This window comes from Syzygium oleosum, unplaced genomic scaffold (assembly GCF_021117445.2).
Source record: "Syzygium oleosum isolate NSW1041296 unplaced genomic scaffold, Sole_v2.1 Sole_v2.02, whole genome shotgun sequence".
NCBI classification, from domain to species: Eukaryota; Viridiplantae; Streptophyta; class Magnoliopsida; order Myrtales; family Myrtaceae; genus Syzygium; species Syzygium oleosum.
Genome location: NW_026607486.1, coordinates 13,955,013 through 14,095,745, shown reverse-complemented (window position 1 = coordinate 14,095,745; position 140,733 = coordinate 13,955,013). Strand labels below are relative to the sequence as shown.

The window sequence follows — 140,733 nt, the reverse complement described above, 5'->3', positions numbered from 1 at the left end:
TTTGAATCGGACCATCTCTGACCCGACCCGACCCGATCCAACCCACTCATTTAACAGGTCTACCATCGATATTGCGTCCGCATGGAAAGATAAAAATAGCCAGGGTTACTCCAATTCGCCCAATTTCGATATACAAATAAATCAATGAATCTCTAATTCTAAGAGATATTAGGTATCCACAAGCCGTTTGATATTCAAAGGCCTGCACAAAGATGACTTGTCGAAGCACATCACGACCCAGAGATTGCTGTTTGCGCATATAGTTCAACTTTGAGGGGTGCTCTTTGAGATCGACTTCCTTTGGAATTGCTTTGGGCAATTTTTTTTCCAAGAAAAATTATCCAAAAAGTCCTAAATTTATTCAATACTAAACCTTTTTTAATTTTGCCAATTGAGACCTAAATCTTCTTACATTTTTATCAATTAAGTCCATCCGGTCAATTTTGGCCGAAGTTCGCCGACGTGGACGCCGGCCGTCCTACATGGCACAGTCGGCACCGACGTTCCTAATCGCCAAGGCATGCGAAGAGATGACAAAGACAATCTTAAAGATAATTCGCGTTTCAATACTTTGCACATTGTTTTCTTTGAACCCCGACCTGAGGTCTCAACGAGCAATTATTCGTCGGGAACTCGCAACATCCTAGCAGCGAGTTCGATCAAAAGCCTCGGGAACGGAGAACTTGTTAGCTGATCTGACCAGTTTGCTGTGATCACTATGCGAAACTAGCATCCCTTCAATGGAGTTTCTGATGGAGAATGATGATTTAGTTTCTCATTGAGGCTTGTCATGAGGTGGGGGGGGGGGGGCGTCTTTTACAATTGGCAAAAAGATTTGTGCCATCCATGCAATTTTCAAAATTAGTTTTCCTCCTCTCTACTTATAGATATTTACAGATTCACTCCCAACATTTTTATTTCGGTAAATCAAAAAACATAACAAAGAGATATAATTCATGCCGGCTTCGTTTTTTTTTTACACGAATTATACATCTTATTGGCATACTGATATGGGTTAATACCACGAAAAACCTCAAACTGGTGCACTTGTGATAAATTTATCCCAAACTAATTTTACCCAAACCGGTACACCTATGATAAATTTACCCTCATTTAGTTTCCGTTAATTTTATCGTCAAATTGCCGAGTTGGATTACACTTGGCAGTTAACGGGTGTGCCAATTTGGGGTTCTGCCCTCCGTTTGTAACATGTGTATCAATTTATAATTTTTCGTGGTATAAATTTGTCACAAAGTTTTGGGTTTTCAATGATCAAAAAATTAGTTCGATGTGAATTTGTCACGGGTGTACCGGTTTGGGGTTTTTGGTGGTCATAAAATTAGTTTGGAGTAAAAATTTATCATACGTGTACCAGCTTGGGGTATTTCGTGATATTAACCCGTTAATATTTATTGCGAATTTATTTTGTATGAATAATAATATATTTTTATTTATTTATAGCTGATTTTTTTTTTCATTATTTTGATGGTGATGGCCGACCACTTCTTTCTTCTTTCTTCAGATTGGTCTCTCCTCGAACGTATAAAACCGTAGCATCCCGTAGCATCCAAAGTCTCGGGCTCTCTCTCTCTCTCTCTCTCTGTAACAGCAAACTAACTTCCCCAGTCACCGCCGCTGCTCGCTCGCGCGCACATGGCCGCCGCCGCCGCCGCCGCCTTCTCCGGCGCCTCCCCTCCCGCGGCGATCGGCGGCATTCCGCCGGAGGCGTCGTCGGTCCGCCGCTCCGCCGCTCCTCTCCCGCACTGACGACCCCTGCCCCCCCCGCCCGCGCGCGCGATCTCGACATGCTTGCCCCCGACTGCTGCTCCTCCTCCTCCTCCTCGTCCGCCTCCGTCTCCGCCGCCGCCGCCGCCCTCGCCCCCCGCCGCCGCCGCAACGTCCTCTTCTGCCTCCTCCTCTCCTTCGCCTCGCTCTACTGCTTGATCCTGTACGGCGTCAGCGTCGAGAGCTCCCTCGAAGCTACCGGCGGCTCCTCTCAGGTGAGTTTGGCTCCCTGCCGTTCCTCGGCGAGTGGCGGTCGGTGTTCGGTTTGGTCTCTGGAGTGAAGTTGCTTGTTAATTTACTGATTTTTTTCTGGCGGATTGGTGATCGCCGGCTTTGGATTCTGGCGCTCTGCCTCGAGGTCTCCCTTTTCTGAGTCGAGCTGGTTGCAGCTTTGACATTTCAGTTTGCGATTGTGAAATGAAATGGTATGAATGTCACAGTGAACTGATCGCGATGTGCTTGAACAGCTTTCCCTATCGATGACACTTTGCTTTATAAAAAGAAATTGACTCAACTGATCGCGGTGGTGAATAGCTACATTCTGCTTTTAAGAATTCAACTGGAATCGTCTGTGCATAACGTGGAAGATATCTTAGCAGCTCTTCTGTCTTGTTGCGTTAGTATAGAATTAAATGGCCTTAGATGCCACGAAGCTCAGGTGTACGTGATTTAGCAATATATGTACTGAATGTAGAAAGCTGATGAAGTAACATCGGGATGCAATTTAGTTGATAATCTTGCTTGAACAGAAGTTTAACTAGAAATATTCAAGTAAGCTGCTATCTAGCTCCACACCAGCTGGACGGGATGCAATTTAGTTATTAATCTTGCTTGAAGTTGTCGATCCTTTAGCTTCTCTTCTATAGCAAAATGATGCAGTTTAGTGTTCATTTGGCAGCTAAATTTTTGAAGTGTTGCGTGCATACTCTTTGGAGTTCCTCAATAGTCTCCTGTACCTTCTGTTTTCCCCAGACATTAGTAGACACATTTTCAGCATATCTAATTATTATGCTGTCGAGAGGCATGTAAAGTTCTCACATGTTCCTCGTTATGCTAAAGGTGTTGATAAGCTTGATGTGAGAAATGCCTATATGGAAGCATCTCTTATGACAAAAGTCGAACAAGCATTGTTTCACATGAGCTTTCACCAAAAGATTAGCGCACTTTTCTTCATCTTTTTATGTCCTATGACTTTGTTACATGCGCACTGATGGATTTAAATGTGCTTTATTCCTCGGCAAAACTATTGTATTTAGTATTCCGAGAAATACAGGCTCGACAAAGTTTTGAAGGATGCTGCAATGAAAGACAGAACTGTTATCTTGACAACTCTAAATGAAGCATGGGCTGCTCCCAACTCCACCCTCGATCTCTTCCTCGAAAGCTTTAGAATAGGAGACGGAACTCACGGGCTCTTAAAACATCTGGTGATTATAGCCTTGGACAAGCAGGCCTTTCTACGGTGTGTTGCTGTGCATACTTACTGTGTTGCTCTAACAACTGAGGGAGTTGATTTTTCGGCAGAAGCATACTTCATGACCCCTGATTATTTGAAGATGATGTGGAGAAGGATTGATTTCTTGCGTTCTGTTCTTGAGATGGGGTACAATTTCATCTTCACGGTATGTGAATATCATCTCTTTTCTGATATACATTTTACCTTAAGATATTTGATTCTTGATTGGGCAAATATAACTTACTGATCACAATCACAATGCATCAAGAAAAATGGTACTTGTATTTGAGTTGTCAAAATGCAATTTTACTTGTGTTGTGATAGGTTATAGCATATATTCGGACATGAGAACTAGTTCACTTTTTGTTTGTATTATGCCTGATCCACATCTAGACAAGACACTCTACTGATATACAGTCTCCAACTTAAGATGCCATGCTCAACACAGCTCCTATCTAAGACGGTTGCAGATGTGCTAGGCAGTAAATGAACTACTATGGTACTGATATAAGGAGGCACGAATTCCTTCTGCCTCTTACCTTTGAACAAGTACCTGTCACAATATACTGCTGTTGGTGAAGGTTATTTATAGGAAAAGTCTGTGAGGTACAAAAGTTAGACTTAAAAGAATGTTTATTTGAAAATGTACAGAAACCAACAGTCTCAGATATGGGAAACTTTGACAGCCTGTCTCCTCACATGTTCTAAGTGTGCGGCATAGGGGTTTGAATTAGTCAAAAGCTAAGAGCACTCATGAAGTCTTCGTTTTTTACGAAGTCAGTAGTGGTTCTGATTCTTAGGCTACTTTGATGCTATTGTCGAAGGATGAAAGCTAGTTTCTGCTGGAAAGCGTACATATATAACAGAAAACTGGACAATCCTGATTTTAGTTGTCAAAGTTAGTACCGCAGTTCTCTTGTTAATGCAAACAGTTACTTTGCATCTCAAAATAAAGGATCATAGTAATTATAGCAACAATAGACTATGACAGATGATGAATTAAAAGACAATGCCCCTTCCGACTTATTAGTTTGTGATCCATTAAATTCTTTTGGGAGAAGTGAGTAGAAAAAAAGACCTTACAAGGCATGGAGAGAAGGGGTGGTTCCAGCCCATATGCAAACTAGCTCCGGAAATAAAAGAGAACTCATTGTATATAGGAGGAACGATTTCTATCATGGTATATCAATCTATGAGCCACTGATATAAACTTTGAACAGTTCGTCTTTCATTAATTAACTCTAAAACTATACACTGCATTGTATATGTGGTGCCAAAACTGGAAATGAAGGAAGCACACTGAATCCAGCGACTAGGAATTCCTGCAAGGGATAAAAGCAGGTATACATCTATCTAAGTCTAGTTCTGGTTGTGTAAAGTACCCCACACATTCAGTCTGTCATTTCTTCAGATTTCTAGTTCGACCTTTCTGATTTTGGACACGATTGTAGTTAATTCAAAACAAGAGATCAGTAATTAATAACTTCACGATCATAATGCCAGCAATTGCTGCAGTGTCCTTTCTAGAAGGCCAAAAGGAAAGAAAATTAGTAGAGTGGTGTCAAGAAATAGAAGGCCCTGTGAGAATGAAGAAAGCCGCCCCTGTGCTTAGAGGGCAAAAGGCTCTCAACTCTTTCTTCTTGGTTTTGTAGTAGCTAATCAGTTGGCACACGCTATGTTCTGGGGTTTTTGGATCTTTTTCCAGGTAATTAATTATGCCTATGGGTTGCACCCCTTTAGTCTCTAACTTGGTATATAAGTTTGAATGGTAACACTGGAAATACATTAGAATCTTGGGTGACTTGCTTCCCAATGCTGAGTGATCAGCTTCATCAACTATATTTTAGCTGCAAATGGAGCAATGATTGGGGATCAAAAATCATTTTTAACATCATTTGTTTTTCACAAAATTTTGTACTCCTAGTGAGCGCATCAAATGGACGTAAATATGTTGATGGGCTTGATACTTCTTCCTTAGAAGGGCAGATGGCTAGCCGTCCCTTACACTAGGTTTTTGGAAAATATGTCTGACAACACCAGATCAGATCACACTATTTGCCTATAGCTGTCGTTATCTGCTTCCTCAAGACAAAATTCAGTACATTATATTTTTGCTTATGAAGCACATTCAAGTCTCAAGAGGAGGAAATTTCTATAGCGTGTGGGAAGATGCCAGTAGCCCATTGCTAAAGATTCCCACTCATTTCTCTCTTTCCACCCACCTAAATAAAAGAGAGAGAAAAAAAAGTGATGTGACTTTGTTCCCTCTCAACAACCTTTCCTAGCATTGATACCGTTTCGGTTGTTCTATATCCAGGATGCTGATATATTGTGGTTTAGGAACCCATTTTCGAGATTCTTTGAGGATGCAGATTTCCAGATTGCATGCGATCATTTCCTAGGCGACCCTTACGATATTCAGAACAGACCCAATGGAGGATTTAACTTTGTGAAGTCCAATAACCGGACAATTCAGTTCTACAAGTTCTGGTACTCATCACAGGCAATGTACCCAGGGTACCACGACCAAGATGTCCTTAACTTCATCAAATTCGATCCTTTCATCACAGATATCGGATTGAAAATGAGATTCCTGGATACTATGTACTTTGGTGGGCTTTGTGAACCCAGCAAGGATCTAAATCAAGTGTGCACAATGCATGCAAATTGTTGTTTTGGACTGGACTCCAAGCTTAATGATCTTAGAATGATGCTTCAGGATTGGAAAGATTTTATGTCCCTAACACCAATGTTAAAGAGGTCACTCAATTTGTCCTGGAGTGTTCCGGACAAATGCAGGTAATTTGGGTCTTTTGAATGGCTATCAGTTTTTCTTAGTGGGTTAATTCCCTCAATCATGTTTTGCATAATTTCCTAATTATTATTTTGACCTATTTTTTTCATTTCTTGTCAGTCTCGAAGCACTCATTCAGTATGGTTCGCCAGCAAACAATGTTCGACGGTATGGTTCGCCGGCGAACCATGTCCGATGACGAATGCTACTCTAGAATGGAGTTGTAAATACGCTCAATCTTTTTGAAGCGAAGGTATGCATGTTCCCATGTAGAGACGGTAGAAATTCCTTGTGCACATTTGCACCTTTATACATAGTCCGACAGTTGATTCACTGACATAGTTTCTGGGATAGATTACTTTTAGTTGAATGTACTTTAGTAGAGGCATACAGATACGATTCATCTCTCGAGGCTCGTGTTTCTGTTTTTTTCCTTTTCAATGTGATAAAAAAGAAGGAAAGTACATGACTATCTCGAACTCACATTTGAAGGTCAGCAGCTCATGTAAAACTGATCCTTCAACCTTCAATAATGACGGCTGTGTCATTCAAAACATGTTAATGCATCCTCAACGTCGAAAGGGAGGACTTTCTTAGTACTATCTTGTGTTCTGCACGCACCACATGCAAGATTTTTTTCAAATCCGCTAAGAAGCTCGGAGTGACGCTGCGGCATATGAAGATCAGTCTCGAACCATCATTGATGATGTAGTATATATATCATCGGTGACCTTTCTATCAGAAAGGGTGTAATTGGCCAAGTGGCCAGGCAAAAAAGCAAGAGTTAGCTCTTTTGCCCAATATGTTCAGTAGTTTACTTTCTTGTCCTTCTGGTCATCGGTCCCCAACTTCTGTTATCTCCAATATGCCAACTTGACCAATTGTTTCGCACGTAAGTTCGATCCACACATAGAAACCTCTCTCTCTCTCTCTCTCTCTCTCTCTCTCTCTCTCTCTCTCTCTCTCTCTCTCTCTCTCTCTCTCTCTCTCATGTGCGCGTGCGCCCGCGCACACCATGTTATTCTGTAAGCCGAAAAACTCCCCATGAGTTGACAAGGTCAATGACTAAAGTACTGTTTTTAGAATGCTTTATATTGCTGATTGACCGGAAGTTGGGAGCCTTAGAGATTAACTATGAACTAGAAATTTCTCTCTCAAACCAGTGAACTTTACAGGTACTCTGCTGTCTGCATTGTTCCATTTTCACATGGCCACTGAAGATCGACAAACAAGTATTAAGTGGTTTCTGTGAACAAAACTAGCATCGACGGGAAAGAGTACGGTGGAACTTTAAATTCAGCTGTGATATCTGAGTGTACAGAGGCCGGTCATCACTTTTGTACAGTGGCTGGTCATCACTTGCCCTTTATACATCTATCAACAAACAGATGCGGTCTCGATCCATGCTCCACACAATATTGATACGGAGGAAATGTCGCGGAAGAGCTGAACTTGTGTCATCAACCCCGACTCGTGACATTGATCCTTGTCCAAAAGAGCAAGCCGAATCTCTTGGTCCGCTTCAGCTGGAGTACCTTCCCTCAATTAATGCTCGCTTCCTGCTTCCCACGCCTCTATAAAACATCATTATCGGAATCTAATTGCGTATGGCTTAGCAGAACACCTTGGTCCCAGATCTCGAGGTACCTGTGTCCATAAATAGTTGCGCAGGAGAAGAAATAGGTTATCAGCCCCACCATCTCAGCACAAACAGCAAATTCATAGAAAAACAAGTTAAGATCAGAGATAACAAATATGATTTGTACAATCAAAGCCGATTGACAGCAAAGTCGCTCTGACAGACACGAAAGCTGATTCTGTAAGTGATAACATGCATTATTTGGATGTACCCCAGCAGAGTACCCCAGCACAGTTCTCAGGTACATACGGACCCTGGAATACTATACAGCCCAGTATAACAGCTGACAGGCTCATTTAATTGACAAAAGAGTAATTGTGTAATGCATTATGCTGCGGACACTACAAAACTACATGAACATCATAAAAATAATGACAAATACAATATAGAATTTTCAGTGATTCGATAATTCAACAGGGGGACATCGTATATGATTACGTGAATCCCGGGGGAACAGAACTAATATCTTGATTTTCAATATTCCAATTGTCGTGATACTAGCAAGAAAAATTGCTTCACCAAACCCAGCATGAAATGTTTCAAGTTTGGGTTGGGTTGCCTCCGTTTTTTTCTGAACTGGAAAGAACTTCGCGCGCACCCGTTCTTTTACTAAGGTTTTCAGGAGGGTTAGTTTTTGCTGGGTTCACTAAGGATATGGACCAACCAAAGGAAAGTAAAAATTTCTGAGTACATTAGGCATACGAAAAACTAAAATAGACATGTCAATTTAGATACTGCAGAATCTATTCCGATGAAATTTACACATTTCAATGCATTTTATGCATTTTCCCCCAAAAAAAGCTAGCGAATGATGAACATATCGGCTTTAGCATTTATGAGAAAATACGATCCCACTCAAAACACCAAATACCTGTCTCCATTAACTTCAATGCAAAGGAAACGGCCGTGTCGCCATCCATCTTCAAACTGGCCGAACCAAACATCACCAGATTTTGTGTAGAAGCGCCCTTCACCATTGGCCTTCCCCTTCCAAAAGTTTGCAAACCATCGGTCGCCAGTGTGAAAATAAAACCACCCCTGCATGAGCATTGAAATGGTACCATTACGTTGCCTAATAAGTACCTTAAATGGTCTAATTCATATTCATATCTGGTGAATGAATTTTTAACGATTACTGATCTTATGATTGAAGCAAAACATATGGAACTCGATTTACCTAGAAGCTGAAAAAAGAAAAAACTGAATATCGCAGAATTGATGAGACAAAAGAAATAATTCTTACAGACATTAGCAGACAAGACACTTGCATTTCTCACAAAAGGTTCAAAATGAGCACATTGCTTGCATCTAGGCAGTATAAAGAAAAGCTCATCTTTCAATCTCAACATCTCTAGAACATAACTAGCTGTAGAAAATTGTGGAACCATTGTTAAGTTATGTAAAAACATAAGTTGTTAGATGAAAGCATGATTTGCGGTTAAATGCTCGAACACTCTCCTTTACACGTAAGCTATACCTTTGACCTACTACTAAAACATAGAAATGAATTATACACGGGGAGACATATAAGGACAAAGATATTCGAACACAAGATCAGTTGTTCTAATACCATGTAGAAGTTGTGAGACCACTACCAACTTATCCAATAGCTTAAGTAGTTAGATGGAATGGATCCAAAAAAGTAGTTAGATGGAGGAGTGGCTTAATATTTAATCGCTGTTACACAAGTCAAAACAGATTCATCCTTGAACAGGAATATAACCCTAGAAATTTTAAATTAGCAAAATGATTTAGAACAGAAATTTGCCAAACCTTTCCATGCATTACATCATCCCTCCAGGATCCCTGGAACACATCCCCATTGCTGAAGCAATACGTACCAGAACCCGACTTCTTACCATAGCGCCACATACCATCATATATGCTTCCATCGCTGACAACCAGACGGCCCTATACATATTAATCCATGCGCCACAGTCATATGCTTTCTTCATTTATGACAAAAAGCACAGCAAAGCCTTCTTGGGGGCAGTACCTTTCCTTCTGGAAGACCGCCCTGGCATCGTCCTCGATAGATACCTCCTCTATATTTCATCTCCACATTAGGATTCCATGTTTTTGGAGAAGATCGTTCAGCTTCCTGCAGCAGAACTAGAACCTTGAATGGAAACCACCACAATCTTTGTAACTATGTACTGATTCTTGTCAAAAAATACAGATGATGCGATTATGTTGAATTGTGACCTCTTATTTCAGATAAGAGTATATTACTATGGAAGGAGATATTAGCAAACTTAAGCTTAAAGAAAATATTCCAGTTACACGATACAAATTGCCAGGAGATCAATCGTACTGAAATGTGATCACGATAAGGGAAAACTGGAATTGCTGGAAGTTTCTCAAGCAAGGGCAACAAGGCTAAAAAATTAGAGGACACAATCTGTCTTTTTCCCTAGGATCCATCACACACCCTAAAGACCTGAATTATTAATTTATAAGAGAAATAAATAGTGGAGAAAAAGAAATTCATAAGTATAAACATTAACATCATTAATAAACATAACTAACACTTCAACAACAGCAAACAAATAAAAGAAAAAATAAGATAACATGATGCCACAAAACTTGAAAGTGTTCTGATATTCATTGCTGTTCATCTTCATCTTCAGTATCAAATCCAGGCAAGCCAATTTCAGTTTAATTAGATTATTGCCGTATTAAAAATCTAGCAAACAATCCCTTACCAAAAAAAAAAAATCTAGCAAACAACAATATGTGAAGCAAGCGGTGTTTAATCAGATATCCTCAAGAAAAGAAGATATACGAAATATCTTTGACATAGTCACTTCTCTTGATCACTCTTAAAGATCAAGAAAATAGAAATGTTGTTCTGCCTGTATGCAAAAGATGCTTCTTGTGCCAACTTTAAAGCCAAACCAAAAAACAAAACGCTTCTCGAAACAATTTCTAGTGCAGAATTTAAAGAAAAAAGATTACCAACATCGACGCTGCACGAGCAGAAAGATTTCCTTGTTTCTGGTGAACATCTGGACGTTTTCCCTGTATCAACGTTGACGCAGCATCATAGAAATCCTTCACTGCTCCAAACCCTACATCGGCCAACCCACTCCAAGAAGACGCACTTGAATCATCAAGTGATTGGGCTTCCACAACATTCTCACTTTCCTGAATTGCATTTTGCACTGAATTTGCAATATTCTGACTGTCTTTCAGCTCATTTGAAGGCTTTACACCAACTGGAAGCTGAAAGACGCTCATGGTATTAAGCATTGAACTAGAAGAGTCATGTGCCCTTTCTCTTGCCCACTCCCGTGCCACCTCATATCCAGGTGTGAAGTTCCAAGAGTTAAGTGGCTCTCTTTGAAAGGATGGACTTCCTAAACAGGGAATTTTAACCAATTTAGTTAAGAAAATTCATATATAGAGTCTAACAAGCAAGTCGAGGAAGACAACAGGCACCACATTCAGATTTTACATGCTGAAATTATTTCCTAATTACCAGTGCATAAAGTAATGTAAGGATATCATACAAGAGTACTTCTATGTTATACCTTCAGGAAGTCGATCATCCAAAATCCGCAACTCTGCATTGCTCTCTGAGAATTGAACCTCGCCTTGCTCATATCTTCTGCATTGTCCATTAAAAGCACTGTAAAATGCAAGAATTTATAGCTAGACAGCTAAAGCTGTTGCAATGAGAAAGCTCTCAAACCTGGATGAATAGATTTCATTGCTTTCTCCTTTGGCTGATGATTCAGGCTCTCCAGAATCAAACGCAGATCCTTGTCCTCTACTGTTTACAGCTACACCACTTTGCACTTCATCTAAGTCTAGCACACTTGTCACTTGAGAAGGATCTGCAGCTTCAAAATAACTTTTCCCCTGACTTCCGTTTAACTGTGGCTGTTGCTTTCCGAAAAGATTCAAGACAAAAGGGAAACTTTGAGCTAGTCTGGACAATATGCTGCTCTTCCGAGGGTTCCCATCTCCATGACTGATTAGATGGTACAGAAGTCAAAACTCAAAATAAGAGACATAATTTCGGCAACAAGTCCTTAAATGGTGATACCAAAGTTTCTGTTGTAGAGATGCTAACAGTAGAAAGAAGGTAAAACAGCTAGCTCGTTTTGATCCAAGGACGGAAAAAACTCTACTTGACTCATAACAAGTTAAACTGCAGAAAAGATGAATTAAAAAAAAAAACTTGGTCCCAGCAAGAAACTTATTCCAGTTCGAAATGATCAGAAGTGACGACTACCGAGTCAAAACGTCGAACAATGTCAAAATGATTATTTCACAGATTCTACACGCATCAACAGAGCAAAGAATGTCCATTGAATTCTAAAGCCTCTTTAAAGCTGGAGTAGTGTCATTTACCAAGATCTTTATTTGCCTTAAACTATTCCAATGAAGGCAAGTTGACAGTCCTTTTTCAATAAGATGGAACCCAGTTCAAAATTGATAAGATACTAATGCATATGCAACATATTGAGCTTTTGCTATTCCATTAGGACTCTTACCCTACAGTAACAACCGTTGTTACCAGCACATTCGCCTCCAAAGTAGGCTCCTGAACCACGGAAACAATAACTTCCTTTTGGTATTTTGTAACTTGACGAAAAGTTTCCAGAAAGGCTTTTAGATTGAGTTGGTTGCCACCTGAACTGGTTAGGATGCATATGACTATCCCATTAAAGTCCTGTAACCAAATAAGAGGGAAAAAAAGGGGTAGCAAACAATTAGCAGATAAATTAAAGCAGCATGTAAGAAAAGAAGGCAGTTAAATTCATCACAAAATTGTAATTCATTATTGTTATTTTTCCATTGAGGGAATGGGAGGGCTTGGGACACTAACATAGCAATTGTTACTTGGTCACAAAATTAGTATTCTATTCAAGGTGGCATCCAATTTAAGAACTGCCCGCTGCATTTGAAACGCTAAGTTCTGAAGTAAAAGAACATCAGCATTACCTCAACCCCATGACTAAGAAATGGGCAGTCATATATCGCTTGCAAAATTGAGGTTTTGATGTTGTAACCACTACCAAATCCAATCTTTCCTTCTTTGCATCTTTCCAGGGCCTAACACAGTTGCAAAGCCAAATTAATGAAAGGAAAAAATATTAAATAAAAAAAAGGTTTGTCATGTAGAGCAAATAATGAGTTCTTATATAGATAGCAGTGAGACAACACTGAGAAAGCAAAAAAGGAATCGTCAGAATCCGATATAAACATGAGCATGTATTGGAACTCACTTCCATGACCTCAGTGATCTTCAGTTCTTTCGTACTGTTCTGCATCAAGTCCAAATGTTTTTTGTGGACATCCTGAAGATACCAGGTGATAGAAAATGAAAGACAAAATCACCAATTCCAGGAGAGAGACAATGAACCAGAAAGGGAAACTTACAGATGTAAGAATAGAGATAGCATTTATAGCCAAGAGAACTGCATTATTTGCCGTTCTCACAGCCTCATCAAGCGTAACCAAATCTTTTTGAAGCAGCAGGTCAGTGTCAATATCTGCAAGGCTACATTCCATAAGTGGGAACCCTTTTGAGCTGAAGCAGTGACTATTAGTAATGATATGAGGAAATGTAGAATAAGAAAGTTTCAATTGATGAGATCTGCAGGTTATGAAATTGAAGTTAAATGGATTTAAATGAATTTACCACAAGACATCAATTTAAATTTCTTACCGAAGCTCTAAACAATAGATGGTTTGGTTTCTCCCATTGTATACCTCTTATATTTAGATCGAGCAAAATGAGTTAAAGTAGCTTAGTACATCTATAAACAGAAGTTAATGACAAATGGATATTCGAAATAATATAATTGCTCCTTTGACTGAACGCTCTCTTAACTCCTCTGCTATATTATATTACCAAAACCCATTTTTAAGACTGAGGAACAATAGTATGATTTGTTCTAGCAACCTCCTCAATTATCCTAAACCATTTTACCTCAGGACAATTCCAGCTGAAATTCACAAGCAATTATCTATTAGACAACAGGCAGTCAAAGTAACTCCAGACTACTAAATCTTATTTTATCACAAAGTCTAAGTATGTTATCCTTGAAAGAACAGAAAAGATTACTCACTTATGCAAAAAGTTGTATGCCCTTTAAGTTTGTCAACCAAGTCTTTGACCTGCAGAATAATTTTGTAGACAAAAGTATTAAAAACACCAACCATGAATGCATAAAAGAAAAAAAGAAAATCTGTCATTTGCAAGATTAGCAATGAAGCCCTATTTGGAGGATCCAACAAATCTATACCCATCAATGTTCATCTCCATAACATTGTTTAATCTTTTCCAATTCAAATTTTTGGTATTCTGAGCATGAAATGTACAAAAGCAGATGTTACCTCATCTTGCCGCCTTCTTCCTTCAAAGCTGAAAGGTTTCAGAAAAACAGCAACTGCAAATCCATTTGCAGATTTGACTCGTCTCAGAATATCCAAGGCTATAGTATGATCCAAGCCATATCCTGCGCCAGCAACCTAACAAGAGAAGGGAGAAAAGAGGGAACATCACCAGCAGTTCAAAAATTTAAGGACAAGCATTAACACAATCGGTATATGTTATTGTCTGGCTAAGAGAAGGATGTAAGGTAACCTTAAAATATTGTAAGCACATTTCAAAGGCATGTCCCGTTAAAATGATGGCATACCCTCTGTGCACTTTGAAATGAGAACCACTCTATATTCGTGCATTCAACTCCAATGGTTTTTCTAGATGCAATTTGTAAGCCTTTCATCAATTTCAGAGCACATATATAGCAAAAGATCTCAGTGGTTGGATGAAGGGTTTGCAGAGTAAGAATTGGTCATGGACCAAGTCTTAGAGAAAAAGGGTCTAATCTAACACAAAGGATGTCTCCAAGTGAATTCTTTTGCAAAATAAAATTGAGACAAACGACGCAATAAAATGTGTAGCTGTAATTATGGAAAAAATTAACCCACTTCATGCTATCTGCTTCATGTTACCATAATTTGTGCAAGCTTAATAGGAAGACTTTATTTGTATTCATAGAAAAAAAACCATTATAACCTTCAAAGTGCATAGAGGGTGTGCCATCATATTGATTATATAGAAAGCATAGCAGAATGATAACAGAATCCTCACAAAGAAAGAGTTCTAACTTATAGTTGAGGAATGTACAAACAAGAATTATAGCCTTCGGAGAAGACTGCATGATATGCGGAGCTTCCACAAGACTGGGAGAAGCATCTACAACAAAAAAAATCAGGGATTTAATGATATAATCAGCAGAAAGTAAATGTTTATGCAAATACTTCCCCCTATGTGCCACAAAGATGGTTCAATGTAAACTGCCACACTGAAATTGAGAGAGTAATCATCCCAAAGTATCATTATCAGACTCAAAATTTTCCCATAGCATTGCTGTGAAGCTAAAGCTAATTCACTTGTTTTTTGCACTCTACACTTCAAGCTATTGCAATTTACAACCTACATCTAAAACCATAATCCAGCAAAACCTAAATTTTGAGGGAACCAGATAAAAGTTCATCATCTAGATTAATTCCAAAGTTATCGATCAGGGATCTGTTACTTCTATAGAAGCATGAGCAGTTCATTTGGAAGCTGGTTCCCTTATTTTTCATGGGGCTAGAAACTAAAATGAGAAATTAGCTTTTGATGTCTTTATAATGCTGTCTCTGATTTCCTCATTTAGAAGCTGAATCCCTTATTTTTCACGTGTATAGAGATCACAGAGAAAGGCTTTTTATCATAACCGTGTCTTTGCTTTACTTAAAAAATTGCATAAACAGAAGCAGAGAGATTCTCCCAGAAAAACGTAGAAGACTTCCAAAAATTGAAAACTCAAGTCACTCTTCCTTCGACGTGAAATTTTCCAAACACTCATTGATCCATAAACAGGCGTAAAGATGAAAAACCAATGTAGAAGACCAGTAAGGAGCCCTCTTACTCTTAAGTGGATGAATCAACAGCAAAATCAAAAGTTCTAATTTGGCTACTCCTCTTTTTCTTTTTCTTTTTTGACATACAATTCTAATTTGGCTACTCAATCTTTGAAATTTTGAGCACTTCATCCCCTCGGGCTAAGAAAAAAAGAACCAACTTCAGACATAAAGGACACAGTAACCTAATTGACTGTAAATTAGCACATTTAAGCGTCTTTTGCATTCCAGGCATCTAAAAAAGTTGGTATTCAAGCATCTAAGGATGTTTAAGACGGTATTAGCAAAAATGGTACTCCATATATTTCACGCCAAATCCTTGAAATTTCATGTCCCCATCTCTCAAACTCTTCTAGATGACTGGTACTATATATTCGCAGATGAAAAAGATGGGATAAGAATTGACCTTCGTCGTTCATAATAAAAGTATAAAGAAGATAGATATGTACTATGTTACATAAGTTGCATCCATTTTGCCTCAACTGCTGAGTGTCAAATGAAGAAAACTTTTTCAGTTGCGGTATTGACAGTGATCCATTCATAAATCGCACATCAGACATCTCTGACTGAGCTCAAATTTATGAGCTCCTTAGAATGAGAATATCGACCAGCCTACAACTTTAACTGTGATTATAAAAAAGAGTTTGCATGACTCCACTTATAAGTTTTAAGCAATGAAATATCCAATCAGCCTTTCTGTTTTATCACTAAACAGACCTTGTTGGATTAGAAACCAATCTAAGAAACAAATAATAGGAACAGATACAATAGAATCAGTGCAGAGAACCAGAAATTAAACCTTTTTCAAGCGTCCGCTGCTGTAGTAGCACCTTTGTTGGATCATTCCTTATAATATTCCTGCAAAATAGTAGTTTTCTAGATGATGTACATGAATATCACATGAAAAATTGGGAATGTTCTAGAATAGCTAATCGGCACTTTGCAATAAAGAACATCACCAATAAATGCATTCAATCACTAGAAAATTTCTCTGATCTGGAAGTCGCCACTTTCTTTGTTAAATAAAATCAAAGTTCCCCTCCTAAGTTACTACAATGGTAGTTTCCCTAACGAAGATCCGGGCATTTACCAAAGATCTATCAAGTCCAGCAAAACATGCGTGGCAACATACGATTGCTAAATGCAGTAGGAAAAAAATTGGAAAACCGTCCTGATTATCGACTAAGCTGAACATGCAACCTTCTACAAGTCAATCATTATAGTTCTTCATAATGTGCCCTTTGACACGTGCCAATGATTATTGACGACGCTAAACGTGCGATCTTCTGCGACTCGATCGTGTGATTTCCATCATCTTGGGAGTCCAAACTACTGGGTAAGCAACTCCGACGGACTACCACCTCAATGGATCCAAGTCCAACAATGTCAAACAGCGATATAATCGCATAGAAAGCACCGAACAGACCAGCACTTTTTAAAAAAGAGTCTTTGACAAATAACTTAACCACAAGTTCATATCTTCTGAGGTTTTTCGTTTCGCAGATGTCAATTCAATGTGAGACTCTTATCCTCATCGCAATACCTTCATGTCAGGAAACCTACGAGCTACCGCTTACTGATCCTAAGCTACGTTACAAAGAACGAACATATGTAGATGAAGCTTTTAGACATACAACATCCATTCTTTCAACTGCTACCCTCGTACCAAGCCAACCCAACACCATTCCGAACAGAGCATTGAAGTGTCACCAGAATTCAAAGAAGAGAAACGGGTATTACCAGAAACGCACGGATTCGAACCCAAAAGGCGAATCCAAGCAGAAATCAAGAACAGCGTCCTTTCGACTGCCAACGCCAATCACCTCCACGAACTGGGCATCCCCGCCGCCGCCGCCCACCCTCTCGTCGTCCCCAATTTGCTCCCCGTTCAATCTAACCCGAACCGAGAACGGCGCGGCGCCGGCGCCGGAAACCTCGCACCTCTCCCCCGAACCTCCGCGCTCACGGCGAGACGACGGAGGGAAGGACAGACAATGGGATCGGAGACGACGGAGCGAGGGGGGAGGCGAAGCGGCGGCGGCGGCTGTTCGGCGGGCCGTTGCCGGGCTGAGGTGGAGGCAAAGCGGGCGGGACATGGCCGGACAATGCGGCTTTTTCCGTCGGGTTTCTTCAGGCGAAAAATCCGGTCTTTGGTGCGAATGTGACGCCGGAGGCGAAGGAGTGGTTCATCTTTTTTTGGGCTCGGAACTGAACTCTGTGAAGCTCTCCCAGCGCAGGCTTTGGTTGATATCTTCAATGGTTCGGAGATTCAATTTTTTGAAAACCCATGTTGAGTACTATGCATGATGTTTTGAAGGATCTAAGGGCACATTTGGCAAATTGCCAAATAATGAAAATTTCCGTTTTTTTGTTCTCAAAATCAGTTTAGGAATAGAAATTCGTTTGTTAAATTTTTTGTTCCTGGGCACAAATTTGCAAAAAGTTGTTCATAAAATCAGTTTTGGAACAGAATCAAAAAGCCAAAAAAAAGTAGCTTCTTGATTCTTGGAACAATTTTTCCATTTCTGATTGTTTTTGATTTTTTTTTTACTTTTTGTTCTTCTTTTTCCTGGCCTGTCGTCGGCCGGTTGCCGGCCACAGGCCAGGGCCAGCGAGGGTGTCGTGGCCCTCGCCAGTGGCCGGTGAGAATCCCCCTCACCGCCTGGGCAAGGCCGGCTCGCAGTCGCGACGGTGAGGCCTCGCCCAGCCATGGTAAGGCCGACCTCGCCCGTCGCAACCCAAGCGAGGGAGATGGGTCGCGACGACGAGGTCGGCCTCGTCTTGGCTGGGCGAGGCTCGACCTCGCCATGGCGACCGGCGAGGGCCACAACGCCCTCGCCGGCCCTAGCCTATGGCTAGTCGTCGGTGCCAGCGACCGGCCATGGCCAAGGAAATGAAGGGAAAGAAAGAAGAAAAAATATTAAAAAAATTCAAAATATTATTAATAAAAAGAAATTTTGAGCAGTTACCAAATGCTTAGAAATTATTCCCGAGCACGGAATAAAAAAGAATCATTTATGAGCAGAATCGGTTCTCGGGCATAAAATCATTGCCATGCGCATCCTAAGTGTTTGCATAAATCAGAAGTCGAATTCTAGGATTTGCGAAACTAAGATGGTAGAAGTCGGCACTAAGAATTGAGTAGATATGGAAATTGACAGGAAAGTAGAGAGAAACGGGAACGAGTGAAAATGAAATCAATTCATTCTAAGACTCACTCACGTGGGACCGGCGGCCCTCGTCGAGGCCTTGACTAGGGCCGCCAACCTCCTCACACTCTGTTAATGGTTGTAGTGATTCTCTCTCACGAGCGCGCCCGTGCACTTTCTTCCACATGTAAAAGATACTCTTAATCAATTTCTCCCTCAAAAATTGGCTGTGGTGACCGTCAATGATCATGGCCAAAATTCAAAAGAGCTGGCGACCCTTTGCCTGGTCCGACATGGGCCATCAATCGTGGACACGGCCGCTCACCCTTGTTTTCTTGTCGTGATTTCATTTGATGTCGATATGTTCCAAATTAGTCGCCACATTAGTAAAATATGTCCGACTTTTTCCATCTTAGTCATGCCATCCTTCATTCTCAAACTAATAAGTACTTATGACGTACAGGTGGTGGACCTAATCGAACAGTGTAAACAACATAAACGACTCGGATCGTAGGAAAAAAGAAGATTAGAAGATCAAATCGCACAAGCAGCGAAATTTCGAAGACCAAACTCGTCCATAGCCCTAAGAAACACAACTCTTTCGGGGCCGGGAGGAAAGGGGAAATCAGGCCGAGATCACTTGCCAATGCTATTGCTTTTCATTTCCTCCCACTCTTCTTGGACAGAAGGGGAAGGCTTGAGGGGAACTCGTTTCTATTCATTTCCCCAAATTACTTCTCATTTTCATGGGCAAATTTTGGTGAATTGGAGATGCCCACAAAGCTGCCCCACGCCTTGTGGGAGCAATTCCGTGCGTCTGATTCCCTCCCTTTCAAGCCATTTGAGATTTCTTTACCTCGTTGATATCACCTTTTATATTCACCTGAAAACTCTACCTAGCTCAAGAAAATTTTATTGGATTATATACCATGTTGGACTTCTAATCCTTCCAAATTAATAGCAAAAGGCGAAACATAAAAATATAAAGGGATAATGACATAAGCAGTCCCTAAACTTTGGCACAATATGCAATTTAGTTCATGAACTTTTAATTTGTTCGATATAGCCTCTAAACTTTAACATAATATTCAATGTGGTCCATAAACTTTTAATTTGTTCAATGTGGTCTATGGACTTTTGGTATATGTTCAATATAGCCTCTGGACTTTATGAAAGCGTTTAATGTAGTCCCTAAACTTGAATTAATGAAATGACTATATTAAACATTTTCATATATTTTAAGGACTAAGTTGAAACATGTACCAAAAGTTTATGGACGACATTGAACAAATCAAAAATTCAGAGACAACATTGCACATTGAATCAAAGTTCATGGACTATATTGAACAAATTAAAAGTTCAGAGATCACATTGCACATTGGGTCAAAGTTCAGAAATTGTTTGTGTCATTTTCCCAAATATAAAGGCACAAATTTTATCGTGGGATAATCGGCACAAACTCTCGATTCTCTAACAGAATGGCACAAATTTATGTCCAGGAAATAGTCTTTTTGGGCCGGACTTTCAAACGTAAAAAAGAAAGGGCACATATTCATGCTCTAGGACGATTTTGGCTTCCGTTACTTCAATGGCCGATGAGCGTCTACGATCATCAACATGTCGATTCACATTGCACATCGTGCCCATGTGTCCATGGACGAAGTACCTAGAGCAAATAAATGAACGATAGTTCTATGGACCGAATGATCTAATAGATGCATTAGTAAGATAATCTAGCCCACTCGTTATTGCTTTCGATAAGCACTATCCCAGATTGTAAAGAAAAATGATATGGTTTTGTTCACTTCTAGCACTGTTTATGTACGATAAAACAAAATAGGACAAAATTGTCCCATTGGCATACAAACATGCCTTATTCTTGAGACATTTGAAACGTTTATGTGCTATAATAATCTCATGAGCATAAGTTTTATGTTTTTTCTAAGACAATATCCAATCGATCCTAAATATATAGTACATATGTCAATTCATTTTAAACTTTTCAATTTTACTAAATTAGTCCTAAATCTTTGCACGAAATTACAATGTAGCTATTCCGATCAATTTTTGCGGGACATCATTGATGTTGTAATTTAGTCATCGCTAACCGTACTAAATGGCACACAGCCATGCCAGCGATTTTCGTGGAAAAGACTATATTAGAATTTTTGCACAAAGGTTTGGGACAAAATTAACAAAATTGTAAAGTTTAAAACTGAATTGGCATATGTACAAAAGGTTTATGATGGATAGGACAATTCCCCTTTGAAAGTAGGTGCTACAATTTCCCTAAGGATAAAAATTGTGTGTGTGTGTGTTTTTTTTTTATTTATATGTTTAGCCTAATAACAAAAAAGTGTTAAATAATAAGGCATGCCTAGATTGACTTTTATTTTGTTACATTCTATATAATTTAAATTTTGTGGCTCACTTACTTTGACTTTTTTAAAATCCGAAATTCCTGAATTTCACAACACTCAAGTGTTGGCACGTAGGGTCACCAATAATTTTTTCATTATTTTCGGAAATTTGAATAAAAATTTTAAAATTTTTCAAGGAAAAACAGAAAAAGTTTTGGCTAAATGCAAACAAACATGTCCATAGTCCTTTTACCCAAAAAAAAAACATGTCCATAGTCCTAAAAAAAGGCTATTATGATCTCTCGTATAAAGAAGCTATAATATAAAACAATTATGTCTATGGTTTATAAGGCAATGTAGGGAGGACACAGTTGGTGGGACGAGAACAAGTAAGATCCGTTCGCGCATGCCCAAAGAGCATGTCGACATAATCGACCCATTCCTGCCTTAGAAACTACGGATTGCTGATGTTATTTGCCCCATTTAGCATTGGCTAATGTGGTACTTGTTGGGAGTCTAGGATGAGTTACAATGTCATCTCTACTCACATTATACGTACAAACAATAGAAATTCTTCCTTGATACCCTTATGATCAGAGCATCAAGACAATGCATGTAAATATCTACAACTCTTGCAGATTGAAGCTGGAACTCTGGACCACTACATTGGATGGGAGGAAGGTGCCACAACGGTAGGACACTACAACTTGCAAAATGATGATTAGAGGATGATTAGACGTGAGGATTGTTCTAATTGGGTCATAATCTTATTTATGTCGCTTCTTTCTGGGTATTTTGCTTCGAAATTCGGTTAACGAAGATTATTATAGGCGTCGTACCACAGATTAACCTAACATAAACGACACATTATAATTCTTACCAGCATGGGATGTTTTAAGTAGTAGAAATATCCTTTCACAAACATAGCTGTTTGTCTCGATTCATGCACATAGCTTAAATTTGCAAATCACAGTGAATAATGATGAAAATATTTTCCGTTCATTTATTTTTATGAGCAACACAAGCGATCGTTTTTAAGTAATAATTTTCAAATCAATCATTTTCCGCGAAACAAACAAAGTTTAGGTCAGTTCAGCTTTCTTCATTTTTCGCATGGGATTAAAGCACACTCGAGTCACTCACTCCCTCGTCTTACATCTATTGACTCTTTTTTTTTTCCTTTTGTTTCGCTCTGTAAAGTATTAGCACTCCATGTTGACCCGCAAACCAATCCGGTAACGCGTCCCCGGCCCCTCCCACCCTAGCCACCACGCTGCATAGCACGGTTTTATGTACATTCAGTAACCTCTTACCAACACTAGCGTTGCCACTCTAGGATATGGTAAATTTGACAGATGCCAAGAATACTTATAGAGAATTAGATTCAAAAGGTTACCTTAATCAGTTCCAATATGACAACCAAGAAAAAGAGGGCATAAATTAATGATACTGTAATTTAATGAGAGTGCACCAGATTATGATTGCTGTATCATAAGCCTTTTATTCGACTGGAAAAGAGGGTAGAAATCATATCCTAGTATATATGATAATCTCCAACTAATTCATTTACTTATTATTGGAGTAGCATGTGATACAAATCCTAGATTGGCTTTAGGACGCTAAATCCTTCAAATATGCTTCGAAAATAGTTACTATATCCACAGCATTAATTGCGCCTAGATCTAATCAAATTTGGCATGTTTTTTTTTTTTGGTAGGAAAATTTGGCATGTTGAAGTTGGATAAGCTTGGAGTCCATTGACTCTTTTGAACTGTGCAGACCCAATTAATTGCTCTCGACAAAAAGAAGTAACCTAATCCCTCCTGAAATGGCCATTTCATTATGAAAAATCTGTCATAACATGGTATGTAGACCTGCCCCTAATTCTAGTTACCAAGAACTCAATACCTTCCTAAATGGAATTATGAGGCTAATTTCGGGTAAACAATGTTCGCATTTCTGATGAATAAAGTCGCGCTCCGTGCCGATTTGGGCGCAAAAACATAATTGTTCCGTCGGGAGAGAGAGAGAGAGACGAGCGGGCCCTGAAACTCTCGATTGAAGGAGAGAGAGTTTCAAGACGAAAGTTGAGGATCGATCTACAGATTAAAAGAGTTAAAAATATAGCTGTTCAGTCAGGAGAGAGAGAGAGAGAGACAAGCGAGTTCCGGAGATTTTCAAGACGGAAGTCATGGATCGATCTACAGATTAAAAGAGCTAGCCTGAAGGTTAGGATTCTTAATTACTCAAATCTTTGCTGCTCTATTGATCAAAATCTAGCCATCATTCATCTTTCCTTTTCTTTCTGTACTAATGTCATGTACCGTTCTGTGATTTTACTTTACATAAATGATTGATCCTATGAAGTTAAACCGCCAATGATGATATACATGAAAAAATTTCGTTGCACACTCCAAATATGACGTAATCGATGCAAAGGTTATTTCTCTTCTTGTGATTTTCTTTTACAGCGTCGTCGCCTACGATATGAGTGGAGTTATGATCAGTGTATAGGTTGAGTTCCTGTCGCGTGCTCTTCTTTGTATGCCGTCACCTAAATCGGGTACTCATTTTTCAGGGTATTTTCTCTTGGAACGTTAATTAGGGTTTCTAGATATATGCACACAACGTTAGTATCGCTAAATGAGCTCGTGCATCATATTAGGGCACAACCCATGTTCTGTTCTTTGAATTTTTTGTTAGATACGGGCTTGAAAAGATTAGAAATCAGAATTTTCGACCCCGATACTATAGGACTGTTCTAAAGTTTAGGATATTAGATGGATGTGTAGACAATTTATATCTGCTAATACCAAACTCAAAGTTTTTTTGAAGCATTTGCGGGAAAATTGTCCAATCAATCCTAAATTTATCATGCGGATGCCAATTCAGTCATAAACTTTTTAATTTCGTCAATTTTGCCCTGCCGATATAGTACTTCAAGTCAATTTTCACTGAAAATTACTGGATGTCATACTTGGCACACCACCACATTTGTTCATACGAACTTACAGATACATTAAAGCACTCTCAGGACAATTTTCTGACCACATACTTTGTAATCACAGCAGTTTAGTCGACATACCTTTTCTTCAATAATCTCTGTAAGCTCCTGTAGGAAATCTCATGAAAGAACATCCCATTTACTGAACAGAAAGCTCTAGTTTTGCGTATGAATCTTGCCCAGAAATGCAATAATTGGTTTTAGGGGGTTGCGTGCTGTTGAGGATTGGATCAAGAGGTAAAAGCAAAAGGAGAGAATCCTAGGAGTCACAAGGTGGATAAATTTGTACTGGCATCCTCGGTCCGCATGTCGTCCATGCACAAACACAAGATCCTAGGCCTTCTTAAATTCACAACAAAAAAACATTTGACCCGTGAAAAAATGGTGTACCGTTACTGTTAAGCTGTCGCTATTTAGATAAAGTGAAGGACAACTGTGCTTGATTTTGAACGGAAAGGCTAGCTTTTATATCGACACTTAGGAACCAATCTCCCGTTGTACTTCATCGCAGTGCGACGCTTTAGGTGAAAATTAGGGTAAAAGTGAACCTTGATTGCAATGAGGTGCGACGGGGATTGGTACCTTGAAAGACCATAGTTGAGGTTTGAAAAAAGAAAGAGCTAACTAATAATCAACGCGTTGAAAAGTGAAAGGCTTTTAAGAAACGTTATTTAGATAGTCTCATTTCGTGGGCCAAAATTGCGTGAACAAATATACAGAAAGAAGGAACATTTGTATGTGAATTAGGCGCACGTAGCGAGTTTGATTTCACACTCCAATAGATAAAAATAGTTTTATATTTAGGGCACTCACTCGAGCTTTGATTCGCATCTCACCTTATCTCTTGGGTCGATGAACTATTCCATGGGTCCGAGTTTTAACTACTTAAGATGGGTTTATTCATCACAAGAAAAAGAATGTGATGAGCCAGGTTGAGGATTATGTTGGCACGAACTTCTTTTTTGTGGATTTATACGTACCCTTGCATGAATCTCGACATGTGATTGACTTAATGTATGAGATTCCTTTTTTTTCTAATGAAGATGTAGTCTATTTGATAAAGTTATCCTGAAAAAATTCTCCTGGAAATTAGCCGTCAAATTAGGGTTGAAGTTCATGGACCGTGATTTGTATCGTACTTTATACAATTGAATTGAACTGAATGATTTACTGAACTGGTGGCAATTTTGAAGCCCATCTGCATTACATAGCTTTGTCCCTTCTTTTGTTTTGTGCTATCCACTTTTATATCATTAGGAGCAATCCATCCATCTTGACTAGACAGTAAACAACGAGGGGCGCGAAGCTCCATTATTGCATGCGAATGACGAAACTGGATAGCTGAGACCAAAGGGTTTTTCACCTTTTTTGCCCTAGTGCCTTTTTACATGTCAGTAGGCAAAGCTCTCCAAATTGTTGCATAGAAGTTCAGTACTTCTTCACCCTGTATTTCACTGTATTATTTACACGGTAAACGGAATTAATCACGACTGATAATTCATTCGTACAGTCAGATTTCGTGACGATAATAATCTACGTATGTACTGCTAATATGAAATTCTAATCATTCCTGCTCGTGTTGACTAATCTGGGTCTCGAATTTGGTGGACCAGGTACGAAGTCCAAGCCTATGTGGACCAAGCTATGGTCAAGAGCTTTTCTTCTCTGAAACCCTAGTCCGCGTCTCTCTCGTCATAACCAATCTCCAAAGGTAAGTCGCTGCGCCCTCTTTTGCACATGGAATGAGAAGAACTGTTTCGAAATGGCGATCAATAGAATAATCAGACGGTGATGAAAATTAATCAATGGATATGCAGGTTGAGCTAACAACTCCACTAATGCTGCGCATTCGTCCAATCACAACAGTCCAAAAAGCAACTAGGGTTTCTACGTCCTCAATATTCTCTCCCTCCCTTTTAAATTAAGTCAAAATTCTCTAAACCCCTCCCTTTTTTTTGATTTCTAGTATGAAATTTCTGTGGTGAGGTCCACCGGAGGGGGGGGGGGGGGCGCGAATGGTGATGGGGAAGTTTGTCCTTAAGTGATAGAGAGAGAATGAGAGGAAGATACCAATATTGTCACGATTAAAAATGAAATTAAAAATGAATCGATATCGCGAGATTAGATCGATCATAACATAAGACACGGGATTAGACCCTAATTTTTGCCCTTAAATAGATAGACGTACTTGCACGCGCTTTCTAGATCATATTGTTGTTTTTTTTTTGTTCCATTGCGCTATTTAGAAAATCAGTTTATGAAATTATGCTCCGTTCTTTTCTTTTTTCTTTCAATGAGAGCGAAGGAGGGTGATGAGGACCATATAGGTCGGTGGACCCAATCCACGGCCGGAAGAGGACACACAGCATGGTGGTGCAAAGACCATCAGCCTCCCTCCCTCTCATCGCTGTCTCTCTCATAATAAATGTTCAGCCTCAGCAATTTTTCCTTTAAATTTTGAGTGAATTCTTGAGACCAAAAATGGCAAACACATCGTAACGGAAAATTCAAAGAAAAACTTTGATTTACATATTTTAAAACGGGAGGAGAGGCGAGTGCAGAATCATGTGCTTGCTTAAATTTTGCAAAATCACAGTGAATAATGATGGGGAAAATAATGGCTGCGAAAACAACTGAGGAGCTTTGCTTTAACGTACTCAATCAAAAGCAAGTGAAATAAAAAGGGAAGAAACTGTGTGCAAGTGTAAGGTAACTTAGCTAGCTGCTGATGTCTCTCGTATGGCCTGTTTTGATTCCCTTTTTTCCCTTTCTCTTCAACTTTCCTCTCTCTCTCTCGTTGTCTGTCCCCCCCTCCCTCTCTCTCTCTAGGACAAGATTTTTCCTCTTTAATCAGGTTTGAGAAACCCACACTTCTAATATGCCGAAGCTGCAACCACCGTTTCAGGTTTTCCCTAGATAAGATTTCAGGCAAGCTCAATTTTCCTGCTGGGTTAGTCATTCTTGAAGATAAGGGTAGAGAGTGCAAGTTGTTGAAGAAGAAGAAGAAGAAGAAGAAGAAGACGAAGTGATGGCGGCCTCTTCATCGTCGGTGGCGCCATTTTATCGATTTCAAGAGGGAGGAGATCAATTGATTCAGATGGAGCAGCACCGCCATGCCCCATCAGCTCCATTGGCTTCATCAGCAGCAGCATCTGCACCTCCGGCTCCAGCTCCAGCTCCCCAGAAAAAGAAGCGAAACCAACCTGGAAATCCATGCAAGTATCATCAACCCAGTTTCGATTTCATTCATACATATCTCTAGAAACACAGAAATGGGCAACTATTCTTTGGAGGATAAGATTATTTTTTTTCAGTGAATTTTTGGAGTCATTTGATGCTCTTGATGCATCTCCTGCAAATAGGTTACAAGAAAGAAACCCTAGTTTTTCCAAACTTCCCCTCAAAATTTCATTAATTGCGCCATGTCTGTATCCCAGTTTTTCTCCTTGTTTGACTCCTTCCTTTTGCCATAGAATTTTGCCACTGATTTGATGGATTTTTGGCATTTTTCACTTATGTAAAGTATAAAAATTGTGCTTCCACAACGGCGTTACGTGACAGATCCGGACGCGGAGGTGATAGCGCTGTCGCCCAAGAGCTTGATGGCGACGAACAGGTTCGTGTGTGAGGTGTGCAAGAAAGGGTTCCAGAGAGAGCAGAACCTGCAGCTGCACCGGAGGGGCCACAACCTGCCATGGAAGCTCAAGCAGAAGGGCACCAACAAGGAGGCGGTGCGGCGGAAGGTCTACCTATGCCCCGAGCCCACCTGCGTGCACCATGACCCGTCCCGCGCCCTCGGCGACCTCACAGGGATAAAAAAGCACTACTCCCGCAAGCACGGCGAGAAGAAGTGGAAGTGTGACAAGTGCTCGAAGCGGTACGCAGTGCAGTCGGACTGGAAGGCGCACTCCAAGACCTGTGGCACTCGGGAGTACAGGTGTGATTGCGGCACTCTTTTTTCAAGGTATAACCATTATCTTCTCATTGACTTTTTTTTTCTTTGAATGAACGTATCTTGCATTTGAATGTGCGAAAATCGTTAGTTGCTGAATTATTTCTTCAATTTGGCTCGTGAGGATGCAAATAACGTGGTGGGTTATGGTTTAGTTTTGCGTGCGTGAGAGAGAGAGAGAGAGAGAGACCTGGTGCTTGGCATCTGCAGATTAGGATTAGATTCTTGAAATTGACAGAAGAAGCTTTTGAATCATCTTGGTTTTTCCCCTTTTTTCTACACCGTCTCTGGGTTTCACCTTTTTAGTGAATCTCTCTCTCTCTCTCTCTCTCTCTCTCTCTCTCTCTCTCTCTCTCTCGTGTACATTTTATAATGGCTTTTTGAAATTTCATCAAGAAGCCAAGAAATTTAGACAGGAAAAACAATCATTTCCAGCATGAGGGTCCTTTTTACCTCGAGAAGAACGCCATCTGCCCACAAGTGTCTTCTTTTTTTCTTATTTGCCCTCATTCACGTGTTGCTATGCACACACATGAAGAAGCTTGGGGTGGTGTTGCCATTTTTGTTATGTTATCGTTTGGCTACATGTTATCAGGACTGTTCTCCTCCAGGTACCATTTCTGACAATCAACCCCTCTCTCTCTCTCTCTCTCTCTCCCTCTCTCTCCCTTTAGATGTCTTCATGATTGCAATGGCAAAAGCTGGGTTTTGAACAGCACCTAACAATATTTGCAGCACAATCTACTCCCAGGAACACACAACACCAATTCAAAGACCACTTCCCTTGTATTTATGATGAAATATTGTATCACTTTCATGGGATTTTGCATTTATGAAAACCTAAGTCTGAGAGAAATAGATAGGCTCCTGTCATGGATAGACATAGATTGCATCAGTTTTTTTCATGGATTTGAAAATATTCCCTCCTCTCATTTATTGAACTGCCGGCTCTTAGAATGGTAGTTTGACGAAGATAACTTATTCTTCTTCTCCTTCTTTTTCATATATTTAATGCACTAGAGGAAAATTACTCTCCCGGCCAAGACCATGTCCATGATTATATTCTCTACGGTTCATTCCTTTGAGGGTTTGTGTGTGTTTGTGTATGTGTGTCCGGAGGTCCATTATGATTAATTTTAGAGTTAGACATGCCTAAAATCTTTCCCTTGACCCTACTTACAGTGCTCTACCTAAGTCATCCGTCATAAAAATGAAGCTTCAAGTATGACTTTACTGAGAACAAATGTTTGAAACACACTTGATTAAGATGGGATAATTGGAAATATTCGTATGATTTCTGCCTACCGAAAATTAAAAAAGTTAAACTCTCCTGATGAAACGTGCATGAACCCTAACTAATTGCTTCATATCCAGCTAATTAAATTAAACCTTTAGTTTTCCTCACCCTCTTTGGCTAAAATTGCTAAACGGCATAGCGGATGAAACTTTTGCAGGCGCGACAGCTTCATCACTCACCGTGCCTTTTGTGACGCGCTTGCTCAAGAGAATGCTAGACACCCTCCCGCCTTGAACAGCATCGGCAACCACTCCATCTATGGAAGCACCAACATGGGGTTGGGATTGTCGCAAGCGAATCGCCAAATACCCTCAATGATGCAAGGCCAGGGAATAAACCATTCCAACAATAACGACGTCTCGCCGCTTGGCCGTGCTCGGAGTGGACAATTATTTGATCACCTCCTTGCGCCCTCCATGGGAACTGCTTCTTCGACGTTTAATCAACCGCTTCCCTCAATGGGCTCACCATCCCCTAATAATTTCTTGTTCCAAGATCAGTCAAATCAAAGCTACAATTCTCAGGAGCAAGCATCACCTCACCAAGGGTTGCTCCAGAACAAGCCCTTCCATGGACTGATGATGCAGCAATTGATCCCTGATCATGTCAAGAGCAACAACAATGATCCATCACCATCATCATCATTGGCAAATATTTTCAATCTTGGAATGCTTTCAAGTAGCAGCTCGAACAGCAACAACAACAGCAGCACCAGCAGCTTACTCAATTCCGGGCTTTTGGTCCCAGATCATCACCGGTTCAAGAACGAGATCGGAAGCGAAGGATCGAACCTCTTGCAGAGAAGCATAACCAGTGATCATCATCAGATCAGCTCATCAGGAGTGCCTTCTCTCTATAGCACTTCACTTCTGCAAAACAGCAACCACCATGATTTCTCACCGCCTCACATGTCTGCAACTGCTCTCCTCCAAAAGGCTGCTCAAATGGGCTCGGCAACCTCAAGAACGGATACCAACAACAATGCCTCTTTCCTAAAAACCTTCGCGAACTACTCTTCCTCAAGCGGCATCAAATCCGACCGGTCGCCACTTGCCCCGGTTAGCTTCGCGGGCATATTCGGTGGCGACAACAACCTCCAGGAGCTAGTGAACTGCGCCTTCGGAGGTGGGCAAGATCATCATCATCAAGAATCAGCCGGGGACGCTTACGACGGGATCTACGACAACACGAACAAGACCGGGTCGGAGCAGTCGACGACGACCCACATGGGTCAACATGGGATGACGAGGGACTTTCTTGGGGTCGGAGAGATAGTGAGACGCGTGAGTAATAACGGCAACGGCAACGGCAACAATGGAGGGTTTATGGATGTGCAGAGAGACGACGAGCAACGACGACAGAATCAAGAAAAGTATGGCCTGATGATCAGCGACGACAAAGTGATCAGCTCCTCCTTGGATTCAGCGCCCACAAGCCAAACCTTCGGAGATTTCCGTTGAAAAATCCGATGAGCTTTCTTTGGGAAGAAAAGACCGAGTACAGGTACGTGAAATTCAGCGACTTTTCTTAATCTGAGAAAGGTAAAAAACAATGTCTTTCAGCGGACGTGATCTGGCATGCATAGTTAGATTCGATGAAACCGCAAGAATTTGCGGTAAAATTTCATGTTTTATCTGGTGTGTGACTCACGTACTTTGTCGAATATGCGATTGGACTGACTTCACTCGTTTCTCTGGGCGTTATCTTTTCATGCATGGGACGAGAGAGTCACGAGAGCGAGGCTGCACTCGCTTTTTTCTGTTCCTTAGGTTGTCTTTTTTCGTGGTTGTAGTCTTGATTTTTGCCCTTCTTTAATTGTGTCTGACTCTCCTGACTTGACAGATTCTGACAAATTCACAAGGCACCACACACTCACATCACATTGGTATTGATCTTTCTTCTCCGACCCACGTTTATCTTTCTATATTTTTTCAAAAAAAAATTTCGTATTTTGGATGGTGGGGGGTAAATTATTATTGTTTTCTTTGCTCCTGAAACTCTTCATCGTGCCTATCATCTTGTCATTGACATTTTACCCTCGAGCATCATCATGAATCGCTAACGGACAACTATTGTTCATGTGAGATCTCATTGTTCATGCTACGTACTTGCCATATGATCTCACGTGATTCGTGTAAGAAACCAGGCTCGTGCTGTCCTGCTGCTTTCACTTGCTTCCCCCACATAGTTGATACATAGTCGGCATCTCGTTGATGCTCCTGTCGAGTAATATGCGTTCGCCGGGGGCATCTTCAGATGATGTGCCGTGGCAAATGAACGAAAAGGGCACCCCAATTGACCGGTCCGCGCAAGCTGAACGGTTTAGATTCTAGAGATGTCCATTCATGTCGTACAGGGCATAACATTTCTAAACGTTCATTGAAAATTTTGCTTGCCCTATCTTTACAATTCTAAATTGTGTGGAAGCATTGATTCAAGAAGTTTGACGTGTGAACTGTGCAGGAACGCAAAGACTCAGTTAGGACAATTGCTGAACAGGAACGACGCCGCATTGGGCAGATCGAACTCGAAGACGTTGAACTTTTTATCTCTTTCATGTTCCCCTTTTCTTCTCAAACTTGTCGGTTGTTTTGTGTAACTTGTTAGTCCCGGTAAGAGGTTGTCTTTTTTCTCCCCCATACATTTTAGACTTTCAACAGAGGAAAAGATCCTTGAAGAACGTTTTGGAGGTATTTCGAAACACCTAACTTGAGTTTTAATATCATACTAAGGAAAATTTAAGGGGACTCTTTTTCTGTAAAGTGTTGTGGTAATCTGTTATATCCTATGATAACTTCTCATTTCAGCCCGGCCAAGATGGCTATTTATCGTTCAGATCCCACAGATTTCGTGTAAAATTACATGGGTTACCAAGTACCCAGGTCTCTACGCTTCTGCCGCTGAATTATCGAAAGAAAAAAAGGGATGATAAAACGCGTTTATCTTCATGCTATATAACCGCTCGTGTGTAGATGCTTTTAGGTCGCGTTTGGTCGGCAAGACAAGTACTAAGATTGGGATAGGATAAGGAGTGGGGGGACGGATTTGTCGTATCTCTTGTTTTGTGTGGTAGGTGATTGGATATAACTTAAACTAGGATTAAATAAACAACAAAAAGGCTTACACTTTTTCACACCAAATATAGTGGGTAAACCCCAACCACTTTGAATGGATGATATTACCTTAAAAAAAACCATTAAGATAAGTAAGAAACTCCTCTTATTAACGAAAAAATGGATTACCTTCAATTTTATTAAAATACAATACTATCCTTGCCCCTCTCAAAAGAGTGTTTATAACCCTAGTGTCGCTTCTTCCAACCCTCTCAAACATTTTTTTTCATGTTTGTCTCCTTATGAACTTATTATTCTCCATTGCCCAAGAGTTCGACTACTTCTTGCAATCTGAGCAAGCATCAAACATACAAAGGAGTAAAAGAAAGGTTAGGTTTATTTGCACATTGTTCACTTTCTTTCGTCTAGATTTTCCTCATGATCATGAGTTTTTCAACTTTGATTTCCGATACCAAATTTACGAGAATTTGTTCAAAGATTGAATATCGGAGTTGATGTATATATTACACACAATTCCTATTACACTGTTATTAGTCTAGATATTTGATTCTAACAAGTACATGTATAAATAGGAAAAGCATAAAAACAGCTTCTTAAGATCAAACAATTTAATGTTTTGCATTATTAATGGCTAATAATTCCTTGTAATCAAGGTAAATATAACGTTTTGTGCAATAATGTTTTAGGGAGATTTTCCTTTTGAATAATCGTGTAGTGAAGACATGAAAAATAAATAAAAATTGGACTATTAGATTCACCAAACAAAATGAAAGTTAAGTAGTTAAAATATACAAACTATAACGTAATGACATATATTAAAGTTTTAATTAAACCAAATGTTTTCATTAAAATAATAGATGATTTTCTTTGGTTGTACTTGTGCTTAGGTTATTTTTAGTGTGCATATACATTTGCTCATCAACACAATAACTAGCCGGCTATTTTCCAGATAAACTATTTTTCAGAAAAAATAGTCACCAATATCGTCCCAAACGGGGAAAAAACAAAAAAAAATGGCAAGAAATGAGCTTAAATTAAAAGTGGGCCGCAGATATACCCTTAGTCTTCGTTGCGCGGGTAAAAATGCGATTGACAATTTTTAACTTCCAACGGCAGGTTAAAATGGAATATTTGGGATGGAAAATACACGAGCCTAATTGGAGCAACAACGACAAATGTCACGAGAGTGACAAGTCGGGGGGGGCATCTAAGGTGCGAATGTACGAGACTTGTCTTATAAGACAATGGGGACAGGAAGGAGCGGATTGGCAAGAAGGACAAAAGAGACGACAAAGAATGAGGAAAGAGGTACTGAAAAAGTTCGTGAATGGAAAGGAGGAGGAAGGCATTGGCATCTACCTTGGACTCGAAAAGCTAAAGCGATGGTGAAAATGAGGTAGATGATCTTGATTCTATTCACACTTTTGAAGGGCTTCAGAAAAGGTTTTCATGACCTCTGTGGTAGATTCGAAAAGGTTGGTAAGAAAGAATTCCTCAGCAGTCGGCACGCTCTCGAACGATCTCGAGGAATGGAGTACGCAACGATTTAGACCCGAACCCCTATCAATCGGCTGACCATTTCCTGTATCCTTGCTCTTTTACTCATATCCGTATCATGCGTTTGATAAATTGCTTAACTCATGTTTAGTGCATAAGTTTTTGGTGTTGTATATTTTAAACAAATGCGTCGGCAAACACTTTAGATGTAATACACTTGTGAGTAAATGAGTTAGCATAATACACTTTAGATATAATACAAAGTGAAATTACTCATATTGTTTACAAACATGTTGAAACGTGTTAACGCATGTTGTTGTGCATAAACAATGTTAATGAGGCTCAATTAATTTTCATATATTTACATACATGAATACATTGCGTGATTTTAACAATCTTTTATTTCTGTCTTTATAATGAAGTTTGTACATGTAAACTATTAAATAAAATCAAAGTTAAGGAAAACAAAATCATACAAGATAGACAAAAAAAGTCAATAATACACTTTAGATGTAATGCAAAGTGAAATTATTCATATTATCTAGAACCATGTTGAAACGTGTTAACACATGTTGTCATACATAAACGTGTTTATCATTATAAACGTGATAAAGTATTGTGACGTGTGGACAACAATCAGATAATTATGTTAACCATGTTGTGGTTTGACATGCTCTATGAGGCATGTGGAGGTGAGTTCAACATGTTTATTAAACATGTTTTGTTCTGGTAAGCTATATTTGTGTTATATACCCTTGTTTCAATATAACACGAGACGACATGAATTGTCAGCCTAGCAAAAATGAAACTCACAATCCGATTCACAAACATGCACTTATGCGCACCATCGCTCATGGACAAAAACTCGGAGAAAGTTCTCTTTTATGTTTTTTGAAATAATGATTAAAAGCCGTCTAAAAGACGATTATATCTAAAGGAACAAATAATCACTCTACAAACTAGAGGCGACATGAGAAAGCCCGAAAATAGTCGTATTGCAGAGAAGAAGTTCGGAAAAATTAACAAAGCCTCATATAAAAAGGAAAATTGACATAAAAGTGCACCTCAAACACGCCTAAATGATGGATTATAAGGCTAAAAAGACGTGCAAATCAGTTCCCCAATTTGGCAATAGTATAGCGCTCAAAATAGGCTCTTTTTGTATTATGGGCCATGAAACTCTTTCTGGATCGAAAGTTATGATCTTTTTATCGCTCTCTGTGCAAATTCTTTGTCCCCGGCCCACATGTTGGATATCTACTTGTCTAAATGTGATCGGAATCTTCCTAAGATGTATGAGAAATAAGACCTATTGCATCTTTTCTCGTCTTTATCTTCAGAAAAAGGTATAAAAATATGAAAAATAGAATGTCAAGATAGATCATTATCTGTCACATACTTTTATTTTTTCTTTTGTACTTAACTTTTCTCAAATTATGTTGTTTGGTTCTGTTAAAGTAATTATATTTATCAGAATATTTTTAGTCAATTTTTCATTATTTAATCTAATTATTAATATTTGCTTTCGGCTAGTTATTTATCTTATAATTAACGTAATTTTCTCTTATTTTATCCTCTCTTTTTTAAAAAAAAATTTCGTATTTTTATAAGTTTAATGTAAAAAAAAAAAGATAAAGGCGACGAAACCAGAAGTGCGCAGCAAATTGAACCTCAATGGCGATGAAATTTCCATCGCTAAAAGAAAATTGGTTCTCATTCCCGTTGTCCCTCTCTCAAGGCTGGCTCTCCTCTCCCTCGGCCTTGCCATCTCTCGACTTTGGCTGCCACCCACGACCGAGGCCGCCACGGCAGTCATCGCCTGATGCACAGTCGCGCATGTGTCTGCTTGCAAATTTCTATTCATTTGTTTGTTGAACTTGAACTGAAACTGAACGACCATATCAAGTTTTTCGTCCATTAGCTTGCTGCTTGACGTTGCAAAAGTTTGCATATGCTGGTCGATGCGAGGTTATTGCTCCTCAGATGTTGTGCTTCTGTTTCGTATTCAACTCGTCGGATGGCTCGAAGTCATGATTCTCGGATGATGTTCATTCGTAATCGAGGGTTTAGAGCGAGGATTATCACAGCTGAGATTTGACGCCGACGGATCATTCCTATGATATTAGGATTACCCGTTGCGATCTCAAGAGCATCGTAAAAAGATTATCCCAACTCATATAATATTAGCTATCGAGTAGACTAAATTTGGACTGATGATCAAAGTGGAATTAGTCATTTTAGCAACTTCTTAAACCTTAAGTTGCTGCATTTGCCTTGGCATCGTGTTCATACGATCGTACCAAACGATCCCGGTGGTTTGCTTCTGCTCCCTATAATGCCTTTGGTTTCTCGAACGCCCAGAGATCATAGTATCCGCCAATAATAATATTGACTCATTGAACCGTTTCTCCCGTCATACTAAATGATCCTCAGTAGGCCAATTTAATATTGGTTTTAATTAGACCTGTCAAATAGGTGGATCGGATTGAAAATGGCCCGACCCAAAGAGAACTCATTTAACCCGTTTTGACCTATTTCCATTCAAAGCAAAGTGACATATCCGACCCGACTCATACCAACACATACCCAACCCGATCAATATTACTAAACCATTTCCATATTTAACTCAATATAGGAAAACTCATATCCAAACTGAGGTGAAAGTGCAGAGTGAGTAAGCGCAAGATCATCTAAGGACGAGAGAGTATTAAGAGAGAATCATAGAGATAAATCGAGTCTAGTAAGTTGTAAACCCACTTATGACCCATTTACGACTCATTTATGACCCATTTAACACCCATATTATGTTTAGACTCATATATGACATATATACTAAATATAAGTAACTCTTGTAACAACTCGGCCTATTATATATGAGTTAAGAATTTTGACAGGTTTAGTTTGAACTCATATTTTTCTAGCCTATTTACAGTCCAATTGACATAAGGAGGAGAGAGAACATATCATGCCTATGTGCACAGACATCTGCATGCACACTTGCTAACACAAACGTGTTTTATTCATATGCTTGGGTTGTGTTCACTCCGAAGTCATCAAATTGAACTGTCCACTGAGACAGATGACTCCTCAGCCTACAACAGCAAAGGGTAGATGTGGAAGGAAACCATGTTGATAAATTGTAGAAAAGTAATTTCGCTCAAAATAAAATATTTCTCTTTTTTGGTTCCCGGATTCCGTGCGTGTCTCTTCCTCTTCAAATCTACACCTTTTGTATTCCAGGATCGCTAGCCTTTCTTAATAACCGTTCTTGCTCATTAAAATCAAATTCCGGCCCCATATCTGATGGTGATAATTGTTCCAATACGATCGACTTGGACCTTCGACGCTATAAATTTTCCATTCCGATCAACCTTAGCCTGCTACAGTTAACGGAAACTGATCCCGCCTAAAGAGTTTGATATTTAACTCCATTCCGCTCTTTTATCCTCTAGGTCGACTCGGTTTCAATAAAGCCGATGTCAATACTTCTCAACTCTACTGATATCGACTCGACCGTCAGTCGATTGATGTAACTGTTCTTGCCTCAAGAGTTTGACTTAGCACGCATTAGTGCAAGGGCCAATTCAATGGATTGGCTTAGTGAATGACATACATCATTGTGTGCTTGGATTATGCGCATGACACGTTTAATTCCGCACATCATAAATGCAAACAAATTATCTTCCATGATATGTGTCTCAATTGATCTATATAAGTTTCAGTGTAATATATCGTATTTCCATTTTTTTTTTTGTTTTTCATTTTGCAGATGGAATTTTCATTTTGTAAGACATGTTTTTAAGTTGAGTGAAGTGAACACATGATCGAATTACCATCCACTAAACCAACTTTATTATTTATTGGACTATTGGAGCATGCAAAAAGCAGAATTGGGAGGGGACCCACAAAAGAAAGAAGCAAAATCAGTACAAAGATCTAGGGCTAGGCACTTCACAAAAACATTTCGAGCTTGGAGACCTTTCATTTCAAGTATATAGAGAATGTGTGCATTAGCTCTCACCTTACAAAGATACTATTGAAGATGCAAAACACACATTTGACACATTATTGCAAATTGGGGGGATTGAACAATGTTCGAGAAATTCCAAGCAATTTAAGTTCTTTTTTCTTTCTTGTGAAGAAATTCCGGGAACCTGATCTTGAAATGGTCAAAATGCAATGATTTTCTCTTGGCCAAACCTAAATGCATGAGACAACCACCAGAGCAATTCCTTTAAAAGTTGCTGGAGTTGGAATGCATTCTATGACTCTGCCATTATGCACTCAATCGCTTCCTTGCAAATTGCTGTCATTGTCGCTTCAGGTCCATAAACCTACATCATGAGCAAGAAGAAAGATCAGCAGGAATAGAGAGCCGATGATCCGTCGCGACATGTTTGCATATCAAATTCGGGTTTTATATTCGAGCTGACTCGTGTCATTGACACGTTGGCTGGTTGCAAAAAATTATATTTTTGTTCAACATGTTAAAAAACTTGTGCAATTCAAATTCGTATCGAGTTGCGTCATTTCAAGTTTACCAATATCTACTTTCATAACCATGTTAAACCTTATCATAGTATCGGAAAATGTCACCCCTTGGCATGTTGCTTAGGTATTTGTTTTTTTTTTCCCAAGCAAAAATACGCAAGTCGAGCCAGTGCACAATATAAAAAGAAGGAATTTGCTCAGCGTGATCATAACATACATCGGCAGCAAAGCATAACAGAAGAAAAGGGACAAAGACGATCCATGACATACCTCAAGCGGAAGTCCAAGTTCTTCACCAAGTACACGCATCTTTGCTAGACCAGTCTGGTAGTTTGGGCCGCCTCTTCTCACATAAATATGCATTCTTGCTGCTTTCAGCTTAGATTCCTATCATGTGATGGAAGAAAGAGAGTGATCATACATATATGAATATTATCCATGAAAATGCACGTCATAGTATTAATTTAGTTAGGCTATACCTTCTCCCTAAGGGCTCTAATTATGCCATTGAACGTGGCAGCAACGTCAGTGAAATTAGCGATGCCACCTCCAATCAAAAGGGCTCTCTTACGACCATCGGGGTTTGCAGCAGCGCACTGCCAATGAAATCAGGTGATTGCAGCAGCATAAGATTTCCAAAAGTGATAACAAGTATTATGTGAGATTGCAGAAACAAAGTAACATAAACGCGCAAACGGTCAGAGGATCTTACGTCTATAACCACCCTAGCATACTGCAAAACCTCTTCCTCATTTGGAGCTCCACTGTACTCTGCATAGTTGCCAAGTTCTGATGCATAGCCCAAGTCACCAACCTGGAAAGAACATATGTTAAAGTGTAGCACGAAAAGAAGGAAATTTTTTTTTTTTTCCGCAATGCAAAAAGAGGCCAATTTATTGAGATAAGCAGGAAGGTTACCATGACAATCACGGAATTGCAAAACAAGCAGATTTACATCCAAAATAGAGTAAGCAACGAGCCAAACAAGATGAGGTCGTGATAGTAAGAGTGATTTAGTCAACAGATGAGATAAATGAAAACTCACAGTATCTGCATAGATTACACTGGCTCCACCTCCAGCTACCATGGTCCAAATACGTCCTTTTGGATTCAAAACAGTAAACTTCAGGGATGCGCTTGTCTGCAATATCAAAAACGCACTTGAATTGTCAAGTTTTCTATGGGAGCAAGAAGTGCCAATAGCAGATTCAAGTGCTGGAGTCAAGTACCGTGACGATTTAAACAGAATATCCATCAGTATCAGATGAGGTTTAGATCAATCGTGCAGCGTAAAGCATTAATGTCTGCCCCAGGGGGAATAAAAAGTGAAGGTCAAGCATTGATTAATCGCCATATAATCTCATAAATCATTACTAAAAGCAAGCCGCAATTAGAGCTCCCAAATCCCAACTTCATCAAGAAATCCAATACCAAGCACTAAACCCGGTGGCCAAGGCCAATATCAGACTTCGAGTAACTGAATTCACTTTGCTGTAATATTCACGCAATAGCTTGAACTAAAAGACATGGTTAAGTCTCCATAGCTACCTTTTCATCCAATGAATGAACGAAGTTTTCCGTCGGACTTAACACTCTGCCAAACGGCAATGGAAACTCAATATGACCCCATCTGCACAGTTGGAGTGCCAAGCTTAATATGCAGGAAAGAAGCAGTCGAGAGGGAAGCTTTAGAAGAGTCTTATGCAGAATGATACTTATTGAAGTTCTTGAAAGCGGCAGTGTCATCCAGCTCCCCCCTCATGTCCAAAGGATAGGGCTCCCCATCAACCAAAGTGAATGGGTTCATCTCCAGGAAACTGAAGTCCAAATCTGAAAAAAAGAAAGGGCATTCAAATATTTAAAAACAGTATAAAAACAAAGGAGAACAAGATTTGCAAGTCTCGTGGTCCAGTACTAGGTTGAGATAATTTTTATAATTTGAAAGATAAGCCTTCTCATAATGTAAAGTCGTAAAGAGCCAATACTATTATTCCATCTCATAACATTTCCATACCCTGAAATACTGAGAAGACTCCCTTTATGAAATCCCCAATTTTCCCACGAACCTGCAAAAAGGATTTTCTAAGCTTGGTTTTCACAGCAAACAGAAATCATACATAGGGGATAATTCCAGAGAGAGGGTTTTTTTTTTTTTCAAAGATGCTACGAAACACGGTTTCTCTCCTACCAATTATACTAATTAGTTCCTTAGAAATCTTGATTAAAGTTAATGAGTATTCAGTCTAATCCTTCTAAGCAGAGTATTGTCACATATCTTGTCTTTTGAATGTTACCCATCTGCAAAGTACAAAACTTTGAAAATCTTGAATTGTTAAATGAAAATTGTGAAACATGACAACCTCCAGAGGCAGTGTAGCAATAAGTGGAGCACAAGTTTCGCTTGTCAAAGGCTTCTCGGTAGGCAAAAAAATAGTCTTGACCTGCACAGAAAGAGGTCATGTCCAATTAGCTCCACATGGAATCAAACACAAGGATATCAGAAACCATCTGTCTTGTCACCATATTACGTCATGGCATCATCGAATACCTTATCCCAATTCTCTTCTATTTCAATGCCTCCACACTCTGAAAAACTTATAGTGCATCCCAGCCTCTCCGATACCATAGAAAGATAGTACTCCTGATCATGGGGAACAAAGGGCTCGACTATAAATGTGGTCACGGGTGCTCTGCAACCGCCCATTTCGACCTAGAACAAAATCGGGAAAGCATTTTCAAACAACAAGAACATTGCGAAAGCGCAGTGAATATAACAAAATTTGGGTTTGTTTGATCACCTCCACACCGATACGTTCTTTCACGAACTGAGCAACTTGAGCCATATCCAAATTCAGGGCCACAAGCCCGCTCTTGCCACGCTTCCCGAACAACATATCGGGCTTCACGACCAGCTTCGTAGAGGACAGCCACGTTTCCTTGTTCACCAGTTCGGCAAAATCCGTCGATTCCGTCACCTTGAAAACACACGTGAACATAAAACCACGACACCGTCACTCCAGTCAACCGTCAACACCCATTTCCACGACTTAATTTCCCACCACCAATCACCACATCGCCCACACGAAAGACGGTTCCTTTCGAAAATGGGTTCCACGAGCAACCGATAGAGGATCGAAACACCAGAACGCCGCACCGCGACGCATCCGCGGCCCCAAAAAGAAAACTTTCAAGAAACGGAGATCGAGAAACAGAGAGGGAGCCGAGATCGGAGGGGGGGGAGAACGAACCTGAGCGGATCGGATGGAGAGGTCGATGCCGGCGAGGCGCATCAGGTGCTGCTTGAGGAGGCTCTTGGAGTCGTACTCCCTGATCTTCTTCCTCGCCATCTCGACCGGGAGGGACACCGCACAGGACCGCTTCGTGGGTGTTGCGAACTACCCAGTACCCTGGTTGCTGCAGCGAAGAAGAAGTAGAAGAAGAAGAGGGTCGGATGGATCGATGGAGTTTGGTGGGAGGGGGTTGAGGATCGGAGTGGCTGGATGGATGGATGGATGGATGGGAGTAGAGGTTGGTTGGTGGGATTTTTGGTGGGCGGGTGCTGCTGCTGCTGCGAGTTGGTTGAGCTGGATTTATGCCGTGAGTGTCAGCGGACGGGCGGGGAGACGGAAGCGAACCGCATTGGTTTTTTGCGAACCCCCAACGAGGCTAACGATGATGCTTGTCGTTGGTGTCGAAGGGGTTGCTCTTTACATAAATATTTTTATTGATCCATCTTTTTTCTTTTTCTATAACTAGTTAACGAACATAGTAAAAAAATTTAATTGGATTATATTTTTTGTTAATATTATCGTTTTCCGTTTTTTTTTTTGTGGTTTGATTTGCTTGTTTTTCTCCATTTCCTTTGTTTATTTTTAGAAAAATAAAGAATGAAAGAATGGAACTGAGAACCGAACGAGATAGGTCGGTTCCCATTTTGTGGAACCGGGTCCGGCCCATTTGGTCCTGGAATCGGACTGGACCAGTCCGTTACCCGGGTGGGTCCAGAAATCGGTGATGATATTTGTTTTTCCTATGAGTTGCAGTATAACCTAAATTCTCGTTCTTTTTTAAATATTTGGTGAAAATATACTAAATGTGCGATAAAATATGATCATGTATCATTAATTTATTAATTAAAAAATATCGATTTGGTCCGGCTGATTTGATCCACGTCAGGAATTGAGAACCGAACTAACAATTAAAATTTTAGAAATCGAGAATCGGGTTCTGTGCTCACCCCTAGAAAATACGACGGATATCCGGATGTAAAAAGTACGGTAAAAAGATGTATCAAAAGGGCAGGGGCATATTCGTCATCACCCATTGAGTGCCAATTCCCTTCTGGTTCTTCTTCCGCATGCAATTCTTTGGAACCCTAATTTCTCCAATCGGTTGCGTCAGAGCGGAGCGTCGCCCGATCGCACGACGATCCGATCGATCGATCGATCGAAACCCCTCGCTTCCGATCCGAGCTCCGGCGATTCGCGACTCCGATTCCCTTCGTCGCCCGCGGCCGCCGATCGCCGCCGCCGCCGGCGTCGCGGCAGGATGGAAGGGGAGCAGATCCCGAACATGAAGAGGTGGATCGTCCTCTACCCGGTGTACATCAACTCGAAGAAGACGATCGCCGAGGGCCGGCGGATCTGCGCGGCGAAAGCGTGCGAGAACCCCACTTGCATCGAGATCGGGGACTGCTGCGGCCATCTCAAGCTCCCTTATGCCGTCGAGGTTAACGATCGCCCGCTTCCTTTTTGCTTCGTTTCTTGTTGGCGCGTTTTGAGAGACGTCGAGATGGATTTTTTTGGTGCAGCTTGATAAGGCGTATCCGCGAGATTTCATGCAGAGAGGGAGAGTGAGGGTTCTGCTCAAGAGGGAGGACGGGACTCTGCACAATCCGGCCATATCTTCCAGTAAGTTTGATTAGCTTTGCGTCGATTTCCGAAGGTTTTGAGGTGCTTACTGGGTGAATTGGACCTAGGAATAAGCTTGTCTGAAATGTGGGGCTGAAACTCTGTTTTTTTCTATTTTTCATTTTGTTGTTGTTGCAAAGATCAGAATGGTGAAGACATCGAAGAAAAGTTCTGTAGTACCTAGAATTGGGAAATGTAAATGTCGCGTGAAAGCAACACTTCGCCCGAATGACATCTTGTGATAGCCCTAGGGCATGCTCATTTGGATCTTTATTTCTAATTTGTTGAGATATAGCCGGCATCATATGATCAAGTGATTCAACTTCATGTTTTGATCCCATAGCTCACTTCCCTATATGATGGGAATCGCGGAGCGATGGTCGAGCATCAACCACGTGACGGTTGTCATTCCTGTGTTGTTCCTACGTGGTTACTGTCCTCTTGAAGTATTAGGCTTCAAGAACTGTAACCATGAGTTTTTCTTGCGGAGCTAGAACTCCATCTAGAAATGATTTGATGAGGGTGAACTAGGTGTAAGAGATCTTCAAACTTTTAATCAAGCCTTGTTGGGAAAATGGTTTTGTACATTTGTCGTTCAAGACAACAAATTGTTGCAAGACGTTCATCGCTGTTCAGTGGTGTACATTAGATGCTTGAGTTACAGATTGTTATAGTTTATAGAGGCTTATAAGTGATGTTGGGATGAATTCTGTTTTGTGGTTGGTAATGCACTGGAACCCGAATCAAATTCTGGCTGGGTATTAGATAATTTTTGTGGATAGCAGGCCCTTCACATGGGTTTTCAGAATCTTTATTCTAATTATCACCGCATAAGGTGCATCATTTAAAAGTTGCTAGGCCATTTTTCCTTGAAAGAACACTTGCTTTCTATAGAAGCAAGTTTGGAAGGTTAAAGCTCCATTTAGAGTTACTTTCTTGACATGGTCAGCGTTCTCGAATTTTTATAAATGAAAATAGTCCTGATCTCATTTTTTTGAATTGTCAGTGCATATGCAAGGAGAGTTCTGACTATGAATTTTCTGACTTGTCCACTGTGAAGTAGCCTTAGTAGTCTACTGTTCTTTCCTGATGAGAGCGGAAGTCTGTCTTAGGCGACCCGAACTCTTTCAATGAGCTACTTAGTAATTGGAAGTGGCACAGTAGATTCAAAATAGAAATAAATTCTTGGACTAGCTTTTGTTTTAGACTACTTGGCTCCTTTTGTGTATTTCTGCTTTTGTTTCTACCTTATCTTCTGTATGATTCCTGCATGCTGGGATAATTTATCCCTTTTTATCTGATAGATTTCATTATTCTTTGGAAAGGATTTCCTGACTGAAAAACTGCATGTTCTTTTATCTGGGTTAAATTAGTTATGTACCTTAGGCTCGTAATTTTATAAACCCTTTCGTCTTGTACACTACCACTAACATCCGGTCATATTTGGAGGCTACTCTAAAAGACTTCACTCGATCTGATGGTTGGCTGCAGGGAAAAAAGGACATAATTGTTAAATAAATTGGGTTTTGTTCATGTTGTGTATGTTTGGGTGCTCTCTCTGAGATGGAATTTGCATTACTTTAGTCTTAGTGTAAATGAGGCCTTCTGATAGATCTTTCAGGGACTTATCCATCTAATCTGATATTTAACCCATGGGTTTTTCAGACTGTTCTTGAAACAATTGATGAGGCGATATATCTTATTTAGAGAAATCATTGTCCTCTGCATAGAAGAGATCGCAACAAGCCGAATCTGCACACCGTCACAGAGCTCTGCGTCACTAGTGCCTGCGAGTTTCTCTTGCTGTTGACATGGATATAATAGAGTGGAAGTAGTTTATCTTAGCCACAGCCAAATGCATCTCTTGTTGAGGAGTCGTTGAGTATCATGCATAGTGATTCTTTTTTTGAGGGAGTTGTAATTTCCAAAAAGAGAAGATCCTGTTGTGTTGCTGGTTTTAGTCTAGGAAACTCTTATCTATGGTTATTGTGCTGGCCTAGTAATTTTGAACAATGTGTTGCAGGAAAACAGCTCATGCTTCATGTTGCAGAGTTGGTTCCAAGACATCCTGGCCGGACTAAGAAGCAAGAGCCCGTGTCCACCACGATTTCTGGAGCTTCGAAATCTGGCAAGGGCGGAAAAAAGAAGAGAGGTTAAATGTTGTTGCGAATGCATAGTCACAGTATTAGTTCAAACATTAGTGAATTTGTCAGAGGCTTCTTCTTTAATTCAAACATCGGCATGCTCGGTCCATGAAGATTTTGATAGATTGTGCTTGCGTCCGAGATTTATGCATATGGAGGCAATATGCGGACCTGTTTCATTCATCCCATTCCCGCAGAATTTCTTTGGCGAATGAACAGCATAAGAAGTCTCGTTCCATCTCATTCCATTCCCACGATACCTCGAAAGAGATTATGACTTTTGATTCTATTTCATTTGATTACTTCATTCCTTGCCTTTCCGTCGTACTAAACATACATTAATAATGCTGCATTTGGTCATCTGGACTATTTTGTGGGATAGGATAAAGTCGGATGGGCTATGTATCAAATAGAATAACATAGTGTTTGGTAAGTGTTAGGATATAACATGGATGTAGACATGGTACTAATTTGCCAAAATTATTCTCTTTTCACCTCCACCTCTGCCCTATTGTCATCAATCCACCATCGTCATTGCCTTCCGCCACCACCTATCAAGCTGCTCTCCTCACCTCACTGCGACATCACCCGTCATCACTGCATCGCCTATTGTCGTCCAATCGACGACCTGTGGCTCCCAATCGGCTGCCATCTCTGTCTTGATCCTCGAAACTAAGAACCTTGCGGCCTTGCGTCGCCTCAGATCTGGGGTTAACGTGATTGTCGACAGGGTCGAGTCTTCGCAGATGAACAAAAGAACGAGAAATGAGGCGGGCGATGCACGATCAGTGAAATGGGTGGGGAGAGAGAAGAGAAAGATTTGCAGATTTGCCTAAATGGGAGGAATTTCAAAACACCTCTGTTTGCTCCATTTTCTTCTTCTTTCTTCCTTTACTCCTGAGGAGATCTTCAAGTTCAAGAAAATTTCTGCAGCAAAATGCAGAGGAAGTTTGATAACTCGAATCTTTACCATTCCAAACGATTGTAGCTGTGGGATGGCTGAAAATTTCTGCGACATGCGAAGGTGTTCATGTCGAGGAAGGTATCAATTTGGCGAAGGTGGAGATGTCGATTGGGAAGCTTTGATTTGGGAACACGATTCGTGATAACAATCGGCGGTGGTCAAAGGTGCAGTAAGATGGTCATTTTTTCTTTTTAATTCTTATCATATCCGACTATATCCCACAACTTAGGTGGGTTTTTTTTTTTATCTAGCTTATATCCTAATCATATCTATACGTAGCCGGACTTCGCATTACCCCGAGGACTGAATAGGATATAAATGATCATATCCGGAATTATATCCAATTCACCAATTGTGGTCTAAAAAATTCCTACGGAATAGAAGAAGAAGACTAAAAATCTAAACCAAGAGATCAATATTTCAAGACAGTTATAAAATTGGTAAAATAAACAAAGAAGACGTCAAATCCAGTTCGTTAGTCATTCTATGTCATTTTCAAAGACGCCAAATGTCTTTGATGAATCTACTTAGATCATATCAGAAAACAGTTTGCTTTTTTTAAGGTTGTATTTCCGAAGTCCCCCGTGTAAGGAGGATGCGAGTTTGCACGTCCCTGCCATGCACGAGATCGCTCACCAGAAGAAAAGCCGCCACCCTCGTGCCACGTTCCCTTCATGCAAGCCCCTCCCATGTACTATGAATCTCACTCACTCTCGCTCTCCCTAACTTCCAAGAAACTCGAAAGATTCAGAGAAACTGCGAAAGAGAAGAGAAGAAGAAGAAGGAAGAAGGAGAAGAAGAAATCAGAGCGGAAATGCCAGGCCTGACGCTCGGCGACACCGTCCCAGACCTCGCCGTCGAGACCACCCACGGCAAGATGAAGCTCCACGACTTCGTCGGCGACTCCTGGACCATCCTCTTCTCTCATCCCGGTACCGCGTCACTCCTCCTACACCTGAACTCCGCGTGTTCGACGATGCCGAAAGAGGAAGTCTTCTTCGCCCATAATATTGCTTGTGCATGTGCTTGCCGCAGGGGATTTCACGCCGGTGTGCACGACGGAGCTCAGGAAGATGGCGGCATATGCGCCGGAGTTCGAGCGGAGGGGGGTGAAGCTCCTGGGCTTGTCCTGCGATGACGTCGAGTCGCACAAGGCGTGGATCGAGGACACAGAGGCCTTCACTGTCAGCTACTCTGCTCTCTCTCTCCACCAATTAGACCCTTTTTATTACTTGGCATACATGTATTTGCATGTCTTGTACTAACTTGCTTGTTTGGATTTGGATGTCGGGTCTCATCTGATTTGGGTGATTGTATTGTTCAAAAAAGAAACGAGAGAACTTAGGGGAATGCGTGGTATTATAATTTAGTAGAGTGACCAAGGGAAGTTTCTTTAATCTTAGGCACAATTTAGGGTAGATTGAGGTGGTTTAATCGCAGGCCACAGGGCTGACCTTTCTCTTTCACATTTGAGATTGGGGGCCTTTGGCTTTAATGCAATTTCCATTATTCCAATTTCGAGCCGACATTCTCCAGGGTGATGGCTGATCAATTCGATTCGATGTCATGTTATTTGGTGGGGTGTAGCCCGGGGCCAAGGTGACGTACCCGATAATCGCCGACCTGAATAGAGAGATCATCAAGAGCTCAACATGGTCGAGCCGGAGGAGAAAGACGCCTCAGGGAAGCAAGTCCCTTCTAGAGCTCTGCACATCGTCGGTCCTGATAAGAAGGTATACATGCCCTTCTACCTTTTCTTTCTCGCGCATGAAACAAATTGCATAAACCAATGTCATCTCATGCATGTCAGTGATATGTGTATTACTTGGAGTAGCATAAACCTTTTTTTCCCAATCAAACAAGACAATATGCAGTAGAACTCTGGATTATTCATTTTTCCATAGTATAACGTATACTTGTATAGATCAAGCTGAGTTTTCTTTACCCGGCGAGCACCGGGAGGAACATGGACGAGGTGGTGAGGGTGCTGGACTCGCTGCAGAGGCCATCAAATTACAAGATCGCCACCCCGTGCAACTGGAAGCCGGGGGAGGCGGTAGTCATCTCGCCGTCTGTCTCCAATGAGCAGGCCAAGGAGATGTTCCCGCAGGGCTTCAAGACGGCCGATCTCCCGTCCAAGAAGGATTACCTCCGCTTCACTCATGTCAATTAGCGCCATGTACTCTGGTGTGTTCTCGACGCCGTTTGTTGCTAAGGCTGGAGCATAATGAATCACTGTTGGGTGTGATTAGCTACATGTTAATAAAATGTATATTAGTTACTCTAGTGTCTGTGCACCCTTTTGTATGGGGAGAGTTCGTAAATGAACAATTACTCCAGTGTCTGTGCAGCCTTTTGTATGAGAGATATGACTAGGACTGTGCAGTCATGCAGTAAAGGCCTATTAGCAAGACATGGATTTCTTTTGGATGTTACCCCCAACAAACTACACTGCCAACTCTAAAAATGGAAAGGACAACAAGCTAGCCATACCATCACCATCACCAAAGCATTTCTACAATAACATTAATCATTAGAAAAAACATCTACTCGACTTACTGAATTGGGTGTAAATGGTTTCATGTTGATAAGCTTCGGATGGTGGTATTAAGTTCGCCCTCCCAACGACCTTCATCATCCTCATCGGAGAGGAGTAGTTTATCTAGTTTTGGTGTTCTTGCGGTGCCCTTGCAGAATATGTTCATCTTGGGGCACTCTGTCACAGTTGTACGCGCTAGTGATGGGAACATGAAGGCGCAATCGGCGGGGGAGAAGCTCTCAAGGCTTGGTAAACCACGAAGTATCAGCTCTTCCAGTTTGCGGAAAAAGATCTCTTCCCCCCCAGTCCTATCATCATCTTCATCGGTTACCACGTCTTTCATTGCACCACAATCTCTTAGGGTTAGCCGGGTAAGGTGCACCAGGCTTGTGACAGCTGAGCAAGTCCCCATATGAACCAAACCACTGCAATCCCATACTTCTAATTCCCTCAAGCTCTGGAATGAAGCCGGACATGGAAATACGATTGATAAACCGGGGCACCCCCGAATGAACAGAGATTCAATGTGTTTAAGAATTTCAGCCATCAAGGAGCCATCTCTCCAGACTCGCTTGAGGTTACACAGGTCGGTCAACCAGAGTTGCTTCAAATTTCCAAGTGCCCCAGGTCCCAACGCCTCTTCTGGAAATATTTCCTCGAAGCAACTACAGGTTACTCGAAGTTCTTCTAAGTTGGGGAATCTTTGGAGAAAGAAGTCAGAGGGAAAAGCTACATTTTCATCATGGTAGCATCCCAAAGCCAGCTCTCTAAGATTTCCCAATATGTCATGCTGCATCATCACAACATCCTCCCTTGTCAACGTCCATCGCTCCAACTGTGGAATGACCTGTGGGAATTTGTTTAATTAGGCCGCCAAATGTCCATATCATAGCTATTGCCGCAGTACGTTGCACTTTCTTCTACTATAATATGTTGCACTTTGTTTTCTAAGCTGCAGTTCTCGTATCTTTTTTGCGATAGATCATAAGTAGTGCATGAATTCACCTTTCTATAACTTTGGGAAGAATGCATTCACATTGAATTAATTATTGGCAAAAACAAGAAAATGAGTAAATAATTAAGAGAAATTATTAATTCTTACAATAGCAAATGAAGCGTCAAACAAGATAGGAAACAATACATAACCCTATACACGGACAATTCTAGCGTTCCATGGAGTTAAAAACAGAACCTAGTTCCGTGTTGGTATGTCACCGATATACTAGCCAAATTAAGATTAGTAATTTCAAATAAATGCTAGTAACTTCAAAGACGTTGGTAAGTCACAGAAATTAGTTTTGGTATATTAATAAAATAGTTGGTGATCTTGAAAGTATAAAGACATACTGTTACTTTTCAAAATCTCCAAGATAAAAAGTTTGTCAGTGATTAAAATCAGTTGGTATATTAATTTGACTAATGTTGGTATATCAATCAAATTATGGTTGGTAATTTTAAATTAAAGTTGGTAATTTTGAAAGGTGTCAGTTAGTCGAAAGATTGAATATCGGTTGATTAATAAAGTAGTTCGTCATTTTGAAAGTATAAAGAAAATTTTGTACGTTTAAAAACCTAACAAGATAAAAAGTGGGTTAGTGATTAATGTTGTTAATCTAATGTATGTTGGTAATTTCGTATAAAAATTAGTAACTTCAAAGGCCTTGATAACGCCTTTGAAAACCACAATAACAGCTGGCGGTGGATTATTAAAATTGTTGATAATCTTGGAAGTATAAAGAAAAATTAGTACTTTTCAACACCCAACAAAAAAAAAGTTGGTAAATGGCTAAAATCAGTTTGTATCTTAATTGACGAATGTTGCTATGCCAATCAAATTAAGGTTGGCAATTTCAAATAAAAGTTACTAATTTTAAAGACGTTGGTAAGCTAAAAAATAAATATTTGTGGATGTTGGTAATTTTGGAAGTATAAAAAAAAGGTTTGTGCTTCTCAAAACCTAACAAAATAAAATGTTGGTAAGTGACGAAAGTTAGTCCGTATGTTAGAATGATAAATATTAGTACGTTGGTCAAATTAAGATTGATAATTTTAAATAAAAGTAGGTACTTCAAAAGCATTGGTAATCACAATATTAAATGCAGGTAGATTATCGAAAGTTGGTAAGCCACTAAAACTAGTTAATATCCTTATGTGATGAATGTTGATACAACAACCAAATTAAGATTGGTTATTTCAAATAAAAGTTAGTAGTTTTCAAGGAGTTGGTAAGTCACAATTAAAATATTTGGTAATTTTTGAAGAATATATAAATTATTGTACTTGTCAACACCTGTAGAAAGTTACTGACACGTGATTAGATAAGCAAATCACCAGCGGAATTTGACAATTACCAACCACATCCGTGATGTACCAGCAGGAACCTCTGTTTCGTTTTTAAAGCTACGGAATGCCAGCAATTTGCCAAATCAACATAATACTAGATTTTTTGTAAATTTTGGTGGACAAGGAAGGTCAACTTAAATTAAATAGCTAACTTCCAGCTATTGGACATGCCACTAACATAATTGACTAGATAAGACACGGGCAGATCATTAGAAGCGTGACTGTCTGAGCAAGTTAATCATATAATTTTTTTTTGTCAAAGCATTAACTAGGACCACTAGAACATATCCAAAGAATATGAGCTGTAAAAATTAACTTCAATTAATCTTTAGGTATATAAGCAATTCACAAGTGTGGTCAGGTGAGTATTAATAAGTAAGAAATGTTTGACAATTTCGATTACCAAATGAAAATAACAAGCATAGAGAGATATGCACATAAAGCAATGAAGACCAAACATAAAGAGCTAGAATTAAGGATTGTACCTTTTGTAAAGAAAAGAGTGCGGGTTGGTTATGGTTGATAGCAATACCCTGGCAGCTCTGGATCTCAGAGGTGAATGAGAATGACCTCATTTTGCTGCAGTGTCTTACTCGCAATTCCTTCAAGAGTGGCCATGCTGAAGTATGACTATTTATGTAGAAGCTCCTTAGTTCCGACAAGTCAAAAAATGTCACGGCTGTCAATCGTGGAAAGTAGGGATCACCTACATTTGTCTCTACTCCTCTATCTTCCTCCACTAAAATTTCTTCCACCCCACAATCCCATACTACAAGTTCTTCCAAATGTGTCATGCTCTTTGCCACTGAGCTTGGAAATAAAATTTTGAGACTCTCACACTTGAAAGCCTCCAAGCATCTTAAGTGTCCAAAGCTAAGAGCTCCTTGAGGAAGTCCACTCCAAACATGCTTCATTTTTGGTAGCTGTCTCAAAACTAATTCTCTCAATTGAAAATTGCCTGTAAAATGGGCTTTGCCGAAATTGAACTCTTGGATGCAAAATATCGCTTCTAAGGAATCACAATTGGTCACAATTAACTTCTCTAGGTTTTGGAATCTTTCAAGGATGGTAGCAGATGAAAATATGGATGAAAATTTCTCACAATACTCCACCACTAGCGTCTTGAGTTTGCTAAAGGCATTTGAAGCAAGCTCATCAAGCCATATCTTCTCCATGTTATCCATGTGCGAGATCTTCATCAACTCCAAACTAGGAAATTCAACCTGCTATTTTCATTTTAATTCATTAGAGCTGATTCTGTCCCGGTCAAAAAAGAGAACTTTAATTTCAAGAACAAGAAAAATTACGGGATTAACATTATTGATAGGGTCAAGCATAAACATAGCCTCGTAGTTAGACAAGCATATTCTTATTGTGCATCATATATTTCCCATAAACCTCCAATTTAGCCTATCTTAGATCTTGCTCATTACAACACACACGTACCCAATAGCCAATATACTCTCCCATTACTTTGAACCTTTAAAAAAATTTAGCTTGTTCATAATAAGGTATTGATGATAAAAATGGTTTTTGATCTTGCACTTCAAAAAATTTAGTGCTTGAGGAAGCCCTATCACCACGTTAACAGCCACACGCAGGACTGAAAATATGATAACAAATACAGATTTTCCATCTACAAAATAGAGACGGACTTAACAAGTCCTAAAATGTATAGAGCGTGCAAATATTACGATTTTCATGCATGTAGAAAGAACTTTAGGATTTAAGGGTCAAACCGACACAAGCAAAGGACTCATTGTGTCATTATCTGTCGATTTACATTGAATAAGATTTAAATTTGAGCCGATCTCTTTAGCATCATCTAGACTCTAGACTAGTTAAAAGATGTTAATCAGAGCTTAGCCTCTCGGTAGTACTTGTAATTTAATTACATTATTAATAAAATGGTACATTAGTCTAAAATTTGAAAATAAAAGAAATTATATCAAGTTTTGGAAGCTTATGAAAAAGTTTTGATATACCTGTCAATATGTTTATATTATAGTAGTAACTTCGAGAGTTTGTTATCAAATAAAAGTCAAAATATTGTAAAAGAAAATGATAAGCTAGCATAAGTCACCCCACAGACCCTTGCATTGTCTGGCTCAAACCATCAGGGACAAAAATGTAGATATGCCATTGAAGAAGAATGAGTGCAAACCTTTTCGACCAGCAAAAGCGATGGTTGCTTCGGAGCGCCGCTCTCTAATTTTCTACAATTAGCATCACCTAGAATCACCTCCACAGCTTTACAATCTTCAACAGTAAACTCTTTCAAGGAGGGCCACTCTGAAATATACTTCCCTTGGCAGAAACTTTTGAGTTTTGGCATGTTGTGAAGATAAAGGGTGACAAGTTGAGGAATTACAATTATGTCGGTTGCTTCGTTAGGTTTCTCTTCTTCTCTGGCAACAACGTACTCCATCTCTTCACACCCACCTAGACTGAGATAGTGAAGTTGTCTCAGACTTTTTGCCATAGACATTGTAAAAAGGTTTCTCAGACGTGGGCAATTCTCAACCGTCAAGGACTCCATACAGTGAAGCAGCCTCTTCCACACGGATGAAGGAATAACATTCAAGAGATTGTGACACCGCTTCACCTCAAGGACCTTTAGGCAGCAAATGGACCCACTGGACATCTCATTCTCCCACAATTCTCTTGATTGAATCCCTATTAGACGCAGCTCTTCTAATTTGGGAAATGTGACCTACAGAAGCATCACCTCGCTAAAGTCGCAATGAATGGCATAGAAGCAAAGTTGCTTTCTAGAGCATCACAAAGAAGAAAACAAATCACATGAGTAGCGATACCATTGAGGAAAGGGAAAGAGTAAAACCTTCTCATCAAATAAAGAATATGGACCTTCATCAAAACTGGTAGCTCCCTCATTCATCATCTCCACACTTGGCGCCGGCGGCCTATGTATGAATGCCTTGAGTTGAGTGCACTCCAGAATTGAGATATTTCTTAGGGAGGGAAAGTCATATGAACATCTTCCCAAGCTGAATCTAATCAAGCTCTTAAGGGACCAAAGCTTCAATGAACGTAAATGCGAGAACTTCACTGCCTGCAAATTTCGCTCTTCGCCTTCTTCCACGGCAACTACTTCTTGCATGTTATTGCAACCAGAAACATCTAGCATCTTAAGTTTATTAAGAGTCCTGGCTGCATTATTTGTCAAGAGATATGTCAAACTGTGGCAACAACACAAGCTAACATTAGTCAGATTAGGAAAAGGCCACGTTGCTTTGGTGCTGCTTGTCCCAACCGCAATCAGCCTTGGCAGGTGCCACAACTTCAATCTTTTTAAGTCCAAGAGAAGCAGACATTTTTGGCTTTTGTTAGTATTGAAAGGAACATGTTCGATTAATGCTTCCAAAGAGGTACACTTGACCGCCTCAATCATTTTCAGGCTCTGGAACCTCTCTATTAGAGTTGATGGAAAAATATGAGAAAGATTTTCACAATCTCTGACCGTGATGGATGCTAGTCTACAGAATGATTCTTCAGGGAGTTCATTGTGCCATATCCTCCTCAACCCGTGCAACGACAAGAGCGTCAACTCCTCCAATCTCGGAAAAAGAATCTGTATGAAAGGACACTGTGTTAGTTTCTCGACCATGAAAAGTCTTGATTCGGACGATTTAATAAGCTCTAATATGTTAATGTATTCTTAAGAATGAAGTTTGATTACCCAAGATTATACCATTGTTAGAGAAAACACAGATGCATGGAGTAGCAAGAGGCTTTATAGGACATGCTGACGTATAGAGTTTTCAACTGCTTCATCAGCAATAAGACTACAATTATCGAGAATAATTTCTAATATAAACACAGAATAGAAAATTCCATAGACATTTACGCACATTTTGACCGAAGAAATCAGGCGAGGACGAGCCAGGGTCAATACAACCAAACATTTGTTGTAAATCCGTATCACCTGCCATTGGCCGTTGCTTTTCTTCAATTGAAGAGAATGTCATCATTTTGGGGCATCCAGATATCGTTAGTCTTGTTAAGGATGGACAGTGAATATGGTACTTTCCATACGAGAATGTCTTGAGATTTGGTAATTCCTCAAGAGACAAGGAGGTTAACAAAGGGAATCCTATAATGTTGGTGATTGCAGCTTTCTCTGATTCTTCTTCTTGCACATCCATAATTTCCTCCATCAATTTACAATTGGCTATTTGTATTTCTTTTATTTGCTCAAGTGCTTCAACCATGGAAAAAGAAAAAAGAAACCTCAGGTTCCCACAGTTTTGCACCTTCAGTGCCCTTAAGTTTCGGAAACACAATGCTCTTCTTGGATTCTTGTTCAATATGCGTCCCAAGCTTGGTAAGTCACTAATAGTTAATTTGGCCAATCGTGACAGAATCTCGACGTCCCCATTGGCTGTCAGTCCTTCAAGGTTGAATATTTCTTGTATTGACTGGCATCTTTTAACGGTTATGGCTTCCAAATTCTGTAGCTCAGTTAGCAAATTTGATGGGATAATGCTCAAGAGGTACATGCAATCCTCTACTTTCAGAAATTTTAGACTGCTCACATCTGAGGAAACTTGAGAATTCCATATCTTTTTCAATTTAGGAAGTTCAGATAGTGTTAAGGACTCCAACCTTGGCAATGAAACCTTGCAAAGCCAGGAGAGTAATGTTACGAAGGCATATGCATTAATGCTTTTTGTAGTTGCGCGGGGTGAATACCCCACATAATTCATAATCATTATTGTTACAAGAAAATATGAACACGCATTACTTCGCATGAAAAAAATTAATTACGCACTAGCATATCATTAATGTACCAAGTATAACAAAAACAAGTTGGCCTTTCGAATATTATATTTCGTTTTTCATTTCGTAGTCACATAATAGCTCCATCACTTAACATATAAGAGTATAAATTTATATAGACAAGTGTATTGGAAGTTTTAAAACGTGCATTTAAGTCCTAAAAATTGTCATGAAAGTGCAATTAAGTCCTAAAACTTTCAAAAAATGTAATAAAGTCCTAAAACTTGTTAAATTGGTCGAATCAAGTTCTTCCGTTTTGACAAAGAAAAAGTCCTTTCATTAATTGCACTTTTTGAAAGTTTTAGGACTCAATTGCACTTTTGTGACAAGTTTTAGAACTTCCAGTGCACTTTTCTCTAAATTTATATAATAAAACCTTATGTAGAACCACATTTCCACAAAGGTCTATTCACATCCCGCAATTTTTTACCATTATCGGGGTAAAAAACAGCAACTCAATCGTCTCAATTCATTCTAAACATTCATGTACTTAAGACAAAATTGCAAAATTTGATTTATATGATTAATTGATGTGGATGTTATTTGACACATAGTCACTACAGTTAAATTCATTTATTGACAATTCTTATACTCCTTATTTTTCTTTTATCAAGCGGATGAAACAGAATTCTACATATGTCCCTTAATAATTAAATAAAGTTTATCCAAATTATAAAGGTCGTATATACTTCCTTCAAGTTATGAACCTATCCATAAAGGTATGTGTATATATTCAAAATTTTACCATTGCTAATTGATAAACTTTTAAATTTGTATAGATTTTCCCAAACTGGTACATCCGTGTTACATTTACTCCAAATTAATTTTTGTGTCACAAAATATTCCAAACAAGTATAGCCATACCACATTTACTCCAAACTAATTTTCGTGTTACAGAAATTCTCAAACCGGTACACTTGTGTCACATTTACCCCAAAATATGGTAAATTTGAGATTTTTTAGGTAAATTTGGCATGTGTGTACTGGTTTAGAACTTTTTATGACACGAAATTTAGTTTTGGGTAAATGAGATACCGGTGTAGCAAGTTGGAATTTTTTGTGGCACGAAAATTAGTTTAGAGTAAATGTAGCACAAGTATACCGGTTTGAAATTTTTTGTGGTATTAGCCCCTTTTTAAATAATCTAAATGTTTATCATTGCCTAATGGTAATATCAACCAAGTCAATTTTTTTTTAGGCCGCGCAATGTGTGGGACTTCAACTAATGCCTTTGAATGGTGAGGAGGAAATTGGAAAAAAGTCTATGAAAGTCGGAAACTTTTATGTTATTTTCTGTCTTTCTTCGGAGTTCATTATCAAGAGTATCACTAATTGAGGAATGAGCTAATCCATATTTAAACCAATTAAATATCTATGATGGTAATGTCCATGTTTGTATTTCATGGATCAGAAAACTAGTCGAAGAAGATTTCCTTCATCTAGGATGGTCCGGAACGAGATCAACAGGAGAAAGCATGAAATTTACCTGTTGCCCGAAGAATGCAACCGGATGGTCCATGGTTTTACAGAAGCTTGTCATCTCTGACAAGTTCCGTAATGTCAGCCTATGCAAATTGCATGACTTCACTTTGGGATCATCTTCAACTGCATTTCTAATTTCATCTGCCTCATCATATGCGACAAATTGCTGCATCGAGTGACATTTGCTCAGTTCAATCTCTTCGAGCTGTAAGAATACTCTCATCATAGACAAACGAAACAAATGTTTGATTTCACCACAATTATCCAATTTCACAATCTTTAATTGGCTAAAGGATTCTGGGGCAAGACAATCGCAACAAATCTTCTCCAAGTTGTTTAAATTCTCGAGAAACAACGATTCCAATTTTGAAAATGCGGTGCATTGGACAATCTCTGCAGAGGGAACAACATACTGAAGGGAGGGGCTGTTTTGTACGTGAAGATGCTTCAAATCCTTAAAACCTTCGATGCACAAATTGGGAATGCTATTGTCGCCATCCTGCAATCCATACAAGTGGAGATCCTGTGTTCTCCGCAAACATCTTTGCACCCAGTATTCAGAAAGAAGATTGTCTGGCTCCAGCTTGAGCTTTAAAGTTCTGGATTCTTTGTGTTCACCCGACCAATCCCAAACATTCCCAATTTGGATTATGTGCTTGTTTAGTTTCACAAATGGCAGATCACCTGAGAGATAGGTGGAATGAGGAATGGCAATATGCAAAGTGCTCAACTTGTTCATGTTCTTCAACTCAGCCAGGCTAGCATTTCTTCGTGGTGCTTCATCCTCCACCTCCCACTGATCAAAACTGTCTGCCATATATAGTTCTTCTAAATTAACCAACCTTCCAAGTACGCCAGGTTCAATAACTTTGAGCCTGGCGCACCTTGTCAAGTCCAAAAATCTTAATTCTGTAAGTTCACCTATTTCTTTGGGTAGCCGAGCGATTGTAGATTCGATGAAACTTAGGAACTGCAATCCTTTTAGCTTTCCAAGAACAGTCACATCCTCCAGATAGCAGAAATCCAAACATAGCGACTTGAGGTTTTCAAGGAATCGAATCGACGAAGGTAGAGAGGTGAAAGATAAGCCAGTAAAGTCCAAGACTTGGAGCTTCTCCATAGATTCAAGAAACAAGTCGGGAATTTTGAGGGACGGGTTATTTTCGAGTAGCAAAAGCATCCTCAAGTTTGGGCAGTCCAATCTTTCCGGAAGCTCATCAATGCCAACATAAGGGAAGGATATCGCGGTGCATTTTTTGAGCTCATCCTTTGACCAAACTTTAAACCCATCCTTCTTCCCGACCAAGGCGTTCCATTGCGTGGAAGCAATAGAGATGGCCTCGTCAGCGAATATGTCATGCATTCTGAACCATTCCATGTCATCACTATCTAGTAACAAAGAAGAGTCTTGCAGGCTATGTAGGTCTGTAATCAACGCATCTCTAGCGATTTCGATGGTCTTGCTGAAACTTTTATATAAACCCAAACCCATGCAGTAGATAAGGGAGGCATTCATGGAAATTCTCCCAGAGTGTATTGCACAAACCATGAACAATGATTGGATCCTCTCATCTTTTAAGTCATTGTAATATAGTTCCACCATTGATTTTACATCCGATCCTTTGGCCAAAGCATTCCTCCATGCTGCCAAATCTGCGTTCCTCAACCTTTTTGCCAACGAAACAATCTGAAGTGGCAAGCCTTTACAATTCTCGACCACTCCATCCACCAAGGGTTTAAACTCAGGATCATTAACATTTTCTCCCACTATCCTTTCAAAAAGTCTTCCTGCTTCTTCAGGTTTTAACTGATCGAGTTGGATTTGTTCGTCCGAGCCCATGTCAATGCGCAAAACATTTTTGTATCTAGACGTCAGTAATAGCTTGCAGCCTTTTACTTTATTGTCAACTCCACAAGGGATTCCAACTTCCTTCAACTCTAACTTCTCCCACAAATTATCTAAAATGATGAGAATATTTTTCTTGGAATCACTCTCTAACCTCTTACACAAACGATCTGCTCTCCCACGAGCAGTTTCCTCATTCATTATTTTTAGACCCAATGCATAAGCAATTTCTCCTTGGATTCTTTTCAGATCTGAATTGCGTGATACATTTGCCGTGGCAACCACGTCGAACAACTTCTCTTCCTTAACTCGCCATTCGATGTCCTCCAAAAGCTTGGACTTGCCAACCCCGCCTATTCCATGCACCCCAATCACGCAAACCTTGTCATTAGCTAAAGCCTTCATTACAGCCTCTATGATTGAAGCCCTCGACTCCAGGACGTCATTCTTGTCAACAGATCTTGCAGCGGACATGGTAGCAGTGACAATTCCTATAGGAGTACTCTCATGGTAGACCTCTTGGAAGTTACTATTTTGGCTTTTCTCATGGAGTCCCTGAATGACTTGTGTCATCTTCTTCACCTTCCTACCAATTGGATGGTGCACCATGGGGTTCGGAATCCACCCTCGGAAGCAAGCATCTTTTGCATTTTCGCCAGATTTTAACTGTATTTCTGCTTCCTTAATCTTCTCCTCCACCTTCTCCAGCCAATCCTTGACATCAGTGTGTATAGGTTTTATATCACGCTCGGCTTCAGTGACGGATTGCTGCACCCTTTTCCTTGCATTCTTCAGCTCATTGAGTCTGTCTTTGAGATCTTCGACATAGCTCTTGTAGCACAGCACGTACCCAAATTGACGTCCAATGGGCGCAATCAGGTACTCACCGAGTGACGACACTAGCTTCGACGCAACAGAGGTAAGAAAAGCCCCGGCCATGTCTTCCTTCTTCTCTAGAATTTTCTTTTCCCCACCTCTTCGTTTCCTCTTGTTGTGTCTCCTTGTTTTTTGTTAAACATATGGGTGCCAAGGAAACTGAACAGAGAACGGAAATAATCACTCGATGTACGAAAAGAAAGGAAAGAGCAAAGTGATAAAAGAACGAGAACAAGGAAACAAAGCCAGAGAGAGAGAGAGAGAGAGAGAGAGAGAGAGAGAGAGAGTGCCTTGAGTGAGGAATATCAACAAGAGCAATTTAGAATAATCTTAAGGCCTTTCACAATCCTGAGACAATCAGAATGAAGGAAAAATGGGAATCAATGAAGGAAAGAAAAGACATCAGCACAATGCATGCAAAATAGAGCGTACAGTTAATGGGAAAAAAACTCGGTTGCTCCTTGACTGGGTGGCACCGAGTAACACGCTACTCCTAAGTTGATGACTTCCTTTCAAATGACTCTCCATATCATCGACGGCACAAATCTTCGCCGATGCCGTACCTCGCGCCATGGGCAGGGCCATTTTGTCCGAACTAAATTTTTTTAATTTCTCAACTTATATTCCCTGAAATCTCTAAACTATAGCATTAATACCCAAATATTCCCAATTTTTTCCCTTTATTTTCAATATGCCACTCTTGTGAAGTGAAGTCACATCTTCTGTGTTGCTCCATTAGCAAAAGCCTGTTTGTTTTAGGGTTAATACCATGAAAAACTCCAAACTGGTACACTTATGATAAATTTATCAAAAATTAATTTTTTGACCACAAAAAACCCCAAACTAGTATACCCGTGATAAATTTATCATTCGTTAAATTTTATTGTCAAATTACTTTGTTCAATGACACACGAATGTACCAGTTTTGAGGTTTACCCTCCGTTTGTCACATATGTACATGTTTGTGATTTTTTGTGATATTAATCCAATTTAACGGAAACTAACAAAAGGTTTATTTGTCACAAATGTACCAGTTTGGGATTTTTAGTGGTCAAAAGTTAATTTGGGATAAATTTGTCACAGGTGTACTAATTTGGAGTTTTTGACAGTTAAAAAATTAATTTGAGATAAATTTATTACAAGTGTACCTGTTTGAAATTTTTTTCGTGGTATTAACCCTTTGTTTTACTTGCTCAGGGCAAAAGCCGAACGTGCAAAATGACGGCACAGGAGGACGTGGAAAATCTAGGTCGGTTCGTCAATAGTGCAAAATCTACTTCTTCCTCGTGCCTCTTCTTGCCGTTCGTCACTGAATTCAAGCCCTTGCATAGTCGCGTTCGCAAAGCCCCTCAAGCTCAAGTTCTCCACCTGCTCAGGCCCCTCTCGACCTCCTCGAAGAAGGCGCACTCGTTCACAGGGGCCCAGCTCAACTTTTTAAATAAAAATTAAAAAAAAAGAAAAAGAAAAAGATAGGGCTGAATGCCTGAGCGAGAGAAGAGCAATTCACTGTAGCCAAAAAAGAAAAGAGGCAAAGAGTGTTGCTTCGAATAGAAGAAAAGGAAGTCCAGATTAGATGGTGAAACTTTGTCGAAATTGGCTGAAATTTCAGTATTTTGTTCTCGAGTCCAAGAGCTATAAGTTGATCAGTTTTGTTTATTGAAATCCTTCTCTCAATTGTATCTCAATTTCTCTAGTAGAGGTTAGAGCTTTCTTGTTTCTTTGAGATGATATATTGTTGTTTTGCTGATGTGAAGAGCCTCTAGCTATGTGACTAGAGATGAACTATTGTGTATCTTTTTATTCTTGGTGATTAGTGAAAGCTCTTTTGAGCGGCCCCATGATTGTTTCCATAGTGAGTTTTTCACTTAAAATTTGTGGATGTTGTTTTTGCCTTACTTTAATTTTCAGCACTTTATTTATTGCTTCAGGCATGATATTGTTGGAATATTGTGACTAGTTGTTGCTGGGGTTAATTTAATATTAGTTGGATGAGTTTTGGGGAAGATATTGATCCTAGATAGGTTTAAACATTAAATTGTTGCCTTTCTCCCCAATAAAATGGTATAAGAGCAAGCATGATGGATGAAACCAGCGGCACCGTGTTTAAGTTAAATACCTCGAATTACTCCATTTGGAAGTCTCGGATGGAAGATATATTATACTATAAAGTTTTGTATGATCCTATTGATAGTGATGAGGCTTAAGGAGACAAGGAACATAAAGAATAGGAGATAATGAATCTGAAAAAGTTGACTTTATCCGACAATGGATTAATGATAGTGGTTTTCATTATGTTGCTCAAGAAACAAATGCTAAAACATTGTGAAAGAAATTGCAAGATCTTTATGAGAGGAGAACCTCACAAAATTAAGTATTCTTAGTTAAAACACTTGTAAATTTGAGATACAAGGAAGGGAGCAGCATGTCTGGGCACTTGAGTGAATTTGAAGATGTTATAAAAGACTTGCAGGCATGTTTATTGCTTGGTACTCTCCTCGACAATTGGGATACATGGGTTATATCATCAAATAATTCTGCTCCTTACGGTGTGCTTCTAATGGGCATGGTAAAGAAAGCTTGTTCAATGAAGAAACAAGGAGGAAATGCATGAATTACGCTTCTCACTCGGAGGCTCTTATCATGGAAAACACGGAGAGAAATCAATCCAGAAATTTCTAAAATTATTATGGAGAGGCAAGTCTAGAGGAAGGTCGAAATCAAGGCCGATGAGGAATGTGAGTGCTACAATTGTGGCAAGATGGGACATTATGCCAATAAATACGGTTTAGCAAAGAGAGATTAATCCTACGATAGAAAAGAAGATCAAAAGAAAGAAGAAAAGCAAGATACAACAGCAGTTGCATCCGATGGCGATGTGTTCATTTGTGACAATACTAGTGTGAACCTTACATGCCAAGACTCTAGTTAGGTTGTTGATTCTGCAGCCTCATTTCTCATCACCTCACCCTGTGAATATTTCAAATCCTATTGTAATGGTGATTTCGGCTGCATTAGAATGGGCAACAGTGGCGTTTCTAAGATTATCGGCATGGGAGATGTTCATTTGGAAACCGATGTTGGATATAATTTGCTTCTAAAAAATGTAAGACATGTTCCGGACATTCATCTTCATCTAATCTCCACAGGTGCCTTAGATGATGATGGTTACTGTAATTCCTTTGTCGATGCCAAATGAAAATTGACCTGAAGGTTCAATGGTGGTGGCTAAGGGCAAAAAGACTTTTACTCTCTACACCATGCAAGTTAAGTTGATCAAGAAGTAGGTAAATGCGAGCTATGGCACATGAAACTTGGTCATCTCGACGAGAAGAGGCTTGAAACTCTAGCTAGAAAGAACCTTCTACCATTGAAAGAGAACGATTCATGCTACACCGAATATGAACTGGGTTACTACTTATAGTGCATGGAAGGTAGTAAGGTACAATTGGGGAATAACTCTGAATGCGATATTGTGGGTGTTAGCGATATTAGAATTAGAATGCATGATTGTATCATGAGGATATTGACTAGAGTGAGGCATGTTTCAAAGATGAAGAATAAACTTGATTTTCTTAAGTACCCAGGATTTAACTAGGTATCGGTATACTTCAGAATGTAGAATTTTGAAGGTTGTTTGAGGTGTCTTGGTAATAATAAGAGAATTCAGCATAGTGGCCAATATGAGTTTCAAGGTGAGACATTGACGGATTTCGCCGCAGAGACATCGAATACATATATTCAAAAGTTTGAATTGTGGCATATGTGTTTGGGGCATATTAGCAAGAGAAGCCTGAAGGTTCTAAGTGAAAGAAATCTGCCTTGTGGTTATGTGGCTGACGAACTGGAATACATGTAGGTGTTGTGACTTAGACAAAGGATGAAAAGTGTAGTTCAATAAGGGTTTCAAAGAAACGACGGAGATCACAAAGTTAATTCACTTGGATGTTCGCAGGTTGTCACGGTATCCTTCTAGAAAAAGAGTCAATATTATTCTAACAATTGTGGATGACTACTTGAGGAAGACTTTAGTGTTTGTGCTAAGGCACAAGTTTTATACTGTTGTTAGGATTAAGCAGTTGAGTGCTTTGATTGAAATGGTGACTGGTAAATCATCAAAAAAATTTGGATTGAATTGATACAATTGAAATATTTAGTACTGAATTGTATGCCGTACAATAGGTTTATGACTTTTTAGACAATTATCCCTAGATAAGAATTAGATCATAGGAAACCTACTCAAATAGATTAGGAAAATTTCATCTTCAAGTTCAAACTTGAGACATGTTTTCAAGAACCATTGGATTGAAACTTTTGCATGAGTGAAAAATGGTTTATCTAGTAATTTACTAGAAATCAAAATGCTTTCACGAGCCAAAATGGAGGGATAATGTTTTTTTTTTTGGTCGAAAAATGGAGGAAAAATGGTTTCTCCCGAAGAAACGGACGACTATGATGAAAATTTTGAAGTCGGTGAACTGACATCTTTGCTAGTGCCTCGGCCCGATGCTCGGGGGCAAGTCTCGCTTGACTCACAAGAGCGACATTTTCGTTATGGCTCGGGAAATTGTTGTTTAAGCTTCGAAAAAGAAATGGACCCTGTTAACTATCTAGCGTTACCGTTAACAGGTTTCATTGTTAAAAAAATTCACCAAAAACATTGGTTAAATAGATAATAAAATTGCGGTTCATTACAGCCAATTGAATGCTGTCTCTTCGAAATAAAATGAAGTAACTAGAAAAAGGTGGTCTTTCGACCTAGCTAAGTTGATTATGCAATTCAACCAAGCTAGGCCGAATCGGGATAAGTTCCCATTATTATAAAAGCACAAAGAAATTTATAGGATCACCTTGCCCTAGTTCACAGGAGCAAAGTATATTCGCTAACAAACGTGCAGGTTAGCATGTCTAAAGGATTCCAATTCCTCCAAAAAAAGAAATCCCTTCCGTTTAGTAAATGGTAAGCAAGATACGCTGGTTCACTCGGTCTTTTTCAATAAGCAACAAAAGAATTCACACGGACTGACTACGTTGATTCGAGCAAATGCGCAAACAAGTAACAAGAAGAAGATGAGCAGGAAACAGTAGAAAAAAAAGAAAATAGAAAAAATTCAGAACATCATGATTTGCACTTGTTATCTTGGCCGTGCAACCCCAAGTGAAGACTTTATTTAATAAAATTTGTTTATTGTTGGCAAGAGCATTCTCTCTACCAAAGTCCCGCATCTTAAAGGTGTAGCTATTACGAGAAGGGAAAGAAGTAATAAAGAAAAAAAAAGAAGAGATAAGTGCACTAGAAGTCTATGATGAGTTGCGAGAGTGGTCCTTGTACGTATAAAAGAGGGAACGGTCCTAATTAGTATTAGGTCTAGAAATATCAACGTTTCGGGATTGTGAAACTTATCGAGATAACATGAGGTTCTCGAGCGATTTGCTATGATCTGGTTGAGTTTCTCTGGAGCTCAACGATGCTTATCAAAATCTCTTGTACATGGAGAAGATAAGCATTTTATTTCCTTTCAACAAGTTTTAACTATATCCCGATACGTCTTGATCTATATTGAGAATGTAGAGATGATGCCTTGACCTAGAAAGGATGACAAATTGTATTAAACAGAATAATCAAGCCACTTTAAAGTTGTACTACAATTTTCTACATTAGTTTTTGTGGACCCTCTCTTTCTCTAAAAGGACAATGCAGGTTTAAAGCAACAGTATCCAATTCCCCATTAGTATAATCTACATATCCACTTATACTTTACTTCGAATAAAGCTTAGGTAATCTTAATAAATTAAGAGTGATGTCATCCATTAAGGAAAATTTATGAATAAATATATGAACCAAAGGTGAAGGCCCTTAATTAAAGATTTTCACATTCCCACCTTTCAAGAAAAAAACGAATGACTTTTAGTCAACCATTTCGGTCTTTGATCACAAGCAATGTTTTGAAAATGATACCTGACGTTAAACCGGAACGAGTGCTGGAATGTGATTCCATCGGTCCAATCGTTTATACTAACCAATTTGAATATAAATAATATAGTATTAAAAAAAAGCAATTTGTGTAATGATAATTTTGAAAACGTTATGTGTGAATTCACATGTAGTATTTGTATGCTTTAAGGATTTTAAATGTTCTGAAATCAGTAAAAATCGATTTTTTTTCCAATCAATTGTAATAGGTTGAATTGGGGAAAATTACCCAATCAATGTTAAACATATTGTACGGATACCAATTCAATTCTAAATTTTTCAATTTTGCCAATTTAGTTCCAAACATTTGCGCGAAATTCCAACATAGTCCTCCCGGTCAATTCTTTTCGGAAATCACTGGCATGTTGATTCGGTCATCGCCGGCCATCCTATATGGCACACCACCACGTTAACGATTTCCGGCAAAAATTGGCTAATATGACTACATTGAAATTTCACGCAAAAGTTTAGAATTAAAATGGCAAAATTAGAAAATTTAGGATTGAATTGGCATACGTACGATTAGTTAAGACTGATTGGATAATTTCCTCGATTGAATTGTCCAAATGCTTGTGAGCATAGACTTTCTAACTTTCCAAGTTCACCCTATCATTTTCAGGTCGCGAATGACCCTACCAACAAGAAGTGGTTAAACGTGATGTACAGTTAACATTTTGGAGACACACAAATGCTCCGAGAGACAAATATTGGCACCTCCGAAATGAGTTTATGTTGCAGTTATTCCATTCGTTTCTTCTTCCCTTTTTTTTTCTACTTTTATGTTTTTAAGGGTTTAACCAGTAGAACCAGATGGCCAGACAAAGAGGGAAAACGTGAAACAAGCGTGGATAGCACACGAAAAGTAGATATATGACGACACACATACCTGGAGTGGTTTCACTGTAAGGAAGGAAGAGGAACTCAGATTTCTTGGCTGCTGACTGACTTGTCCACAAGATGGGTGAAGAAGAATGCAGGCCGAAACACGTCCTGATAACACAACAATCTAAGTGGGCGTATCAGCACAACGCAAAAGCAAAGTGGACACTGTGGGGGAAGAAAACGGGAGGGCTCTGTAAATTCATTGAAGAGGAAATGTGATGGAGGAAGATGTTTCGGTTTCAGTACCTTGAGCTTCGACTGGGGAATGACTCGAGGGTGAAGGGGCTCTTTGCTTTGCGAGGGGCCAATGACGAGAGAGGATATCGCATATGGTTGCGGAGAATATATTGAAACCAGCACGTCTAAATGGCAAGCAACTGGTCGGCAAATTTTATAATGAGCAACACTTGCTACTTTTCGACTTGAGCATTGCCCCCAGCAATTTTTATAATGAGCACTACTGATACTTCTCGACTTTGAGCATTGTCAACCCAAATACACTATGGTGGTTCTGCCCAACTAGCCCGGAACAAGCCAACAAAAATCACAACTTTATCAACACGAAACTTGCTATGGAGAAATTGATTACTTCAGAAATAGTGTACATCATTAGATGTAAATGACAAAGAGGGACATTCTGAAGCCAACTACTGTAATAACCGAAAATGGGGTTCTAACCCACCAAAGCCTCCGAGGCTCCGGATGGTCCAGGGGATGAAAGACCACCCGTCTCAGTCTGCTGCTGAAAGTGTGCGAGACTGAGATGAAGTGTGCAACTACTCCAACCCTCTGATCGATTCACTCGGATCTTTGTGGAAATTCAGGATAAAGTCTTAAAAAATGACTGTTGGGTGTGATTAGCAAAATGTTAATGTGTCTTGAGTTACTCCAGTGTCTGTGAAGCCTTTTCTATGGTGAGAGTTTGCGGGTGAACATGTACATGGAGATTTTGTGAAAACCTGTGGTGTTCGTTTGAGACGCATGATCAGGCCCGTGCAGTCATGCAGTAAAGGCCTATCACTCTGACGTTGATTTCTTGGTGATGTTACTTCCAACAATACTTTGTTTGGTACTCAACATTCAAACAAAGTATTTGGTAAGTTTTCATTATCACAAGTCATGTCTCAAGATGCAAGGATTGCCTTGTCATAAATCATGACGCGAATTAAGAGAAATAGTATGGTGGGTCAAGGCACCTAGGCTACGTTTGGTTGTCCGGATTTGTAATCAGGATAGGACTGGATATGATAAGATAAGAAATCCAAAAATTTTGTCAAATCCTATCCACTATTTGGTAAACTACGGATTTAAGGTAGGATATTCTCATATTTTATCATATCTATTGTTAGGTAGAAATTATATATCAATTTAAAGGACATATATGCCCCTACATAGTGGCCATTAGGGGTGTCAAAAATACCCAAATCGCCCCGACCCAACCCGAATCGACACGACCCGATCCGAAAATTCAAGGTATTTTCGGGTCGGGTCTCATTCCTGTTCGGGCAGTGAGAGAAACAATGGATACCTTGACAATTCGGTTCAGGTCGGTTTGGGTCGGTTCGAGTACCCTAATGACTCGAAATATATTAAATATAAATACTAAATAGGAAACTCCTCCCTCCTCCATCTCTTTTCTCACGTTCCTCAACAAGCTCTCCTTAGCCTCCGTCGCCATCGCCACCTTCACCTTCCTCCTAATCGCCGCCGCCGCCACTACCCCAGATTCTCCTGCGACTTCGGCCGCCGCGAGTTCCTCCCCTCGACAAGAAAGAACAAGCGCCTATGGTCCTCCCACGCCTTCCGCAGCTTAGTCCTCTCCCACCGGCACTTCTTTGACTCGATCCCCGATCTAAGCCTCCTCCGCAACCACTCCAAGGTCCTCTAGGTCTCCGCCGGAACCGGCCACGAGGTCATGGTGCTGTCCGAGTCGGGCGTTGCCGATGTCACCGGGGTTGACTCGCCGCCTCTGGTAAGCCACGTTGGTATGCACAATTTGCGCATCTTCGATGGGGTTTTCGATTTGGCGTTGAGTGAGCATTTGGAGGAGGCTCTGTTCCTATCACGGTTCGCAGCGGAGATGGAGATGACAACGATGGTCGGCGGGGCTTGTGTGGTGGTCGTTGAGGAGTGCAGTCACGTGAAGGTGGAGGAGATTGTGGGTTTGTTTAGGAAGTCAAGATTTGTGGGTGTTGTTAATGTTACTTTGATTGGATTGAAGATGGCTAAAAGCATTTTGTAAATGGGGTAAAGCTGATTGCTCTCTTTTACTGTAATCTTCTACTTGAAAAGTCTCAGTATCATGTTTTCCATACTTGTAAATTTTGATATTTTTGTTCAGTCGAATTTGGATCGACCGCTAGGTGTATTCACAAGAGTGAAAATGTGGCTCTTCTTTTCCTTAGATACTTTAAACAATCAAGATCTAGTTCGCTTTAGCAATCACAATAGAGAAATTCTTTTTAATCAAAGTACGAAGGGATCGTGACAAATTTAGATATTTGAAGTTTGTTTGAATTGGGAATGTTTCCATTTTATACTTTTCTGTGAGCCTGGAAACAGAGGGAGGTGAAGAGACGAAGAGGGAAAAAAAATACCCGAAACCCTACCCGGACAGACCCGACCCGACCTGATCTTTTGGGATATATATCGTTCGGGCCTCGGGTCGGGTTAAGCACATTCCTGTGAGTTTTGGGTCGGGTCAGGTATCATGGAAACCCGACCCAATCCAACCCATTGACACCCCTAGTGGCCATGAAATAATATCGATCTTATTATCTTAAAAATATCATTATAATGCACAAATATTCTTGAAAACATGTATAGTTAATTAGACTTTCAAACCACGTTACAAAAAAAAAAATTAGACTCGCAAACTTGCTCTTTGTCGTCCATACCACGCTTAGCAATCTTCTGCTTGCTTAGCTTAAGTCTTCTTGAAATAAGTCCTAAATCTTTATTTTTTACCGATTGAGTTATAAATATTTTCACATTTTACCAATTGAATCCATCCAGCTAATTTTAGCTGGAAATTGTTGACGTAGACGCCGATCATTCTACGTGGTATGACCGACGCTAACGTGGATATTTTTCAATATTTTTTTGAAATATTCTTTTTTTTCTTTTCTATTCTTTCCTTTCTTTCTTTTTTTCCCAACTTCCAACTGTGGACCGGCAAGGGTCGCTGGTCAACCCTTGCCGACACTAGGCAAGGGCTTCGTGGCCCTCACTAGCTCTGCGCTCTCACTAGCTCTGCGCTAGGATTGCGACGCCCTCGCCAAATCTAGCCAAGAGAGGGCGCCACAACCCTTGCCGGCCCCGGGCGAGGGAGTCGTGACCCTCACTGACCCCAAGCGAGGGCCACGACAGCCTTGGCCAATCCGAGCACTACTGGTGTCCATGTCAGTGATTTTCGATTAAAATTGGTCAGATTGACTCAATTGGAAAAACATAAATGGGTTTATGACTTAATTATTAAAATAGATCTAAGACTTTTCGGATAATTTTCCCAGCATTTTAAAGTTGATTTGACTCATAGTCGTGCTAAAGATGATGCACTAATAAATAAGATGAGGAATGACAAACAAAAATCTGACCTCTTATTGACATTATCTTAAATTGTAATCGAGCCAGAGTAGGTCCTTTTTGAGTCCCAAATTTTTGTAAAAAGGGACAATTACATCTCCTTTGCACGCGTTGAAAGACCATTTCTAGTCAGATAAGGTGATACTTTCCCTCCGGAATGGAGAAAATTTCCTTCCACCTTTGTCTTTGATTGATGAATTACAAGTCAAGAACAACATCCGCGAGCAAACTTAATTAAGATTAAAGGTGGGTGATGTCATTCACATGGCCCCTTTGGACAAAACGATATACCATTTTCTTGGCCGTTTATGTACACTCCAAGAGAGTTCTAGACTTGTGGTTGGGCCCTTCATTTGAGGCCACGAAGACTGTTTGAAGAGCACCCTAAAGAGGTTCAGCTAGCCATAACCCGACACTCGGCCTATTGGGAGTCTAGTGTTCAAAGCCGATTCCGGCAGAGAAACCCCCTGCCCCGACCGCCGCTCTACCCCTCGTCGGTCAAACATGGGAAACTCTGATTTTCTGAACTTCACATCTACAAAAGTTGCCTTCTTGAGTCTCTATCTGTATCTACACTGCAACGGAAAAAAGCTCATGCTCCATGCGATTCGAAAACCATCCTCATAAGGACCAAAAAGTAAGAAAGCAATCTTTGAAAACTTCATAGGGAAGGAAGGTGAACAACAAAGCAGAGAACTTTCCATTGCTAATGCACCATTACGTTTTGTCATTGCAATTACAGATTTAAGACTAGACTTCTTACTTGACCAGAACAACTTCATTTGAGTGATTGTTCGGGTGACTTGATGCCCATATCGATGCTTTTTGTGCACTGAGAAACTTTTACTAGGCAAGGACTGCAAAATTCAACGGGACAGAGTCGCAACATCTCGCGTCACTTTGCGCTACTCGAACCGTAGAATGCCTATTTCTCTTAGTCATCATCTCTACTGCATAAATTTAACGAAAAGGTAAAGAAGAGAAGTGTCCTCATCTTTTAATCTGGTTTCTTCAAATTGAAGCAGTTATCTGTTGCCTGGCTGAATAGCTCCTGGACCAGCTTTAATTCCTTCTCTGCCAATGCCAAAAATCAATAGAAGATGTCACTTTTGATTAGAAAAGGACATACACAAGTGAACAAGACAAACACCCTCACACCCTCATTGATGGGGCAATTACCAGCAGCTTCAAGTTGCTTCTGAAGCTCTTGTCCTACAGCATCATTCTCAGCCTGTGCACGGTAATTTGGGAAGAATAAGAAACAGCCTTAAACAATGGAAAAAATGAACAGAAGACGCCAGAAACCACAGATCCTCTTGACCTGAAGCTCCGCAATCCTTTTGAGTTGAGCTTCTTCGCCTCCCTCGGGCAGTGGAAGTCCTGCTACTAAGGAATCAAACTGCAGAAGAAAAAGTATTCTGATAGAACTTTATCCAGATTGCAAGAGCAAAAAGCGGAAAAGTAGACCGAATTTTATAACTTGAAGCACAATGCTTCATCTCTAAAGTGGAGGCTAATTGCTTTCGCCCGCGAGAATATACTGATATAGCAGAGTCTCTAGGATGCCACACCGACCATCAGTTTACTTCAAGCATGGTGCAGAACAACGGTGAAGAAGATAGAAATCAGACAACAACAATCCAACATATTCAAGATCAAGTACACTAACAACGTTACAATCTCATAACAATCATACCTAAATTCAATTCTACCGACTGCGAGTTGCAGAAACACATTTGAAAGAAACGATAGTCGTGATTACACAAGAGTGGTGGCTCTTTTCAAGTGTGCATAAGTATTTAATTGCACACACGTCAAAAGATTACCCAACTCGTGTAAACCAAATTTGCAACACGGTCTGTGCACATGCACACCGAGATACTCGTGGCAGACATATCCAACCAACGGAATCCACAAGACAAAAGATGGAGGGGGGGCTGCGTTTTCTTCCATCGGAAAAACTGTCATATTAGGTGCAACCGCGTATAACGCACGTGGACACACTCGAATTACATCTACGGACCTACCCGCCACATCCATGATCTATCCATGACAACTTCCACAGTACATACATTTATGAATGAAATGTGCTCATGTCATCCACAAACTGAGACTAAAATCCACACACAAAAGCCAATAGAAGTAAGAGCATCTTTCCGCCAAAACTTCGGACATGACCCTAGATTCCTAACCGTATAATTCTTATATATAAGCAAATTTCTTTTTCTTGCCACAATAAATCAACTAATCAAGTAATCAATATTCCCCAGAGATGAACCATCAATCCCTAGCCAAATAGCTTCTTCCAATTACATCAAGTAGACAACGAGCAAAGCTCACCAACGACCTTGCTACAGCAAGCCTGAGAGACACGAACCTGCTTGGCGGCTTTGACGAGAGCAGAGCTCATCAGCTTGGGTTGGTCGGCGAAGGCGGACGCGTCCTCCGCGGCGTTCGCGGCGATCGGGGGCGGCTCCGGATAGCTCGCGGAGAGCCGCACGGAGGGCGCGTCCCTCTGCAGGGTGCCAAAGGTGTTGAAGGCGACCGAGGCGATCGTGTTGACCTGCTCCTGCAGCTGGGAGATCACGTCCATCTTCCGAGATTTCCCTTATCGGAGAGGGTTTCCTGATGCGCTAAGCAGTCCGACGGAATTCCACTGAAGAAGAGGAGCGCCAGAGACGGTCGCACGGCGGCGAGGCGGCGACACGAAATCGCGGAGGGAAGAGATCTTAGAAGAGGCGCTGAGAGAGATGGAAGTGGAAGAGAGAGTCGCCTTCGGTCCGGCGGGGAGGCGCGACGGACGGCGGGCGGTGGCGGCGGGCACGAGCTGGCTCTGGCTCCGGCTCTGCAGAAACGGCAGGTCGGATTGCGGAGGAGGGCCGGAGAGACCGGCGAGGTGCGGCGGCGGAGAGCGGCGGGGTGCGGCGGCGGAAGCGCCGCGCGCAGGAGGATTCCGGAGAACCGCGCGCGCGCAGGAAATCGGGTTTCCTTTTGATTTTGCGGGTACGAATTCCAGATTTTTACTAGACCGGTAGAGAAAATCCGAATTTTTTAATTAAAATATTCGTGGTTTTTTTTTTTTCAAGGGGGTCACTCCGAAAATAGAATTAAGAAATCATTTCATCGATTTGTCTCGATAAAGTTAGTGATTTATAGAAAAATGTAAAGTACGGACCTTTGGTTTGTCCTTGAAAGGCCACATCTGGACCGCGGGATTTAAAAATGAAGTCGGGTATTGCCGGGATTGGGGCAAGAAAAAGATTCTGACCCAACGGAGGGATCAGGGAGTGCGGGGAAGTCTTGCCTGATTACGGGACAGACCGTCAGGGTCCTCACTGTGCAAATGAATTTTCCTCGACTTGTTCGTATTAAAATTTGTGAAATAGGGTGAAATTGCCCACTCAACTGTTTTTAAAAAGTTTATCATCTAAACAATTTGTAACTAGGCACTCAATGGCATTTCCACAAATATTAAACCTCGTTATAGAGAGAAATAATAGAGAGATTTTAAGGATTACGTAATTAATTCTCCTTTGATAAAAAAATCTACTCAGATGGAAAACACCTCAAATTGCTTAGGTGGGCGTCTAGGTAGCGACTATTTCTGTTTGAGAATTCGGCAAAACCAACAAGGAGAAGTCACATCTAATCATCTACAATTTAAGTTTGAAATTTCTAGGTAATCCTTTGAAAAATGTCCGTAACAATAGATCAATATAGATATTCAAAATTAAAAGCGAAGGCGACTAAATAAAATTTTCAGCACAAGTAGGAAGGTCACACCGTTCATCGATTTCGGGTTAAAGTTCGTCCCTTTTATCATCTACTCATCATTTCAACGCCACAAAATGCATTTCGGACAGAAGAGAAAAAACAGGGCACAGGGCCTAGTGCATGTAGAAAGCTTAGGGTGCAAGAAATCAAATTTGCTTTCAGTTTTTTGGGCTTTGCGTATCCTCTTCTTCTGCAATCTTTCGAGTGCTTCTTTTGAGCTTCCACCGGCGACCCCTTTACCTTCCCGTGGTCACACTCTTCGCCTTCGTTGCACTGAATGCTCGCTTTGGAGTTCAAAAGACAGGACCGACGACGAGCCCGCGAGCTAGCTTGCCCAGTTTTTGCGTCCTGCGAGTTTCTTGAAACCTGAAGAGTGATTTGAGCAGCAGGAGGAGTAGACCTGACTGATATTGCCTTCTCTTGGTCTCTCCACCGACATTGTCAACGAAAACCTCTACCACAACCAGGTTCCTTTCTCTTCTTTTCTCGTCTCTGCCCTTCTTTTTTCCTTCCATTTTTGTTTGATTCTCGTGTAAGTTCAGCGGCTATGCGGTGTTTACTTGACAATTTTCCAAATGATGTGGCTGACGGGGACAGGAACGTCATCCTCGCGTTACGCATGAGCTCCATAGGCATCCTCCCCCCTGCAGGGTTACTCTCTGCTGATGACCGACCACCACTACCTGAGCGACCGATCCACGCCATCGAGGAGGGCTTTGGGGCGGTCGAGAGGCAGTTCTGGCACGGACGGGACGTGGAAGGACTGGTTCGTGAGTGATGTGGACACCATCCAGGACGCGTTGTGGCACAAGGCCTGCCACCCGGTGAATATCTCGAAGAAGCAGGTCTTGGCGATGGATCCCGATGTTGCCACCATGGTTCGTGCCTCTGGCGCCGGGTCTGCAGCGGCGAGGCTCCCAGCCATGGAGCTCGAGATGAGGGCGCCGTGCAGCTACAGGACACTGCTCCAGACGGTCAGGCCGATGTTTGAGCTCGTGGGAGGCAGTTTGACTTTGGATTTACTGAACAGTGCCATAGAGGCCGTGGGGCTGTTCCCACCCGGGGATGCCCCAAGGAGGACAGGCGGCGGCGACCTCCCGCAGGGTGTCCTAGCCTGGATGAACAATCGGCACAAGGCGGTTCAGTTCTTGGGGAGCGTCCTCGAGCGCAACACCGACCATTTCGCATATTGCTACGGCTTTTACGTTGCTATGTCCGATCAGGCAATGACCTTTGGGGCTGAATCTGGCAAGGACACGCTGAAGAACAGGTTCTCTCTGAACAGGCTCAAGGGGAAAAGCTTCGCCGCGTACTTGTCTGGGCTGGAGGCCTATGGGGACTACGCGGCGATACTCCGGCGGAAGCGCATGGCAGGGGAAGTGGACGTTCCCCAGATCATCAACAGCTAAGGGGGTCGGCTCCTAGCCCACTGCTGCTGCGGCGCACCATGTTTATGTGATAAATGGTGATATGCCGATCAAATTAGGATGGGTAATTTTAAATAAAGTTAGGCTTCATTTTGTTATTTAGATTTCTAGTCAGGAAATGACCGAATAAGATAAGATATGAAATACATAAATTTTATCATATTTTATCCACTGTTTGGTGAATCGCACTAATGAAGCCGTGTGTATTGACATCTTATCGTGACCATTGTTTACTATGAACGGTATATCAGTATAAATGAATCTAAAAATCGCATAAACGAAGAAAGTAAGATTCTCTCACAACATCATTGCCTACTTCATTTTTATTTGCTCTTTTTTTATATTATTTTCCCTCTTTTTTATTATTGTTTTCTTCTTTTCTTTTTTTCTCCTTCCATTATTCTCTAATAAAATTTTATAATTATTAAACTATAATGATATACCTAAAATATGTAATAAATATAAATATTAAATATATATCTATATATGTGAAATTTACATTATAAGATAGAAAGAAATTTGAATATATAAATAAAAATAGGAATAAATAAAAACGAAATTGTTGTTTTTTTATTTTCAATTTTTTATATGAGAATTCGAATCTTAATTATATTTAAATATTATTTTATTCTTATTAATTTAACGAGTTTGTTATTTGAGAAAAATAATCTTCATATTATGAATAATATAAATATTCTATACACATTTATCCCACCTTCCTCATGTGATAATTTTATCAGGATTATATCCCTCTTATATCCGATTTTATCCTATCTTTTGCATGCACCAATATCTTGAATTTTATCTAGATTACCAAATGTAGTTTTAGTGTTTCAAAAGCGTCGGTAATCACAATAATAAACGTGGGTAGATTATATAGAAGTAGTGTCTAAGAAATAGTTGATATCTTAATGTGATGAATGTTGGTATATCAATAAAATTAAGGTTAGTAGTTTTCAAATCGTTGGTAAGTCGTGAAAGTAAATGTTGATAAATTATTAAAACAGTTGGTAAATTCGAAGCATAAAGAAACTTTGATATTTGTCGAAGCTTGTTGAAAGTTACTAACACGTGATTAGATGAACAAGTTACTGATATGATATTTGACAGTTACCAACTTGTTTGAAATGTAGTAGCAGGCAGGGAACTCTGTTTTGTGCTGGTGCATCGTAGAACAATAACAAGCGGATTTGGTAGACATATATCGATTAAAGGGACGAGATTTCTAGCAAAGAAGAAACGATGAAAGTAGATGAGGATCCCTTTGATCAGGCTCTTCAGTCACTTTCATTGTAGAACAATGACAAGCTATCGATCACATGGCTCACATCGAGGCTAATCTGCTTTTGAATCGTCTCTTGGGGGCTGGTGTGCTCAGATCACCACTCCAAGAAGATGCAGGACTGTCGACCCTATGCCAGATGGTATTAGACTTCAGCCCCATTTGGTTCGGCTATGGAGAAAACACAAATGCCATTGGGCTAAATGGGTTTTTCGACATGCAAATAGTATATGGTAAAAGGTAATTTAAAAGTCAATTTAGCTTAAATGGTGTTCAGCAAAATCAGAATTTGAAAAGTAAATTTGCTTTTTCTTTAAAAAAAAAACAAATAAACGGCAAGACTCAGCAGCCAGCAGGAGGCCGGCGACCCCAGGTGACGGTCCCTTGGGTTCGCGCAACTCAAAAGGGGCAGTTTGTTGATGTCCCTCAAGACATTGAAGTTTAAGGACTCCATTTCCATGTGCCATATAGCATGTACCGTTCTCTTCTCTTCACCGTTTATGTACAGTCCAATTCTAAACTTATGGTTGGGCCCCGAATCGGGGGGGCCACGAAGACTGTTTTAAGAGCACCCTAAAGAGGTTAAGTGTCTAGTGTTCAAAGCCGATACCGGCGAAGGAACACCTTGAGCTTTGCCGCCCATGAACTCACCTGCCCTGACCACTACTCCACCTCTCGTTGGCCAAACATGAGCTATTCTGAGTTTTGAACTTCACATGTATAAAAATTTCCCTTCTTGATGATGATGGTTCTTGACTGTGTATTTACACCGCAAGGGAAAAAAGCTCATGGTCCATGTGATTCCGAGACCATCTTCAGAAGGACCAAAGGGTAAGAAAGCAATCTTTGAACCCTTCAGAGGGAAGGAAGGTGAACAACAAAACAGAGAACTTTTCATTGCCAATGCAACACTAAGAATTTGTATTTGCAATTAAAGATTTAAGACTGGACATGCTTTTTGTGCACTAAGAAACTTTTACTAGGCAAGGACTTCAAAACTCAACCGATACAGGGTTGCGACATCTCAGGATCCCTTCGCACTATCCGAACATTAGAATGCCTATTTCTCTCAGTCATCATCTCTACTGCATAAATTTAACGAAAAGGTAAAGAAGAGAGGTGTCCTCGTTTTCTAATCCGGTTTCTTCAAATTAAAGCAGTTATCTGTTGCCTGGCTGAATAGCTCCTGGACCAGCTTTAATTCCTTCTCTGCCAATGCCAAAAATCATAAAAAAATGTCAATTTCACCCAAAACCAGAACATACGTAAGTGAACGAGACAAACTCCCTCACACCCTCATCGATAGGCAATTACCGGCAGCTTCAAGTTGCTTCTGAAGTTCTTGTCCTACAGCATCATTCTCAGCCTGCGAAAGGTAATTTGGGAAGAATAAGAAACAGCCTTAATCTATGGAATTATGCAAGTGGAAGAACACAGAAAACCACAGATCCTCTTAACCTGGAGCTCCGCAATCCTTTTGAGTTGAGCTTCTTCTCCTCCCTCGGGTAGTTGAAGTCCACCGACTAAGGCATCAAACTGCAGAAAAAGTACTCTGATTGATTTTTATCCAGATTCCAAGAGCAAAAGGCAGAAAAGGATGCCGAATTTCGTAACTCAAAGCATAATGCTTCATCTCTAAAGTGGAGGCTACACCCGCGAGAATATACTGATATGGTGCAGAGTCTCTAGTATGCCGCACTGACCATCATTTTACTTCAAGCATGAAGTAGAACAAAAAGTGCAGAAGATAGAAATCAGAAACCAGCATTCCAACATATTCAAGATCAAGAGCGCTAACAGAGTTACAGTCTCATAACACTTACACCCAATTCAAATCATTCTACCAACTATAAGTCGCAGAAACACATTTGAAAGAAACGATAGTTGCGATTACACAAGAGTGGTGGCTATTTTCGAGCGTGCATAACTATTTCATGGACACAAGTCAAAAGATTACCCAACTCGTGTAACCGAATTGCGACAAGGTCTGTGTACATGTACCCCGAGATACTCGCAGCAGACATATCCACCAACAGGATCCACAAGAAAAAAATGGAGATCGCATTTTCTTCCGTAGGAATAACTGTCGTATTAGGTGCAACGGCGTACGATGCACGTGGTTACATATACAAAGAGGAAACAAATGCCAAACTTGCATTACATCTCCGGACCTACCCGTCACATCTTCGATCTATCCACGAGAAATTTGATAGTAACTGAAATGTACTCATGTCCTCTACAAGAACCGAGTGCAGAGCTTTCGAACCCCGGACCATAATTCAGACAAAGGCCTATAGAAGCGAGAACATCTTTCCCTAAAAACTTCGGCGACAACATAGATTTCTAGCCAAATAATTCTTACACATCGAAGTCGTTTCGTCATCTTGCCGCGATGAATCAAGCAATCAATCTTCAGAGATAAACATAAGATCACCAGCCAAACAATTTCTTCGAATCACGTCAAGTAGTTTACAGCAAGCCCGAGAGACACGAACCTGCTTGGCGGCCTTAACGAGAGCAGAGCTCATCAGCTTGGGTTGCTCGGCGAAGCTGGACGCGTCCTCCGCGGCGATCGGGGGCGGCTCGGGATAGCTCGCGGAGAGCCGCACGGAGGGCGCGTCCCTCTGCAGGGTGCCGAAGGTGTTGAAGGCAACCGAGGCGATCGTGTTGACCTGCTCCTGCAGCTGGGAGATCACGTCCATCTTCCGAGATTTCCTTGATTGCAGAGGGTTCCTGATGCGTTAAGCAGTCGACGGAATTCCACTGAAGAAGAGGAGCGCTAGAGACGGTCGCACGGCGGCGAGGTGACGACGGAGCGACGTCGATGACGAAATTGCTGAGGAAAGAGATCTTAGAAGAGGGTCACCCTAGGTCCGACGGGGGGCGCGACGGCGGGTGGTGGCGGCGAGCACGAGGGTGGCTCCGCCTCCGGCTCTGCAGAAACTGCAGGTCAGATTATGGAGGGTCGGGAGAGAACCGGCAGGGTGCGGCGGCGGCGGAGAACGACGGGTTCGCCGGCTGAAGGCGGCGAGGTGCGACGGAAGCACTGCCGTAGCGGGAGAACTCGCGCGAATTCGGGATTATATTTATATAGGAAAAATAACATAAACATATGGATGAATTTTGACTCAATATATAATTTGGTCATGAACTTTTAATTTGTTCGATATAATTTTTGAATTTTAACCCAATGTTCAATATGGTCCATGAACTTTCAATTTGTTCAATGTGATCCATGAACTTTTGGTACATGTTCAATATAATCCCTAAACTGTATAAAAATATTTAATGTAATCCTTCCATTAATTCAAGTTCATGGAGTATATTCTATATTTTCATATAGTTCAATGACTCTATTGAACATGTACAGAAAGTTCATGGATCATATTGAATATTGGACTAAAATTCAGGGACTACATTAAACTTTTAGGGACTAAATCGCTCGGGGACTATTTGTGTCATCATCCATATATATTAGTCTCGATAAAGTTACGGGTAAAAGTCACAAGAAAATCCTAAATTATCCTTATTATGACAAATTCACTCTAATTTATTTTTGTGACATAAAAAATGTTAACATTTGTCAAAGTTTTGTCGACGACAATTTTTAAAAATCTGCTAGAAAACAAATTGTATTGATATGTGAAATAAAACGACATTATTTTGACTGAAAAATTATCTGATGAAATCTTGACGGAGAGTAAATACGTCACATAAATATAAGTTTTGGATTTTTTATGTCACAAAAAAATTTAGTGTGACATAAATATGTCACAGTAGACATAATTTAGAGTAGTTAACTTGACAAAAAAAAAGTTCATAATAAAAGTGAATTTACTCGTGACATGATATGCATTTCGGATAGATGATAAAAAAACAGGGGACAGGGCCTAGCACATGTAGAAAGCTTAGGGTGCAAGATTTCTTGTTTTTGTTTTGGTTTTGCTCATCCTCTTCTTCTGTAGTCTCTTGCCTGAATCGGACTTGCTGGGACCGAAGAAGAGGACCTGAATCCACCCACCCAAACGTGGAATAACGGGAAAAGATGAGAGCTTTAGCATGCATTTGTGCATAGGGAAGTGTCATCAGACGGTGTAGGGAAGACGAGGAGACGACCCACCCCCCCCGTCTTTTCACCTTTTCGAAGACCTCGAGGTGCTTCGTTGAGCTTCCATTGACGACCCCTTTTACCTTCCCGAGGCCACTCTTCGCCTTCGCCGTAATGAATGCTCACTTCCGAGTTAAAAAATGGGACCGACGATGAGTGTACTACCTTGCCCGTTCTTTGCGTCCCGCAAGTTTCTTGGAACCGTGGAGAGATTTTTCCCTGGTGTTTTGATAGGCAAGAAAAGGGGTGAAAGAAACGAGGAGAAGATTTTGGTACGTGGGTAAGTGGGTTCGGAAGGATTTGAGAGGGAGCACAAACAGAGTGTTGGGTATGGAGATAGCAGAGGGTGGTTTGAGCAGGAGCAGGAGGAGGAGAGACATTTCCAATGACCTGACTGATATCGTCTTCTCTTGGTCTCTTCACGACATTTTCAACGAAAACCTCTACGTTGACCAGGTTTCTTATTATTCTTCTCTCATCTATGCTTCGTTTTTTCTTTTATCATGCCCTGTTTTTATTCTCGTGTAAGTTCAACAACAACGTGGTGTTTACTTGAGAAATTTGTTGCTCTTTCTATTTTGTGTGCTTTTGATAGGCCTAGCCTTATAAGAATCTTGCATTAGACTTTAGTGTGACAGAACCCCTTATGCTTTTACTGTGTTTGGCAAAATCATTAGTATTTTAGGAGTAGATTTTATGTTTTGCGGAAGTTGGTCAAAGTATTTTTTGAATGTCGAGGTAGGATGGTTATACTTGGGATTTGGCCAAGCTGTTTTTGTAGGTGGAGACTATACCGGAGACATTTCAGTCAGTCCCGCGTTATCTCGGATCTTATGTCTACCCTTTACTGGAAGAAACACGGGCGAGTTTGAGCTCGAGTCTGGAAAATATTTCTACACTGCCTTTCGCCAAGGTTACTGATTTTGTGGAATGCAAGAGAAGTGGGAACAAATATGCTGTTAAGGCCAGTCGGTGGAGCAATGAATCCAATGCTCGTGGCAAGGAAACTTACAAAACTTTGCCTGGAGATATCTTGATTCTAACTGATGCTAAGCCGACAACCGTTCCTGACTTGGAGAGGTATGGAAGAAGATGGGCATTCGCATCAGTAAGGATGATCGGAGGGGATGATGAAGAGGATGAGGCAGCATCATCCACAAACTTTAAAGTGAAGGCATTATTGGACCATGAAGTAAATAGTTCCTGGAAGCCAATGTATGCTGTTTTTCTGATAAATATATCCACTAACAGTAGGATATGGAACGCGTTGCATATGTCTCTGAACTTGGATATTGTGAAGGAAGTTCTCTGCACAGATTTGGTGGTATGACTTTGCTTTTTGTACCTTTGGTCCATTTAGACTTAAAATTGCTATATATTCCTCTAAGCTTTGAAAATTCAATTTTACTCCTGTCGATTTGTAAGTTTCACGGGAGAGCAAGATAAAGGATGCTTTAAGCCATTCTTTTGTATTTATTGGTTAGGACGATTGTTTCTTTTGGTTGGTCCATCTCATCATATGGAAATGAATGAAGATATGGAAGATTAGTAAAGTTATGTCTTAAATAGGGCAATTAGTCCAAATTAATATCATGGAGCCAACTTCTCTTGTGGATGTCAAATCTCTCTCTCTCTCTCTCTCTCTCTCTGTGCCAGCATTTCTTTTCCGTAGATTTTTTTCCACATTATTTTAATATTTTTAAAATTTTTACTGCTGCGGTAGCATGGCCTAGATTTAGTGCTGGACCTTAAATTTTTTTTTCTGTACTTTTCACAAGATATAAGTTTGTGCTGTGCAATGCTTCTTTATATCATATGAATAACGATTAAGTTTCAGGGTCTCTGACCTTCTACCATATATACATGGTCTGGAGTATCACAAGAAATGTGTTTGGGTTGCAGGCTAATAAAGCTTCCAATCTCTGTATTACAAAAGGTGATGGTTCTGGGAGTGAGGGCCTTGACGAGAGAGTGTGCCATGATCTGAATGAATCCCAAATAAAAGCAGTTGCGGCCTGTCTCAATAAACTCCAATGTGAGAACAAGCCTTCTGTCGAACTGATATGGGGTCCTCCTGGAACTGGGAAAACTAAAACTCTCGCTACACTGCTATTTACTCTCTTGAAAAGGAAATATAGAACCATTGTTTGTGCTCCTACAAATGTTGCCATCAAGGAAGTGGCATATCGTGTTTTAAAGCTGCTAAAGGAATCAGATAGTGGTATAAGCACTGAAAGGGAAAGTTTGCTCTGTTACTTAGGAGATGTGCTTATTTTTGGGAACAAGGAGCGGCTGAAAGTTGATTGGGACATTGAAGAAATATACTTGGAACACCGTGTAGTTTGTGTTGCTGAGTGCTTTTCTAAGGTCACTGGTTGGTTTCAATGTCTAACTTCCATGATAGATACCCTTGCCGACTGTGTGCGTCAATACCAAATATTTTTGGAAGACGAACGCACAAAAAGAAGGAAACCAGGAAGTAGTGATGATGGGAGCGAATGCGGAAGCAGTGAAGAAGATGGTAACTGTGAGCTTAAATCATTTCTTGAGTTTTTCAGGGACCGATTCAAGGCAACTGTCCAGCCCCTGCGGAGATGCCTCTTTATTTTCTGTACTCATATATCCAGAACTAATTTCCAGAATATCACATCCCTCCTTACCTTACTTGATTCTTTTGAAACTTTATTAAGTGGAGAGAAGTTGGATTCAGAGATGATGGAGATAACTCTTTCATGTGATGAACGTAGCCTGTTTTCGTTTGAGACGTCCATGGGTCCACTATATAATTTATATATGAAGAGACAGGAATGCCTTTCCATGTTGCTAACTGTTCGTGATTCTCTGAAGGATCTAAAACTTCCAAACTTCACGAGTAAGGACATGATTGCCGACTTCTGTTATCAACAGGCTTCCCTGATTTTTTGCACTGCGTCCAGTTCATATAAGCTGTACTCTGTGGAAATGGAGCCTCTCAATTTGCTGGTAATCGATGAGGCAGCCCAATTGAAAGAATGCGAGTCAGTAATTCCTCTGCAACTCCCTGGTGCCAAGCATCTGATTTTAGTTGGAGATGAGTGTCAATTGCCTGCTATGGTCGAAAGCAAGGTAATGTTAAGATGATTGAAAAGTAACTTCCTATTTGGTTTTGAAAGATGTATAATTATCCTTCTCTCCATTTGGGCATAGATAGGCAAAATCTTTTATACCTAACGGCCCTTTAATTTGTCACGTTTTATATCTACAGGTTTCTGGCAGGGCTGGTTTTGGAAGGAGTCTGTTTGAACGACTGAGTTCACTGGGTTATTCAAGGCAACTTCTCAATATACAGTACCGGATGCATCCATCAATAAGTCTGTTTCCGACTTCAAACTTTTATCAAAACCCAATTTTGGACGGGCCAAACGTGAAGAGCACAAGTTACAGAAAAAGTCATTTGCCATGGCCCATGTTTGGCCCTTACTCGTTCATAAGTATTCCTGATGGACGAGAAGAAGTTGGTGATGACGGATTTAGTCTTAAAAACCCTGTTGAGGTGGAAGTTGTCTTGAGGATATTGAGGAATCTATACAGAGGTATGCCAAGGGAATTTTGCAAATCCTATGTATCCATATGGGTCTAGATTATGTTGGCAATTAATAGCTCTTTCCCTAAGATATTTCTTTCGAAGTTTTTCACCCCGCATAAAATGATATCATTGTTGTGATCATTTTATTTCTTTTTTCTTTGCAGCTTGGCGTGGGTCAGAAGAAAATCTGACAGTAGGTGTCATATCTCCCTATGCAGCTCAGGTTGCTGCAGTTCAAGCTAAACTTGGAAAAAGGTATGAAAATATCAAGGGCTTTTTGGTCAAGGTGAAGTCAGTGGATGGATTCCAAGGGGGTGAAGAAGACATTATTATTATATCCACTGTAAGATCAAACTTGCGCGGTACTATTGGGTTTTTGTCTAATACTAAGAGAACCAATGTTGCTCTTACCAGGGCAAGGTACTCTATCCTCTTAACCATGTCAAATTAAATTTTAGAGTAATATGGCCTGTATATCCCAGTGTTATTTTCTATCTATAGGTATTGTCTGTGGATTGTGGGAAATGGGGAAACACTGACAAAAAGCAAATCTGTGTGGCAAGCTTTGGTTGACAATGCTAAGAGTCGTGCATGTTTCTTCAATGTTGATGATGACAAGGACTTGGCTAATGCCATTTTATATGTGAAGAAAGCGAATAATCGGCTTGATGATCTGCTTGACAGAAGCAGTGTACTTTTCAGAAATGCAATATGGAAGGTAAAAATCTTGGCTCAACAGTATTCTGTGGCCTCACTTGTTTTTCTAAAAAAGCATTAGTATTAAAGAATTAGAGACAAACATTTCTTATTGTCATGCTTTGGTTTTTTCAGGTTCTTTTCAGTGACAACTTCCTGAAGTCTTTCAGAAAGCTGACATCACTAAGGAGAAAGATGTCAATCATCAACCTTCTGTTAAAACTTTCCAGTGGCTGGAGACCTAAGAAGAGGAATGTGGATATATATTGTGAACACTCATCTCACACAGTGAGACAATTTAAGGCTGATGGTCTCTATGTCCTATGCACGATTGATATTGTAAAGGCACTGAGATACATTCAAATCCTGAAGATTTGGGATGTATTGCCTTTAGAGGATGTGGCAAAATTGGTCAAACGTCTGGACAGCATATTCGAGACGTATAGTGATGATTTTATTAGTCGTTGCAACGAAAAATGCGTTGCGGGGTAAGTCTGATCTTTTCTTTCTACTTTTTTTTTTTGGTTGAAATCTTTTCTTTCTACTTAAGATAGGTAGCACATCGCTTAACTAATTTGAAAGCATCTTTTTCCCAGATAGATGATGACTAACATATCTTGAATTGATCTTATCCCACTTTTTTCTTTTATTTCACATGCCTCTTCCTGTTATAGGGATCGGGAAGTTCCAAAGACCTGGGACTGTCCTTTTGATATTGTCCGCTATCGAAATCCCAGTGAAGATCAATTTGGGAGTAGTTCTGATGCTGATGCTTCAGATCGGAGGTTGTATGCAGAGAATGCGAAAGTGAGCGAGAGTTTGCTTCTGATGAAATTTTACTCCTTATCATCAGATGTTATCAGCCATTTGCTCGATGACAGTGATGGTAACAAAGTGAGTCTTCCATTTGAAGTAACAGAGCAAGAACAAGAGATAATTCTTTTCCCCAGAAGCACTTTTATACTTGGGCGATCTGGAACTGGAAAAACTACAGTCCTGACAATGAAGTTGTTTAGGAACGAGAAACTGCATGATGAAGCAACGAAGGGATTTCAGACAAACCAAAGTGTTGTCAGCAACAGCAAAGATGCCTCCCTGGAAATCAATGTTGAGGAAATCGTTGATGGAACAGAGGATTGTGTATTGCGCCAGCTTTTTGTGACCGTCAGTGCAAAATTATGTTTTGCAGTCAAACAACATTTATCTCAACTTAGAAGGTACATAAATGTCATGGGAAGATGTTTGAACAATTGAATTAAATATTTTGCAATTTTTACAATGAAGAAGAAAATATCAAAGGATAGTGGATTGTCAAATCTTTTTACGAATGTAGTGGGGACAAGAAGATAACCCCCTTTGGCGTGCTACTACTTTACTCCTACCGGAGAAGCATAACCAAGATACTTGATACATATACTTCCGTAGGAAATATAAGATGTAACATGCACTAAGTGCATAGGTAATATCCGTGTTTTGCCATGGTCGGGTGCTACTACTTGTTTTAGCTGCTAGGGTGTAGAATTTATCATTGCATATTAGAAGTCGACATCATCTGCTTGCTGATTTACACTGGAGATTAATTTGTGCGGCAATAGTCCTTATTTTGGTCCTTGTGCCACTTTTTAGTTTGCATTTCCATTTTATCGGAAATTTTTGTATTAAATTTTGTGTGATTCATTGTAGGTATAAGAATAAAATTGTATTTTAAATGAAAATATGCAATTATGAGCAGAATCGAGAAAGGACTATCTGTTCTTCAGATCTTGCCGTGATGTAAGATTCATTGCCAGCTTATGTAAATGCTATTTGTGTCTCGTAGGATATTGTGACAAGCTTGGTGCATCAACCTTTTCTTATTCCCTTGTCGGTGTTAGTTACCTAAAAGTAAAATTATGAGATTGCATGTGTTGTGTCGGTAATCCTGTGAGTTTATGCGCATAAATTTTTATTTCTAATATCTAGCTTAATTAATCATGCAGCTCCAGCATTGGTGCAAAACATAGAGCACAAAGCTCTTCAGTTGATGAGATTGTTGATGATGCAGCGTTATTCAAGGATATCCCAGATTCGTTTGTTGACATGTCTCCAGGCTTTTTTCCCCTTATCATAACTTTTCGTAAGCTTCTGATGATGCTAGATGGAACTATCGGGATTTCATTCTTTGAAAGGTTCCCTGATCTAAGGGAGGTTTCTCACAGCCGATCCTGCAATTCTAGACCAGTTGCCTTACAAAGTCTTGTTAGAGCAAAGGAGGTTTCTTACGAAAAGTTTTGTGCAGTCTATTGGCCTCACTTTAATGACAAGCTAAGGAGGAGACTTGATCCTTCCAGAGTCTTTACTGAAATAATGTCCCACATAAAGGGTGGTCTTCAACCAGCGGATGGTTGTAAAGGCAAACTTGAGAGACTTGCTTATGTTTCACTTTCGGAGAGTCGTGTCTCCACTCTGAGTGCTCAGAGAAGAGAAGAAATTTATGATGTTTTTGAGGATTATGAGAAGATGAAAATGGCAAATGGTGAATTTGATTTAGCCGATCTAGTCAGTGATCTTCATCGCCGTCTTTTTCGTGAACAGTTTACTGGTAACGTGGTGGATTTTGTATATATTGATGAAGTGCAGGATCTCACCGTGAGGCAAATTTCACTGTTCAAATATATCTGTAGAAATGTTGAGGATGGCTTTGTGTTTTCGGGTGACACTGCACAAACTATTGCAAGGGGAATAGACTTCAGGTTTGAAGACATAAGGTCCCTTTTCTACAAGGAGTTCTTGATAGATTCAAAGGATGGACCTGATATCAGAATGGAAAAGGGAAGTCTTTCCAAAACTTTCCATTTGAGCCAGAACTTCCGCACTCATGCTGGTATACTCAAGCTGGCGCAGAGCGTTGTTGACCTTCTTTACCGTTTTTTTCCTTTATCCGTTGATGCTTTGAGCCCCGAAACTAGCTTTATATGTGGGGAAGCCCCGATTTTACTTGAATCAGAGAATGGTGAAAGTGCCATACTGTCAATTTTTGGGTACAGTAATGTTAGTGGTAATTTCGTTGGCTTCGGAGCAGAGCAGGTTATTTTGGTTCGAGATGATCATTCTCGAAATGAAGTTTCAAACCTTGTGAGGGGGCAAGCCCTAGTTCTGACTATAGTGGAGTGCAAGGGGCTAGAATTTCAGGTAGGTTTGTGTCAGGTTGGATTGTTTGCCATGTGATTATTAATGGTAGCAGCAATAGAGATATCATGACCAGTTTTTTATGGGCCAATCTTTCTTTGATGGGTCAGCACCAATTTTTGCGGCTAGCTGTTCCTTTGTAAAATGCTTGTAGTTGCAATTTCATTCTACTATACCCTTTTGTTTCTATGTATATGATGGCATCTCGATACACATGATGTAGAATTTGTGTGTGCTCATGTGAATATTATCCTCTAAGTTAATAGGCAATATCAAAGATCTTGCAACTTTACGACTGATCTTCATTGGCAGGTGTGTCAAAACGAGTCAAAATATTCTCTTCCTAAATGCTTTTAGATCTCTTCATGTATTCATGAAACTCCAAATCTGTCAATTTGGTCTTTAGTCATATGCTTTTAAGGGAAGCTTTTTTGCCTGTGACATTGTGTAGGACGTCTTACTGTACAACTTTTTTGGCACGTCACCTCTGAAAAGTCAATGGAGGGTCATTTATGCCTACATGAAGGAGCAAGATTTGCTCGATAACAGCTCTCAATGGTCTTCCCCGAGTTTCGATGACTCGAAGCACAATATACTATGCTCTGAATTGAAGCAACTGTATGTTGCTGTTACTCGGACAAGGCAAAGATTGTGGATTTGTGAGAATGCCCTGGAGTTCTCCAAACCAATGTTTGACTACTGGAAGAAGAAGTGCCTTATTCAAGTTAGGTTGGTAGATCATGCCCTTGCAGAAGCAATGAAGGTCAGGAGCACCCCAGAGGAGTGGAAGTCACAAGGTTTTAAGGTTTGCTGTTTTTCGTTTTTTTTTCTTTTAATGTCTGTTTCTTCTTCACAGAATTGTTTTTTTCACCTCATTTGCAGTCAATGTGATATTTGAATGCTATTTTGAACTGACAATAGTGACTGTAAAAGTATAACTGATCCTGAAAACTGTGGGTACGATGTGCAAGTTCTGTGGTACAAATACGGTGATCGATTCACCAAATTTATTGGGTTTTTAATAGTATGGCCGGATATTTCATTTAGACACAATGGATTAATGCATAAGTTATGAATTTTCCTTGAATCTTTTTTCTCTCTTGAGTTTATGAGGTCACTGGCAGTCCCTTTTTTTGGGTTGAGGCAACCACATTTATCATTCCTACAAGGGAGGACTATGTTTACCATTCTTCTTCTTTTCACCTTCTCTGAAGAAGCTATTGATCTCTCTTTCTGTTTAACTTTGCAAGCTCTTACGTGAGGGTAATTACCCAATGGCAATAATGTGCTTTGAACGAGCAAGGTACACATATGGGGAGAAATTGGCTAAGGCCTCTGCTTTGAAAGCAGATGCAGATCTCAAGCACGTTTTAAGTCCACGGGAGGCTTCTGACCTTCGAAGGCAGGCTGCTGAGATTTATGAAGCAATTGGAGTGGCCGACTCTGCAGCGGAGTGTTTCTACATGTTGAAGGAATACGAGAAAGCAGGTATCATTTTTTTTTTCGTTCCAATTTTTTTCGTTTCTTTCAAAATGATAAGATGGAGAATTTATATGCCTTGTGCTGCTTCTTTATTTTTCTTCTTGTTGTAGCTATGTCAAAGCTGCCTAAGAAAGAGGAAGTTTGACTTCGATCTCAATTATTCTCTTGTATGTAGTTTTTTACACGTGTGGTTACTGCTTGGTTACCCGTGTAATTAATATTTCTCTTTCAATATTCAGAAAAAAAGAAGTTTGATCTCGCCTGCTAATTTCCAAATGCTTTTGGTGAATTTTGAGCAAGCTGCAACTAATGTCGACTTCATGATTATGCCTTTGGGTTGAGAAGTTGATTATTTTCTATTTGACAACCCGGCTTTGCACTCTTAGCAGCTTGGAAAAATTCAAGCTGCAAAGTTCTTAACACTGACCACACCATTAAGTTTAAAAAAAGCTGTGGCTATCAGTTGAATACTCCATATTGACTATGGTTTATCAACAACTTTTTGGTTTTGTAGCCACCTGCGGACGTTGATCTTGTTTCGTATCTTGACATGGGACAGTATAGTTGAGCTGTGAAGAGTATTTCTGGCAGCTTCCAAATGTCCCTTTGCTAATTTTATCTTCTGAACATCGTGGTTATTAAATCTTACGCGAACATCAGGAACTATAAATGAGACTGACATTAAATTTGTTTGTGCTTCAACAGGTAGAATATACATGGAAAAATTTGGAGAATCTGCTTTGGAAAAAGCTGGAGAGTGCTTTTCTCTAGCTGGGAGCTACAGTCTTGCAGCGAAGGCGTATGCAAGGGGAAATATTTTCTCAAAGTGCTTGTCCATTTGTGCCAAAGGAAAACTCTTTGAAGTGGGTCTGCAATACATTGAGGATTGGAAAAGTCAGGGAAATGAGAATAGCGGAGTAGTAAAGAAAAGTAAAGAAATAGAGAAATTGGAACAAGACTTTTTAGAGAGTTGTGCCCTTCATTACTATGACCTCAGAGACTACAGGGCCATGATGAAGTATATGAAGGCTTTTCACTGCATCGACTCAATGCGAAACTTACTCAAGAGGCTGGGATGCCTCGATGAACTTATCAGTCTGGAGGAAGACCATGGTAACTTTTCGGAGGCGGCAAAGATTGCGAGGATGAAAGGTGATATCCTTCGTGAGGTTGATCTACTTGTAAAGAACGGACAAAACAAGGAAGCGTCGATGAATATCCTGTGGTACGTGTTTTTCTATTCCCTTTGGGCTCCTGGAAGCAAAGGTTGTCCCTTGAAGCCGTTTGCACAAAAGGAGGAGCTGGTAGCAAAAGCCAAACATCTCGCGAAGCGCGAGCCTATTGCCTTCTATGAATTTGTTTCTGTAGAATCAAGCATTCTGTTAAATAGACAGAGCAGTTTGGCTGAAATGAAAGAACGTTTGAGTGCATCCATGAGAAATGAAAGTATCAGAGGTGAAATACTATGCGCTCGAAATATTTTGGACTTCCATCTCTGTCAAAATATCTCAAATTTTTGTTGGGAATACGATTGGCTGGTCAACCCAATGGCGTATTCTGAACAACAGATCTTGAGGAATCAGATTTCCATCGACTCATTGGTCTGCTTTTGGAATCTTTGGAGAGATAAGATTGTTAGAATTATAAAGTGTGTAGGATGTGCGGAGTTGCTGGAGGAAAAGGAAAATAGGTGCTGTTGGGAGTTCTGTTTGAATTACTTTGGTGTTCTGGAGCAACGGAACAACTTGCGGGGAACTTACGACCTACTAAACCCAGATGCTGATTGGGTCAGAAACATAGATAAACGATTTCTTCGAAAAAATGGACTCTTGGTTGCTTTGGAGCTTCAACAATTGGTCTCTGCTGCTAAAAAATATTGGTATTCCGAGCTTACTTCTGTTGGTATGGAGCTCCTGCACAAATTGGATGCACTTTATCAGTTTTCCTCAAAGAGTTCTCTGTCGAACTTCTGTCAAAGCAGATGTCTTGCTCTTTTACATGAGGTTTCGAAGTTCCTTCAAGAACTCAATTTTCTGAATAACTCTTTCCAGTATGGTAGGACACTGAAGGGTTTCATTGAAACATCCAGTAGGAGGTACTTTGGTCACATATTTCCTCTTGACTGGCGAATATCATCGACAGAGAGTATGATATATGTAAGAGGAAGTGAGGCTTCTCGTCATCTACTGAGAGAAATGATGAACATGATAATTTTGAATAAGCATTTTTCACATGGGAAGATGGGTGAGCTTGCAACTTTGGTTCTTGGGTCTGGAATGCTCGACGATAAGTTGTACAGGAAAATTGCAGAATCTTTTGAGGGAAATACGTCATGGAAGGCATTTATGGAATGCGTGTATCAGAATGTACCACCAGACCTTCCTCACGCCAGCAATAATAGTAAGCCTGTGGAGTTGTCTTTGACTTGGAACCTTTATCAAGCTTTGGCAGATACTTACAATGCCAATTGGAGGATTGAAAGAGACTACATCACTCCGAATTGCTTCTTGTATCTCTTGGAACGACTTTTGATTTTGCTATCTTGCTCCAAAGGGCAATTTTACGCAACCAAGTCTTCTCTAGTTGAATGGCTTATCTGCCATGAAGGTTTAGCAAAGCCTAGCTTTACTTTCAACCTGGAAAATTGCTTTGAGCTCATCATTGGGTTTGTTACTAGCACTATTCAGCAGCTTCTTTGCAACAACAATGAAACCATAGAATGGATTAAAAGATCGAACCTAAATGTGGCGAAGTACTACCCACTGTTGGTCTTGAAGTTGGTTTTGTTGGTTTGTTTGCTATACTTGAATTTTGGCATCAGTCCAGATTTTCCCATTGTTTTGCTGGGTAAGAGTTGGATTTCGGCCCAATTACCTCCAGAATTTTGTCGTATTCTTTCGCATTGGTGGAAGCGGAACTTACAGGAAATCTCAGTCAGCGTTTTCGCTGAAGCATTCAAAAAAGTGGACGATCCCCTTGTACTTACCAATTCTGCTGCAGATTCTTCAAACATCTTATGTCCCCATGCCATCATTTTAGACGTGAAGTCGTACAAATGCAAGGAAGAGATTATGAAAGTTTTATTCCCCAAGGATGGAAGCGCTGTGAGCTCTTGCAAGTTGCGAGATCTGACCGAAGCTTCCAATGATTCCTCTTCATCTTCCAACAGTGTTCCAGCAGCAGTTGTGCATTCGGATGGTGCAAACACGTCGCCGTTGGAGTATGACCAATCACAGAAAAGGTTGGATTCATTAGAGGCAGTAACTAATGTGAAGGATGGGTGGATGGAATATGTCTCTACTACCTCGACGATGAAGGTAACTCAAAGTCCTTGCACTATTCCATCCTGTTTTGACCGTGAAGAACACAACTCTGCCCCAGTGAACCGTACCTTGCTGGGACAAGAGTTGGGCTTAGTGAATGAAGAAGAGCAAAGCGAAATTGCCGAAGCTCAAAGAACCAGTGAAGTGAAGAAGGATGCGCAGGCTTCATCATCTTCTTTTTCGCGGACTGGTGTTGTGGAGAACAGGAACAAGAACAAGGGAGTTCGCAAGTCCAAAGGTAAAAAAAAGAGGAAAGGAGGCAAGAAGAGATGAATCCTCAAGATACAGTGCGAGTGAAAACTTTATGCTGTTATCATCCACAAGCAGTCCCCATTTTCGTAATTACATGTGGAACTTTTTAGTAAAATAGTTCTTAGAGTGAAGAAGAACAGATATCACGACAGGAAGCTTATTACTCTACACTTTTCCTGAAGTTCTAGCAGTGAATAGTCATGAAAATTTACCATTGCTGCTGACTAGTTTTTCTTGGTTGGAGTTTAATGTTCCTTTTCTTTTCCTCTCTGAACATCTAATTCTCTCATCCCTCGCGATTGCTCGTATGCATGCAGTGAAGAATGAGATAGAAAATGCAACTTGGTCTGCTTATCTTATGTACGATAGATATTCTTGATAGAGAAGTTTGCCTGATTAGAGTGAAAAGACATAATGATATCCAGCCTGTGATAGCATATGTCCATATGGGGGCGTACACAATTCATCAGTTCGTCCCGTTGCCGGACTAAGGGCGATTCCATTACCGGGGAAGTCGCCTATTTACAGATGGATCAGCACAACAATGAGCCGAATCTGGCTCTTGATGGAGGATTAAGGACGACATTACTATGCGATCTGAATGGCTGCACAACTCTTGCAGTGGGTCGCCTCCTGAGCAGCTTTTATTGTGCTAAGGGCTCGTCTCGACGGCCATATGGTTCTGGGCCTCGGGATTTTGGTTAAGTGACGTCGATACTCGAAACTCTTGGAAGTTTAGTTGTTGCACCGCTGAGATGTATCCCGGAAAGCAATGCACGTACTTTGAAATATCTATACTTCTCAAGGGGTCGCTCTAGGAATAGAATTGAGAAAACCATTCTCGACGGGTAATTCATACGTGTCCGTACCAATGTTTTCAGACGTTTGTCCAACGCTAACTTGATAGAACATTTCGTGGACTTCTACGTCAAGCATAGATACCTCTGCCTTATCATTTGTCTCAGTAAAGGTACTGTAGATGTATGTAAGGTTAATGGGGACGAATTTTCCTCGGCTTTGCGAATGAGATGTAACATTGCCGACGCGGCTTTTCAAAAGCCGTCTGTCTAAAGAATTCTAGGCTTTTACTAAAGTGATTGTCCTATCTCATTTTTTTTTCTATACGATTTACTAGACGACAACTAGCACACTACGCGTTAGATAACTTTAATAATGTCCGAGAATATCGTACTTCGACATTATTAAGGAACGTATCGATTAAAGTTGGATATGTTAAATGTCCTTGTTGAAGATATTGTGAAAGGAATACTTGAAACAAAGTTAGTGCAGACTTTTAATGCTCATTGTCATATTGAATGATTGAAAACTTAGAAAATGAGTGGTGATTTTATAATAAATCAAAATAGAACTTAAACCAAAGTGAAAAATGAAATCACACTCTATAGCATATAGATAGTCCATAATAATTATTATAATTCATTATGGAGAGAAATATACGAGAGATGGTAGAAATTATATAATTGATTCTCCTTTGATTAAAAAATACTTTATAATAAGCATTTTCATCTATCGAGATAACGCCTGGATGGTAGCTCACTCTGTGGAGAATTCAGCAACACCAACGAGGAGAAGGCATCTCTAACTATTGATGATTTTAAGTCTCGAGTTTCCAGGCAATCCTCTGATAAATTTTCGTAATTATATATTGATACAGGCGTCATATTCTACGCAGATTTCCAATTAAAATTCGCCCATTTTTCGATCTATGTACCATTTTGATATAAAAAAAATAGTTTTAATTTCTCGATAAGTAATTTTGCTCATGTCATGGTAATATCTTTACGTGTAGAAAGCTTTGGTTGCAAGAAATCGAGATGCTTGCTTTTCCTTTTCCGACTCCTTTTCTTTTGCGACTGTTAGACTTGCTGGGTCGGAAAAGGAGACCTGAATCCCACCGAAATGTGGAATGACGAGTAAAGCTGGAAGCTTTGCATGCATTTGTGCAGTGAAAAAAGCACCATCACGAGGCGGCTCCGTCGTGCGGCGTTTCGTACCGCGGTGCCCGCCCTTGTGAAGCAAGCCGGTGCCCCGTAGCGATGTGGGGGTTTCACCATGCGTGATGACGACGGGTCCTGCAAATTACTACTGAATCGAAGCTTTTAAAAAACGGTATCTATCCATCTATCGTCATGTCGATGACGTATTACGCGTGAATTGATTCCTAGGCCTATTGCATCTCTTTAACTTTCGGCACGAAATCAATTGAATTTTGTGAGATCGCCGATTCAGCCTTTGAAAAGCTTTCGGTCTACTGAGCTTTTTATTAAGGGAAAAAACCATCAAAAACCCCAAACTTTGCCATCTGTGACACATTTACCCCGAACTTTTTTTTGTGACACCAAAAACCCCGAACTTTGCTTTTTGTGACACATTTACCCCAATGTATTTAGTCCATGGGCATTTTCGTCTTTTCTGCTTTTTCTTTTTTTTTTCCTTTCCGGCGAGGGGGGGCCTCGCCGGCGTCGGCCTCGCCGGATCCGGCGAGGGCGGCCCTCGCCGGCGTCGGGCGAGGTCCGCCCCCGGGCGAGCGAGGGCGGCCCTCGCCCGACTCGGGCGAGGTCGACCCTCGCCGACGCCGGCGAGGGTCGACCTCGCTGAGTCGGGCGAGGGCGGCCCTCCTCGCCCGGGCGAGGCGACCCTCGCCGGCGTCGGGCGAGGTTCGCCTCGCCGGGCGAGCGAGGGCCGCCCTCGCCCGACTCGGGCGAGGTCGACCCTCGCCGGCGTCGGCGAGGTCGACCTCGCCGGCTCGAGCGAGGTCGACCCTCGCCCGACGCCGGCGAGGGTCGACCTCGCTGAGTCGGGCGAGGACGCCCTCGCTCGCCGGCGAGGCGAACCTCGCCCGACGCCGGCGAGGCCGCCCTCGCCGGATCTCGGCGAGGGCCGCCCTCGCTCGACGCCGGCGAGGGCCCCCTCGCCGGATCCGGCGAGGCCGACGCCGGCGAGGCCCCCCCTCGCCGGAAAAGAAAAAAAAAGAAAAAAAAAAAAGAAAAAGCAGAAAAGACGAAAAATGCCCATGGACTAAATACATTGGGGTAAATGTGTCACAAAAAGCAAAGTTCGGGATTTTTGGTGTCACAAAAAAAAGTTCGGGGTAAATGTGTCACAGATGGCAAAGTTTGGGGTTTTTGGTGGTTTTTTCCCTTTTATTAAAGTGATGTTCCTATGGCATCTCTTTTTCCGTATGGATTTATCTTACGAGTGCCCACGCATCACGCTAGATAGTGATAATAATTTAACGATTTTAAAAGCATTTTGAAATTTTATATTTGGACGTCATGTAAAAATGTTTTAACCACAGCCGAATGTACCAAATGCACTAGAAAGTATAGACTTGTTAATGCAAATTGTCATACGGAACCGATGGAAACATAGTAAATAAGTTGTGATTTTATACGGAATCAATAGGCTTATTGCATCTCTTTTGCTTTCCGCGTGAAATCGTTTGAATTTTGTGAGACTACCGATTTGGCCTTTGAAAAGTTTTCAATCTATCGAGCTTTTTATTAAGGTGATGTTCCTATCGCATCTTTTTCCATACGGGCATCGGGCTGGATAGCGATAAAAATTTAACAATGTTAAAAATATTAATGAAATATAATATTTCCACGTCGTATAAAAATGTACGAACCATGGCCGAATGCTTTAGATGCACCGGTGGTCAGAACTCCAGAACTCCGAAGTTAAAAGTGTAGACTCTTTAACGCATATTGTCGTACGGAACCAAGGGAAACATGGTAAATAAGTTGTGATTTTATCTGGAACCAATAGATCTACTACATCTCTTTAGCTTTCGGCAATGAAATTGGTTGAATTTTGTGAGACCGCCGATTCGGCCTTTGAAAAGCTATCGGTCTATCTAGCTTTTTATTAAAGTGATGTTCCTATCACATCTCTTTTTCCATCTGGATTTATCTGATGAGTACCTGCGTATCACGTTGGATAGCGACAAAAATTTAACGATTCTAAAAGTATTTTGAAGTATTATATTTCGACATCATATAAAAATGTATAAACCACTGCCAAATGTTTTAGATGCACTAGCGAGTGTAGACTCTTTAATGCATATTGTCATATGGAACCAATGGAAACATAGTAAATAACTTGCGATTTTATATGGAACCAATAGGCCTATTGCACCTTTTTAGCTTTGGGCACGAAATCAGTTGAATTTTGTGAGACCGCCGACTTGGCCTTTGAAAAGCTATCGATCTATCGAGCTTTTCATTAAAGTGATATTTCTATCATATCTCTTTTTCCATACGGATTGATCTAACGAGATCCTAGACATCACGTTGGATAGCGATATAAATTTAACGATTTTAAAATTATTTTGAAATATCATATTTCGACGTCGTACAAAAATGAATGAACCATGGCCGAATGCTTTAGAGGCACTACTAGCAAGTGTAGACTCTTTAATGCATATTGTCGTACGGAACCAATGGAAACATAGTAAATAAGTTGCGATTTTATATGTGAATCAAATTAGAACTTAAAACAAAGTGAAAAAACCACACTCAATAGCGTAACACATTGATTACATTTACTTTCCTAAAACACACTATCGATAGGATTTCGAAAGTTTGTATAAATTATAGCTGATCATGGCGAGAAATAATTAAGAGATGACACGAGTTACCTAATTGATTCTCCTTAAAATTACTCGATGAAAAACATCTCTAATTGTTTAGGTGGCATCGGGGCGGCACCGGTGTTGTTAAGTATTCGGCAAAACCAATGAGTAGAAGTCGTCTCTAACTATCTACAGTTTCTAGACCAAATTAAGTGTCGAGTTTTTATGTTTTCTTTTGAAAGAATTTTTAATAGGGTTAATACTACAAAAAATCCCAACTGATACACCTGACACAAATACCACAAATTAATTTTTTGACCACAAAAAACCCCAAAATTGATACACATGTGATAAATTTACTCTCTGTTAATTTTTTTTAAATTTTTACTGTCAAATTGCTGAGTTGGATGACACGCGACAATTGACGGGTGTACTAATTTGGGATTTTACTCTCCATTTATCACAGGTGTACCAGTTTGTGGTTTCTTATTGTATTAATTTAACGGAAACAACGGAGGGTAAATTTATCTTAAATGTACTAGTTTAGGATTTTTGGTGGTAAAAAAATTAATTTTGGGTGTATTTGTGGCAGGTGTATCAATTTAGGATTTTTGGCGATAAAAAAATTAGCTTAAGATAAATTTGTTACGTATTTACAAATTTTATATTTTTCGTGATATTAACCTTTTTTAATAATATATCGATACAGAAGCTAAAAGATAAAAAGCGAAGTGATGGATTAATTTTCATCAAAAGTAGAATGTTGCATTCGTATTTTTTTTCATTTACTAATTATTTCAAGGTCGACGAATAATTTTAATATCTTCAAAAATTAATTTCACTCATAAAATAATACATTTCGGACAGAAGAAACAGTGGACAGGCCTAGGTACGTGTAGACAGCTTAGGTTGCAATAAATGAAAACGTGGAAAAGCGAAGAAAATTGGGAAGCTTTACATGCATTTGCGAAGAAAACAAAGTCATCAGACAGCGTACGGAAGATGAGAGGACGACCCACCCCGTCCTTCACCTTCCGTAGACCTCGCATGGGGTTGACGAAGACCTCGGGTGCTTCTTTTGAGCTTTCCATTGACGACCCTTTACCTTCCCCATGTCACTCTTCTTCGTCGTTAAGAATGCTCACTTCGGAGTTCACACAATGGGACCGATGATGAGCGTACAAGCCTGCCCAGTTTTTGCGCTGCGAGTTTCTTGAAACCTCGAGAGTGATTTTTCGCTGGTGCTTTGATCGGCAAGAAAAGGGGAGAAAGAAACGAGTAGAAGGTTTTGGTACGTGGGTTCAGATGAACTTGAGAGGGAGCACAAGCAGTGTGTTGGGTGTGGAGAGAGCAGAGGGGGGTTTGAGCAGGAGGAGGAGAGACAATACCAATGACCTGACTGATATTGTCTTCTCTTGGTCTCTTCACGACATCTTCAACGAAAACCTCTACGAGAACCAGGTTTCTTTATCTTCTTTTCTCATCTTTGGTTTTTTGTTTTTGTCATGCCCTTCTGGTTTTATTCTCGTGTAAGTTCAACGACAATGTGGTGTTTACTTGAGAATTTTGCAAATGATGTTAGTTCGTTGCTTTTTTTTGTTTGTGCTTTTAGTAAGCTTGGCCTTATAAGAACCTCGCATTCGACTTGGTGAGATAGAACCCTTTATGCTTTTACTTTGTTTTGCAAACTCATTAGGTATTTTAGGAGTATATGTTATGATTTGCAGAATTTGGTCAAAGTACTTTTTGAATGTCGAGGGTGGCTGGTCATATCTGACATTTGGCCGAGCTGTTTTGTAGGTGGAGACTATACCGGAGACATTTAAGTCGGTCCGGCAGTATCTCGGATCATATGTCTACCCTTTACTGGAAGAAACACGGGCGAGTCTATGCTCGAGTTTGGAAAATATTTCTTTGCTGCCTTTCACCGAGGTTACTGGCTTTGTGGAATGCAAGAGAAGTGGGAACTCATATGCTGTTGAGGCTGGTCAGTGGAGCAATGAATCCAACACTCGTGGCAAGGAAACTTACAAAACTTTGCCTGGAGATGTCTTGATTCTAACTGATGCTAAGCTGGCAACTGTTCCTGACTTGGAGAGGTCTGGAAGAAGATGGGTGTTTGCATCAGTAAGGATGATTGGAGGAGACGATGAAGAGGATGAGGCAACGTCATCCACAAACTTTAAAGTGGAGGCATTATTGGACCGTGAAGTAAATAATTTCTGGAAGCCAAAGTTTGCGATTTTCCTGATAAATATAGCCACCAACAGAAGGATATGGAACGCGTTGAATATGTCTCTGAACTTGGATATTGTGAAGGAAGTTCTCTGCACAGATTTGGTGGTATGACTTTCCCTTTTGTACCTTTGGTTCATGTAGACTTAACATTGCCTTTTTAATTTCTAAGCTTCGAAACTTCATTTTACTCCTTTAGATTTGTAAGTTTCACCGGAAAATAAGATAAATGATACCATAAGCCATTCTGTTGCACTAATAGATTAGGATGATTGTTTCTATTAGTTGGTCCATTTCATGTTATGGAGATGAATGAAGATATGGGAAATTATTGAAGTCATGTCTTAAATAGGACAAATCAGTTCCTTGGAGGCGACTTCCTCGTTAGTACTAGACCTTAAAAATTTTTCTATACTATACTTTTCACAGGATTTAAGTTTGTGCTGTGCAATGCTCTTTATATCATATGAACACCAATTAAGTTTCAGGTCTCTAACCTTCCACCATATTTACATGGTCTGGATTATCACAAGAAAAATGTGTTTGGGTTGCAGGCCGGTAAAGTTTCCAATCTCTGTATTACAAAAGGTAATGGTTCTGGGAGTGAGAACCTTGATGAGAGATTGTGCCATGATCTGAATGAATCCCAAAAAAAGGCAGTTGGGGCCTGTCTCAATAAACTCCAATGTGAGAACAAGCCATCTGTCGAACTGATATGGGGTCCTCCTGGAACTGGGAAAACTAAAACCGTCGCTACACTGCTATTTACTCTCTTAAAAAGGAAACATAGAACCATTGTTTGTGCTCCTACAAATGTTGCCATCAAGGAAGTGGCATCTCGTGTTTTAAAGCTGCTAAAGCAATCAGATAGTGGTATAAGCACTGAAAAGGAAAGTTTGCTCTGTTACTTTGGAGATGTGCTTGTTTTTGGGAACAAGGAGCGGCTGAAAGTTGATTCCGACATTGAAGACATATACTTGGAACACCGTGTAGATTGTGTTGCTGAGTGCTTTTCTAGAGTCACTGGTTGGTATCAGCGTCTAACTTCCATGATAGATACTCTTGCCGACTGTGTGTGTCAATACCACATATTTTTGAAAAATGAACAAACAAAAAGAAGGAAACGAGGAAGTGATGATGATGGGAGCGAATGCGGAAGCAGTGAAGAAGATGGTAACTGTGAGCTTAAATCATTTCTTGAGTTTTTCAGGGACCGATTCAAGGCAACTGTCCAGCCCCTGCGGAGATGCCTCTTTATTTTCTGTACTCATATATCCAGAACTAATTTCCAGAATATCACATCCCTCCTTACCTTACTTGATTCTTTTGAAACTTTATTAAGTGGAGAGAAGTTGGCTTCAGAGATGATGGAGATAACTCTTTCATGTGATGAACGTAGCCTGTTTTCGTTTGAGACGTCCATGGGTCCACTATATAATTTATATATGAAGAGACAGGAATGCCTTTCCATGTTGCTAACTGTTCGTGATTCTCTGAAGGATCTAAAACTTCCAAACTTCACGAGTAAGGACATGATTGCCGACTTCTGTTATCAACAGGCTTCCCTGATTTTTTGCACTGCGTCCAGTTCATATAAGCTGTACTCTGTGGAAATGGAGCCTCTCAATTTGCTGGTAATCGATGAGGCAGCCCAATTGAAAGAATGCGAGTCAGTAATTCCTCTGCGACTCCCTGGTGTCAAGCATCTGATTTTAGTTGGAGATGAGTGTCAGTTGGCTGCTATGGTTGAAAGCAAGGTAATGTTAAAATGTCTGAAAAGTAACCTTCTATTTGGTCTTGAAAGATGTGTAATATCCTTCTCTTTATTTGAGCTTAGATGGGCTAAATGTTCTATACCTAACGGGCCCTAAATTTTTTATCATGTTTTATTTCTACAGGTTTCTAGCAGGGCTGGTTTTGGAAGGAGTCTGTTTGAACGATTGAGTTCACTGGGTTATTCGAGGCAACTTCTCAATATACAGTACCGGATGCATCCATCAATAAGTCTGTTTCCGACTTCAAACTTTTATCAAAACCAAATTATGGACGGGCCAAATGTGAAGAGCAAAAGTTACAGAAAAAGTCATTTGCCATGGCCGATGTTTGGCCCTTACTCGTTCATAAATATTCCTGATGGACGAGAACAAGCTGGAGACGACGGCTGTAGCCTTAGAAATCCTGTTGAGGTGGAAGTTATCTTGAGGATAGTGAGGAATCTGTACAGAGGTATGTCAAGAGAATTTTATACATATTGCTTCGAGCGCATGGATATTACATGTATTCTTAATCATACAGGTGTAGATTACAATGGCCATTAATAGTTCTTTTCCTAGGATATTTCTTTCGAAGTTTTGCAGCCTGCATAAAATGATATCATTGTCGTGATGGTTTTATGTCCTTTTCTTTGCAGCTTGGGATGGGTCAGAAGAAGATCTGACAGTAGGTGTCATATCTCCCTACGCAGCTCAGGTTGCTGCAGTTCAATTTAAGCTTGGAAAAAAGTATGAAAATACTAAGGGCTTTATGGTCAAGGTGAAGTCAGTGGATGGATTCCAAGGGGGTGAAGAAGACATTGTTATAATATCCACTGTAAGATCAAACTCGCGTGGGACTATTGGGTTCTTGTCCAATACTAAGAGAACCAATGTTGCTCTTACCAGGGCCAGGTACTGTATCCTCTTAACTGTGTTAAATTACATATTTGGAGTGATATAGCCTGTAAATCCCAGAGTTATTTCCAATCTATAGGTATTGTCTGTGGATTCTGGGAAATGGGAAAACACTGACAAAAAGCAAATCTGTGTGGGAAGCTTTGGTCGACAATGCTAAGAGTCGTGGATGTTTCTTCAATGTTGATGATGATGAGGACTTGGCTAAAGCGGTCTTAGATGTGATGAAAGAGAATAATCAGCTTGATGATTTACTTGACAGAAGCAGTGTACTTTTCAGAAAGGCTCAGTGGAAGGTAAACAACTTTGCTCAACAGCATTCTACGGCTACATTTATTTTTCAAAATGAGCATTAAGTTTTAAAGAATTTGTGACAACAAATCTTACCGTCATGCTTTGGTCTTTTCAGGTTCTTTTCAGTGACAACTTCCTGAAGTCTTTCAGAAAGCTGACATCACTCAGGACAAAGATGTCCATCATAAACCTTCTGTCAAAACTGTCCAGTGGGTGGAGACCAAAGAAGGGGAATGTGGATATAATTTGTGAACACTCATCTCATATCGTGAGACAATTTAAGGCTGAAGGTCGCTATGTCTTATGCACGATTGATATTGTAAAGGAACTAAGATACATCCAAATACTGAAGATATGGGATGTATTGCCTTTAGAGGATGTGACAAAATTGGTCAATCGTTTGGACAGCATATTCGAGACCTATAATGATGATTTTATTAGTCGTTGCAATGAGAAATGCATTGAGGGGTAAGTCTGATCATTTCTTTTTTACTTAAGATTGGTAGCACATCACTTACTAAATTAGAAAGCAACTCTTTTCCGGATAGATGACTAAAATATCTTGAATTGATCTTATCCGCCTATTTTCTTTCATTTCACACGCCTCTTCCTGTTATAGGGATCGGGAAGTTCCGAAGACCTGGGTCTGTCCTTTTGATTTTGTCCGCTATCGAAGTCCTTGTGAAGATCAATTTGGGAGTAGTTCTGATTGTGATGCTTCAGGTCGTAGGTTGTATGCAGAGAATGCGAAAGTGAACGAGAGTTTGCTTCTGATGAAATTTTACTCCTTATCATCAGATGTTATTAGCCATTTGCTCGATGACAGTGATGGTAACGAAGTGAGTCTTCCATTTGTAGTAACAGAGCAAGAACAAGAGATAATTCTTTTCCTCAGAAGTACTTTCATACTTGGGCGATCTGGAACGGGAAAAACTACCGTCCTGACAATGAAGTTGTTTAGGAATGAGAAACTGCTTGATCAAGCAACCAAGGGATTTCAGACAAACCAAAGTGTTATCAGCAACAGCAAAGATGCCGATGTTGAGGAAATCGGTGAAGGAGCAGAGAATTGTGTATTGCGTCAGCTTTTTGTGACCGTCAGTGCAAAATTATGTTTTGCGGTCAAACAACATGTATCCCAACTTAGAAGGTACATAAAATGTCGTGGCAAGATGTTTGAACAATTGTATAAATATTCTGCAATGCTTACAATGAACAAACATATGCAAGGTTAATAGATCGTCAAATCTTTTTATGAATTAGGCCAGACAAGAAAATAACCCCTTTGGCATGCTACTATTTCCTCCTAGCGGAGAAACACTGCTAAGATACTTCATATATAGACTTCGATAGGAAATATAACATGTAGCAAGTGTGCATGGGTCAAATCAGTGCTTTGCCATGCTCGGGTGCTACTACTTGGTTTTAGCTGCTAGAAGATAGATTTAATCATTGCATATTGGAGATCGACATCATCTGCTTGCTGATTTCAAACTAAAGATTAATTTGTGCGGCAATAGTCCTTATTTTGGTCTTTGTGCCACTTCTTTAGTTTGCATTTCCATTTTATTTGAAATTTTCGTATTAAGTTTTCTGATTGTAGCATTGTACGTATATAAGGAAAATTGTATTTTAAATGAAAATATGCAATTATAAGCAGAATCGAGAAAGGATTGTCTGTTCTACAAATCTTGCTGTGGGGGAAGATTTTCATTGCCAGTTTCATTTCTAATTGCTAGCTTAATTAATCCTGCAGCTCCAGCATTGGTGCAAAACATGTAGTGAAAAGCTCTCCAGTTGATCAGATTGTTGATGATGCAGCATTATTCAAGGATATCCCGGATTCATTTGTAGATATATCTCCCAACTCTTATCCCCTTATTATAACTTTTCGTAAGCTTCTGATGATGCTAGATGGAACAGTTGGGGTTTCATTCTTCGAAAGGTTTCCCGATCTAAGGGAGTTTTGTCATGGCCAATCCTACAATTCTAGACCAGTTGCCTTACAAAGTCTTTTAAGAGCAAAGGAGGTTACTTACGAAAAGTTTTGTGCAGTTTATTGGCCTCACTTCAATGACAAGTTAAGGAGGAGGCTTGATCCTTCCAGAGTCTTCACTGAAATAATGTCGCACATAAAGGGTGGTCTTCAACCAGCTGATGGCCAACTTGACAGACTAGGTTATGTTTCACTTTCAGAGGGTCGTGTCTCCACTCTGAGTATTCAGAGAAGAGAAGAAATTTATGATGCTTTTGAGGATTATGAAAAGATGAAAATAAAAAATGGTGAATTTGATTTGGCCGATCTTGTCAATGATCTTCACCGCCGTCTTTTTCTTGAGCAGTTTGCTGGTAGCGTGGTGGATTTTGTATATATTGATGAAGTGCAGGATCTCACCATGCGGCAAATTTCACTGTTCAAGTATATCTGTAGAAACGTTGACGAGGGCTTTGTGTTTTCTGGCGACACTGCACAAACTATTGCAAGGGGAATAGACTTCAGGTTTGAAGACATAAGGACCCTTTTCTACAAGGAGTTCTTGATAGATTCAATGGATGGACCCGATATCACAATGGAAAAGGGACGTCTTTCCAAAACTTTCCATTTGAGCCAGAACTTCCGCACTCATGCTGGTATACTCAAACTGGCACAGAGCGTTGTTGATCTTCTTTACCATTTTTTCCCTTTATCCGTTGATGCTTTGAGCCCCGAAACTAGCTTTATATGTGGGGAAGCCCCAATTTTACTGGAATCAGAGAACGACGAAAGTGCCATACTATCAATTTTTGGCAACAGTGATGTTAGTGGTAATTTCGTTGGCTTCGGAGCAGAGCAGGTTATTTTGGTTCGAGATGATCATTCTCGAAATGAAGTTTCAAACCTTGTGAGAGGGCAAGCTCTAGTTCTGACGATAGTGGAGTGCAAGGGGTTGGAATTTCAGGTAGGTGTGAGTCAGGTTGGATTGTTTGCCATGTGATTTTAATGGCTGCAGCAATAGAGATTTCATGACCATTCTTTTATGGGCAATTTTTTTTTATGGGTCATGACCAATTTGCTACTAGCTGTTACTCTGTAAAATGCTTGGATTTGCATTTTCATTCTACTATATCCTTTTTTGTATGTAGACAATGTCATCTAGATACACATAATGTAGAATTTGTTTGGGCTTATGTCAACATCATCCTCTAGGTTAATGGACAGTATCAAGGATTTTGCAACTTTACTGATCTTGATTGGCAGGTGTGTCAAAATGAGTCCAAATATTCTCTTCCTAAATGTTTCAGAGCTGTTTATGTATTCATAAAACTCGAAATCTGTCATTTTGGTCTTAAATCAGATGTTTTTACCAGCAACTTTTTTGCCTGTAACATTGTGCAGGACGTCTTATTGTACAACTTTTTTGGCATGTCACCTCTGAAAAGTCAATGGAGGGTCATTTATGGATACATGAGGGAGCAAGCTTTGCTTGATAAGAGCTCTCAATGGTCTTCCCCAAGTTTCAACAACGCGAAGCACAATATATTATGCTCTGAATTGAAGCAATTATATGTTGCAATTACTCGGACAAGGCAAAGATTGTGGATTTGTGAGAATGCCCTGGAGTTCTCCAAACCAATGTTCGACTACTGGAAGAAGAAGTGCCTCATTCAAGTTAGGTTGGTAGATCATGCCCTTGCAGAAGCAATGCAGGTCAGGAGCACGCCAGAGGAGTGGAAGTCACAAGGTTTTAAGGTTTGCTGTTTTTCTGTTTTTTCTTTATTAATTGTTTCCTCTTCACGGAATTGTTATTTTCGCATCATTTGGAGTCAACATGATCTGTAAATGCTAGTGATTTTGGAATGACAATAGTGACTGTAAAAGTATGACTGATCCTGAAAAAAGTGTGTAGAATGTGGACGTTCTATGGTACAAAATGTGGTGCCAACTTTATTGCTTTTTTAATACTTTGGCCGAATACTTCATTTAGACACAATGGATAAGCCATATGATGCGAATTTTCCTTGAATATTTTTCCTCTTTTGACGTTATCAGGTCAATGTCAGTGCCTTTTTTTGGTTTAAGGCTATACCTCTGATTTTTTCAATAAAGGAGGACTATGTTTTCTATTCTTCTTCTTTTCACCATCTCTGAAGCTATTGATCTTTCTCTCTCTCCTTTTTTTTTGTTTTTTAAACTTTGCAAGCTCTTACGTGAGGGTAACTACCCAATGGCAACAATGTGCTTTGAGCGAGCAAGGTACGAATACGGGGAGAAATTGGCTAAGGCCTCTGCTTTCAAAGCCGACGCAGATCTCAAGCACGTTTTAAGTCCACACGAGGCTTCTGACCTTCGAAGGCAGGCTGCTGAGATTTATGAAGCAATTGGAGTGGCCGACTCTGCGGCAGAGTGTTTCTACATGTTGAAGGAATACGAGAAAGCAGGTATCAAGTTTTCTTACATTTCTTTCAAAATGATAAGATGGAAAATTACTATGCTTTATGCTGCTTCTTTATTTTTCTTATTGTTTTAGCTATGTCAAACCTGTAAGAAAAAGGAAGTTTGACTTCGATCCCAATTATTCTCTTGTATATAGTTTTTTACATGCGTGGTACCCACTTGTACCCGTTTAATAATTTTTTCTCTTTCAATATTTGAAAAAAAACATGCTCACTTTTTAATTTCCAAATGCTTTTGGTGAAATTTTAGCAAGCTGCGACTAATGTCGACGTCATAATTAAGGTTTTTGTGTTGAGTAGTTGATTATTTTCGACATGACAACCTGTCCCTACTCTCTTAGCAGTTTGGAAAAATTTGAGCTGCAAAGTTAGTAACACTGACCATACCTATAAGTTTAAAAAAAGCTGTAGCTATCAGTTGAATACTCTATGTGACTATGGCTTACGAACAACTTCTTGGTGTTGTAGCCACCGACAAATGCTGATCTTGTTTCGTTTATAGACATTGGAGGATATAGTTGGGCTGCGCAAGACCGTTTCTGGCAGCTTCCAAATGTCCCTTTGCAAATTTATTTCTAAATGTCGAGAAGTTATAAAATCTTACGCAAACATCAGGACACTGTAAATGAGACTGACGTTAAATTTTTTTATGCTTTGATAGGTAGAATATATATGGATAAATGCGGAGAATCTGCTTTGGAGAAAGCTGGAGAGTGTTTTTCTCTAGCTGGGCGCTATAGCCTTGCGGCGGAGGCATATGCAAGGGGAAATATTTTCTCGAAGTGCTTGTCCATTTGTGCCAAAGGAGGACTCTTTGAAATGGGTCTGCAATACATTGAGGATTGGAAAAGGCTGGGAAATGAGAACAGCGCAGTAGTAAAGAAAAGTAAAGAAATAGAGAAATTGGAACAAAACTTTTTAGAGAATTGTGCCCTTCATTACTATGACCTCAGAGACTACAAGGCCATGATGAAGTATGTGAAGGCTTTTCATTGCGTCGATTCAATGCGAAACTTACTCATGAGGCTGGGATGCCTTGATGAACTTATCAATTTGGAGGAAGAATACGGTAACTTTTCAGAGGTGGCGAAGATTGTGAGGATGAAAGGTGATCTACTTGGGAAGAGCAGACAAAACAAAGAAGCGTCAATGAAGGAATATGAGAAAGCAGGTGTAATTTTTTCTTTTTCCAAGTTCTTTCATTTCTTTCAAAATTATACGATGAAGAACTTCTATGCTTTATGCTGCTTCTTTATATTTCTTCTTGTTGTAGTGATGTCAAAGCTGCCTAAGAGCCGAAAGTTTGACTTTTATCTCAATTATTCTCTTATTAATAGTTGGTTACATTCGTACTACTGTCTTGTTTACATTGTTCTCCTTCAATATTCCAAAAAAAAAACTAAGCTCGATGTCACTTGGTTATTTCCAAATGGTTTTGGTGAAGTTTGAGTAGCTGCAAATGATTTGACTTCATGATTAATGCCATTGTGTGGAGAATTTGATTAATTTTCTTCATGACAACCCTCCTCTGCACTCTTAGCAGTTCGGAAAAATTTGAGCCGCAAGATTCTTATCACTGACCACACCAGTAAGTTTGAAAAAGCTGCGGCTGTCTGTTGCAATGTTCCATGTTGACTATGTTTTTCAAAACCTTGTTTGTATTGTAGCCACCTACGGACATTCCTGTTTCGTATTTTGACATTGTGTAATATAGTTGAGCTGTGCAAGAGCATTCTGGGAGCTTCTAAATGTGCCTTTGCTGATGTTTTATCTTCTGAACCTTGTGGAGTTATCAAATTTTACAAGAACATTAGGACTATAAATGAGACTGACATTGAATTTGTTTATGCTTCAACAGGTAAAATATACATGGAAAAATGTGGAGAATCTGCTTTGGAGAAAGCTGGAGAGTGTTTTTCTCTCGCTGGGCACTACAGTCTTGCAGTGGAGGCATACGCAAGGGCAAATATTATCTCAAAGTGCTTGTCCATTTGTGTGGAAGGAAAACTCTTTGAAATGGGTCTGCAATACATGGAGGATTGGAAAAGGCCGGGAAATGAGAAAGGTGGAATAATAAAGAAAAGTAAAGAAATGGAGAATTTGGAACATGACTTTTTAGAGAGTTGTGCCCTTCATTACCATAACCTCGGAGACTACAGGGCCATGATGAAGTGTGTGAAGGCTTTTCATTGTATCGATTCAATGCGGAACTTGCTCATGAGCCTGGGATACCTTGATGAACTTATTTGTTTGGAGGAAGACTTTGGTAACTTTTTGGAGGCGGCGAAGATTGTGAGGATGAAAGGTGACATCCTTCGTGAGGTTGATCTACTTGGGAAGAGCGGACAAAACAAAGAAGCGTCAATGAATATCCTGTGGTATGTGCTATTCTATTCCCTTTGGGCTCCTGGAAGCAAAGGGTGGCCCTTGAAGCAATTTGCACAGAAGGAGGAGCTGGTTGCAAAAGCCAAACATCTTGCAGAGCTTGAGCCTATGGCCTTCTATGAATATGTTTCTGTAGAAATAAGCATTCTGTTAAATAAACAGAACAGTTTGGCTGAAATGAATGAACAATTGAGTGCTTCCCGTGGAAATGGAAGCATCAGAGGTGAAATACTATGCGCTCGAAATATTCTGGACTTCCATCTTCGTCAAAATATCTCAAATTTTTGTTGGGAATATGATTGGCTTGTTGACCCAATGAAGTTTTCTGAACAACTGATCTTGAGGAATCAGATTTCCGTTGACTCATTGGTCTGCTTTTGGAATCTTTGGAGAGAGAAAATTGTTAGACTTATAAAGTGTGTAGGATGTGTGGAGATGCCAGTGGAAAAGGGGAATAGGTGCTATTGGGAGTTCTGTTTGAATTACTTTGGTGTTCTGGAGCAACGGAACAATGTGCAAAGGACTTATCACCTTCTAAATCCAGATGCTGATTGGGTCAGAAACATAGATAAAAAGTTTCTTCGAAGAAATGGACAATTGGTTGCTTTGGAGCTTCAACAATTGGTCTCTGCAGCTCAAAAGTATTGGTATTCTGAGCTTGCTTCTGTTGGTATGGAGCTCCTGCACAAATTGGATGCACTCTATCAATTTTTGGCGAAGAGTTCTCGGTTGAACTTCTGGCAAAGCAGATGTCTTGCTCTCTCACATGAGGTTGCCAAGTTCCTTCAAGAACTCAATTGTCTGAATCACTCCTTCCGGGATGGTAGGGCACTGGAGGGTGTCATTGCAACATCCAGTGGGAGGTACTTTGGTCACATATTTCCTCTTGACTGGAGATTATCGTCAACAGAGAATATGATATCTCTGAGAGGAAGTGAGGCTTCTCGTCATTTACTGAGAGAAATGATGAAGATGATACTTTCGAAGAAGCAATTTTCACATGGGAAGATGGGTGAGCTTGCGACTTTAATTCTTGGGTCTGGAATGCTCTACAATGAATTGTACAGAAAATTTTCGCAATCTTTCGAGGGAAATACGTCATGGAAGGCATTCATGGAATGCGTTTGTCGGGACGTACAATCAGACCTTCCTCAGGCCAGCAATAATAATGAGGGATCCATGAAGTTCTCTGTGGCTTGGAACCTTTATGGAGCTTTGGCAGACACTTACAATGCCAATTGGAGGACTGAAAGAGACTACATCACTCCGATTTGCTTCTTGTATCTCTTGGAACGGCTTTTGATTTTGTCATCTTGCTCCAAAGGGCAGTTTTACGCAACCAAGTCTTCTCTAGTTGAATGGCTCATCTGCCATGAAGGCTTAGCAAAGCCTAGCTTCAGTTTCAACCTGGGAAATTGCTTGGAGCCCATCGTTCAGTTTGTTACTGACGCTATTGCGCAGCTTCTTCACAACAAGGATGACACCAGAGAATGGATAAAAAATTCAAACCTCAATGTGATGGAGTACTACCCGCTGTTGGTCTTGAAGTTGGTTCTGTTGGTTTGTTTGCTTCACTTAAATTTTGGCATCAGTCCATATTTTCTTGTTGATTTGCTGGGTAAGAGTTGGATTTCTGAGCAATTACCTCCAGAGTTTCGTCGAATTCTTTCATGTCGCTGGAGGCCGAACCTACAGAAAATTCCAGTGGGTGTTCTCGCTGAAGCATTCGAAAAAATTGATGATCCCCTTGTAATTACCAATTCTGCTGCAGATTGTTCAAAATGTCCACATGCCATCATTTTAGATCTGAAGTCGAACAAATGCAAGGAGGAGATTGTGAAAGTTTTATTCCCCAAAGACGGAAGCGCTGTGAGCTCTTGCAAGCTGCGAGATCTGACCGAAGTTTCCAAGGATTCCTCTTCATCTTCCAAGAGTGCAGCACCAGTTGTGCATTTGGATGGTGCAAACACGTCGTCATTGCCAGGACGAGAAATGGGCTTAGCAAATGAGGAAGAGAAGAGCGAAGTTGTGGAAGCTCAAAAAATCAGTGAAGTGAAGAAGGACGAGCAGGCTTCATCATCTTCTTTTTCCCAGACTGGTGAAGTGGAAAACAGGAACAAGAACAAGAACAAGGGCAATTGCAAGTACAAAGGTAAGCAAAATAAGAAAGGAAGAGGCAAGAAGAAATGAATCCTCACTTCATTGTCCTAGCTACAGTGTGTGAAAATTGTGTGTTGTTATGAACTACAAGTAATCCATATTCTTGTAATTACATGTGGAACTTTTTAGTAAGATGGTTCTTAGAATGAAGAAAAACAGATCTCTTGACAGGAAGCTCATTACTCTATACATGTCCCGAAGTTCTAGCAGAGAATACTCATGAAAATCTTCTATTCCTTTCTTGGCTGCAGATTATTGTTCCTTCTTTTTTTATCTCTCTGAACCTTTAATTCTCTCATGCCTCACCATAGCGTGTATGCGGTGAAGAATGAGAAAGAAAATGCAACTTTCTCTGCATATCTTATTTACTTGCAGATAATCTTGATAGAGAAGTTTGCCTGATTGGAGTGATAACACATTATGAGATCCAGCCTTTGAGAGCATATGTCGCACCCCGAACTTCGAGCACGCTAACATCCCACCATGGTCATTATAAATGCGACGTCCCAGGATGCGTCGCCGACCCAATCGAATCATTAACAATTAAACGCATGCGGAAGTGAACTTAATTCACCCAATCACAACAACAAGGATAGTTAGGAAAACACACCTCAATAAAACAACTTCATCAACAAAACACCGGGTTCACATATTACAAGTCCGTCATGCGGACCTTCCCGATTACAACCACAAAGGTAGGGGTTAACCTATCTCCTCTACCTACGAGGTGACCTCAAAAGAAGTTTGACCCCTCGAACGGGTACCTAGTCACCTCCTGGTCCCGGTCAACAGGGACCGCAAAATCGCACGTGGCGATTTTCCATCACTTAGGGCCTGAAAATGGTTAAACAATAATAATGAGATAAATCTCAGCGAGTTAACGACCTAAGCCCCGACTAGGAGATCAACTCATCTCGGATGTACCTAACACATGCAATGATATATCGATGGCGTATAACTCAACTTAGTACACATAAGTACATCACAAGTCAATCACGTGCAGTCTTACCTTGTCTTGGCACATGCACACGCCTTGCATGATATGACACCATGCACCATGATAAAGCAATAAGCATATAATGTAATCAGAATACGCATCAAGATTCCCATGCTCAATGCATTCACACGAGTTTTGATTATAAGGTGAAATTACTTCGGCCCGTCCCATACCGTGCCTCGTAATTTCATCCCATAATCAAGCGCAATGCCACTACAATTTTTCACGCGTATTTCGATTACTACAGCCACACCTGGGGCACGGCACAACCCGCGATATTCGCATCAGGTTGACGGTCTTCCGATATAACCGGGCATCGTCCCGCCCCATCGGGCATGGCATCGTCTCACTCGACCACAATGACGGCATATCCCATAAATGGGTTCATTCCGAATCCGATTCGCGAATGATTACGTCTCTCCTGCTACCAGCGACGGCTTCCAATTACTAAATTGTGGACACCCGTTAGGGCCACGGCCAAACCCTAGGTTGGCGGTCATCCGGTATAACCGGGCACAACAGAGAACCTTTAGGTGATCATGCACACATAGCAACACTCAGGTTCCATCGTTATAATTTTCAATAGCCGATGCAAACACGATCCGTGCTAATACGTTGAAATATCGCAACTTCCACACGTAAAAATGCACTAAAATAATCACACGTGATTATGCACATATCAATAAATTCTCAAACTCGGCATGCTTCTATATTCAAGTATCCACAACATATTTCTTACATAAAACTTAACAAATAAACCCGACACCTCAGGGTTTATTAATTAAATTCCCACAATTTTATATTTAATAATAATCAATCAATTCAATTCAACATACAAACCAATATATAAGGCAAAATTCCAACTTAGGCATCACAATTTAAGCCTAAAATAACCACAATTTAATTTCGGAATTTCCACAAAAATATTAATAATTTAAATTCCGAAAATTAATAAAATATTAATATTTTAATTCCGAAAATTCATTTAATTAATAATTAAATATTTATTATAAAAATAATCCAATAGCTTATCGCCAAAACCTCGATAGCTTATCGCATTTTCTCGATAATTTATCGAGTCCACTTATCACTTATCGCGATAATTTATCACTACCACTTATCACTTATCGCGATAGCTTATCAACTAACCCCTAATTAATTAGTACTAAACATAATTAACTTAATCTAAACTCATCCTAATCAAGTTTAACATACTAATCAAGGGATTAGGGAGAAAACTCACCCGATTGAAATTCCGAAGACACCGACAAGTAGGCGGCGGCGAGAGCTACGCGTTGTACGGTTCGGAATCGACTCGGTACGACGACACACAGCTGGAGCGGGGCTGAACAGCAGCCCACAGAACCGGTGGTGCCGTTTTTGGCTCGGTGAGCGGCAAAATGGACGGCGACACGGCGACGGGAGGCCACGGCAGCTTGGGGGTGGTGACCAGCGGCTTCAAGGCATCAAAAACAGCAGCAAGGCAGCAGCAACACAGCAGCCAAGGGCTGTTCTGCTGGTTCAGCCGAGAAAAAGAAAGAAAGAGGGAGAGATGGGGGAAAATAGAGAGAGAAAGGGAGAGAGAGAGAAGTGGCCATATGAGGGGGGATGAGGAGAGACAAAAGAGATATATATTTTTTTCATTAAAGCCAAGCCACCAAAGTCTTCTTCATCATGCCAAAAGCGCCCAAAGTCTTCACCATTAAACTCCTTTGTCTCTTGGTCATAAATGCAAAGAAGGGTATTTTGATAATTTCACAAAGTATAAAAATGCTTTTACACGTATACGAGCTAGAATTTTGTACGGACTCGTATAAATCAAGTTTGGGCTCAAACGGATAAGAAATGGGCTTGAAAATGCTAATGGGCTCAAACTTGGGCTTGAATTGCAATTGGGCTTAATGGGCTGAATTGGGTCCACTTGGGCTTGCCTTGGGCCCAAGTGGCCGAATCACATTGGGCTTGAGGCCCAATGTTCCTTTGTCCGACCCACTTCCTCATGGGCTCAAATTCTCGGCCTGTTAATTCCTTTTCCGAGAATTTTCGAGCAAACCGATAAACGAGTAAATCCATGAGGCGATGTCCAATAATTTAGTTTTGAAATCCTTGTAGATTCGACACCCAAATTCGGATTCTAATTCATGATAAAAAAAATCAATCAAGTGCGATTTTAGTATATCTCAAACTAACGGGCGGCTTTTAGGAGTTACACGTATTCGACCCGTGGTTGATTCGATATCAAACCACGTTTAAGTTTTCTTGAATCATGGATGATCTCGATTGTCATGTAATTGTGAGGGGTCAATCGCTAGTTCCGAAGTACACGATCATTAGGAATTGATTTAGGGTTGTTCGCAATACATACAACGGTCAAGCAGAATTACCTACGATTCGATTGTATATTATTAGCGAAATATTCTATAACCGTTCCTTGATTGGTCTATAATGGCTCAAAATTGTCCCTCGTCAATCCTTATGGTCGAATTGTCAATCTCTGATCGAATTCTCAGGTCGTGCGAACTTAATTCCTTAATAGCTTTTCCTTATCGGTTAGTCTCTCATGAGTAATCAATTCAGAGCGAGACAAAACTAATAATGCATTGATTAATATCATCATTTCATTACATCGGAATATGGTCGAATTTCAGGATGTCACAACTTTTCCCCTTTAAAGAAATTTTATCCTCGAAATTTACAATAGTCATACTATTCAAAAAGATGGGGGTGTTGTTGCCTCATTACTTCTTCACTTTCCCAAGTCGCTCCTTCCGTCCTGTGGTGTTGCCAAACCACCTTGACCAAAGAAATCGTCTTGTTTTGTAGCACGTGCTCCTTCTTATCCTCGATCCATACTGGTCTTTCCACGTACGACACTCGGTCGTCCACGTCTACTTCTTCGTAATTCAGCACGTGAGTCGGATCAGGTTCATACTTCCTTAGCATGGACACGTGGAAGACGTTGTGAACTAGAGCCAAATTCGGTGGCAAGGCCAAATGATAAGTCAAGATTCCGTTTCGCTCCAAGATTTCAAATGGTCCAACATATCTTGAACTTAGCTTGCCTTTCTTGCCTAATCGAGACAATTCTTTCATTGGTGATACTTTGAGGAACACATGATCACCTACTTGGAATTTCAAAGGTGTCGTCGTTTGTCTGCGTAGCTTTTCTGACGGCTCTGAGCTGTTTTCAGCCTTTCTCTGATGACTTTTATTGCTTTACTGATTGCTGTACCAACTTTGGACCAACGATTCTTCTTTCTCCGATCTCGTCCCAACATAAAGGCGTTCTGCAAGCTCTACCGTACAGTGCTTCAAATGGTGTCATTCTGATGCTCTGTTGATAGCTGTTGTTGTAAGCGAACTCAATGAGATGCAACTGTTCTTCCCAACTCCCTTTAAAGTCCAAAACGCAAGCTCACAGCATATCCTCGAGAGTTTGAATCATTCTCTCAGATTGTCCATCCGTCTGCGGATGATAAGCTGTGTTATACTGCAGCTTTGTTCCCATGGCACTTTGAAGACTTTTCCAAAAGGTAGAGGTGAACTTGGGATCTCGATCCAAAGTAATCGTCACTGGTACACCATGAAGACGAATTATTTGGCGTACGTACAATTCCGCATATCTGTCCATAGCAAAGTCTTTTCGTACGGCGATGAAATGAGCAGACTTAGTAAGTCTATTCACGACAACCCAAATAGAGTCATTACCTCTTTGACTCTTTGGTAGACCCATCACGAAATCCATTGTGATGTGTTCCCATTTCCATTCTGGGGTCTCGAGTGGTCGTAGCAGTCCACCTGGCTTGCAATGTTGCGCTTTAACTTGTTGGCACGTCAAGCATCTGGCTACGTGCTTGGCTACATCCACTTTCATGCCAGTCCACCAATAATGTTGACGTAGATTCTGGTACATCTTAGTGCTACCTGGGTGAATGCTATAGTTGCTGGGGAAAATGTCAAATAAGGACCCAAAGTGGGTCTCTTTTGTCAAAAAAGGACCTCAAGTGGACAATGTGTCAATTAAGGACCCTAAGTGCCTAAACCAGTGTCAAACAAGGACCTGAGCTCGCCGGCCGGCCAAATATTCACCGGCCGACGAGCGTGGGACATTTCCAGCGTTGGAATTAGGGGCAATTTTGTCCAAATTTTTTTTTCCTTTCTTTTTCTTTTCCTTTTCTTTTTCTTTTCTTATCTTCTTCCCCAGTCGCCGGTCCGACCACCGGTGACCGGCCAGAGGCTGAGGCCGGCTAGCTGGGCGAGCTCCGCCCTCGCCTCACCCGGTGACGGCGAGGGTCGAGCTCGCCAGATCTAGGTGAGGTCGAGCTCGCCGGCCATAGCCTCTGGCCGGTGAGGGCGAGCCTCGCCGTCGCCCGGTGAGACGAGGGCGGAGCTCGCCTAGCTCGCCGGCCTCAGCCTTTGGCCGGTCGCCGGATCGGCGACCAGGAAAGAAGATAAGAAAAGAAAAAGAAAAGGAAAAGAAAAAGAAAGGAAAAAAATTTTTGGACAAAATTGCCCCTAATTCTGATGCTGGAAATGTCCCACGTTCGCCGGCCAGTGACCATTTGGCCGGCTGGCGAGCTCAGGTCCTTGTTTGACACTGGTTTTGGCACTTGTGGTCCTTAATTGACATGTCCAATTGGGGTCCTTTTTTGACAAAAGAGACTTATTTGACATTTTCCCTAGTTGTTGCGATGTGCTTCTGACAGAATCTCTACCTTGAGTTCATCGTTGTCAGGTACGCACAGTCGTCCATGAAACCTCTGTCATGCCCCGAACCTCATCGAGCACGCGACACACTTCTCTGGTCAATTAATGCGATGTCCCAAGGTATCGCCGACCCAAATTGACTTATCAGAGATTTAAAATGATCAACGGAAACCATCAATACCCGAACAATTAAAACTAGGGTAAATAGGGAGGATGCACATATTCATTTCTCATTCAAACTCATATAATATTCACAGTTTACAAACCACCATATATATGCACACTGTACTATAAACCACCGATATTCAAAACGATCGATGACCTGGGTATTCTATCACCAAAAATGGAACTCCTCAAAAAGCCTATTATCAACCTCTAAACCTAGCCTCTACGCTCTCTGCTTGGCGTCCACTCTGAATCTGATTCTTCGTCGTCTGAATCTGAGTTCCCCTGAACAGTTTGCTCCTCCGAAGTCTCCGGCTCGGCCTCAATCTCAATCGGGTGGTTTATATCACCCGACTCTGCTGGAATCTCGTTTCGCTCCTCCGCGTCGGACTCCTCATCAGACCCGTACTCTGGTACAAATTCGGGGTCAATCCACTACTCATACGGGGGTATATACTCCGGTTCTCCTTCAGGCTCAGCCTCAGGCTCCTCAAGTTCCGCCTCCGGTTCTTCCTCTGGAATTGCCTCGAGGTCCACGTCCATTGGATCGTACCCCGCCTGCGATTCATCAGGTTCTGGCTCATGCTCGGCCTCCGAGGGCTCAGGTGCTGCAGGCGCTTGTTGCAATCCAGACTGCGCCAGACTAGTCTCCACACTAGTCAACTTGCCATCAGGAGGAGGTATAGCAGACGGGTCCCAGTCCCCAACTCCATCAAAGGGGATGTCAAATCCACGGACGGGACCAAACTCATCTACCCCGTCCCGAAAGAACGAAGCGGTATAGGTATTGGCTTGCCAAAGGGGTAACCCTACGTCTACCCAAACTACTGTCGTATGCTTAATCCATGTCATATTATCATCTATAGGAAACTCTACAACGTTGTGATCGGTGTGCACCGGTACTCCAAAAAGCTCGGGTGGCGGTGGCGGCGGAGGATTCATTGCTCAGGCCGGGGTTCTGAAATGTTTGGTTGAAACAACCATGAGAATACATCTCAGCAAGCACACACCCTAAACCCCACCTAGGCTATCACGTACCTCCAGACAATCACGACAACAATCACACTCAGCTATCACACCGCAGGCACACAATCAATACATACCTGGACCTTTTCAGCGTGCAACATGCACGTTAGTCACAATAGCACTATTCCACTCACATGCATGTTCTAATTACGTTTCATGCATTTATTCTGATCTTATCACATCTTTTCCACACCACTCACCAGTGACCTGCATAATGGTACCGCCTCAGGTTCACTGTGACCATCTCACACTTGCCTCGCCAGTGGCCCGCGTAATAGTACCACCTCAGGCTTACTGCGACTAACTCATAACAACACATCAAGGCCCGCGTAATGGTACCGCCTCAGGCCGTGTATCTTGCCCGCGTAGTGGTACCGCCTCAGACTCAACACCCACCACCTACGACACAACCCGCGTAATGGTACCGCCTCAGGTTGACCGTCCTCCGGTATTACCAGGTATCGTCTCGCGTAGTAGTACCGCCTCAGGACGGATCAATTCCCTGCGTAATGATACCGCCTCATGGATTTCCGCAAACACATACATTGTGTCACACATGATTTCTCATCCGTTCACATGCTCAACACCCATTCGTCAATAAATTGGCCAATCACACGTGGCTCGTGCACGCACCAATTCGCACACATCTCTCATGCTCAATAAGCATTCAACACGGCCAATCGACAATTGATTCAATTAGGCCCAAGCGTGCACATAGCAATACAAAGTCTAATCATACAATCCACCACTCGACAAACATACATGGCCACTCACGGGCTCACAATCACAGCCACATTACAAACACACAATCCACATACAAATTGCCATTTTTCCACACCTAAACCACGGCAAATCAATTCCAGTCCTTCACGACATTTTCACACAATTAATTGCCGAATCCAAATAACCAATTTACATACCGGACAGCACATCACAGCACACATTTCAGCCACTCACAGTATGCCTTTGGCCTCTAATTTTCCACCAAAATCTCCCAACTTCATTCCTAAGGCCCGCTAATCAATTCCCCCCCTAAAACCATACTAATCCGCGTCTAATTAAACCTGATTCCACCTCAAATTTGTCCGTCGATACCCGAAGTCCTAAATAAAGTTTAGGGCGTGACTTACCGAACTCTAGACTAACTCGACCAGAGCGGAAAACGAGCGGCGGTCAACGGTGAGCGGCGGCGAGTGGCTCGGCAGCGGTGATTGGCTTGGCGACGGCGACGGCGAACGGCGACTTGGGCCGGTTCCTCACGGCCACGGGAGAGGGGGAGAGAGAGAGAACCGAGAGGGTGAGGGGGACGGCGTGAGGGTGGTGGTGGCTCGGTGACCGTGCGGCAGCGATCGGGCGGACGGCGGCCGGACGGCGGTGGCGCGGCCGAGAGGGAGGGACGGTCGGCGGTGAGGGGAGGGGGAGAGAGAGATGGAGCCGAGAGATGAGAGAGAATGAGGAGAGAGAGAGTGTTTGGACTTAAATAGTCAAAAACCAATAATTGAGGGCAAATGACCATCATGCCCTTTCCTCACAAATCCAATCGACGGTCGAGATTCATTCTTATCTTGAGATCGACGGCCCGGATCGAATCTTTTCCAAAAATATCCAAGGGCAATTTGAGAATTTCATAGAATTCCAAGGGCAAAATTGTCCAACTCAAAAATTAGGACAAAATGACCAAAATGCCCTTTCCCTTTAACACTTACCCTTTATAAACCTCCAAGGGTAAAATGGTTACTTTTCCATTTTCTTGCCGAAATTGAATTTTTCTGAAGGATTCGGGAAAATCCAAAGCTGTACGTTCCAACCACAACGTCGTCCTAACGCCTCGTCGTGACTTCCTAATTTTCCGATTCCCAATTTGGACTCTAATTAATAATTGAATTTTACTTAACGTAACTCGAGCGTTTCTCAAACTAACGGGCGGCTTTTGGGAAAATTCACATATTCAACCCGTGACTGATAATAAATCGAGTCACGTGCAAGTTCATTCGGTTCGTGACGACTTCAATTGTCATGTAATCGCGAGGTTCGATCACTAGTTCTGTCGGGCACGATCGTTCGGTATAGGTTCTGGATCATTCGTCAATTCATTTCATGGTTCAGCGGAATCACCCGCGATCCACTACTATGACAGTGGCAAATTGACCCCTGGCTATCCTCGGATCGGCCTACAGTGGCTCAAAATGTCACCTCGTCGATTTTATGGTCGAAAATCAATTCACGATCGAATTTTCTTTAGTCGCACGAATTTAAATCCCTAATTAGCCTTTCCCTAATGGTCAGTATTCCAGGAATGATCAGTTCCGGGCGAGAACTAATTACGAGTACGTTCATAAAACCAGCATTTCATAAATCCCAAATGGGCAAATTTCAGGATGTCACAACCTCAATGTTCCATCTTCAATCACTTGGAAATTAGGCTTTCTTTTATCTGCATCCCCCTGCAGAATCTTTTGAATTTCAAGATCCGTTAAATGCAATGCCTTGATCTTAGCCTCAACCTTTGGCTCGATTCTTAAGATAGCCAATAGACTTGAGAGATGACTTACTTCAAACTTGAACTCTGAATCTTGTACTTCCTCGAGTAGAGTCTATTCCTTAATCATCAGGTGTGCTATGACAGATTTTCGGCTAAGTGCATCTGCTACTTTGTTAGCCTTTCCAAGATGATATAGGATGTCACAGTCGTAATCCTTGAGAAGTTCCATCCATTGACGCTGTCTCATTTTTAATTCTTTCTAGGAAAACAAGTACTTCAAACTTTGATTGTCCATGTAAATCTAAAATTTTCTCCGCACAAGTAGTGCCTCCAAATTTTTAGAGCAAAGACAATCATCGCTAATTCCAAGTCATGAGTCAAGTAGTTTAACTCATGTGGCCTTAACTGTCGAGACGCGTATGCAACCACTCTTCCATGTTGTATTAAAACGCATCCTAATCCTTTAAGCGACGCATCACTGTAAATCTCGTACCCTCCAGGACCAGATGGTATTGTTAGCACTGGAGCGGTAGTTAACTTGTGCTTGAGTTCTTGAAAACTCCTCTCACACTTATCCGTCCATTCAAACTTTTCTTCCTTCTTCAGTAGATGCGTCATAGGAGTAGCGATTGCATAGAACCTTTCTACGAATCGCCTGTAATAGCCTGCCAGACCTAGAAAACTCCTAATCTCTGTCACTGTTGTCGGTCTTGGCCAGTTCATGATTGCCTCAATCTTAGTTGGATCCACAGAGATTCCTTTATCAGGGATTACATGACCGAGAAAAGCTACTCGATTGAGCCAGAACTCACACTTATTGAACTTGGCGTAAAGTACATGTTCTCTTAAAGTTAGTAAAATCATCCTCAAGTGTTGCTCGTGCTCCTCAGGGCTCTTCGAGTACACCAGTATGTCGTCAATGAACACTATGACGAACTGATCCAAGTATGCTTTGAACACCCTGTTCATTAAATCCATGAAAGCAGCCGGGGCATTAGTCAATCCAAACGGCATCATTGTAAACTCGTAGTGATCGTACCGAGTCCGAAATGTCGTCTTCGTTATATTCTCCTTCTTAATTCTCAATTGATGATAGCCTGTCCTTAGGTCTATCTTGGCAAAATACCGACGCCCCTTGTAGTTGATCGAATAAGTCATCTATCCTTGGCAACAAATATTTGTTCTTGATGGTCACCTGATTCAACTGCCGATAGTCAATGCACAAATGCAAAGAACCATCTTTCTTCCTCACGAATACCACAGGTGCTCCCCAAGGCGATGCACTAAGGCGAATGAATCCTTTATCCAGTAACTCCTGCATCTGCACCTTTAATTCCTTCAGTTCTGATAATGCCATTCTGTAAGGCGCTCTAGAAATTGTCTCCAACCCGGAGGCCAACTCAATCACAAATTCTATCTCCCTTTCAAGTGGTAATCCCAGCAATTTTTTAGGAAAGACATTGGGAAAATCACGTACTATGGCTATGTTCTCTAGCCTCGGTTCCTCAACCAATGAATTAACTACGGTTGCTAGATAACCTTGGCACCCATCATCTAACAGCCTAGTTACCTCAAAGCGACAAAATCAAAGGAATCGAGGTTCCTCCTCTGCTTCTCACAAACTCATAACTAGTACGATTCAATGGATTTAACTGGATTACCTTTCTATAACAATCCACTTTAGCTCGTTGGTTAGTGAGCCAGTCCATTTCGATGATGACATCAAAGTCGTACATTGCTAAGATAGATAAATCTATCAATTTCTCTCTACCACCAATAACTATTGTACAGCCTGGACACCTTACTGTAACCAATATTTCATCCTTTAGTGGGGTGATAACACGAAGAACTACTTCCAAAGGTTTCAGTTTAAGCCCCACTAACTTAACAAACTGTTCAAATATAAATGAATGCGAAGCCCCCGGATCAAATAGTGCATAAGCAGCATAATCTTGAAGAGAGATCGTACCCGTGACCACGCCAGGTGAATCCTCCGCCTCTCTTCTGGCCGCAGCATAAACTCTTCCCTGCGCTTGTGGTCGATTCAGGTTATTCTGCGGAGAATTCCCAGCTTGTTGTCCCACTCAGGGTTGTTGAATTGGCATCCTTTGACGGGGACAATTCCTAGAGTAGTGGCCTTGTTAGCCGCAGTTAAAACATGTCACCATCACGGTTTTGTTTGGGCACGGGCCATTCTCATGTCTTTTCCCGCAAAACCGACATGTGGCATTGAAGTGGTACGCCGGTTTCCCAACGCCACTCTTCCTGTTGGGCGGAATAGGATACCCTCCTCCAGTCATCGATCCCTTCCCGAACCGACAATAATCCCGATTAGGTGCAAACCACGATCCAGATGCGGCTGCACGTTCTGTAATGTTTCTCTCAATCAGCTGAGCCTGTTCATACAACTCGTCATAATCCTTCAGGTTTAAGGGCACTAGTTGGTCCTTGATTTATGGTTTCAATCCATCCCGAAATCTCCTTGCTCTGTCGACTGGATCTTCAATCCACCTTAGTGCATACTTAGACAATTCTGTGAACCTTGCCTCATACTGATCAACTGATAGATGATTCTGGCGAAGTTGTTGAAATTCGGTCATTTTCTACTCCTTTGCACAATCCGAAAAATATTTCCCATTAAAGGCTTTTACGAAGGCATTCCACACCGGAACCGTACCTTCGGGAAAAACTCTTCTCTGAGTGGCTTCCCACCAAGTGCTAGCGTTACCTTGCAGCCGGTACACCGCTAACGTTACTTTTTCCTCCTCGGAAAACCTTAGTAAGGCGAAACCTTTTTCTAATTCCCTGACCAAGAGGGTTGCTGCCTCCGGATCACCTGCGCCAGAGAACTTCGGTGGCTTCAGCTTCAGAAATTGTTCGACCAGTTTGTGCATTGGTCGATCCCCAATCCCATTTCCAGCCAACGGAACATCAACAAGAGCGGTGACAGCAGCAGCAGCAGCAGCATTTGCTTGGCCTTGAGCTTGCTATCCCACCATGGTTTCTAGGGCTTGCAGGATCCTGTCCAATCTAGGATCCTCTTGTGCCCTTCCTCCGACACCAATCTGATTTAAAGCTGCCTTTCTCTTAGGAGTCCTCTGTTCAGGATTGCTCATCTCGCAAGATTCTCACAGAAACCTGCTTTCCAATTCCAACAAGGAATTAGAAGTCATGAACAACCCGCTTCTAACAATAGAATCAAATAATCAAGCACAGGCACAAGACGTTTTCCTAGCTAACTATCTCAAAATCCATCGTACCTTATCACTACAGGCATTGACCAAACTTGGATTGAGCTAACCTTGCTATGATACCACTTAAACAGGGATGTCACGCCCCGAACCTCGAGCGCGCTAACATCCCACCATGGTCGTTATAAATGCGACATCCCAGGACGCGTCACCGACTCAATCGAATCATTAACAATTAAACGCATGTGGAAGCGAACTTAATTCACCCAATCACAATACATGGATAGTTAGGGAAACACACCTCAATAAAACAACTTCATCAACAAAATACCGGGTTCACATATTATAAGTCCGCCACGCGGACCTTCCCGATTACAACCACAAAGGTAGGGGGTTAACCTATCTCCTCTACCTACGAGGTGACCTCAAAAGAAGTTTGACCCCTCGAACGGGTACCTAGTCACCTCCTGGTCCCGGTCAACAGGGACCGCAAAATCGCACGTGGCGATTTTCCATCACTTAGGGCCTGAAAATGGTTAAACAATAATAATGAGATAAATCTCAGCGAGTTAACGACCTAAGCCCCGACTAGGAGATCAACTCATCTCGATTGTACCTAACACATGCAATGATATATCGATGGCATATAACTCAACTTAGTACACATAAGTACATCACAAGTCAATCACATGCAGCCTTACTTTGTCTTGGCACCTGCACACGCCTTGCATGATATGATACCATGTACCATGATAAAGCAATAAGCATATAATACAATCAGAATACACAGCAAAATTTCCATGCTTAATGCATTCACGTGAGTCCTGATTATAAGGTGAAATTACTTTGGCCCGTCCCATACCGTGCCTCGTAATTTCATTCCATAATCAAGCGCAATGCCACTACAATTTTTCACGCGTATTTTGATTACTACTGCCACACCTGGGGCACGGCACAACCCGTGATATTCGCATTAGGTTGGCGGTCTTCCGGTATAACCGGGCATCGTCCTGCCCCATCGGGCACGGCATCGTCTCACCCGACCACAATGACGGCATATCCCATAATTGGGTTCATTCCGAATCCGATTCGCGAATGATTACGTCTCCCCTGCTACCAGCTACGGCTTCCAATTACCAAATTGGGGACACCCGTTAAGGCCACGGCCAAACCCTAGGTTGGCGGTCATCCGGTATAACCGGGCACAAAAGAGAACCTTTAGGTGATCATGCACACATAGCAACACTCAGGTTCCATGGTTATAATTTTCAATAGCCGACGCAAACACGATCCGTGTTAATACGTTGAAATATCGCAACTTCCACACGTAAAAATGCACTAAAATAATCACACGTGATTATGCACATATCAATAAATTCTCAAACTCGGCATGCTTCTATATTCAAGTATCCACAACATATTTCTCACATAAAACTTAACAAATAAACCCGACACCTCAGGGTTTATTAATTAAATTCCCACAATTCTATATTTAATAATAATCAATCAATTCAATTCAACATACAAACCAATATATAAGGCAAAATTCCAACTTAGGCATCACAATTTAAGCCTAAAATAACCACAATTTAATTTCGGAATTTCCACAAAAATATTAATAATTTAAATTCCGAAAATTAATAAAATATTAATATTTTAATTCCGAAAATTCATTTAATTAATAATTAAATATTTATTATAAAAATAATCCAATAGCTTATCGCCAAAACCTCGATAGCTTATCGCATTTTCTCGATAACTTATCGAGTCCACTTATCACTTATCACTACCACTTATCACTTATCGCGATAGCTTATCAACTAACCCCTAATTAATTAGTACTAAACAGAATTAACTTAATCTAAACTCATCTTAATCAAGTTTAACATACTAATCAAGGGATTAGGGCGAAAACTCACCCGATTGAAATTCCGAAGACACCGACAAGTAGGCGGTGGCGAGAGCTACGCATTGTACGGTTCGGAATCGACTCGGTACGACGACACACAGCTGAAGCGGGGCTGAACAGAAGCCCACAGAACCGGTGGTGCCGTTTTTGGCTCGGTGAGCGGCAAAATGGACGGCGACGGGAGGCCACAGCAGCTTGGGGGCGGTGACCAACGGCTTCAATGCATCAAAAACAGCAGCAAGGCAGCAGCAACACAGCAGCCAAGGGCTGTTCTGCTGGTTCAGCCGAGAAAAAGAAAGAAAGAGGGAGAGATGGGGGAAAATAGAGAGAGAGAAGTGGCCGTATGAGGGGGCGAGTGAGGAGAGACAAAAGAGATATATTTTTTTTAATTAAAGCCAAGCCACCAAAGTCTTCTTCATCATGCCAAAAGCCCCCAAAGTCTTCACCATTAAACTCCTTTGTCTCTTGGTCATAAATGCAAAGAAGGGTATTTTTATAATTTCACAAAGTATAAAAATACTTTTACACGTATACGAGCTAGAATTTTGTACGGACTCGTATAAATCAAGTTTGGGCTCAAACGGATAAGGAATGGGCTTGAAAATGCTAATGGGCTCAAACTTGGGCTTGAATTGCAATTGGGCTTTATGGGCTGAACTGGGCCCACTTGGGCTTGCCTTGGGCCCAGGTGGCCGAATCACATTGGGCTTGAGGCCCAATGTGCCTTCGTCCGACCCACTTTCTCGTGGACTCAAATTCTCGGCCTGTTAATTCCTTTTTCGAGAATTTTCGAGCAAACCGATAAACAAGTAAATCCATGAGGCGATGTCCAATAATTTAGTTTTGAAATCCTTGTAGATTCGACACCCAAATTCGGATTCTAATTCGTGATAAAAAAAAATCAATCAAGTGCGACTTTAGTATATCTCAAACTAATGGGCGGCTTTTAGGAGTTACGCGTATTCGACCCGTGGTTGATTCGATATCAAACCACGTTTAAATTTTCTCGAACCATGGATGATCTCGATTGTCATGTAATTGCGAGGGGTCGATCGCTAGTTCCGAAGTACACGATCATTGGGAATTGGTTTAGGATTGTTCGCAACACATACAACGGTCAAGCAGAATCACTTGCGATCTGACTGTATATTATTAGCAAAATATTCTATAACCATTCCTTAATCGGTCTATAATGGCTCAAAATTGTCTCTCGTCAATCCTTGTGGTCGAATGGTCAATCCTTGGTCAAGTTCTCAGGTCGTGTGAACTTAATTCCTTAATAGCATTTCCCTATCGGTTAGTCTCTCATGAGCGATCAATTTAAAGCGAGACAAAACTAATAATGCATTGATTAATATCATCATTTCATTACATTGGAATATGGTCGAATTTAAGAATGTCACAGCATATGTCCATATGGGATTGTACATAATTGATCTGTTTGTACGCTCACTGGACGAAGGACGTCTGTGTCACCGGAAAACTCTCCTATTTACAGATGGTAAGCACAACAGTGAGCCAAATTTGGATCTTGATGGAGGATAAAGGATGATATCACTATAAGATTTGAATACTTGAGCAACTCTTTCAATGAGTCACCTCGTGAACAGCTTTTGTTGTGCTATGGACTTGTCTCCATGGCTGTATGATTTCGAGCCTCGGGATTGGTTGGGTGATGTCAATATTGTAATATAATACGAAAACTATCGAATTTTATAAATAAATTGATGCATAATCACTAGAGAAACAAACGAGGAATAATGTAGAATATGAGAGATCTCCACGATTTGATTTGAGGGGAAAATTGTTCAAAAAGTTCTAAAAACTTTTCAATTTTGCCGATTGAGTCCTAAATCTTCATTTTTTGCCAATGGAGTTCATCCAGCCAATTTTAGCAGGAAATCGCTGGCGTGGACGCCAGCTATCCTACGTGGCGCGGCCGACATTGACGTGGATAATTTTTAATAATATTTTAATTTTTTTCAATTTTTTTCTTTTCTTTTTCCTTTTTTTCTTGCTCTTTCTTTTCTTTTTTTCCTTCCTTCTTCCTTCTCTAGTCGGTCGCGAAGGCCCGGCGAGGTTGCTGGCCTCTGGCAAAGCTCGCCCCTGGCAAGGCCGACCTGCCTAGCCATGGTAAGGCTCGACCTCGCCGTTGTTGGCGAGGCGCGATCTTGCTCAGCCATGGCGAGGCAAGGCACAAGGTCGATTGGGCAAGGCTCGGCTAAGGCCGGTGAGGTTGACCTCACCGGCCTTCGCCTATGGCCAGTCCTTGGCCATCGCCAATGCCTGGCGATTGGCTAGAGGAGGAAGAAGAAAGAAAAAAAAGAAAGAAAAGAAAAGAGGAGAATAATAGTAAATAAATAAATTAAAAAATATTAAATATTATTAAAAATTGTCTATGTTAGTGCTGACCGTGTGTGGCACGGCCGGCATTGACATCATCGATTTCCAACCAAAATTAGCGAGATGGATTAATTGGCAAAAAAGTGAAAATGTTTAAGATTCATATGGCAAAATTGAAAAGTTTAGGACTAAATTGGCAAAAATATAATAAGTTTAGGACTTTTTGGATAATTTTCCCTCGGTTTGAGTATCGGTATCTACTTCATGAAGAGAGTCAAACTCAAATAATCCAATAATAAATCAGAGAATTATAGAATCGCAATCGCTCACTCTCTTGAGTGTTTTCCAACCCTAGATTATACCCAAATCCACAGTGTTTACCAAGAGAAACAACTCGATTCCGATGTCAACACAAAACCACCCATGTTTTCAGAGCTCCCTTTTTCGTGCCATTTATCTTGAGCTCCTCTGACCGTGCGGCCGCAATAAAGTGCACCCACTTGTGCGGCTAATCCAAGTAGCTCCTATGCTGTCAAGGCAAAAGAGTTATGGATAAGAGTTATTGACTAAATACTCACTTGTGTGCGAATAATGACCATTCTCTTCGTTAAATAGATTTTTGACCAAAAATAAAATTTTCTATTTCTATTCCCTAAACGAGTTTTTGAACAAAATTTCTCTTCTCGAAACAAAAATTCATTTGATAGGCCTTTTAAATTTTTTATTCATCAACAGGCGGCGGTTGGCAGTGGGAGGCAGTGGCAGGCGACAAGAGGCAGGCAGCCGGCGCGTGTGGCGGGAGGCCATGAAAGGCAAGAGCAAGCGATGAGAAGAGTTTTTATTTCTCTTTTTGTTCCAGAAACAGCAAAAATTTTTGCTTCTCGTTTCTGTTCCAAACCTAATTCTAGACTAAATTTGTTTTTCCAGAAATAGAAAAATAAAATTGCATTATCAAATGGATTTCTGTTCCAAACCTGTTTCCGGGAATAGAAAAATAGATATGGCCAGAAATAAAATGGTTATCATGTGCACCCTTAGAATCTGTTGGCTATTGGAGTTCAACCAAGGCCTTATCTTAATATGTTGCATAGTATAAATAGATATATCATCACCTATACCACCTATAATTATGGTGAAAGCTAAAGATAAAAGATAATAATTTGATCTTCATGGAAATTAAATAAAAAAATAGAAAATATCTCCAAATGATCAACTCGTGGATACTCTGCTTGATGTGTTATCTTGATACTGATTTGTAGAAGATTATGCACTGCAACCATTTTGATTTTTTGCTCTTTGATTTGTTACTTCAAAGGACCAGAGACCGAGTTTGATTTGTAAACCGAAAAACCTATCTCGATTTAATAGTTTGGTGAAAATATTAGCAACTTGTGAGGAAGACGGAACATAGTGAGTTACAATACAACCAAGAGCAACCTTTTTCTTGAACAAAATGATAATCTATCTCAATGTGCTTTGTCCGAGCTTGAAAAACTGGATTAGTTGTGAGATGTAATGCTGACATATTGTCTAAGAAAAGTAACAAAGGTTGACGTTGATAGATCTCAATGTCACGCAGTATGTATGAAATCCAAGTGAGATCAATAGCTACGGAAGCAAGAGCCTGGTATTCGGCTTTAGCTATGGAGTGGGCCACAGTATATTGTTTCTTGGCACACCATGGAATACAATTTGAGCAGAGAAAAGTACAATAACCATTGGTAAAACATCGGGTGAGTTTGCACCCAGCCTAGTCTGCATTAGCAAAACCAAATAAATCGAGAGAACTACAAGACAAAATGCAAAGCACATGGTGTAAAGCACCGCAAACATATCGCAGAATACGTTTTACCATATGATAGTGAGCAACAATTGGGGCATGCATATGTTGGCAAACTATGTTGACTGCAAGTGAGAGACCTGGACGAGTGAGGGTAAGGTATTGAAAAGTGCCTACTATGCTTCAAAAATGTGATGGATTAGTGTAGAGCTTATCACCATATTTAAGTGGTGCTTGCTTGGTAGCTATTGGAGTAGCAATCGATTTACATTGCACCATTGATGCTCCACTCAAAAGATCCAGGGCATATTTTTGCTGTGATAGAAAGAGTTCATTAGTGGAGCGATTGACTTCAATGACCAAGAAATAATTAAGAGTGCCAAGGTCTTTCGTCTTTCATGGAAAACACTTGACCAAGTGTGTGCACAAGATGGTTAAGTAATTTCGGGGAATCACCATTGATGACTATATCATCCACGTAGCAATAGAATAATAATGTGACCACGATGACGATAAACAAATAGCGATGTATCGATAGTGCTACAGAAGAATCCATATTCAAAAAGTAAATCGCTAAACTTGTTGAACCATGCCCTGGGAGCTTGTTTGAGGCCATATAGCACACGTCGGAGTAAGCAGACATGGTCAGGAAGAAATGAATCACGGAAGCCCGTTGGTTGTTCCATATAGACGGGAACATCGAGATCGTTGTGTAGGAAGGTGTTCTTGACATCTAATTGGCTTTCAAGCAAGGCCCGGTGGATCGAACGTAGGCTTCATAATGCTTGCACATGCTCAAGTAATCATTGGATGATTTTGAGTGGACGAACGTGCTCATGATGAATCATGAACAACATCCTATGTAGAATCAGTAGTGTAATATTTGGATTTAAAAAAAAAGAAAGAAAGCAAAGCAAAAAGGTTGAAAAGTCAATAAACAAGCTACAGTGGACTTCAGTTTATAAAAGGGGACCGAGAGCTTGCAGAAGAGAGGAAAAGAAGGAAAGGAAAGAAAGAGGAAAGAAGAGGAAGAAACGGAAAGAGAAAGAAGAGGGGTTTCACACGTAGTCGCCACGGAGGCCTCATCAAGTTGATTCAACTTCGATTCGCAACGTCCGGTAAGTGCTCACTCCTCTCGTTCGTCCAATCCGAAAAGTTTTCAAGGTTAGGACTCATATTTCGGAATTTTGTGTTATTCAAGCGGCGAAGTCCGCTTTTTGAGTCGTTGAGCTATGAATATATATAGAATTGGTAATTTAGAGTGTTGTGGGGCTGTGGGATTTTACGGAACCCGATTTGGATTTACGGTTTGCCGGATACGAATTTTTGAAGTTGCGCGCGCACGATGAACAGTGCGCGACCAGCGGCTTTTAGGCCGATTTTAGTCGGTTTTCGGCTCAATTTTGGGATGGCCAAGCTAGGATTCTTGTAGTGCTATGAATGGGCTTTTTATTGACTATAAGCTCGCTTGAAACGGGGTTCGGTGGCTTTGGGTGAGCGATTTGTGAGCTCGTTGCGGACGGCTTTGAGTAATCGCTTTGGGTGAGTGATTTGTGAGCGCGTTTGAGTCATTTTGGTTAGCGTCTAAGCTTGGTTTAGTCGAGTCGTTAGAGAAAATCGTGTTTTACTTGGTGTTGACGTCGATTCTCGTTTAATTGATAGGATTATGTGATCGTCGGCGAGTTTAGCCATGTTGTTTGGTTATGGGGCATTCCCAGGTGAGTGGTGCTATCTCTTCTATGAATTTCTAAACTCATGTCTTAAAAGCAAAGAGACTCGATATATAATGAATTGTGAACGAACATATTTGTTACATAAAAGTATGGATCGAGCATTTACTACTTTTTAGTATTTGAGAATGAATTGAGAATTGTTTTTGGAAATGTATTGTGAAAGGATACATATGTGTATCGTGTTACGAATTAGTTTATGAAATGAGTTTGGAAATGATTCAAGAAATGCTCTACGAAATGTATTTTTGGCGGATGAGCCGTGTTGCGAGAAAGTTATTTGTTTGGTTTGTGAAATGTATTATGGATTGGATTTCTGATATTGGATGATGATTGTTTGATGCTCAATATCGTTGTGAGCCTACTGAGGGGTTTTGCGGTATGCATACCGGGTTTAGGATACTTCTGGGCCGAGCTGCCGGCTTTTTAGGTGGAAACCTTGCCAAGGGGGAATCTTGGTAGCCTTGTCATAAGGCTTTGTGTCGTGACCATGGTTTGATATTGAGTAATAGATTGGTCGATGGAATGGACCATCGAGGTGTGATGTGATTTGAGATTAGTCAATGGAATTGACCATTGACGTGGTTTTTAATAAAGATTGATCAATGGACTTGACCGTTGATGTTTATGATGATTTAAATGAGTATTTTCTGGATTGTATAAGGCTTTGATGAAATGAAACAACTCGTATTTGATTTGATATGTATATTAAAGAGTTGGATTATGAGTTTTCTGGTATGGTTTTATGTATACATGCATAGTAGTTGCTCGATCTGCTTAGAAGAGATATGTACTACTTACTGAGCTGTGATTGCTCACCTCTCTCTTTCTCCAATCTTTTTAGGTTCTTTGGTTAGTAGACAATAGAGCGAGAGCGATGTCGTGGGGACTTTTGCGTGGTTTGAGGCTGCGTTCTTCGGGTGAAAGGACGGCCGTGTCATCCCCCATCCTGGTAAGTTTCGGGGTGTGACATCTTGTGGTATCAAAGCTTATGTTGTGATCTTTTATTGGGTAGATTTTATGGGACGCTGTGAGATAGTGTGTAACATCCTGAATTTTGACCCGTTACCGGGACCAATGAAGTGTATGTTAATGCTTGTTTAATTTTAAAAGTCGTGCTCTAAACACAATTTTGGTCTTCGGGTATCGACGGGCGATTTTGGGCAAAATCAGTATGGAATTAGGTGCGGAATTACGTGAATGGGGAGTGGAAATTTTATGGCGGGCCTTAGGAATTAAATTGGGTAATATTTATTGGAAATTCGGATTAATAGGGGCTGCGAATTACTGTTCAGATGCTGCGAATCACTGTTCACAAGCTGTGAATTACTGTTCACGGGCTGTGATGACTGGTTCAGGACGCGAGTTGGGTTTTTGGAACCAGTATTTTATGGCGAGAAAGTTCCGTGAAGGATCGGAATTAATCCGACGCCGTTTGGTGGGAGAAAAATGAGAATTTACGGTTTTGCCTCTCCAAACTTTTGGACTGATTTTCGAGGGCTTAAAGGATGATTTTTAAGGATCCGACACCGTATTATGTATACCATGAATATATAGGACCGGTATGGACAAAAATTGGAATTTCAATCCGGGATCGGAAAATTACGAAAATGCCCCTAGACCATTTTTGGACAATTCCGAATTTGGTTAAATTTTGGGGGTTTAACCAAGGTGAGTGTGGCTTAATCCAGGTCTGGTCAGCCTTGGGTTAGTGAGGAATGACCATTTTACCCCTAAATTATTGGGTTAGAACAAATCCTAGCCTTTGGATCAAGGGCAAAATTGTCCGCCCAAGATTTTGACACTTGGAATCCACCCACACCTTGTTGACTCATTTTTGACCGGACCATCTCTCTCTTCCATGACCATTCGGCCATTTCCCCCGAAAATTTCCTCTTCTTTTCCCGTTTACGTTAGCGGTGCACGTTTTTGCAGCTCCCACCGTGCTCACGCCGGAACAAGATACCCATTGGAGCCGGGCGGCCGCCTCACCCACCATTCCGCACCACCAGCAGCCACTCTCGCCTCTGTTCAGCCACCACAACCTCGTTTCCAGCCCCAATCAGTAAATTCCAGCAGCGAATCGTCGTTCCCGTCGTCGCCGTGACTGCCGGCTTGCATCCGGAACGCCGCCGTCGATCCTTACCGCGCGTCGGTGATCGACCGCCCGTTCTCGTCGTCCCGAGTCATTAATAGGCGAGTATAAACCCCTAAACCCCTAATTAGTTTAATTGTGCATTTTTAGGGTTAATTAGGCCGAATTGGGGTTTAATTAGGCTTAATTGTGTGTGGGGTGATTTGTATAGGTTATTAGGACCTAATGAGATAGTTTAATGGTGGATTAAGGCCCAAACAGCCCTCTGTTCTGGTACTGTTCATGGGGCACCGAATTTGTGTAATTTTGTCTAAGTGTTTCACTAATTGAGTTCAAGTGCCAATGACTTGGATTTGGACATTTTGGGGACTAATTAGGCTTATTTGAACCTTAATTAAGTGTATTTGGTTGTTGGGTGATTGGGATTTGAGATTAGAGCCTAATGAGGGTGTTTAATTGTGGTTTAGTGGACAAAATGTGTCCTCCCCTGGTACTGTTCATTGAGTACCGAATTTGTGCAATTTGTCCAAGTTGAATACTTAGTTGAGTCATTGGTTGATGGCAAGGAATTAGGCATTTTTAGGGGTTATTTAGGACTTATATAAATCCTATCTAGTGACCTCGTACCAATGAGAATGAGGACTAAGTTTGATTTGCCCAAGGCGGGCCTTAGGCGCATTACATTAAATTGTAACAAATGCGCGGAATAAATGTTAAAATGGTTGGATTACATTGGGAATAATTTGATTGTGCCGAGAGTATGATAGATACATTGACTTGGGGAATAATTGTATTCGGCATGTCGCCTTGGGTATCAACACAAATTCCCGAACATATGTTTTGCATATCAAGTTGTGATTGGTTGAAATTGAGTGAAACGATGTACATGTTTGAGTTATATTCAACTGTAGCCTTCGGGTTGGGCCTACGGGTCGTTATAATCACTTGTGACCTTCGGGTCGGGCCTACGGGTCGCTTTATTCAACTGTGGACCTTCGGGTCGGGCCTACGGGTCGTTATAATCACTTGTGGCCTTCGGGTCGGGCCTACGGGTCGCTTTATTCAACTATGGACCTTCAGGTCGAGCCTTCGAGTCGATATATTCAAACTGTGGCCTTCGGGTCGGGCCTACGGGTCGCTTTATTCAACTGTGGACCTTCGGGTCGGGCCTACGGGTCGATTTATCAAACTGTTAGCCTTCGGGTCAGGCCTACGGGTCGCTTTATTCAACTGTGGACCTTCGGGTCGGGCCTTCGGGTTGATATATTCAAACTGTGGCCTTCGAGTCGGGCCTACGGGTCGTTATAATCACTTGTGGCCTTCGGGTCGGGCCTACGGGTCGCTTTATTCAACTGTGGACCTTCCGGTCGGGCCTTCGGGTCGATATATTCAAACTGTGGCCTTCGGGTCGGGCCTACAGGTCGTTATAATCTCTTGTGACCTTCGGGTCGGGCCTACGGGTCGGTATACTTGCACGTGATTTGCATTGATGTTAAATGCCTAACCTGCAGGGTTGAGATAGTAATTTGGGCTGTGAGCCGGGAATGTATTAATGTTATACTGGTTCTTCGCTTGATGTGTTTTATTTACCCTTCTGGAGGTGCACATTAGCCTAGTTTAGGATTAGTGGTTTATACTTGCTGAGTTTTCTCACGGTTGTGGTAAAACCGACGTTTCAGATCCCCGGCCATGAATTTGGAGGCCGATGAGCAGGACCCCGAGCTCGAGACAGAGTTTGAGGCTATGACTTCCGAGGAGAAGCCTGAGCAGTCCGAGAGTTCTTCGGAGTCCTCGAGCTCCGATCCAGACTGGGAACCGTAGTTTAGGTCTCAGCCTTAGGTGTGAGTTCCGACCCCTTTTTGACCGTAGCCTCTAGTGGTTAGTCCGATCTCCCTAGGCCACCGATCTCTTTTTGTACTCGTGGCCCTTTTACTGTATCTCCTGTTTATAAATGGATATTGTGTATAAGTCTTATAATGAATGTATATATTGTTTTAATAGTTCGTAATTTGTTATCTCTTGCTATTCATGGTTGCTTTTAAATTGTCTGGGTGTATATATATCTATTATATATACGTCGTTTTCGCATGTGGCGTGTTTTCTCTGATTTGGGTTTTCGGGTCGGTGATGTAACCTGGGAGCGTCGCACCATATTTCGACCTATACGCGGATGTTCATGCTTCGTAGGGTACGGGGCGTGACATAGTGTGTTAGAACGCGTCAATCGTTTGTTAAGTACTGGAATGTACAATTCATTTTGAGTCCAAACGGTTATCGATCCTGATTCAGAGAAACATACTTCACTTTGTAAAGTAGTGATTTCTTAATTGTGAATCGTGTGTTCAAGAGGTGTGTTTTGGATGGCTGATAAAGAGTTGCATGGAAATCTAGTAGAGTTGAATATACATGATTTTGATGTTATTTCAGGCTATTGATTGGTTATCCTCACATTATGATATTGCTGTGATTATATGGCTGATATAAAAGACACAAGAAAGAATGTTGTAAAGCTGGAAAGTATTATTGTTATCGGATGTGTTTCTTGAGAATTTACCGGGTTTGAATTCCGATAAAGAAATTGATTTCTGTATCGAATGGATTTTGGGTGTATCATTTTCTTTAAGACACCGCATTGAATGACACTTTCTGAACTTGAAAAAGAAGGGGAGATGACGTGCCTAGAATTGTTTTCAGAACAAGGTATGGCCATTGGGAATTTCTTATCATGCCTCTTGGATTAATGAATGTGCCTTCTACTTTCGTGTTTTTGATTAATAGAGTATTCAAAGAGTGTATAAATAGATCTGTTGTGGTGTTCACCAAAGACATATTGATGTACTAGAAGAGCCTACAGGAAGACAAATAGCACTTGAGGATTTGAAGCAGTTGGTCAGTGGAATTGCTCTACTAATGTTATGGAAGTGATAAGTCATGATCATTGTTATGATAAGTTGTGATCTCTAGATAGCAAGTTGAGATTTTAAGAATTACATCGTGACTGGTTGAGGTAGATTATTTTTCTTGGTAAGAAAAAGGAAATTTATATTGGAAGTTTTGATACGTGGCAATATTTGATATGATAAGAATTGATCTTAGAAGTTATAAGCTTGAATTGACATATGAGACAGAGATTTACTTATGATAAATAGGTGCGATCAGCTTGTGAACTTTTGAATAGCAGGTTATGATCTTACTCTAAAGAATTTTTGTGGAACTAGTGGAGGCTGTCAATTTCAGTTGCGGTTTGCAGTAAAATGGGCAAAAGTACACCAGAAGTGCCACAACTTGTGTGCGGCGATCACTTTGGTGCCATAACTTTTTTTCGGATCACTTTGGTGCCAAGTCGGAGGAAAATAGATCACTTTAGTGACTCCGGCCAAAATTCCAGCCAAAAAGCTGACCTGGCATTTATATTAAAAAAATATGGTCTGACTTGTTCACGGGAAAATTATGTGGCTTTTTTCGAATTTTTTAATTTTTAGAAAAATAATAATAATTAATTATAATAATTAAAAAAAAAGGTTGTAGCAGCGGCGAGGGCTCCCTCGCCGCTGCTGCCGCCAACCCACCACCGCCGGGAAGGGCCGGCGGTGGTGGGCGCAGTGGTCGGCGAGGGTCGTCGGCACCCAGCCGAGGCCCGACGACCTTCGCCGAGCCCAGCCCGAGGTCGCCGGTCCCCGGCCGGGGCCGGCGACCCTCGCCGAGCCCAAACAGCGGCCGGATCCGGCGGCGAGACCTCGCCGTCGCGACCCGAGCGACGGCGAGCCGAGTGCTTCGCCTTTGCTTTGGGCGAGGCGAGACCTCGCCGTTGCACCTGGTCGCGACGGCGAGGTCTCGCCTCGCCGGATCCGACCCTCGCCGACCACTGCGCCCACCACCGCCGGCCCTTCCCGGCGGTGGTGGGTTGGCGGCAGGAGCGGCGAGGGCTCCCTCGCCGCTGCTGCAGGCTTTTATTTATTTAATATAATATAAATTTTTTTTAAAAAAGTACACGTTAGCGGGCTAAATGGCGTCGTTTTTGGTTTTTAATGCTGACTGGACCTCTCCGGCGAGCCGCGTCAGTGCCACATCGGATTTTCGGCGAGCCACATCAGCATTGGCACTAAAATGATCGTTTTTCAAAAAAGTTTGCACCAAAGTGATCCGAAAAAAAATTATGGCACCAAAGTGATCGCCGTACACAAGTTATGGCACTTTTAGTGTACTTTTGCCCAGTAAAATGGTAACACAAGGCGACTGTTTTGGTCTTTGAATTAAGAAGAGATAATTTTAAGTGATGATTCTTTAAGTTGAGAACTTGAGACTATTGAATTTAATGGAAACTAGGTACGTTCTTATCTCAGTGATTTGGGAAGTTGTAAGCATTCAATAGTAAGTGATGATCTCTTAAGTGATAAAATTCTTAGATAAGATTTATGTGTAAATTGTTTGGGGAGACAGTTGAGATTGAAAATTTGAATAAGTGGATCTTGTCTTGAGAGTATTAAGAGTTAATTATCTTATGGATTAGATGGGCAAATTTTGAAATAGTGTTAGCGATAATCTGTTCTTGAGGTGTTAGTAAAGACCGGAAAAGTATTCGAAAGTTTTTGTACAATAAAGTAAGAGTTGATTTGCACGAATCTTCAAGTGGATGATGCGATATTCTTGGACTATGTACGTAATTGAAGTGAATGAAATGTTGAAAGGAGAATCGACAACTTGTGAAAATTCAGGTTGTGATACGTTTTGATTTGATGGATATTCTGTGGATTATATTTGAAGTGTTGGCAAATGATTATGAACTTTATGCTATTGGAGAAAATTTTCGTAACGATATTTGTTAATTGATGATACGTTGGAGATATTAGAGACTATGTAGGAATTGATAAAAAAGAAGAAGAAGAAGAAGAAGAGGTGTTTGGATGCTAGACTACTTCGGTAGTGTGACCTTTTAGGCATGACAAATTGTAAGTAATAATTTTCGGTGGATTGATTTGAGGATAGTAATGCGAAATAGGAAGACTAAGCAATAGATGTGAAATTAGAAAATGTTTAGTAGTAGTGGATGGAAAAAGGAATTTGAGAATTTTGGTGATGCAAATGGTAAAGTTGGGCTTATGCTTGTAGACAGTTGAAATCACATGTCGGCATTACTTATATGACGAAAAATGCAAAGTCTTTATGGATCACAAGAGCTTAAGGTATATTTTTACTTAGAGTTAATACCACGAAAAATCCTAAACTGGTACACTTATAACACATTTACCCCAAACTATTTTTTTGACCACAAAAAATCCCAAACTGGTATACCTGTGACAATTTTACCCCAAACATACCACAAAAAATTCCAAACTAGTATACATGTAACAATTTTACCCCGAATTAATTTTTTAATATTATTTTTTTTTGAATTTTTTGAATTTTTTGAATTTTTTTATTTTTCTTCATCTTCAACCTCTGGCCGGTCGCCAGACTGGCGACCGGCCAGAGGCGGAAGTCGGCAAGGTTGGCCCCGCCGGCTGCTGACAAGGCTCGACCTCGCCGGCGTGGGCGAGGGCCGCCCTCGCCTGACTTAAGCGAGGGTCGCCCTCGCTGGATCTGGTGAGGGCGGCCCTCACCGGCGTCGGGCTAGGACAGCCCTCGCCCGACTCAGGCGAGGGTTGCCCTCGCCCGATACCGACGAGGGCGGCCATCGCCAGCCGCCGGCCA

At 40.8% G+C, this 140,733-nt stretch overlaps 12 protein-coding genes across 17 annotated transcripts; 7 read left to right on the top strand and 5 right to left on the bottom strand.

Moving 5' to 3' along the window:
* Positions 1–1,579: 1,579 nt before the first annotated feature.
* On the top strand, positions 1,580–6,531 carry LOC115681870 (uncharacterized protein At4g15970-like). The gene is made up of 4 exons (XM_030605965.2): positions 1,580–2,000; positions 3,042–3,407; positions 5,559–6,040; positions 6,156–6,531. Exons 1-4 carry the CDS (start codon positions 1,806–1,808, stop codon positions 6,232–6,234), a joined length of 1,122 nt encoding a protein of 373 aa, XP_030461825.1. The 5' UTR covers positions 1,580–1,805; the 3' UTR covers positions 6,235–6,531.
* A 553-nt stretch (positions 6,532–7,084) lies between these two features.
* LOC115681869 (protein ACCUMULATION AND REPLICATION OF CHLOROPLASTS 3, chloroplastic) lies at positions 7,085–17,889 on the bottom strand. 3 transcript variants are annotated; one of them, XM_056308597.1, is made up of 16 exons: positions 17,344–17,889; positions 16,403–16,461; positions 14,826–14,890; positions 14,026–14,160; positions 13,758–13,806; positions 13,066–13,178; positions 12,912–12,983; positions 12,628–12,738; positions 12,177–12,355; positions 11,369–11,650; positions 11,208–11,281; positions 10,633–11,033; positions 9,671–9,775; positions 9,448–9,585; positions 8,546–8,712; positions 7,085–7,682 (listed from the first exon to the last, which is right to left on the bottom strand). In XM_056308597.1, the coding sequence occupies exons 1-16, from the start codon at positions 17,697–17,699 to the stop codon at positions 7,610–7,612; spliced, it is 2,379 nt and encodes a 792-aa protein (XP_056164572.1). In that variant the 5' UTR covers positions 17,700–17,889; the 3' UTR covers positions 7,085–7,609. The 3 variants fall into 3 exon arrangements, with proteins under 3 accessions (XP_056164572.1, XP_030461824.1, XP_056164573.1); XM_030605964.2 differs by having other exon boundaries at positions 11,208–11,284; positions 17,344–17,888; XM_056308598.1 differs by lacking the exon at positions 14,826–14,890 and having other exon boundaries at positions 11,208–11,284; positions 17,344–17,483.
* An 8,786-nt stretch (positions 17,890–26,675) lies between these two features.
* LOC115681867 (protein indeterminate-domain 5, chloroplastic-like) lies at positions 26,676–32,174 on the top strand. Of its 3 annotated transcripts, none has more exons than XM_030605963.2 (5): positions 26,676–26,825; positions 27,022–27,331; positions 27,678–28,080; positions 29,523–30,868; positions 31,829–32,174. In XM_030605963.2, exons 2-4 carry the CDS (start codon positions 27,145–27,147, stop codon positions 30,823–30,825), a joined length of 1,893 nt encoding a protein of 630 aa, XP_030461823.1. In that variant the 5' UTR covers positions 26,676–26,825; positions 27,022–27,144; the 3' UTR covers positions 30,826–30,868; positions 31,829–32,174. The 3 variants fall into 3 exon arrangements, 2 of the variants coding, with proteins under 2 accessions (XP_030461823.1, XP_030461822.1); XR_008815848.1 differs by lacking the exon at positions 26,676–26,825 and adding an exon at positions 31,208–31,250 and having other exon boundaries at positions 26,860–27,331; XM_030605962.2 differs by lacking the exon at positions 26,676–26,825 and having other exon boundaries at positions 26,860–27,331.
* A 5,712-nt stretch (positions 32,175–37,886) lies between these two features.
* Positions 37,887–41,887, bottom strand: LOC115681873 (ATP-citrate synthase alpha chain protein 2). The gene is made up of 12 exons (XM_030605971.2): positions 41,676–41,887; positions 41,226–41,402; positions 40,976–41,137; positions 40,788–40,868; positions 40,442–40,493; positions 40,143–40,257; positions 39,976–40,057; positions 39,473–39,568; positions 39,140–39,241; positions 38,907–39,023; positions 38,698–38,814; positions 37,887–38,270 (listed from the first exon to the last, which is right to left on the bottom strand). Exons 1-12 carry the CDS (start codon positions 41,772–41,774, stop codon positions 38,199–38,201), a joined length of 1,272 nt encoding a protein of 423 aa, XP_030461831.1. The 5' UTR covers positions 41,775–41,887; the 3' UTR covers positions 37,887–38,198.
* Positions 41,888–42,775: 888 nt separating this feature from the next.
* LOC115681903 (signal recognition particle 19 kDa protein) lies at positions 42,776–45,724 on the top strand. Its single transcript, XM_030606007.2, has 3 exons — positions 42,776–43,155; positions 43,238–43,337; positions 45,361–45,724. The coding sequence occupies exons 1-3, from the start codon at positions 42,976–42,978 to the stop codon at positions 45,492–45,494; spliced, it is 414 nt and encodes a 137-aa protein (XP_030461867.1). The 5' UTR covers positions 42,776–42,975; the 3' UTR covers positions 45,495–45,724.
* Positions 45,725–47,037: 1,313 nt separating this feature from the next.
* LOC115681911 (1-Cys peroxiredoxin) lies at positions 47,038–48,804 on the top strand. Its single transcript, XM_030606019.2, is given in 5 exon segments — positions 47,038–47,377; positions 47,481–47,629; positions 48,033–48,084; positions 48,087–48,178; positions 48,370–48,804. Coding segments are annotated over 5 exon segments (660 nt in total). The 5' UTR covers positions 47,038–47,259; the 3' UTR covers positions 48,619–48,804.
* Positions 48,805–49,024: 220 nt separating this feature from the next.
* Positions 49,025–60,394, bottom strand: LOC115681898 (uncharacterized). Its single transcript, XM_056308596.1, has 7 exons — positions 57,613–60,394; positions 55,200–55,813; positions 54,314–54,919; positions 54,170–54,196; positions 53,492–54,040; positions 51,813–52,550; positions 49,025–49,831 (listed from the first exon to the last, which is right to left on the bottom strand). The coding sequence occupies exons 1-7, from the start codon at positions 60,392–60,394 to the stop codon at positions 49,025–49,027; spliced, it is 6,123 nt and encodes a 2,040-aa protein (XP_056164571.1).
* A 10,497-nt stretch (positions 60,395–70,891) lies between these two features.
* Positions 70,892–73,747, bottom strand: LOC115681843 (mediator of RNA polymerase II transcription subunit 21-like). 2 transcript variants are annotated; one of them, XR_008815849.1, is made up of 5 exons: positions 73,147–73,747; positions 72,091–72,168; positions 71,949–72,000; positions 71,533–71,843; positions 70,892–71,344 (listed from the first exon to the last, which is right to left on the bottom strand). XR_008815849.1 is itself a non-coding variant. In XM_030605927.2 (4 exons), exons 1-4 carry the CDS (start codon positions 73,360–73,362, stop codon positions 71,767–71,769), a joined length of 423 nt encoding a protein of 140 aa, XP_030461787.1. In that variant the 5' UTR covers positions 73,363–73,747; the 3' UTR covers positions 71,447–71,766. The 2 variants fall into 2 exon arrangements, 1 of the variants encoding a protein (XP_030461787.1); XM_030605927.2 differs by lacking the exon at positions 70,892–71,344 and having other exon boundaries at positions 71,447–71,843.
* Positions 73,748–74,837: 1,090 nt separating this feature from the next.
* On the top strand, positions 74,838–75,952 carry LOC115681825 (uncharacterized). The gene has a single exon (XM_030605897.2). The coding sequence runs from the start codon at positions 75,209–75,211 to the stop codon at positions 75,950–75,952; it is 744 nt and encodes a 247-aa protein (XP_030461757.1). The 5' UTR covers positions 74,838–75,208.
* Positions 75,953–78,164: 2,212 nt separating this feature from the next.
* Positions 78,165–80,328, bottom strand: LOC115681844 (mediator of RNA polymerase II transcription subunit 21-like). Its single transcript, XM_030605931.2, has 4 exons — positions 79,748–80,328; positions 78,711–78,788; positions 78,567–78,618; positions 78,165–78,461 (listed from the first exon to the last, which is right to left on the bottom strand). The coding sequence occupies exons 1-4, from the start codon at positions 79,952–79,954 to the stop codon at positions 78,385–78,387; spliced, it is 414 nt and encodes a 137-aa protein (XP_030461791.1). The 5' UTR covers positions 79,955–80,328; the 3' UTR covers positions 78,165–78,384.
* A 1,867-nt stretch (positions 80,329–82,195) lies between these two features.
* Positions 82,196–94,939, top strand: LOC115681846 (uncharacterized). Its single transcript, XM_030605933.2, has 11 exons — positions 82,196–82,684; positions 83,263–84,465; positions 84,605–84,932; positions 85,090–85,345; positions 85,427–85,643; positions 85,757–86,109; positions 86,296–86,838; positions 87,601–88,792; positions 89,241–89,594; positions 90,040–90,277; positions 90,977–94,939. Exons 1-11 carry the CDS (start codon positions 82,475–82,477, stop codon positions 93,865–93,867), a joined length of 7,785 nt encoding a protein of 2,594 aa, XP_030461793.2. The 5' UTR covers positions 82,196–82,474; the 3' UTR covers positions 93,868–94,939.
* Positions 94,940–99,590: 4,651 nt separating this feature from the next.
* Positions 99,591–112,786, top strand: LOC115681845 (uncharacterized). Its single transcript, XM_030605932.2, has 13 exons — positions 99,591–99,901; positions 100,241–100,783; positions 101,230–102,432; positions 102,574–102,901; positions 103,086–103,341; positions 103,424–103,640; positions 103,754–104,106; positions 104,258–104,788; positions 105,395–106,577; positions 107,015–107,368; positions 107,820–108,057; positions 108,734–109,243; positions 109,931–112,786. The coding sequence occupies exons 1-13, from the start codon at positions 99,746–99,748 to the stop codon at positions 112,645–112,647; spliced, it is 8,589 nt and encodes a 2,862-aa protein (XP_030461792.1). The 5' UTR covers positions 99,591–99,745; the 3' UTR covers positions 112,648–112,786.
* Positions 112,787–140,733: the final 27,947 nt, after the last annotated feature.

Excerpts from the sequence above, each read along its gene's own strand:
- LOC115681867 (XM_030605963.2), top strand. The coding sequence starts at position 27,145 with ATGGCGGCCTCTTCATCGTCGGTGGCGCCATTTTATCGATTTCAAGAG. Across the intron at positions 27,332-27,677 it reads AAACCAACCTGGAAATCCAT|ATCCGGACGCGGAGGTGATA; the intron begins GCAAGTATCATC and ends GTTACGTGACAG. Across the intron at positions 28,081-29,522 it reads TGCGGCACTCTTTTTTCAAG|GCGCGACAGCTTCATCACTC; the intron begins GTATAACCATTA and ends AAACTTTTGCAG.
- LOC115681825 (XM_030605897.2), top strand. The coding sequence starts at position 75,209 with ATGACCGACCACCACTACCTGAGCGACCGATCCACGCCATCGAGGAGG.
- LOC115681870 (XM_030605965.2), top strand. The coding sequence starts at position 1,806 with ATGCTTGCCCCCGACTGCTGCTCCTCCTCCTCCTCCTCGTCCGCCTCC. Across the intron at positions 2,001-3,041 it reads CTACCGGCGGCTCCTCTCAG|TATTCCGAGAAATACAGGCT; the intron begins GTGAGTTTGGCT and ends TATTGTATTTAG. Across the intron at positions 6,041-6,155 it reads AGTGTTCCGGACAAATGCAG|TCTCGAAGCACTCATTCAGT; the intron begins GTAATTTGGGTC and ends ATTTCTTGTCAG.
- LOC115681898 (XM_056308596.1), bottom strand. The coding sequence starts at position 60,394 with ATGGCCGGGGCTTTTCTTACCTCTGTTGCGTCGAAGCTAGTGTCGTCA. Across the intron at positions 54,197-54,313 it reads TGGGAAGATGTTCATATGAC|GGTCCATATTCTTTATTTGA; the intron begins TTTCCCTCCCTA and ends AGTTTTGATGAA. Across the intron at positions 49,832-51,812 it reads CACTCTTTTCTTTACAAAAG|GTCATTCCACAGTTGGAGCG; the intron begins GTACAATCCTTA and ends AAATTCCCACAG.
- LOC115681843 (XM_030605927.2), bottom strand. The coding sequence starts at position 73,362 with ATGGACGTGATCTCCCAGCTGCAGGAGCAGGTCAACACGATCGCCTCG. Across the intron at positions 72,169-73,146 it reads TCGTCAAAGCCGCCAAGCAG|TTTGATTCCTTAGTAGCAGG; the intron begins GTTCGTGTCTCT and ends TTTCTTCTGCAG. Across the intron at positions 72,001-72,090 it reads AAAGGATTGCGGAGCTTCAG|GCTGAGAATGATGCTGTAGG; the intron begins GTCAAGAGGATC and ends TACCGTGCACAG.
- LOC115681903 (XM_030606007.2), top strand. The coding sequence starts at position 42,976 with ATGGAAGGGGAGCAGATCCCGAACATGAAGAGGTGGATCGTCCTCTAC. Across the intron at positions 43,156-43,237 it reads AGCTCCCTTATGCCGTCGAG|CTTGATAAGGCGTATCCGCG; the intron begins GTTAACGATCGC and ends TTTTTGGTGCAG. Across the intron at positions 43,338-45,360 it reads CAATCCGGCCATATCTTCCA|GAAAACAGCTCATGCTTCAT; the intron begins GTAAGTTTGATT and ends AATGTGTTGCAG.
- LOC115681844 (XM_030605931.2), bottom strand. The coding sequence starts at position 79,954 with ATGGACGTGATCTCCCAGCTGCAGGAGCAGGTCAACACGATCGCCTCG. Across the intron at positions 78,789-79,747 it reads TCGTTAAGGCCGCCAAGCAG|TTTGATGCCTTAGTCGGTGG; the intron begins GTTCGTGTCTCT and ends CTTTTTCTGCAG. Across the intron at positions 78,462-78,566 it reads GAAGCAACTTGAAGCTGCCG|AGAAGGAATTAAAGCTGGTC; the intron begins GTAATTGCCTAT and ends TGGCATTGGCAG.
- LOC115681873 (XM_030605971.2), bottom strand. The coding sequence starts at position 41,774 with ATGGCGAGGAAGAAGATCAGGGAGTACGACTCCAAGAGCCTCCTCAAG. Across the intron at positions 41,138-41,225 it reads AAGAACGTATCGGTGTGGAG|GTCGAAATGGGCGGTTGCAG; the intron begins GTGATCAAACAA and ends ATTTTGTTCTAG. Across the intron at positions 40,258-40,441 it reads AGTCTTCTCAGTATTTCAGG|ATTTGGACTTCAGTTTCCTG; the intron begins GTATGGAAATGT and ends TCTTTTTTTCAG.
- LOC115681869 (XM_030605964.2), bottom strand. The coding sequence starts at position 17,699 with ATGTCCCGCCCGCTTTGCCTCCACCTCAGCCCGGCAACGGCCCGCCGA. Across the intron at positions 16,462-17,343 it reads TTCGAATCCGTGCGTTTCTG|GAATATTATAAGGAATGATC; the intron begins GTAATACCCGTT and ends ACTATTTTGCAG. Across the intron at positions 7,683-8,545 it reads ATTGAAGTTAATGGAGACAG|GTACCTCGAGATCTGGGACC; the intron begins GTATTTGGTGTT and ends TTATGGACACAG.
- LOC115681846 (XM_030605933.2), top strand. The coding sequence starts at position 82,475 with ATGATCGGAGGGGATGATGAAGAGGATGAGGCAGCATCATCCACAAAC. Across the intron at positions 82,685-83,262 it reads TTCTCTGCACAGATTTGGTG|GCTAATAAAGCTTCCAATCT; the intron begins GTATGACTTTGC and ends TTTGGGTTGCAG. Across the intron at positions 84,933-85,089 it reads ATTGAGGAATCTATACAGAG|CTTGGCGTGGGTCAGAAGAA; the intron begins GTATGCCAAGGG and ends TTTTCTTTGCAG.
- LOC115681845 (XM_030605932.2), top strand. The coding sequence starts at position 99,746 with ATGAACTTGAGAGGGAGCACAAGCAGTGTGTTGGGTGTGGAGAGAGCA. Across the intron at positions 99,902-100,240 it reads AAAACCTCTACGAGAACCAG|GTGGAGACTATACCGGAGAC; the intron begins GTTTCTTTATCT and ends GCTGTTTTGTAG. Across the intron at positions 104,107-104,257 it reads AATGAGAAATGCATTGAGGG|GGATCGGGAAGTTCCGAAGA; the intron begins GTAAGTCTGATC and ends TTCCTGTTATAG.